Here is a 144,179-nt window from a genome sequence, read left to right as displayed (position 1 = left end):
GATGTTCACAGGAAGGCATTAACAGGTGGTACAAAGCTCTCAATTTGTCTGCAATCATAAGTGTATCCACATGCTTCTTCCCTAGATCTTCTTGCACCAGTCTTTCTCCATCAAGGACCAGCTACTTACCACTGTCCGTGAATTTTTTTAAGATTTTATTTATTTATTAATGAGAGACAGAGAGAGAGAGAGAGAGAGGCAGAGACAGGCAGAGGGAGAAGCAGGCTCCATGCAGGGAGCCCGACATGGGATCCATCCCAGGTCTCCAGGATCAGGTCCTGGGCTAAAGGTGGCACTAAACCACTGAGCCACCCAGGGATCCTGCACGAATTTATATTATAAACTTGTACTATTTATTTTCCACGCAAAATGCATCCCAATGCACCACATAAAGTGAAATCTTTCACTCATTACATTTCAGACCACCCCTGATGGAAACTATACAGCAACCACTGAGCTAAGCTACTAGTGTAGTGTGCTGGTAACATCTCCTGGGATTCTTGTCAGGTTGAAAGTGGATGCCTATAAATACTCCTATCCAACTTCATATGCTGCCCATTTCCATATTCCTGCCCTTCAGAACCCAGTTCCATATGTACTCTCCCATTGTCTATCTGTACATGGTGCCTAGATTCTGCAGCTATCTTGGGACATACTCCATTTCCTTCCTTAGCAGGTCCAGTACTTTTGTAGCTGGGTTAGGTTGTAACTTGACTTTACTTAGCAGCTGGTGATTAGGAGGGGGGATGAGAGTACATCCTGAGGGGTGAGCTGATGTTATTTCATAAGAAAGGGGCTTCTTCTATGTCACCTTCAAACACTGTGGGAGCATTAGTTGAGAAGGAGGAGCATGACACGGCAGGCTTTTAGAGTTCAGGAAGATCTGAGATTTCTAAGCTTTAGAGAGATCCAAACCAGATGTCACCAATTCTATTCCTCAGGATCCCTCTTCCATCCAATTAAGGTCCTCATCCTTATAGATGACACTCTAGGCTGCTGCAATCCTCTAAGTTTCAGGACTGATCTTTCTACTAAAAGTAGCCTTCTACTTTCTGGCTAAAGGAAAGAGATTATATGTTGCTGAGGAGACCTTATGGCTTTCAAACCTTGCCCTAAAATTTTCATTAACCATCCTCTAGGGTTTTTTTTTCTTTTTTCCAATGTCCTTCATTGTATTTGCCTTTGTTGTTGCAAATTAATGTCTTCAACACCATATTTAATCCTATTGTCCTTATAATCTCCACTTTCTGAGAACTTCCAAAATGGACTATTGCAGCAGCCAGGGATAGTGCATATCCTTCCCAGAACATCTAATACCGTCCCATCACCAGTGAAAGTTTTATTTAATGATTGTTCTGTTATGGCATTGCAAGACCTAACACTATCTATGAGGTCCTAATTGCCACCTGCCTAGGGATTGATCCTGGTCCAAAATCACATTTCAAAGCCTGTGTCTTGGACTACTTTTAATATCTTTCTTAGGATAGATTTTGGTAAAACTCTCTGAGATTGAGAGTGGTAAGTATGAAGTTTATTGAAGAGTACTCTAGAGTACAACACTTGAGTGAGTCATATAGTATTAGAGAGAAAAATTGAATTGCAATGTAGTAAACAAAGATCTCTGTCAATTCCATACAAGCTCTAAAGCTAAAATGACATTTAGTTGTCCTGCATTGTGATGAAAGTCTTGATCATATGTACTCCCAAGCCACCAGTCACTGAATACAAGCTTCTCTTGTGAGGGTGCACAGCCTTGAGGAAGGCAGTCAATCCTTTTGATGGAGGCCAATTCCCATGTAGAGGGTACAGTCGTTAGCCACTAGCAGCCAACACATCTGACAGCTAGAGAGTGAGAATCTTGGTACCAACCCTCATGGGAAGAAACTAAGCAAGTGATATTTAGTGATACAGGTATTTATATAATATTATGTTATATTATATAATATATCCAAAAGTTTAACACTAAACACATTTTATAAATTTCATCTTCAAAATGAATTTTATGGATTTAGAAAATTACTAGATTTTATAAATATTTTAGGACAGAACTGGTTGACTTCTATATTTTTGAGATATAACAGCACGATATTAAAATTCACAGCTTTTGGGGCACCTGGCTAGCTCAGACTATACAGCACAAAACTCTTGATCTCAGGGTTGTGAGTTGGTGCCCCATATTGGGCATAGAGATTACTTTTAAAAAATCACACCTTCACGAAGGTATTAAAACTACAATATATTTATTTCCGATGGCTTTAGGTATTATTCATAATTATTAAAACAATGGGATTTAATTGAACCAAACTTGAATTAGTCAATGTATATAGAACAATGAATATATATATATTCAATGAACAATGAATACACACACACACACACACACACACACACACACATCTCTCATATTTACCTAGTGTGAATCATCATGTTCATGGACTTTGCTCTATTGAGTCATCTGAAATTAGTAATCAAACTAGATCAACTTAAAAAATATGTTAACAGACACTTCTTAAATGAGGACATCTAAAATCACAGTGGTTTTGTTGTTTTTGTTGTGGTAGTTAACTAGAGTCACCACGGGGCCAAGAATATCAATGTGATTATAGAGTTCCCCTGACCTCCAAATCTAGTCATTTTCCTTTAAATGAAGGGTTTAGACTAAATAGACTATAACTTACTTGTGTTGTAAACTCTCCATCACTTACATCTCTTGCATTCAAGGTTAATATCATTGCAGAAAATTGTTTGAGAGGCAGCACTTTTAGCAGCATAGCTTCCAGCATTTTACAATCTCAAATGTAATAAGGTTGGGAACTGAAATTTATGAGTGCATACTTGTGGTGAGGGGAAGATGTGGACAAAAGGTGAGGTCAACAAATACAAGGTTAGAGGCAGCAAATTAGCCTGAGGAACAAGCATCTCACGTCTTTCTCTTTCCTTTTTCCCCCCTAACAGCTGCAACATCCTTTTCAATCAAATATTAGCCACAGGAACTTTCTCTACTGCTAAAAAATGTATCAATATACATGGCTGATAGCATTTTTAGTAGTAGAATTAGATCAGATTTAGTTGAAGCAAGAATAGAATTGTTTTCTTTCCTTTACACTGGATATATTTCTAGCAAGATATCTTTATCGTGGTTATTTGCAAAGCCATAAATATCTTGCTTAGAAGCATAAACTTATCTCCATCATAAACCCATTAAGAAATACTTTACCCATGAATTCAAATATAATTAAAATCAGCTTAGAGTTTCTAAGACATAGAACTTAGAGAACCAAGAATACACCAAGAATACACATGGCTATGAAGTGACAAATCTAGTGAATTACACATACCACATAATATATATGTACTAACTCATTGAATGTTTTCATACCACAGAATGGATGTAAAGTCATGTTTCATTTTTTTTGAGGAATGAGCTATTCCACAAAAGGAAATTTCCTGTGAACTGATGTTTATATCCTTGTAGGCCAATTTTAACCTTACTTGATATGTCTCAAACAAACTCCTGTCTGAATAATAAATTAAGTAGAATTGAATGTTTTTACTGAAGCTATTTGTTTTTCTTTAAAGCAAACAACATATTAATGTCATACTGCTACACTTTTTTGAGCAAATGTGTCTCCTTTATGTGATAAGGACCTTATTAGTAGTTTTTTTGCCTCCCTTCACACTACTCTCCCTTCCCATGTTAATAGCTTGCCCAAGGTTATATAACCTGCGAATGGTAGAGTTCAGGATTTGGCATTAGATTACAAATCCATGTTTTTAAACAGTGTCTCAAAAGCCAAGGAAAATTAAACTTTCCATATGTGGTCCTAGAGATTATCTACAATGTTAAAAGTTTTTATAAACAGTTAGAAAACAATTGTATTTCCCTTTACTATAAATGCAGATGCACCAGAAAGACACTTATCTAAATCAGTATAATTAGTATTGACAGTTGTCTTAGATTCTATGAGTGTACCCTTTCATTCTATCCTCCACTGTGCAGCTAGAGTAAATAAAGTACTTATTGCTGAAAACCCTTTAGTAGCTTCCAATTGCTCTTTGAAGACAACCCAAGGTCTTTAACATGTCTACAGAGTTTTACACTCCATGGGTGCCAGACTTCCTCTGTAGTTCCACCAAAACCATGGCACTCTCGCTGGTCTCGGGGCTTTTATGCATGCAATTGTTTCTGCCTGGAAGAATTTTCAAACCCCCCCCCCCCATTCACTGTCATCTTCCTGCTTTCCCACCTTACCAGACCACCTCTATTATTTATAATGTCTGAACCCAGTCTTTAGGGTTGCTTATCTGATCACTCTTCTCAACTTACCTTAAATTACCTTTCATTACTCTCTTAACTCTCTCTGCATCCCTTAGAAGTAGATATCAAACATTTTCAATATTTGTAAAATTAATTTTAGCCTTATTTTCTTCACTAAACTTTAATTTAAAAAATCATCAGGTTTGCATAGCTACCTTTCTTGTTCCAGTGTCTAGTAAAATGCTTAGCACATTTTTTCATACTCGAGAATATAACCTAATGAAGAAGAGAGATGATAAGTTATTTCTATAGCAATATTTCTTCAAATTTATTCCTCAGACCTGCATTTTGGTTAAGTTTTCTGAGATCTGGAGTCCTATTGCCTGAGTTTTAACCCCACCTTAATCACTCACTAACTGGGCTTGGGTAAAACTTTGGACAAATTGCTTAACTTCTCTGCTTCAGTTCTCTGATTAAAACTGAGATGATAGGGGATCCCTGGGTGGCTCAGCGGTTTAGCACCTGCCTTCCGCCCAGGGCCTGATCCTGGAGTCCCCGGATGGAGTCCCACATCGGGCTCCCTGCACTGAGCCTGCTTCTCTCTCTGCCTGTGTCTCTGCTTCTCTCTCTCTCTCTTTCTCTCTCTCTCTCATGAATTAATAAATAAATAAAATCTTAAAAAATATATTAAAAAAACTGAGATGATAGTTCTGATCTCATAAGGTTATTGTAAGAATCATTTAGTTAATATAAGTAAGGCCAGAGGAACAGTACCTGGCCAGGTTAAGTACACAAAAATACTAATTATTAATATCAGAATCCTTCTTAGTATATGGATAATCTGTTAGACACTGCTATATTCCTGGTCATACTTTTTAATATTTATTATATTTACTTAATTTTAATTATATTACTCTATGTGCACCAATTCTTGATAGTTATAAAACAGTAGTCTTTATTAAGAATTAAAATAACTCTTCTGATAATATGACTCTCCAAAGTAAAATTATAAGTTGTCAAGGAAATAATATGAGGATGTATTTATTTCTTCCCTAGAACCTAGCAGATTGCAAAGCTGGTTCTTTTAGTTTGAAGTCATGAGTCAGTGGCTGATATCAGTTATTCTGACTACAAATTTATGAAATGCAAAGCCAAAGTGGGCCACAGAAATACGTTTAAATGGAACATAGAGAAGTTCAACCAGTTAATAAAAAATAAGACAGATTTGTGTTAGACATGGGAGCCCCAAAAAGTCAAGAAGTTAAGGGTATATAAAGAATGAGAATGTACAAATATTCAGACCAAATGGGGAAGTAAAAAGTGAATTTTGGAGATAAGCTGCTGTTTTTGATCTGGAAAGTTTTGTTTTCTGCTCCATTTATATAGTCCCATTTGAATTTTGAATACAGGGGGAAAATAAAGCCCTCTTTGCAAATAAACATTAATTAAAATTTAAGGCAAATAATAATCCATTGAGAATAATATATTTATATGATTCCAAGATAACTAGATGATGGGTGTTTCAATAGAAAATAAAATTCAAATCAATCTTTCTCTTTCCAAGCAGCTGAAATAATGGCATATGCAGATTTACTAAATCCCTTGCCATAACCAGGACTCTAGCTGATCTAAACTTTTTGAAAGCATGCTCATCTGGCTTATTCATCGCTGTTTCAGGAAAATTAAGGCAAAGCGATAGTTTACAATCCCTCTCTCTAACAGCACTCCGGTAGATTATCTTAATATGACATTTTGTTAAGAAAATATGTCTGAGCTAAGGAGGACTAAGCACACATTATGGAAATAACTATACCCATTTTGCTTGCAGGCCACAGCAAGGCCTAGATAAAAATCAATATGTACTATAGTAGGCATACAGTGTGTTCACTCTAGGATACAGGACATCACAGAGCTAAGTACCATGAGGAGGAAGGTAGAAATACTATGGGCACAGTGGAAAGCAAGAAATAAGACTTTGAAACTAGGGCATTTAGCCAAGAAAGTGACAGAAATGAAATAAAAATATCATTCAATAATTCACTTTGTGGCTTGTTTCTTATACAGAGATATTTTTATTGACTTAGGGAAATTTATTCTCACTTTAATGACCAGCACTTGATATAAGTTTAATAACAATCATTATAGTATATAAAATATAATTAGTAAATTATTTTTAAAATGCCCATATTCACTACATTTAAGCTGCATCTAGTTTCTTTGTGTGTATCTATAATTAACTACCACCCTGTTCTTAATAGACTGCTAACAAAACTCCTAATAAGAAAAGCATACTATTTTTCTTTGGCTCCCCAAGGAACTCCTCCTCTTCAAGGGTATGCTTTTAATTTATGTCATTTCTGCTGTGACTCTGGATTTCTTCCTGAAAATAAATTCCAATCACTGTTTGTGGGAACCCTCCTACTCTGGCTTTAATGGCTTCTAAATCAGCCTGGAAAGCATGTATTTCTAGCAGCCTGGAAGATGCAATTAATTGTTTTTCTCTAAATCTATGCACTTTAGAAACTTCAGAATGTAGAATGCTTGTGAATTAGTTTATACTAGGCTAGATATCACTGGTTTAGATAAGAGGAACAAAAAGAAAGAAAAAAAAAAAAACAAGACTGAGTAAAGATTCTGGAATTCAAACAAATGTTTATGGAATGCCTTATAATACATTCTTGGCTTTCACTGATGCTATTGAGTTTTTTAGCTGAATCCTGGTTAAAAAACAAACAATTGTTCCTTTAGCTTTTTAAAATCATTCATATGTAGGTTATGACATAATTTTAGCTTATGTATGCACAAAATGGGTGAAGAAGGCCAGATCTCTCATTTATGTGCAATTCCTATTGAACAGTGACAGCCCTATTTAGAAACTGCTCTGAATCAAATTTAAGGGCAATATTGATGGCAAAGTTATAGGGTATTGAGAAATTTTTACAATATACATTATAAGTTGTAGGAGTAGCCTTGTATGTACTTTCTCTGACCTTCAGAGAATCTCAGATGCTTCAAAATGCTGAGGTTAAATTATGCTCCTTGTATACAACTAGCCAGAAGGAGAAGGCAGAAGAGGATATCTGTTATTCCAGCAGAGCAACACAATGAAAAACTCTTTAATGTTGAGACTTCAAAGATTTCTAAAGATTAGAGGATTGGAACTTTTATTACTGAGTGATCCAGTGAGAGAGGCTAAAAGGAATCCTGTACCCTATGTTTAGGCAGTTAACTAATTTGTATAGATATTTGTCATTTAAGAATGAGAATAAAGAGAACATGTGATTTATTTAAATAGCTCAAATTAAAAAGAATAATATTAAATTTAATAAGAGAAGTACAATCTTAGGGAACATAATAGTAACATTTATTTTAAGCAATTCAAGCATATTATCTGAAATAGGTTAATAATCAAACTGGCTAGTTTTTTTCCCTAAAGAAGCCCATAGAAGAAAGCCTCTCATATTTTGAAGGAAAAATATTTGGGTCAGTCCTAACCTATCTTGATTGCAAATTCCTCTCTTGTAGTGATAAGATTGGACTTAGAGTGCTACTAAGATTTAGCTCTAAAATTCTAGAGATTTTAGGATCATCAATAAGAGAGACTTTACAAAAGAACACCGAGTAAATTATTCAAAGAACAACAAAGAAGCAAATCAAATAGACCACATCAAAACTAAGATTGTACAAAATTCAGGTAAAAGGCTTTTGAGCAGAACATCAAAGCCTGATTCCTGTCACTAATTTGTGGAAAGGCACTTGTAAACAATTTAGATTCCAGATAAACTCTTTACCTAATTTGGACTTACTGTGAAAATGCCATCTTCCCATCTGTACTTGCATTTAATTGCCTACTTTCCCCTGAATGTGTACTTGAGGATTTCCTTTCTATTTGTCATTTGAATAGTTATTGTTGTGTCTTCTAAATGCTTTCCAGTACATTCAGACATGTATTAAAATGAGACAACACCTCAAGATAGGTGACCTCAGTTAGCATGCAAAGAATGAGTTGAAGAAGGCTCATGGTAATAAATCCTGAAAATTTACTTAACATTTCTTTGATATAGGAATGTATATTCAATCAAACTGAACTTCAAATGATAAATCTCCTGGAACACTTATAAGGCAGCTGTAAAAATATCATTGGTTGAGTAAATGTTTCTCATTTATTTCTTATTCTTATTTATTTAACCTTGAACTAAAAAATATAAATTAGTGGGTAAGAGTATTTGCTTTACAATTAATTGATTTGAGCTCCTGTCTTGGTGACACCATTTATGAACTATAAGATCTTGAACGAAATATTTAACCTAATTAATGTGTCTAATCTATACAATGCAAAAAATAAATTTCAAAATATTCTGAGATTTAAAGAGAGAAAGAAAAAAATAGAGAAAGATATGGTAAATAATGCCTCAATAAACACAAGGGCACAGACATCTTTTCGAATTAGTGTTTTCATATTCTTTGGATAAATACCCAGTAGTGGAATTACTGGATCATTTGGTAGTTCTATTTTTAATTTTTTGTGAAACCTTCATAGTATTTTCCATATTGGCTATACCAACTTACATTTCCACTAATGGTGCATGAGGATTCCTTTTTCTCCACATCCTTGCCAACACTTGTTATTTCCTGTATCCTTGATACTAGCCATCCTGACTGGTGTGTGTTGATATCTCACTGTGGTTTTGATTTACATTTCTCTGATGATAGTGATGCTGAGCGTTTTCTCACATATCTATTGGGCATCTCTATGTCTTCTCTGGAAAAATGTCTATTTAGGTCTTCTGCCCATTTTTTAATCAATTGTTTGTTCTGGTATTGAGTTGTGTGAGTTCTTTCTTTCTTTATTTTTTTGAGTTGTGTAAGTCCTTTATCTAGTTTGGTATTAACTCTTTACCAGATATATCATTTGCAAATATCTTCTCCCATCCAGTAGATTGCATTTTCATTTTATTGATGGTTTCCTTCACTTTGCAATAACTTTTTATTTAGAAGTAGTTCCAATAGTTTATTTTTGCTTATGTTTTCCTTCCCCTAGGAGATATATATAGAAAAATGTTGTTTTGGCCAATATCAAGGAAATTACTACCTGTTTTCTCTTCTAGGATATTTATGGTTTTATGTCTTACACTTAGGATGTTAATCCATTTTGGGTTTATTTTCGTATATGGTTTTAGAAGTGGTCCAGTTTTCTCAATACCATTTACTGAAGAGACTGTCTTTTCCCCATTGTATATTCTTGCCTCTTTTGTCATAGATTAATTGAACATATATTTGTGGGTTTATTTCTAGGTTTCGGTTCTGTTCTATTGATCTATGTGTTTGTGTTCTAGTACTCGACATTGTTTTAATTACTACAACTTTGTAAGCCTAGAATTGTGATACCCTCAACTTTGTTTTTCTTTCTCAAAACTCTTCAGGTAATTCAGAGTCTCTTGTGGTTCCCTATAAACTTTAGTATTATTTGTTCTAGTTCTGTGAAAAATACCTTTGGTCTTTTGATAAGGATTGCATTGAATCTGTAAATTGCTTCAAATAATATGGACATTTTAACAATATTCTTCTAATCCATGAGCATGGAATATTTGTGTCATCTTTAATTTCTTTTTTTAGTGTTTTATAGTTTTCAGAGTACAGGTCTTCCTTCTCCATGGTAAGTTTATTCCTAAATATTTTATTCTTTTTGGTACAATAATAAATGGAACTGTTTTCTTAATCTCTCTTTTCTGCTACCTTGTTATTAGTGTATAGAAAAGCTACTGATATCTGGGTATTCATTTTTGTATACTGCAAATTCACGGGCTTCATTTTTTTCTTCTAGTAGTTTTTTGGTGGAGTCTTGGGGTTTTCTATGTATAGTACATAGTATATATCATATACAAATAGTGACAGTTTAACTTCTTCCATACCAATATAGATGCCTCTTCTTTTCTTTCTTTCTTTTTTTTTGGGGGGGGGTGATTGCTGTGGCTAGAACTTCTAGTACTATGCTGAATAAAAGTGGTAAGAGAGAGAATGAGCAAGGAGAGAGGCAGAGGGAGAGGGAGAGAGAGAATCTTAAACAGACTGCATACTGAGCACAGAGCCTGACTTGGGCTGATCTCATGACTGTGACATCATGACCCGAGCCAAAATCAAGAGCTGGACTGAGCCACCCAGGAACCTCAGTCTGTTATTAATTTTTAACTTTATTTCATTTTAGTCTGAGGATAATATACTTTATGTGACTTCAATGCTTTTATCTTTATCAAGGCTTATTTTGTAACCTAGTGTATGGTCTATTTTGGAAAATGTTCATGTGTAATTAGGGAAGAATGTATATATTCCTTTTCAAGGATTGTACTATGAATGTTAGTCTAATTGTTTTATACTGTTGTTCAAGTCTTCTATTTTCTTGTTGGTCAAGAAATATCTTCTGCCCACTTGCTCTATGCATTATGGAAAGCAGTGCTATGGCTTCAACTTTTATTATTGAATTGTATATTTCTCCCTTTCAGTTCTGTCAGTTTTTTATATATATTCTTTGATTTCTGCCTTTAAGCTAGATAGTTTTTAAAAATATACTAGAAAATTTTCTTATTTTTTTTTTAGATTTTTATTTATTTATTTATTTCTGAGAATACACAGAGAGGAGAGAGAGAAGCAGAGACACAGGCAGAGGGAGAAGCAGACGCCTTGCAAGGAGCCTGATGTGGGAATCGATTCCGTGTCTCCAGGATCAGGCCCTGGGCCGAAGGCGGCGCTAAACCGCTTGAGCCACCAGGGCTGCCCTTATTCTTTTTTACTATATTTCAAAACTTATCATCTCAGTAATTGCTTTGGGCATTAAAATTAATGACTTTTCTTTTTATTTTGCTAGTTCAAATCTTCTATTGAACCACAGTAATATTTTTTTAATTTCAGTCATTTTATTTTTAACTTCATAATTTCTATTTGGTTGTTTTTTAAAGATAATTTTCATCTTTTTATTTATATTCTGTTTGGCAAGAAAACTTTCTAATTCCCCTTAATTCTTAAATATGGTTTTCTTTAATTCTTTGAACATACTTAGAATTGCTAATTTAAAACCTTTAACTAATAAGTCCTATATTTGGGCTTCATAGAAACAGTTCTTATTGACGATTATTTATTTGTTTGTTTTTATTGTGTATAGGCCATATTTTTCTATTTCTTTGCATTTCATATGCTTTTGTTGAAAATTGATTTTAAACAGTATAATGTGGCTACTCTGTTGTAATTTTTACTAGTCAATTTCCTGGTTTAATTCTCTAAATTCCACGTTTTTTGTCATATATGGCCTCTGAAATCAGCTCAGTTAGCCTAGTAGTCAGCTAATTATTGGACAGATGTTTCATTGGCTTAAACTAATAAGTCACTCAGCCTTTGCTGGAGGATTCTGTTTCTTTTAAGAGTAGGTCCAAAATGCTTTAGCAGACAGTCCACAGCTCTGCCTTAAGTTTCACTACTTGCTGCTTGTGCAGAAGCCTCAAGGTCAGTCAGAGGTGAAAGATTAAGGCCTTCTCTGATCTTTTCTGTAAATTACATACATCTGTGCATATGTCATAGCCTTCCAGACTTCTACATATATTTGGAACATTTAAAAGACTCTTTATCGTCAGTTTTTCCTTTAAGTATTTTGGTTAGCTTCCTATTAGCTCCACCTCTTACTGCCGCTTCAGTCACTAATGTGAAACAATTTCTGCTGATTATTTTAGACAAAGGCCTTAGGGGTAGAACTTTTATGCAGTGAGACCTCTAAGTCAAGTTAAATAAAGACAGGCCCTGAAGTGGAATTGTCAGGCTGCTACTGGATAAGCCCAGATGGATCCAATAGTAATAATTCTCTGGGGATGGCACTTGGGAGCATCCGAACTCATTCTAATGTCTCTGGTGGCTTCTAAGACATTGACTCAGCTGTTAGATTGGAGGTTAAGGTTATTATGGAAGTAGAGAAATGAGAGTTGGAATAGCTTATGTCGAAACACACTAAAACATTGTTTTTACTGGGATTCAGCTATTTTTCTTGAATTAATGCTTCTTTGATTTTTACAAGTTTTTGGTCAATTTCTGGAGTCCTTTGTTGATTTGGACAAATTTTATCAGTGTTCTCTTTGCATTTATGGAAAGACAGTTTTATGTTTTGCTTTGTTTTGTTTCTCTGCAGTTCTTATTCCAAAGGAAGTTCTCCATTACTATTTCATTAAGAAAAAAACAAAACACTTTTGGGGCACTTGGGTGACTCAGTCAGTTAAGTGTCTGCCTTCAGTTCAGGTCTTAATCCCAGGGTCCTGGGATCAAGTCCAGCATTAGGCTCCTTACTCGGAAGTGGAGAGCGTGCTTCTCCCTCTCCCTCTGCCACTCCTCCTGCTTGTGTTTCTCTTGCTCTCAAAATATATTTTTTTTAAAAAAGCACTTTTACATATTACATAATCACAAAAAAAGTGAAACAAGTATTAAGCTCAACATTTTACAAATTAAGAATTTTAAAGTAAAATAATCTACTTGACATGTTTCCCAAATAGGCAAAGGCAAAGCCGGGATTAAAACTTGTACATATAACTTCTCTTCAGTTTTATTCAGAATTCCATAAAAAGAGTCACAGCTTCTCCAGGCTAGAACGATACAGTGGGCATCATGAGTGTTTAATAATTTAATGACCTAAGGGTTTCCAAGTATCTGAGATTATTAAGGGTTTTTTTCTGGATTCTGTCTAAACTAGTGCCCTTTTTGCGGTATTTTTGTTATAAATATTATATCTATTGTTAAACTCCACAATATTATATGATTACTATTTTCCTATCATTTTTCCCATTAATCTGCTATTATTGACATATCACATATATCATAATATATATTACATATAGCATAATACTGTATATGATATTATTTTATATAATTATTTTTTTAAATCAGGTAAGATAAAAAGCAGAAAATATGCAATAATAGTGTCCATTATAATTACACAATTACCTTTATTTAGCTTTTCTCTGATTAACATTTTAATGTCTTGAAGAAAACTTTTCTATTATTTATGCATAATTTATGTGTTATTAAGAATAAGACAAAATTTCCCCCAAAATCTGAGTTTCTCCATCAGTAGGCACACTGTTCCAGGTGATATGGCATCTGGATTAGTTGTTTCCTCACTAAACATGGCTCTACTTAATTAAGTGGATGTAAATCACTCTTTCACTGTATCTTAGCCTAATAATCATTTTTTAATATCCCATATCACTAAGAGAATATATTCCTACCAAAATAATTATAAAATTATACCTGAATCACTTAGACTTCTTCATAATTAGAAGCAAACAAAAAATTGAATATCAAATATAATATCAATAGGGGTATGGGGTTGTGTCTATAGTTGACTGCCATTAGATGAATGAGTACTTAGTTTCTGTTTGCACATACTTACTGAATTCTCAAGTGTGATTGGCCTACCCAATCAGGTCACATTCCACTGAACTACCCGGGTTCCATAATTCAAAGCCTAACTCCTGAATTATATGAAGAATAAGGAGATGAAATAAATGCAGAGTTACTAAAATGGTACCTTCATAGAAAGAAAATATAAGACCTCAGTTTCCAACCCTCAGTGATAGATTAGGCAAATCCAATAGCTTTCTAGACACTTTTCCATTGTTAATGAAGCTTCAAATCAACTCTAAACACATCTTTTACCTTACCTGCTTCAGACTTGACCCTTGACTGGGGATCTATGCTAGGGAAGGAGAGGTACTCTACAGATCACTCCTTTTTCCTCTTACTTCCCTCCTTCCTGTGTGTGTGTGTATCTATCATCTATCTATCTATCTATCTATCTATCTATCTATCTATCTATCTATCATCTATCTATATATTTTTTTTCTAGGCTAGGAGGTGGCTGGGACATACACAAAGGCACATAGTATTTCTTTATTCTTGACGTGGAAGCAAGTGCAGTTTGCTATCAGTTCGCTACTGCCCTCTGGCTAACACTGACTTATCACTGATACTTCTAGGTAGCAGGCCTTTTGGGGCTCATGGGTGAAGTTTCGTTTTGTTTTGCTTTGTTTTTGTTTTCTCCAGTGGGGCAGGGTACTGTTGTTATGCTTACTGCACAATTCACCAATAGATGTTATTATCTGTTAGCAAGCTTCAGCCTGACTTCTTTTAGTTCCTGTCAATATAGTTGCTTCTATAAAATCACTACTGCTGAAATATGCTTGGTTTTTACTTGAGATATCAGCAAACATTTCAAGCCTAGGGATATTCTGCAAGGTCCACTAGATCGACCTGGATATACTCATTGCTAACATCATGCCAAAAAAGTGAAAGGGAGGCTATTTCCATGCTACTCCCTGTCTTTCAATCCATTGCTCACCTGCTAAGCTTTTCATAATGACAGATCAGGACAACTGTGCTGTGTGAGAGAAAGAACAACGTTCCACATATGTATTTGACATTTGAATTGGTTGTTCAAAACAATTGTGATATCATTTGTTCATTTGCTTTATATTATGCTGTCAAATGTTCTATGTACAAGAGAAATAGCAGCCCTTAAAAGTCACATGCGTAGTAAATATTTCCATAATTTATAGATTCCTTTTTTTAAAAAAGATTTTATGTATGTATGTATGTATGTATTTATTTGAGAGAGAGGGAAAGAATGCATTCTCAGGGGAAGGGAGTCAGCAGGGGAGAAGCAGAGACGGAGGAAAAGGGACAACAAACTGGTAGCTGAGCCCAGAGCCCCACATGGAGCAAAATGTTGGTTAGATGCCATGAACATGGCAATGTCTTAACTGTATGTGTGTTGTCGGGACTGACAGCCTCTTCTATCCTTGTCAAGGGGAGTGCTAACCTTCTTTCATACAACATCCTTTATTTATTTTTTTTACCATATTACACTGAACATTAAGTTTAAATTTTTATATAATAACATTTATATTTTTATGATAATTTTGATAATTCTGAGTTTTGTATTATACTTTGAAAGTCTTTTATCTCTACATAATTATAATTTCATTTTTAGCACTCAAAAATGATATATGTAAATATTTTATTCATTTGAAATTTATTTTAAGGAAAATGGTGGAGAGCCATTTTATTTCAGTAGCTATCTAATTTTTCTCAATGTAGCGTACTTAATACTTTGCATTCTCTCCATTGATTATAATTATTACTTTAATATATGCAAATATCATTTTGATATTTGATCTAAATCATTAATAAGATAGTCATTTTCTAGATATTGTGTTCTTTACGATGGCTTTGTAATTGTTTAAATTATGTGTTTAATGAATCTAAATATATGAAATATTTTTCTAATTATTTAAGTCCTTTTATATACTTCATTATAGAATTCTAATATTTTCCTCATGTAAGTGAAATATACCTATTTTTACATTTATTTCTTGGTATTTTGTGCCTTTTCTGCTATTCCTCTGATTCTGTGCTTATTTTCTATTGTTGTATTTTCTAACTTGTTATTATATACATACATATAAATGTTTTAATAATTATTTTATATCTAAATATATAACTGAATTACTATTGCTACCTGCAAGATTACCAAAATATCTTACATTTAATACTTTTTAGTTGAGTCATTTGAGTCTTTCAAATGAAAAAACAAAATCAAATCCTTAGGACATAGTAAAAACTTTGCCTGTTACTTCCTAGTATATGTAACTTTTTTTGTCTAATTAATTAATGAATTCCTCCAGAGCAATGTAAATATCAATTGCATGACATCTCATCTCTCTTCTCCTCCTCCTCCTCCTCCTCTTCTCTCTGCCCCTTTTACCTTATCAATTTCAATAGGAATGTGTCAAGCACTTTTCTATTAAAAAAAGAAAAAACCTTTTACTGACATGTGATCATGTATGTGTTTTTAATACATGAATAAAAGTGTTCGTGATAGATTTCAGGTTTGATCTGGACTCAAAGATGAATTATTTAATTTTATTTAAATATGCAATTACTAATATAAATTCCTTAATATTAAATTGTATTTTGTTCCTTGTATTATTTTAATGTCCAGGGATTCTATTTATTGACATTTATTTCAAAAAATTTTTTGTATTGCTATAATTGGTCTTGATCTTTATTTTTTGGTTGTTTTAAATCAGACCTTTACCAGTTTGCTGGCTTAGTTTAGAAAGCACAATGTGAAACAAGGACTAAAGTATAAATGGGAAGTAGATATCCAGGAGGAATAAACAGGCAAAAAAATGTAACATGATGTCTTGGGTTATTGTTGGGCATTTCTTAGGACAAGCCAGACAGAGATATGGCAGGTAGCTCAGAAAGTGTGCTTGGTCATGTGTATTAGTTTGCTAGGGTTACCATAACAAAATAGCACAGACTGAGTGGTTTAAAGAACAGAAACATTTTCTCTCAGTTCTGGAGGACAATCATCCAAGATGACTGCCAACTGGTATTGAAAGATTTGGCTTCTTCTAAGGTCTCTTTATTTGGCTTGCAGATAGCCACCTCTTTACTGTGTCCTTAAATGATTTCTCTGTATAAGTGCATCCCTGATGTCTTTTCTGAGTGTCCAAATTACTCTCATTTCAGTGTTATCACCTCTTTAGAGGCCCCATCTCCCTTAGTCACATTCTGAGGGAGATACTGGGGGTTAGGACATCAAAATAGGAATTTGGAGGAACACAGTTCAGTCCACAATACCATACAAAAGAAACATCTAGATAATCCACAGAAGGAAAAATGGAGAAAGCATTTTTAAAAAAATTAAATCCCTCCCATTTTTCATTGGCAAAAATTTATCCCATAAGAACCCAAACTCCCAAATTGTACTCTTTCATAGAAAAGGCAAGAGGAGAGCAGTCACAGGAAAAGACTTAGAGTATAGAGCCTGCTGGTCAGAAAGCCTAGGCTTTAATTTGTATTCTAAGCCAACTAAGGATATCCAAAACACCGTAGAATTAGTGCAGTTTGGAATCTGAGGAGATATATACGATTTGTCTCTACACGGTTTTCTTATAATTATGCTGACTTTGTGAAGGGAATTTGGGATCTTTCCTTTTCTTTCTGAATTAAATTGTACCAGGATTATTTGTTCAATGAATTTGAAATAGTTCACTTGAGAAATCATGTTGACTGTGACATTTTCGAGGAGAACATTTTTTTGTCAACATTCTCTGTTTGTTTTTAATGATTATTCATCTATTTAAGGTTTTAATATCTCTTCTTGAATCAATTTTAATAATTTATATATACCATTGCATTCATTTTGAAATATATTCATATTGCTTTCTATGACATTATACTTCAAAAGTCTAATTAATTTTCTCTTTATCTTTGAATATTTCCACTTTCGTTAATGTCTTTTAATCTATCACCATTATTCCTTAATTGTATTGCTTTTATCTTGTCAATTCATTATCTTCCGCTTTTAAAATACATGTATTTTTACCTTTTTAAAACCTCAATTATAGGGGATCCCTGGGTGACTCAGCGGCTTGGTGCCTGCCTTTAGCCCATGGCGCGATCCTGGAGTCCTGGGATCAAGTCCCGCGTTGGGCTCCCTGCATGGAGCCTGTGTCTCTGGCTTTCTCTCTCTCTCTCTCAACAAAACAAAACAAAACAAAAACCTTCAATTATAGTTGTTTTTAGCAAAAACACATAAATAATAAAGGGAAACAAAATAATAAATAAAGCTTTCTAACTTTCACCTGTGTCTCTTGTTTGCATTAGCTGGTGTTTGACATTGTTCTTTTTACTTGAGAACTTTGAGTCAATTGCTTTTAGATGTATCTGTTATGCAAATACCTATATCTTAAATCTGAGTGACTTGTTTTTAAGATACTTGAGTTCAAGGCTTTTAAAGGTATTGGTGTTTATTATCATAGGAATGTTTGGTCTAAAATCTGTCACCTCATTTTTGTGAAATTGATTGAGTATAATTCTACTTATAAAATAAAATAAAATAAAATAAAATAAAATATCCTAGGGACACCTGGGTGGCTCAATTGTTGAGGGTCTGCCTTTGGCTCAGAGCATAATCCCGGGATCCGGGATCTAGTCCCACATCGAGCTCCTTGTGTGGAGCCTGTTTCTCTTTCTGCCTAGGTCTCTGTCTCTCTCTTTCTGTGTCTCTCATGAATAAATAAATAAAATCTTTAAAAAATATATCCTAATTTCTTGCTTCAATGAGTTTTGAAAATGTATGTATCTGCATACCCATGACTCGAAAGCAGAGATAGAAATTACTCCATACCCTTTTCCAAACAAATTTCCAAACCTGCAGAAGCAACCACATTTTGACTTGTAACATCAAGTCTTGTTCTTATGTCATAAAAGTGGAACCACACGGTATGCATTTTTTTGCTATATTCTTTTAGTCTATGTAATGCATTTGAAATTCATCCACATTGTTATGTATATGAGTAGATTGCTTCCTTTAGGATCTGAAATGTGTTGTTCTATATAAATATACCTAAATGTGTCCTTTCTCCTGTTGATAGGCATTTGTTTGTTTGTTTTTTTCCAGTATGGGGATAATTATGAATTGTTATGGGCTGAATTAATCTCTCCAAATGAAACCTTAATTGTTACTACTTCAGAATGTGATGTACTTGGAGACAAGGCCTTTGAAAAGATGATTATGTGAAAATGAAGTCACCTGAGTGGGCCTTACTCCAATCTGACTGCTATCTTGTAAGAAGTTTGAACATATCAGAGATACCTGATACATGGGTTCATGTGCACTGAGGCAAGATCGTATGGGGACACAGTGAAAAGACATCCATATGAAAACCCAGGAGAGGCTGATGTGGGAAACAATCCCAGAAGAAAAATAATTAAATTTTCTTACTATCTATAGCCCATTGAAGTCCTTGAAATGGTCAGAATGACATTCCTCTAGGGACTCAACTGCCTCAATGATGACACTTGGCTAAAGGTAAAAGGTAATCCATTCCCCCGCCCCCCACTGCAGGATCCTGTAAGTCTACTTTAACATTAAAATTCCTTTAGAAATTTCCTTTATCTCTAAACCTCCCAAGATACGGGCTAGCTATCATCCCCCAAGCATATGGCCCACCTATCTACATCTGAAGGGTCTCATGACTAAGGTTTTATTGGATGGTAATAAATGACTCTTTCCCAGCAATAGCTAGCTCCCTTTCAGGTCCTGGAAACCTTGCTTCCAAAATTCCTTAGAGGCTTAGGATATCCATAAGCCCCTAACAACTGGAAAGTATATAACAGGTCACTTCTGATCCCAGTACAGCCCTTTCTGCCCACGGGTTCTGTCCTCGTACTTTAATAAAACCACCTTTTTACACCAAAGACGACTCAAGAACTTTCAGCCTTTGACTCCGAACTCTAACATTCTTTCCTAAATCAGAGGCATCAGAAGAAACCAAAACAGCTGACACCTTGATCTTGGACTTCTGGTCTCCAGAACTAAGAGAAAATAAATTTATTTTGTTTAAGTATTTCAATCTGTGGTATTTTGTTTATGGCAGTCCTAGCAAACCAATACATGGAACAAGCTGCTGTGAATATCTTGACACTCTTTTTTTTTTTGGACATATGTTGCCTTTTCTCTTGAGTGAATACCTTGGAGTGGAATTGGATTTATGTCTAATTAAAAAAAAAATTGCCAGACTTTTCCCCAAAATGATTGTATAATTTTACACTCCCATCAATAATGCATGAAAGTTCCAGTTGTTCTGTATTCCTGCTGATGTTTGGTGTCAGTCTTTTTATTTGAGCCATTCTCTGGATATGAGACAGTGTTTACTTTAATTTTAATTTGTTCTTGAAAACTAATAATAACTATTCATATGTTTATTTCCATTTATTTAGCTTTTTATCTCCAGTTTATCTATTTTTGAGTAGTTCTATTTAATTTTGAATAATTTTATATTATTGATTTATGGAAGTTCTTCATTAATTTTTTTAAATCTATGTAATTTGTCAGATACATATATTAGGAATAGTTTCTCCTAAACAATATCTTGTCTATTCATTTTAATGTTTTTTTTTAAAAAACAATAAGTTTTCACTTTGGAGACCAATTCATGGTTTTCCTTTTATGGTTAATGTTTTTTTATATCCTATCCACCACATCTGTATCTATCCTAATATTGCAAAGATATATCCTGTTTTCCTGTTTTCATCTAGAAGATTTTTGGCCTAGGCTTCTTTTTTTTTTTTAGTTCTGTGTTACATCCTGTACAAAATTTCTTAGTATGGAGTAAAATGTCCAACAACACTATTATTTTGCCCATTCTTTAGACTGATCTTTTTTTCAAAATAAAAAGAAAAGTATTGATAAAAATTGGCATTTTTTTTCTTACCACATTTATAGTAAATTCCCCTTTTCCAGCTGCTCTTCCTGGAATAAGAGCCACATGAGTCTCTCCTCTCTGTCCTATGAAGAGCTAGTCACTTTCTGAAATTTAATTTTTAAGTTTTATATTTTCTGCTAACATTTGTATTTTTTGTTGTGCTGTTACTTTTAGAAAGGAAAGAACTTATTAAAAGGAATTATTATAAGGGTGATGGAAAATACTATTGCAATAGGGCAAGGAACCTATGAAATCATGAAACTACTTTGACCATGAGATCTGCAAACATGTTAAAAAAATAAATAAAAACTTCTCTAGTGTATTTTAATAGTTTGAGTGATTTTCTCTTGTAAGACCTAGATCCTTCATAGAGATTCTAACAGAAAGTGGTATTTTCCTATATATTATTTTTCCTTGTTTTTAATATCTTTCTGTAGGCTTTATTGTTTGGTTTATTTTTCTTCCTTGGAGTCTTAAAGGATATATACATTGTTTTTATTTTTTTCTAGTATTATTGTTACAAATTTAAATAACAACCAAATTATATTTGTCATTTACCACTTTTAGAAATACTGTTTTATTACATTTCACATACTTTCTCCTATTATATCAAACTTCCAAAGCTTTATTATAAAGCTTTAGAAATAGTTGTATAAAATATTATATATTTAACACTATTTTATTACTTACAATCTATTTAAAACTTTATAATATTTATGTTATTTAATATTACCTTTCAGCTTTTAGCCTTTCCTTTTTTAATAAATCCAATGATCATTGCTACATTTCTATAATATGGCTTCTCATTACTAAATTGATTTTGAGGTATCCCTTATTTAGCTGGAATAGTGTTTAGCTGGAAATAAAGTTAATTATTTTTTAGAAGAATATATAGGTGGCATTTCTCTGATATATTACATGTTCAAGACTATTTTCTTAATATTTGCAAAAATCACTCCATTCTTTTTGACATTGAATGCTATTGTGCAGGGGGTGGGGGGATGAGGGAGCAAAAAAAATCACCTAACACACACACACACAAATCAGCTTTTTTTTTTCTATCTTGATTATTTATTCTTTCTCTCTCATTTCTATAGAACGATTTTGTTACATATTTTAGTAATTTAATAATATATACTCTTTAATTGTAAGTTGGGATATTTTTCTGTGTAGAATTTTTGTGTAATATATTGGAGTGAGGGTGAACAATCTATACACATTGTTTTAAAATGGATTGGATTGGATCCTGTTTCACATCTTGAGCAGGGTTAGCAAATGCTTTGTTGCTTTTCCTTATTTTTGTAATATTTTTCTTCTTTGGAAGAAGTAAATTTTGTTTCCCTTTATATGTATTTCCCTAGAAAATGTCAACTTCTCTCAATTGATAAACTACCAAATGTTTCATGTAAAAACCACTACTAGAAAACACATATGAGGGACGTCTGGGTGATTCAGCAGTTGAGCGCCTCCTTTTGGCCCAGAGCATGATCTTGGAGTCTCTGAGAGTCCTACATCGGGCTACCTGCATGGAGCCTGCTTCTCTCTCTGCCTCTGACTCTGCCTCTCTCTCCCTGTATCTCTCATGAATAAATAAATAAAATCTTAAAAAAAAACATATGAAAAATATGTTTATTTAATTTCACTTTTAAAAATCAAGTTTACTATTTTGGCTATGTAGGTTAGTTTTATTTTTCAAGTATATAAATACATTTGAATTCAAAGTCTAAAGATTGAATCAGAAATCACTTAGAAGTTTACTTTTGCAAATACAGAATTACATTGCATTTTACTATTAAATGCCTCCATTTTTCTCCAAATGCTCTAATTTTATCGGATTGGTATTTTATTTCCAAATCCCAAATAAATTAGTATGGCATACAAAGCCCTTCAACACAGGCATACAATACAGTCTGTCTAACCATTTGTCTATTTATCTAGCAAGATTAATCTCTCCATACAACCTATACAAAAATCAAGTTTGGTTATTCAAAAAACTCTTAAGAGTCTGTATTCTACCTTAGTGCCTCTATCTTGCCACCAAGATTGCTTTTCTTTTCCTTTTTTTTTTTTTTCTTTTTTCTCATCACAGACTCAAACTTGTCATCAATGTCCAAATGACAATGCATATTCTCCAATGGGAAGCACAGGAGAAAAAGTCATACTCATGTATACCTACTGTATTAGTAGTAATTTTTATAAGGTATTTCAGTTATTTGTACTCTTTGCTAGACTTTGTGCTCTTCCTTCTTCTTGAAAGAGGTTTAGTATTTTTAGACACAAAATACGTAAGAAAATATATAACGTGAATATAAGGTACACGTAGAGACATTCAGATGGAGGGGACTAGCTATACAGTAGTTTTTTTGAACAAAAATTATTTCAGAATCTGTATAAGATAGTAATTTAATCCTAAACTATTGCCTTGAGTTTGGCAAAGATAGCCAAATTAGCTGAAGTATGATAAAAAGTGCATTATCCATGATAGAAACTATGAAAATTCAGAAAGTCATTTATCAGTTAAGAAGGGGTCAAAAAATAGTTATGGGCAGAACAGTAAATTTTCAATGTAAGAAGAACAATGAATAACATTTTTTTCTTGGCAACCATTTGGTATTTTTAGCATATTTCTGCTTAAAGCTGTATATCTTGCTATTCAAAAGTTTCAACTTGAAAGGAACTGTAGTTGATCCAAAACCAAGATACTCTTCAATGTCTTATCTGGAAACTTTTCTACTCTGGTAAATGTCATTTCAAACTTAATCTCAAATAAAATACCACAATTTTTTTAATAAATTTATTTTTTATTGGTGTTCAATTTGTCAACATACAGAATAACACCCAGTGCTCATCCCGTCAAGTGCCCGCCTCAGTGCCCGCCAACCAGTCCACAATTCTTTATAATATTTAATTGTTCTGTGATTTGTTTTGATCTTCTCCTACAGATATGTGTTTTCCTTTATGAATTTAGAAATAAGCCAATGTACCTTTTTTCTGGTCCTTAAATATTCTGAGATGGCTTATAAATTTTTAATTATAAAATGCATAGGAAATAAATTTTATGAGATTGGTTACCTTTCCTGCCTTATTTGTCACTACATCCCCAGTTCCTAGAATAGTGGCTACAAATAGTTAAGTATTCACTAAATATTTGTGGAATAAACAATTGGATGAACCCATATAGAACAGAATAAATTATTTGCATTCTCATTGTAGAGGCAATTTAAACTAGTCTCTTATTAAAAAATCCTCATTAGTTTTAAAGTATTTTGATAGTCAGGAATGCTTTAATATGAGTCACCCTCAAAGACAATGATTTTGCTTGCTATATATTCCCCCATCTAAAGAGGATTGAATAATAGCCATGTCCTCTCTAAAGGCATGTAAGAAAATAAATAAATAAATAAATAAATAAATAAATAAATAAATAAATAAAATAAATAGATGATAAATAAATAAATAGATAAATAAAATAAAGGCATGTAAGGTGGCTTCCTCACTGGGATATCTTACGTCTGTTAGTTATTTTGCGTTCATATAAAACACATTGTCAGCAGCTTAGAGCAATCTGAGAACTTGAATGTAAAGAGTCAAGCAAGTTCTAGAACAGCTTTGTAATACTCTTCTCACATCCTGGAGGTTTTGATAATGCTGCCTCTTTCAGAGCTATATCTTATATTTCAAATGAGATTGAACCCAGTACTGTCAGCGAACTACAAAAATTAATTCAGCAGTTCTGAATTATGAATCAATTTAATATTGTAAATCAATTGTAATGCCAAATAATTGAACCCTGTTGAGCTTTTTTTGGTTTTTTAGTTTTTTTTTTAATTTATTTACTTATGATAGTCACAGAGAGAGAGAGAGGCAGAGACATAGGCAGAAGCAGGCTCCATGCACCGCGAGCCCGATGTGGGATTCCATCCCAGGTCTCCAGGATCACGCCCTGGGCCAAAGGGAGGCGCCAAACCACTGCGCCACCCAGGGATCCTGTTGGGCTTTTTTTGAATGTTGCAATTATAATGTACTAGGTAAGGCAATATTTACTCCAAAGTAAATAATTTCCATTCTCTATACTCTATCTATATATCTGATATGGCTAAAGAATAGTCTTTATAACATAAAGATCACTTTGCACAAAAATGATATAATTAGCAATATTAAAAATGTCACTCAGTTTACATATGAATTCGGTATAGAAAATGTAACACTGATGAAAATTAAATGGTTGCTTCATTTTCCTTAACTGCTGCTGGTCACATTGTGTCCTGAAGATATATATTACTTTCAAACTGTATGAATTCAGCTGAACAGAGGTAAGACGATATAGATGTTGTAAGTTCCCAGGAAATTTTTTTAGCTAACAATGAGCAAATTAGACTTTGTGCTACTACTGCTTTTCTTACTGATTTCAAAGATCTCTAAGCAGATCGTATAAAGCATAAAGAGCCTTGTAGAAACAGAAACATTCAGAAATAGAAAGTACATGAATGGGCAACAAGACCCATACAAAGACCACAGGGGAGCATACACCTGCCAAGGATCTAGATATGGTTGTGAGCTGTTGTCCCTATAATAACAGAGACATTGGTCATGGTGATGAGTTCTCCCTAGGACAAATGAGCATGATGTTAATGGTGGGTGAGGGAAGACATTCATTCTTGAGAAGATTGAGAGAATAAAAATAAGGAAAGAGGCATCATGTTTGAATAATAAGTGAGATTTTAAAATTGTATTGCTGGAAGCATTAAAGACGTAGTCATTTCGAATCAATCCTTGTCTTTGCTATTTGCTAGTTGTGTGAGCTTGAGTATTACTAATCCTCTCTAAAATTATTCATTTCTAACGGTGATATTGATGACAACTCTTTCTTATGATCATTAAGTCATAATATATATTAAGTTTTTATAATTACTGGTACATAGTGCTTAATTTAATAATAACTATTATTCCTTTTGCTTTGAGCCATTCCTTTTCAATCAAGTGATTGTCCAAGGCTTATGGTCTCCCTGAAGCATATGGCCTCCCCAAATATATTAGGTATATTTGAATGAGTGATATTGCCTTTTTTTATTTTTTTAAAGATTTTATTTATTTATTCACGAGAAACACAGAGAGAGAGTGAGAGACATAGGCAGAGACAGAAGCAGGCTCCATGCAGGGAGCCTGATGTGGGACTCGATCCTGGAACTACAGGATCACGCCCTGGGCTGAAGGCAGGTACTCAACCGCTGAGCCATCCAGACATCCCTGTCTTTTTTTTTTTTTTTTTTTTTAGAGCTCTGTAAGATGTTCCCATTTCTCCTTTGCTTATTGCCAAGTAATGGCTAATAATCACCCCATGCAAAGTACTGTGTGAAATAAGTCATGACATATTAACACAATGAGATGAAAGAACTTCTCTCCCGAAAAAGAGGTAAAATAGCACAAATATATGATAATAGTTAAAACATGGCAAAAGTGAGATATAGAATGCTAGGGCTATGTAAAGGACAATAAGATTACTTTGGCCTAGGAGGACAAAATAAGTTACTCAAGGAAGTTATCTATGATTACCTTGATGAATGAGAGGAACTGCCATGGGTAGACGGAAAGAGCAGATTTCCTTTTTTTAAATTTTTTTTTTTTAATTTAAGTGCAAGTTATTTAACATATAGTGTAGTATTCATTTTAGGAGCAGAATTTAGTGTTCATCACTTACATGTAACACCCAGTGCTCATCCCAACAAATGCCCTCTTTACTACTCATTACTCATTTAGCCCATCCTCTCACCCACCTCCCCTTCAGCAACACTCAGTTGGTGAGAGAACAGACTTTCTAAGTGGAAGGATGACAATGAAAAAAAAGTATATAAGAGGGAAATAAAAATTTCTTGGAAGAAACTTGGCTTCATTTGCTCACCGGAGACATACAGATAAAAAGAGGAAGATTATAGTAGGAAAATGTAATTGTGGCAGCTAGAATAGAGGGAGAGGAAACAAGAAACTGATCAGGAGGCTAGTTCATTAATCTATATCAAGATGAAACCAGGGATTAATGCCTGACCAGAATTTAAAAGAGAAGAACATTGCAAGAGAACTGGAGACATAAATTTGGAAAAATTTGACTACGAGCAAAGGTACGTGCAAAGTCAAGTAGTCTTTGATGATGATAAGGATTTATTTCAGAATAACTGCAAGAAAATTATTTAACTCTGCATTGATCAACTTAACTTTCTAATGTCATGGAAACATCCAGCTACATGTAGTAGATGTCCAACTACATGGATGAATACCTGAATCTCACTTTCTTCAATATATTAGCATTTTAATATACCCAAAGGCCAAGAAATATCATTTCATTTTCTCTGGGCTAACTATTAGAAACTGTATCTTAACTTTCCTACAGCAAGATAAGAAAAACAAATCTCTTAGGAAACCTTAAAAGTTATACTGAGGCAATAATATATTGCTTTTTTAATTGAAATTTATACATTTATTTTTTCTGGTTTTTAATTGATTCAAAAAACTTGTGTATATCATTATGACATACATATATTTTCCATCTTGTATTATTGATAAGACTAAAATTCCCATCTAATTAACATATGCCATTTGAATCCAGCATTAAGACTACAGCTTAAGTATCACAGTTACACAGAGAAAAAACATGTTTGCAGATAAGACTTGTGATGACTATAACAGCCTTGCCTTGAATTTAGAGAATGGTTTCAACTTCAAGAAGTGAAAAATTATTGAGTAATGATAGAAATAATTCATTGCATACATTAACTCTTTTTATCCCTCTTCTCTCTTGGAGAGAAAATCACTAAACATTAAAAAAAAAAAGAGTAAAAATTATCAGACTCTTCTAATCATACCTGCAGAGCTTTAACATCCTCAATCTCTAGAGAACAGCTTGAGGTAGAGCATATTATCTTATACTGCCTGGAGATATTTACACCTCCTCTATGTGTCACATACCCTCTATACCCACATACTTTATCAGAACTGCAACAGGAAAATGTTATTTGATGTTACCTGAGAATTTCCTTGCATATCTACAGAGCATGCAGGAAGAAGTTTTAGATTGCCATTTTTCATAAACTTAGGGATACCTATGAACCCTGTAAATATGAGAAATATTTGAGTTCAGTATCGTTTTCAGAATAAGAAATACAATTTTGAAAAAAATACTATGCCCTCAGAAACCCAGTAAACCAAACCCTGGCATAGCTTATTTGTGTTTGGGAATATTAGACATTACAACTTGATCCAATCTAACAACTTGTTTTGGTGTTGTTAATTAATATTCATTTTTAGTTCATGTTACATAAATATTTTAAATATTAACTTCACGTAGATAATACTATGAAAATAATTACATATTTATTTGTATATCAAAAATATTTATAAAACTAATTAGAAATTTTGGCTTAACATTAAATCTGTTAGCTATTTCCACTCATAGTTTTTTCTTGCTGCTTTTACTCCTATTCATTTTCCTTTAACATATTAGCATTTTAGATTAATATTTTCCTATCAAACAGCAATTACTTTAAATGAGCATTAGGAAGTGATTAAGGAATTAGGGGTCATGTGGGTACAACTTGTTTCAAATGGAAACAAATACTCCATATTATACCAGTTTACTTCACACAGACCCAGACTCTCCTGATTATATATTTTTAAAGATTTTATTTATTTATTATTTATTTATTTATTTATTTTAGACACAGAGAGAGAGAGGCAGAGACATAGGCAGAGAGAGAAGTAGGCCCCATGTAGGGACCCTGATGTGGGACTCTATCTGGGGACTCTAGGATAAACTCCTGAGCCAAAGGCAGACCCTTAACCGCTGAGCCACCCAGGGGTCCCTCTTCCAGATATTTTAAAGTAAATACTATAAATTGATCTTTAATTCAAATATAGATGGGCCAAAGAATAAATGCTTCTATTACCAATTCAAAGATCTATAGGCCATGTTACACCTTCATGAAAATAAAACTTTTTTTATATATGATTCAGGGTACATTTAGAATTACCTTACTATGAGGCTTTCAGAATAAATTAATTTTTAAAGAATTTTGGTTACTTAGTAACTATGGTGAAATATTTTTCAATTAAGGTAACATTTTTTGAGCCATTCATGTCATGGATAGAGAATTAGAGAGTTTACCCAAGGGAACCTCCCAAGACATTTCTCAAGGTCATGTTCTGGGAAACACGTTTGGAACTTTCCATTTCAATTTTAAGGGAGACTTAAAAATAAACCATAGCCATGAAATTAAAAATATTATGCTCATTTTCCTCTGAGGTATATCATCACAGTATCTGTCTCCATTAATTAAAATTGTAATTCAAAGAAATTTCTGATATGAGGGTTCTGTTGTATAAGTCTATTATGATATCTTCTCTTTTATCAAAATAAGTAAGTAGGAAATATCTCAGATAGAATTACTATTAACTCTCTTCCTTCTGTGCCCTCTCTTATCCTCCCTCTCTTTCTCTATCTCCCTGCATGTATATGTGTATGTGTGGGTGTATAGATAGATAGAGAGATGTATCATGCAACCAACTGCCTTTGTTATAAATATGAGAAGCATTCCAAAAAAGTTGCCTTTAACAGGAAAGGTAAACAAACAATAAGTACTGTTGTGCATCCATAGATAATTCCCTGTAATGGATTATGTTTATCTCACTCCCAATGACAATATTTGTTAACTCATGATACTTAGTAATAAGTGGATTTTTTAATAAAGTAGATCAAATGAGTGCCATTATTCATAATAAGCCAGTGCCATAATGTGCCATTTTCAAAGTTTTATAATTAGCCCTTATAATACACAAGCAATATTTTAGCTTTCAAAAACTTAAATAGTGTCAACCTCGCTGTCACTGGAAAGATGATTGCCAAATATGTGACCTACTCAATTTCTAATAGCTAAGTTTAAATATGGTGATCCATAATTTGGGCTCTTGAAATACAACTCATATGGGATAAAAATATCAGTAGCACCCTAAATTAAGAAATTGAAAAGATATACATAGATTTGTAAAGCAAAAATTATTGGTATTATTGGAAAATATCATTTTTTGCTTATAAATTATTCATATTTGAAATCCGCATTGATCAAATTTACCAAGTAGTGACCACTCTTCATTTATATATGTTTGACAAGCCAGAGAATCTATGATAAATCAGGCCAGGAAATAAAACCCTGGTCTTACTGTCACTGAATCATGAAATTGCTGTGCTAATGAACAAGACAGACAGACTAGAGGCCACAGTAAAAGTGAAGACTAATATTTATTTAACAATATTCTAAATTTCAGTACTCACATATTTGCTTAACTGCTGGGCTGAAAGAACATACTGTTGTTAACTTACTGACTCTTAATTCTCATTGTGTAATGTAGTAAGCACACAAAGAACTCCCAGCATATCATCAATGTCATTTATTTGTCCTAAGCAGAGATCGGAGGACCCCAGATACTACTGTAAGGATAATAATCATATGCCGTAATAAAGATATTCTGAATAGCAAGATGTTTCACTATAAGACGATACTCTATTCCTCAGAGTGCTGTGTAACTGTGGGTCACACTGTATTCTGAACAGAATGGGGTCACTGTCCCCTCGTATAACTCTTGCTCCACTTCTACCCTAGCAGAGCCTTAAGTGTACTAATATATTTATACTTCTTCATGTGTTTTCTCTGCCTGAACCACTCTCATAAAACTCTTTCATCTAGTTCACACTCACTTGTCCTTCAGTACTCAGCATAATCTCTGCCATTTATTGGAATCTGTTTCTTCCCTGATACAAGTCTATCATTCTGTATACACCTGTATTACACTATTAGTCATAATGTATTTTAAATGATCTTTAATTTATATATTTTTCTCAATAAACTCTCCAAAAGGAAGAGAAGGTTCATTTTTGTATCCTCCAGACATTCATTGTTTCAATAAATAAGTGAAGGAGTGAGTTATATCCAATATAATCTTCTAGTACCTATGTTTCTCATTATCTTCTTTAATATAAATCCATAAAAGCAATGACTCCTCCTAATATTTTAATGCATACATGTTTTTAATAATATTCTATAGTTATTATTTTAATTTTGGAGGCATTTGCACTATTCTCAGCATCATGTTAATTACTTTACCTACTTTATCTAATGTAGTCCTTGCAACAATCCCTTAAGATGGCTATTGTTAGTTATCTCTCTGTTAGATATGATAGCAGTGAAACTTTATTTATTTATTGATAGAGTGAGAGTGAGTGGGGTGGGGAGGGACAGAGGAAGAGAGAGAGTGAAACAATCTTTAGCAGGATCCACACCCAGCGCAGAACCCATCCTGAGGCTCAATCTTACCACCCTGAGATCATGCTGAAATCAATAGTCGAATGCTTAACCCACTGAGCCATACAAGTGCTCCAAGCGAAACTTAGTTTAAAAGATTTTGTTGAATATTTCAAAACTTGGAGCTAGTAAGTAAGAGCTGAACTAAAATCCATCTCTCTCTGAAAATAAAGTCTGTCTCTTAGGAAATACAAATTTCAGATATATGTTCCCCATAAATCTCACCCAGCTTTTCCGTCAAGTCTTTTGGATGCCTGTTACTTATTATATCATTTTAAGATAGCCTTGTGGTGTCAGCCCTAATGGAGCTGATGTTTGTGTTAGGGTTTTTATTTCCCAACACTCTAAAAGCTACAAAACTTCAAGTTACCAATGTGCCATTGCATTACATAAATAATTCAAAGCACAAAAGCCCTGGCTTCTCAAAAGTAAATAAAATGGGACCTTCCCTGACTCATGTGTCATACTTTGTTATTTGGCCCTAAATGAGTACTGTGTAAGTTTCAGTGTGAACGCGGTTTTTCTCACTTCTAATTACAACTCCTCTCTCCATAAGTTCTAGGCATGTTTCTAAGGAGCTGGATCAAGTGACAAATGTCTAAAAGAGATAACAAAGAACCTTTCTCTTATCTCATCATCCCAAATATATCCTCTTCTCACTCTGTTTCTAAAAACCTTATTGGAAGTTTTGTAGTAAAAATTGACTTGGTTGAATTTATTTACTCTATGAAATCTCACCAGTTCATCAGTTATATCTAGCCTATCTACATTTCACCAATGATTCATCAGCTCCTATACTACTGTGGGCCACATTTTGGGTACTCATTAAATATTTGTTGAGTAGATGGATGAATGGAGTGCTTTTCTCAAACCGTATCTCTACAATGACACCACCCTTGTTACAGTTAGGGTGTGCTTTCCTTCTTCCTTTCCATCAGGGTACTCTTTCTCTCTTTCCAACACTAGCAGACACAAGCATGCACACACAGACATACACATTAAGTGATATATGGAAAGGGAAACTGATTATGTTCAGAGTCATTTAAATAAGCTAATTTAACCAAGGTCTAGCAACAGTTTCCTAACTTCTATGCTTTATTTGACATTTTCATTCTTTTTAGAATACATTTCTAACTTTCTCTACAATACTACCTATTTGAAAAAATAATAAGACATATGTCATATATCAGCCTTACTCTAATACATTCTCTGATTTCCCCAAAAAGAAAAAAAAAATCTTGAAAAAATGTCTCATTTTTAAACTTATCTGAAATTTGGATTTATCACTGAAGAGATATGATGTTAATAATCAACTTTGATTAGAGATAACTAAATGATTAGAACATTAGGAAGTATAGTAAATAATTATGTACAGGAGTTGAATTGAACCAGAGCTACTGAGTGTTAAAACAAAAAATAGTGTATTTTTGATGATGGTGGTAGATAAGGTGTAAGGAAACCAAGAGGTTAAATTGAGGAATATGTTGTGTTCAGTAAAAAACCAAACTTCAGAAACGGCATTAAAGACAGTGGATGAGTGCTGGGTGTTAAATATAAGTGTTGAATCACTAAATTCTACTTCTGAAACCAATACTATCCTATGTGTTAACTAACTTGAATTTAAATAAGAACTTGAAATAATCAAAGACAGTGGAAATCTGAGGAAGCCAGTGGATTAGAGACAGAGCAAACTGATGTCCAAGTAATATAAGACTCCAGTAATAACTAACCAGAGTTTACTAGTAGAAGCTTTGAAAGCCCTGAGCCTGGTACTGCTGTGAGACAAAAGGCTGAATGTTGCTATATATTAGTCTTAATATCAACAACATCTTTTCTTTGGGGATTGCTAGAATTTAAAAACTGTCATGTATTCCTGAAATAAATTTACCATTTTATGGAGAGAAGAAAGTTTGGGCTCTGAAATTTTCTTCAAGGAGTTGAAGAAGAAGAGGTCTTTCACTGCTTAGGTACACATGATGGATCGATTGTTTCTTTGGTGTTGAGTTCAATAAGTTCTTTATAGATCTTAGAAACTAGCCCTTTATCTGATATGTCATTTGCAAATATCTTCTCCCATTCTGTAGGTTGTCTTTTCGTTTTGTTGACTGTATCCTTTGCTGTGCAAAAGCTTCTTATCTTGATGAAGTCCCAATAGTTCATTTTTGCTTTTGTTTCTTTTGCCTTCGTGGATGTATCTTGCAAGAAGTTACTGTGGCTGAGTTCAAAAAGGTGTTGCCTGTGTTCTCCTCTAGGATTTTGATGGAATCTTGTCTCACATTTAGATCTTTCATCCATTTTGAGTTTATCTTTGTGTATGGTGAAAGAGAGTGGTCTAGTTTCATTCTTCTGCATGTGGATGTCCAATTTTCCCAGCACCATTTATTGAAGAGACTGTCTTTCTTCCAATGGATAGTCTTTCCTCCTTTATCGAATATTAGTTGACCATAACATTCAGGGTCCACTTCTGGATTCTCTATTCTGTTCCATTGATCTATGTGTCTGTTTTTGTGCCAGTACCACACTGTCTTGATGACCACAGCTTTGTAGTACAACCTGAAATCTGGCATTGTGATGCCCCCAGCTATGGTTTTCTTTTTTAAAATTCCCCTGGCTATTCGGGGTCTTTTCTGACTCCACACGAATCTTAAAATAATTTGTTCTAACTCTGAAGAAAGTCCATGGTATTTTGAAAGGCATTGCATTAAACGTGTAAATTGCCCTGGGTAACACTGACATTTTCACAATACTAATTCTGCCAATCCATGAGCATGGAATATTTTTCCATCTCTTTGTGTCTTCCTCAATTTCTTTCAGAAGTGTTCTATAGTTTTTAGGGTACAGATCCTTAACTTCTTTGGTTAGGTTTATTCCTAGGAATTCCTTATTCCTAGGAATAAGGAATTCTTTCAATTCCTTATCTTATGCTTTTGAGTGCAATTGTAAATGGGATTGACTCCGTAATTTCTCTTTCTTCAGTCTCATTGTTAGTGTGTAGAAATGCCACTGATTTCTGGGCATTGATTTTGTATCCTGCCACGCTACCAAACTGCTCTATGAGTTCTAGCAATCTTGGGGTGGAGGCTTTTGGGTTTTCTATGTAGAGTATCATGTCAACGGCAAAGAGGGAGAGTTTGACCTCTTCTTTGCCAATTTGAATGCCTTTAATGTCTTTTTGTTGTCTGATTGCTGAGGCGAGGACTTCCAGTACTATGTTGAATAGCAGTGGTGAGAGTGGACATCCCTGTCTTGTTCCTGATCTTAGGGGAAAGGCTCCCAGTACTTCCCCATTGAGAATGATATTTGCTGTGGGTTTTTAGTAGATGGCTTTTAAGATGTTGAGGAATGTTCCCTCTATCCCTACACTCTGAAGAGTTTTGATCAGGAATGGATGCTGTATTTTGTCAAATGCTTTCTCTGCATCTATGAGAGGATCATATGGTTCTTGGTTTTTCTCTTGCTGATATGATGAATCACATTGATTGTTTTATGAGTGTTGAACCAGCCTTGTGTCCCAGGGATAAATCCTACTTGGTCATGGTGAATAGTTTTCTTAATGTGTTGTTGGATCCTATTGGCTAGTATCTTGTTGAGAATTTTTGCATCCATGTTCATCAGGGATATTGGTCTGTAATTCTCCTTTTTGGTGGGGTCTTTGTCTGGTTTTGGAATTAAGGTGATGCTGGCCTCATAGAACAAATTTGGAAGTACTCCATCTCTTTCTATCTTTCCAAACAGCTTTAGTAGAATAGGTATGGTTTCTTCTTTAAATGTTTGATAGAATTCCCCTGGGAAGCCATCTGGCCCTGGACTGTTGTGTCTTGGGATGTTTTTGATGACTGCTTCCATTTCCTCCCTGGTTATTGGCCTGTTCAGATTTTCTATTTCTTCCTGTTCCAGTTTTGGTAGTTTGTGGCTTTCCAGGAATGCGTCCATTTCTTCTAGATTGCCTAATTTATTGGCGTACAGCTGTTCATAATATGTTTTTAAAATCGTTTGTATTTCCTTGGTGTTGGTAGTGATCTCTCCTTTCTCATTCATGATTTTATTAATTTGAGTCTTCTCTCTCTTCTTTTTAATAAGGTTGGCTAATTGTTTATCTATCTTATTAATTCTTTCAAAGAACCAACTCCTGGTTCTGTTGATCTGTTTCACAGTTCTTCTGGTCTCGATTTCATTGAGTTCTGCTCAAATCTTTATTAACTCTCTTCTCCTGCTGGGTGTAGGATCTATTTGCTGTTTTTCTCTAGCTCCTTTATGTGTAAGGTGAGCTTTTGTATTTGAGTACTTTCTAGTTTTTGAATGGATGCTTGTATTGCGATGTATTTCCCCCTTAGGACTGCTTTTGCTGCATCCAAAAGATTTTGAACGGTTGTATCTTCATTCTCATTAGTTTCCATGAGTCTTTTTAATTCTTCCTTAATTTCCTGGTTGACCATTTCATCTTTTAGCAGGATGGTCCTTAACCTCCCTGTGTTTGAGGTCCTTCCAAACTTCTTGTTGTGATTTAGTTCTAATTTCAAGGCATTACGGTCTGAGAATATGCAGGGGATGATCCCAATCTTTTGGTATCGGTTCAGACCCGATTTGTGACCCAGTATGTGGTCTATTCTGGAGAAAGTTCCATGTGCACTTGAGAAGAATGTGTATTCAGTTGAGTTTGGATGTAAAGTTCTGTAGATATCTGTGAAATCCATCTGGTCCAGTGTATCATTTAAAGCTCTTGTTTCTTTGGAGATGTTGTGCTTAGAAGACCTATCGAGTATAGAAAGAGCTAGATTGAAGTCACCAAGTATAAGTGTCTTATTATCTAAGTATTTCTTCACTTTGGTCATTAATTGATTTATATATCTGGCAGCTCCCACATTTGGGGCATATATATTGAGGAATGTTAAGTCCTCTTGTTGGATAGATCCTTTAACTATGATATAGTGTCCCTCTTCATCTCTCACTACACACTTCGGGGTAAATTTTAGTTTATCTGATATAAGGATGGCTACCCCTGCTCTCTTTTGAGGACCATTTGAATGGTAAATGGTTCTCCAACCTTTTATTTTCAGGCTATAGGTGTCCTTCTGTCTAAGGTGAGTCTCTTGTAGACAGGAAAATAATGGATTTCCTGCTTTTTAATCCAATCTGAAACCCTGCGCCTTTTGATGGGGTCATTAAGCCCGTTCACGTTCAGAGTTACTATTGAGAGATATGAGTTTAGTGTCACCATGATATCTATTCGGTCCTTGTTTTTGTGGATTGCTCCACTGGACTTCTTCTTAAAGGGGAATTTTAAGAGTCCCCCTTAAAATTTCTTGCAGAGCTGGTTTGGAGGTCACATATTCTTTCAGTTCCTGCCTGTCTTGGAAGCTCTTTATCTCTCCTTCCATTTTGAATGAGAGCCTTGCTGGATAAAGTATTCTTGGTTGCATGTTCTTCTCATTTAGGACCCTGAATATATCCTGCCAGCTCTTTCTGGCCTGCCAGGTCTCTGTGGAGAGGTCTGCTGTTACCCTAATACTCCTCCCCATAAAAGTCAGGGTTTTCTTGTCTCTTGCTGCTTTAAGGATCTTCTCTTTATCTTTGGAATTTGCAAGCTTAACTATTAAATGTCGAGGTGTTGAATGGTTTTTATTGATTTTAGGGGGGGAATCTCTCTATTTCCTGGATCTGAATGCCTGTTTCTTTTCCCAGATTAGGAAAGTTTTCAACTATGATTTGTTCAAATACATATTCTGGCCCTATGGCCCTTTTGGTGCCCTCAGGAACCCCAATTAAACGTAGGTTTTTGTTCCGCAGCCTGTCGTTTATTTCCCTTAATCTATCTTCATGGTCTTTTAATTGTTCATCTCTTTTTTCCTCAGTTTCCCTCTTTGCCATCAACTTCTCTTCTATGTCACTCACTTGTTCTTCCACCTTATTAACCCTCGTCGTTGGGACTTCTAGCTTGGATTGCATCTCATTCAATGGATTTTTAATTTCTGCCTGATTGGATCTAGATTCTGTGGTCATGAAGTCTCTTGAGTCCTTTATGCTTTTTTCTAGAGCCGCCAGTAGCTGTATAATGGTGCTTCTGAATTGGCTTTCTGACATTGAATTGTAATCCAGATTTTGTAACTCTGTGGGAGAGAGGGCTGTTTCTGATTCTTTCTTTTGCGGTGAGGTTTTCCTTCTAGTCATTTTGCTCAGTGCAGAGTGGCCAAAAACAAGTTGTACTGGGAAAAGGAGAAAAAGAGAGAGAAGGAAAGAAGAGAAAAAGAAAAAAGAGAAAGAAGAAAAAAAGGGGGAAAAAGAGAAGAAAAAGAAAGAAAAAGAAAGAAAGGAGAAAAAAGAAATAAAAAGTGGGGTGGGGTGGGGGAAGCAATCAGAAATCAAGAAGAAAGAAAGACAAAAAAGCCCCCCCCCCAAAAAAAAAAAACCACGGGGGAGTATCTTCCGATTCTGTGTACTTTAAGTCCCTTGACTTCCCTTGGAACTGGTCCGTCTCGCTGGTCTTCTGGGGGAGGGGCCTGCTGTGCTGATTCTCAGGTGTTAGCACTTGGGGGAGCTGCTCTGCCCCTGCCTGGTGCAGGGCTCAGTGGGGGTTGTTCACCCCGTGAGGCCCCGGGAGGAAGCCACAGTGGCGGGGGCAGTTCTGCGACCCTGGAGTCAGCTCCCGCAGTAGCTCCGGGGCTCTCCGTGTGCAGGGCCTGGGGGCTCCCGGGCGGGGCCACTGATCTGCTCAGTTCCAGGCAGGAGCGTCCTTGCTGTCCTGGGCCCTCCCGGCCTGTGTCTGTCCCGGGGGGAGGCCGGATCCTGGGCTGTGTCCCGGCGCCCTGTGCTCCCGCCCCGCAGCCCCCTCCGCGGAGCCGCCGCCCGAGCCGCTCCGAGCTGTTCCCGGAGCCGCACCGCCCCCTCCGCGGAGCTTCTTCCTCCGCCCGAGCCGCCTCCGCCGAGCTGCTCCCGGAGCCGCGCAGCCCCCTCCGCGGAGCCGCCGCCCGAGCCCCTCCGAGCTGCTCCGGGTCCCGCCGTGAGCGCTGCAGCCCTTAGGGAGCTCGGCGCATCTCCCGGGGTGCAGGTGCCTGTTACTGTCCCAGGGAGCCCGAGGGCATCCCCGCCCCCCTGGGTCCTGCTCTAACTCCCTGCGAGCCCCTTTCTGCCCGGGAAGGTTGGTGCAGCTCCTGCTCCTCCGGGACGGGGCTCTCCTGTCCTGGGGACACTCGCCCCGGCCTCAGCCCGGCTCCTCGCGGGGCCCCTCCCCCTTGGAGGCCTTTTGTGTCTTTATTTCTTTTTCGCCGTCTTCCTACCTTGATGGAAGCGCGAACTCTTCTCACTGCAGCATTCCAGCTGGTCTCTCTTTAAATCTCAGGCCGAATTCGTAGATTTTCAGGATGATTTGAAGGTTTTCTAGGTAATTTGGTGGGGACAGGTGATTTGGGGAGCCTACTCTTCCGCCTTCTTGCCCCTCCCTCCTCTAAAAGGAATTTTGAAAGCAAAACATCACTTCACTCTTTGCTCTGATTTAATTCAATATATTTAGTTCATTTTGAAATGTCACATGTAACTGTATGTATATAGCTTATATATATCAAAAACCAAGACGGCATAATTATAAAGGCTTGAGACACTCTCTGTTAGATCATTATTGAAGATGTGTAATCTCTTTCTCTAAATAAATAAGTCTTTAAAAAATAAAAAAATAAAATTAAAAAAGTCAATTTGTTGGGAGGGTTGCTTTCCTCTCTGAAGAGCATAGGGAGAAATCTATAACATCTTTTCTAGTTACAAGAGGTCACCTGAGTTCCTTGGCTTTTGGTCCCCTTTCTGCAAACTTATCTCCCTCTTCCACTTTTAAGGATATTTGTGATTACACTAGGCCCACCCAGATACTTCAATATAAATCTCTTTTAATATCAGCAATTTTAATTCCAACTGCAATCTAAATTATCTTCTGTTATGTAAAAAACAAAGTCATACATTCCAGAAATTAAGATATCAGCATCTTTGGAGGTGGTGGGCATTATTTTACTGCCACATTTTATTTTTTATTTTTTTAATTTCAGTAGTCTGTACCCCCAACATGGGCTCAAACCTACAATCTTACTTTTTTAAAGTTTTTTAAAATTTATTTATTCATGAGAGATACAGAGAAAAAGAGAGAGAGAGAGAAAGAGAGAGGCAGAGACATAGGCAGAGGGAGAAGCAGACTCCATGTAGGGAGCCCGATGTGGGACTTGATCCCGGGACTCCAGGATCATGCCCTGGGCCAAAGGCAGGTGCTCAGCCGCTGAGTCACCCAGGGATCCCCTGCCATATTTTATATATTCTTTTTTTTTTCCCATTTTACCTGGAAATCAAACTAGAAGTTGATGTTTAGATTATTCCATATGTTAACTCTACTATGGTTTCAACTGAGCAGCTATTCTTTTCTAAATTAGAGTACATCTTAACTTGAAATGTTCTGCTTCCTATCCATTCCTCCCCAAAACTGTCTATGTTTCATTTGAGGACATAAAGAACACAATGCTGCCTTTACATAAATAATTAAAAGGGAAGCTTAAAGTATATTCAGAAAAGAGACAGGAAGGTCCAGATGGATTTACTGCAGTCTTCTGTGATGAAGTCAAGTAATCCGAAAAGAAACTTTTCTGATATTCTATAGTCTTATTTCAGGAATGTTATGGCTGCTATAAATAAAATATTTATATATTAACGAAGCTTCCAAAGAGAGATAGCATCATCCCTTTTTTAAAAGAATTTATAGGAAGTTCTTAAAGAGTAAGTTTCTTGTTTGTATCAGATATGAATATAAACATAATGTCTCCCAGAGCAGGAATAGAGTTGAAGGACTTAGATCACCAGAAATGCGTGTGTCCAAAACATAAGAAGTCCCCATTACCTCTTCTTGTTTAGATAAATTATGCCGATTTAAAGGTGTAGTATGAGATTTAATGATTAGTTTGAGGATGGGAAAGAATATGATAAATGTACTGAATTTTTAAAAATATAACAAAACTATCAAAAACACAGTCATTTATTATTGCTAGATGATGAGTTCACAAAAAAATCTTTCTAGGAATTCAATATCTTTTTTTTTAAAGATTTTATTCATTTATTCATGAGAGACACAAAGAGAGAGAGAGAGGCAGAGACACAGGCAGAGAAAGAAGCAGGCTCCATGCAGGAAGCCTGATGTGGGACCTGATCCTGGGTCCAGGATCAGGCCCTGGCAGGCACCAAACCGCTGAGCCACCTACGGATCCCCAGGAATTTAATATCTTGTTCATTCTTTTTAATTAGTGATTGCTTATCAAGATCACATAAGAAGCATTGGATCTAAGCACTTCATATTCTCCACTCCATTTTAACCCAGTAACCCTGTAACATCATGACGTTTTTCTGGTACATAGAAGATGAGAGTACTGAGTATAGACATCCTTTTAAATAAATGTTCCAAGGTGACTTTGATATAGAAAATAGTTAAGAATCATAGGTTTATTCATTCATATATAATATTTAATATAATATGGAAAGTATTGTCAGAGAGTCTTGAGAAGGGTTGAGGTGGGAAGGCTCATGTAAAGTACAAATCTTGCTAAGTCCATATATCATGGTGGTAATTCATTCACTTAACATATATTCCTTAAACAACACATTTATTGGCATATATACATGTTTTTACATGTATCAAAATATGTATGTTCACATATATTTATTTGTTTCGTGTGTGTGTGTAAGTAGTTCAGTGATTAACAAAACAAGTCTGCCCTCCTAAGTCTTTTCTGAGCAAGCATTAGGAATTTCTTATGTCAGTTGATGAAAAGTTCTTTGAAGGATTAAAACTATAGAGATATTTAGGATAGGACAGGATAGGATAGGATAGGATAGGATAGGATAGGATAGGATAGAATATTTTAATGCTGTGTGAAGGATAAAATATAAAGGAGTAAGTTCTGTAGACAGAAACCAGTTAAAGGATATTTGAATTATCTCAGCAAGAGATGTAGGTACTTCAGATTAGAATGTAGTGGTATCAATGGTAAGAAATGGCCTAATTCTGATTTTGTATGTTAAAGTCATAACTTATATAATTTATTCATGTATAGATGCAGTATTGGAAAGAAAGAGATATACAAAGTTGGCCTCAAGATATTCAACCTAAAAAACAAGAAGTATGGAGATATAATTACTAAGATGGAGAACAAGATGTGTGTGTATGTGTGTGTGTGTGTGTGTGTGTGTGTGTGTAGGAAAAGTTCATTTGCCTGAAACCGATGCATAGACACAGAGAACACTCTGGTGGTCCCCAGAGGAGAAAGAGATGGGGGGATGGGCAAAATAGAGGAACTATAATAAAAGGCGCAATTCTCAATTTGTGAAATAAATAACACATGGAGATACAGTATACAGCATAGGAAATATAAATAATAAAAATAACAACTTTGTATGGTGACAGATGGTAGCTAGATTTATCATGGTAATCACTTTTGCAATTTATGTAACTGTTGAATCATTATGTTTTACCCCTGAAATTAATGCAATTGGCCTTTCAAACACAGGTTTGAACTATGGGGGCCCACTTATATGTGTATTATTTTTCAAATGCAGTATGGTACTGTGAATGTATTTTCTCTTGTTTATGAATTTATTTTATTTATTTATATATTTGTGTGTGAGAGAGAGAGCAAGCAAGCATGGCTGGAGGGGCAGAGGGAGAGGAAGAGAGGGAATCTCAAGCAGACTCCATGCTGAGCACAGAGCCTGACATGGGGCTTAATCTCAGGACCCTGAAATCCTGATCTGAGCCAAAACCAAGGGTAGGACACTTAACCAACTGAGCTGCCTAGGCACTGCCTTATGATTTTCTTAATAACTTTTCTTTTCACTAGCTTGCTTTATTATAAGAATACAATATATAATATATATAACATAAAAGTGTGTATTAATAGACTTTGTTATGGGAAAAGCTTTTGGTCAATAGTAGGCTACTAGTTTTGGGTGAGTCAAAAGTTATAAGTGGATTTTAGACTGACAGATAGGCAGTTGGTCCCCAGCCCCTAAATTGTTCAAGAATCAACTGTATAATATTGCATGCCAACTATATACTTCAGTTAAAAAAAGGAAAAATTCAGTTTTGAGCATATGGACTGGAATGCTTTTTTATTTCCAGTCAGTTTGGGATATAAAAGTTTTAAATTCAGGGGAAAGAATGGGGCAGCAGACAGATATTTTGAAATTACTCGCATGTGGGACAGGTATTGTTTTCTTGCTTGTTTTTATGACCAATGTGAATTGGGTGAGATCAACTAAAGTAATGAGGGAAAATAGTTCAGAGAAATGAGCCCTTGGAAAATTCCCGTATTTTGAAACCAAGGAGAGGAAGAGAAGAAACAAAAGAGACAGTAGGATTTGCTGGCAAAAGAAGAGGAAAATGGAGGGAGTAGTGTCCTATGAAGCAAAGGGGGAAAAAGTATTTCAAGAAGTGTCAAGATCAGTTTTGTCAATTTCTGCCAATAAATCAAGTAAGATGAAGAATGAATGGAAGAGATAATAAGTGAAGGAAAGCCAGTTTTTAAAGATGAAAACTTTAACATAATAGAACTGATCTCATATGGAGTGGAAAATATCCATGTATAGGAGGAGATAGAAGGCTTTCTAGAGCAAGATTCTTGAGTAGAAAACAGGTCATAGAATCTAGCTGAACATTTGAAGGGACTGGATTTGAACAGAACTACAGAAATGTCATCCAGTGGAGGGGAAGCAGAGACAAAAATCACTTGATTTGAGAGGTTTCGTGAGAGAAATTTCTAATTGCTTTTATTTTTTAGTGTAACAACAAGTATTGCAATTGGTTGAGGACTGGAGAGAAGGAGAGTTGTTAGAGACTGGAGGAGATTGGATGAAGATGTGAAGTAGTAATCTAGATAGTAAATAGATGAAGAAAATGTGACAATAAGAAATATAAAAGAAAATTCAAAGCAGAAATAAATTCAGAGTTCAAATTAAGGAATATTTGTTATTCAGTTTTTCGTATCATTTCAAGTTTAACAGGTGTCTTATTAATAGAAGTATTTTGGTTTCTCCATTTACTTGTTCAAGAAGTAAACTAGAGACTACAAACTTAAGTGAATTCAGGATAATCATCAGAGGCAGAATGACAGAATAACAGCAAAATGGGACTTAAGAAAAATAAAGAAGAATAACAAAAAATATGGATTTAAGAATGTGGTAAGGAACAAAAAGAGAAACTATAGATAGAGAAACCTGAGATGATCAAAAGATTAAAAACTAAAGAACAGATAAAAAAAAGAAAAAAGTAAACTACGATCGATGCCTCATGCTATCTTAAAAGTTTAATATGAAGCACTGGAATACTAAACAAGTCAGGCAAGAACAGAGAAAATGAATCAGAGAAAATGAATGAATGGTGTAAATACCAGCATAGCCTGAGAAATAGTAATTTAGAAATATAGCCTATGAAGAAACTAGAAATAATTTCAAAGGAGAAATTTCTAGTATATATGAATATTGTGGGGTATAGTAGATAATACATATGTATATATTTTTTATGCTGTGTTGATGTTTCAATGGTGCTATTGAGGGGAAATTTCAATTGCAACAACTCCCCAAAGCCTATGCCCATATATTGTCTTCCTTCAACTTGATTCCTGCTTTAAAAAAAAATAAGCCATTTATATCCATTCATATTTCTGGTATTAAAACCAAATGGATTTCTTTAATCCAAATGAAGTAAATTTCAAATACTTAATATCAAATTTACTCTTTGAATCATATACTGCTTCTTCAGAAGTCCTTCCTGTGGGATTGATATTCAGTAAGGACATTTTGAAGGAAATGTGAGTCCCATGTATTCCCCAAGATTCTTCCAGGTACATATACTAGGTGAGATTACTGTAAAAGTGTACACCTAGTCTATAACCCTGTAGCCCCAGCAGAGTTGCTTTTATGAAGTACAAATCAATACTAGTTTCCTGACTTTTTTGAGGTATGATGTACAAAACACTAATGGCTGGAACATTTGTAGTTTTAAATGTTTTCTAATATCACTATCAAGGATATCTCATTACACTGCTGGACATTTGAAGAGTGCCTCTCTGGAGCTATAGTAGGAGGGATATTTCTAGGAGTCGGCCAAAAGGTCAATTACTAAGAAGGCACTCTAAAAATATCACACCCAGGGGAACACAGTTATAAAGCAAATAATGAGAAGAGTTCAAAAGTGGGGCATTTAGATCAACACAAGTGCCAAACCTGGAAGATCTATGGCAGAACTTAGCCTGACTGATAAATGGAGAGGGCAACATGGAACAAAGATGATGGATTGATGGGCTGGTGATAAACAAGTGAGGACTGTGGGTGAAAGTCATGATTCTGTCTTCTGTCCCTTGATCTCTAATCCAGTCTGACTTACCTATGCTCATCAGAGAGTTGAGACCTACATACTTTAAGGACTTTTTGGTAAGCATTTTGAAGATGACCTGCTCTTGTTCAGAATGTCACATTAAGTCGATTAAAAAAATACCCTTGGGGGCTCTAATGGGTTAAGCCTATATATACATATATATATAAAACACCCTATTATTACATATTTTCTTTTGTTACTACCTTAACAAGATGTATGAGGTCCCAGCTGTTCTCCAGACCATAGTTGTTGGGAATATAAAGCAGCAAAAGGTAAGCAGAGTCCAATTGCAGAGTCCGAAAATTAGAGTAGGTAAATCGCTTGTTCTAAAATATCAGAAACAACTTTATAGTTATTTGCCTTGAAATCTCAAGTAGATCACTTAATGCTGACTCAGAATAAGTAGTTTTGTCCTTTCTTTCTCTTATACAGTAAACTGCAAAATGTATCCTCCTGTTTTACTTTCATACACATGGTCAGTAGTTTCCCACTTAAGAAAGGATTAAAGTGATCATGCTTCAAGCACTCAAGAGTCAGAAATTATCACAATAGTCTATCTTGTTCGTGTATCTTCCACTAAAGTTAATATCTATTATAGTTGGAATGCCCTTTAATTATTTAGTATGGTTAGACAATATAGTTCACAGAATTTCAAAACCTAGAGCAACGGTAGGACTTTGATAATCCTTGGCATCGCATGCAGTAGTAGAATGCTGTCATGAAGTGTTTTACCATGAACTGTTCCAGATGGCAAGTAGAGTAGAATTATCTGATATACACAAAATTTGGAGCAAGCAAGCCTAACTATACCTCCTCTTGGTGGCAGCATTAGGATTCTTTCAGAGTAAGGTAAGGGGAACCATCAAAAGAGTTGGCTAAATGCAATAATATCTGCTGGTCCTACTTGAAATGAACATTTCCAGGCAGAGAAGTGAGGTTTACATCACGGATCGATATGACACATTTAACCAGATATTGCTCATCTAAGCAGGAACATGTCTGATTCAAGGAAATCCCCGTCTGTGGATTATAGGACTGAAATTTATCTCATTGGCATTTTTGCCTCACATACGCATGTGTGCCCTAACATACACAAGTAATCTGGCCTTCACACTATGCCAGCCAGATTCAGGAGCATTAGGCAGCTTTGAGGTGACACCATTTCTTTGTCCTGAGAATTTGACTGACTTGGCTTAAAATGTCGTATCTTAGATAAATAGATGCTGTGGAAAGGAAATTTCTGCTTGGAGGCACTCATGAACAATTCCTCAGAGCTATGCTTTGGGGAATCTCCAAGAGATGATTTTCTTGTTCACCAAATGTCTATCCTGCTACTTTTTCTTAGTTCATTGCTTGTGTCCCTTGCACTACCTTATCCTCTGTATATTGTCACTACCTTTAAAACTTTTGAACTTATTCTCTACCCCAAATTATTTTTCTTACCCTGCCAAAAAGTGTTTTTTACCAGAAAATGCTAAAATACTCTAAAGATAGGGAAAGCAATATAAAGTAAATTTCACATCTATTATCTTTGACCCTACAAATAAGTGTTTTACCTATCAGAGACAGAAGAAAATTATTTTCACAAACACTTGGAAACCAACTTGAAATGTAGATTCATTGTATGATTCTCCTCCTTTGTGAGCACCCCTATCCTTTCTACTAAAAAATAATTTCTTGTTTTAATATCTATTACAGTTTCTCTCTTAATAATCATCCTTTTGTAAAATAATTTTATTCTTTTCTACTGTTTCTTGCAAATAGAATCTTTATATCTTGACATATACTCCAAAATAATTGCTTCAAGACTATGGTTCCCTCTGAATTAATTAACAAATTAATTAATATTATTATTTTTATTTGAATATACTTGACACACAGTGTTACATTAGTTTCAGGTGTGAAAGAGTGATTCAACATTCTATACATTATACTATGCTCGCAAACAAGTATGTCTACCTTCTGTCACCATACAATGCTGTTACAATATCATTGACCATATTATTTATGCTGTACCTTTTTATTCCCATAACATTCATTCCATAACTGAAAGCCTATAATTCTCACTACCCTTCACTGAATTTAAATTTGTAAACTGATTTGCAAAAGAAAGACATCTTAAAAATCTCTTCTGCAAAATTCTTCAGGCCTGATATGTTTCAAAATTCAGATTTTTCACATTCTGGAAAACTAATATGGAATCTATGCTATTTACATAAATGTGAAATGTCTGGAAGTGTATAAAGAAATTTGGTCATTATACTATGTATTTTTGCATGATTATCCATATTCAGTCACATTACTTGCATTCTTACTAGTTCTAATAGTATTTCAATTGATTATTGATTTAGGGAAACATTTCCTTTTTTGAAATTTTGTGTCATATCTCTACTCCAATATTTATTGCCATTATATGAATATTCTTTACTTTAACTTCAATCAAAATATATATAAATATACATGTATTATATATGTATATATTACATATATGAATTATGTATGTAAATGTAGATGTGTGTATACAGCTTCAAACTAATGAAGCTAATCACTGCAAAGAAGGCATTTGCAAAAGGTTTTTGTATATTAAGAATTGTTGATTAAACTGGATTAACATTTTGACTTATTTTGAAATTCTCAAATAGTTAATTCCTTTGACCTCATGGAGTGATGAAGTACATTGTTTTATTTTACTGCACTAAATCATCTTATGTTCTAAAAACATTTTATCATGGTATCCTTTCTTTTATATATTCAATATATTTGATTTATGAATCTTTTTGCACTCGTAAGTAGATATATATGGCCATTCATTTGTCATAATTTTGTTTCTGGTTCATAAGAACTTCATATGATCAAGTATAAAGATATCTTTCTTTTTTATCTTTGGGCATTTTATACCAAAATAGATTTTTCCTATGTGTAAAATAACTCAACAGTGCTATCATGTGATGTGAAAATTTTGGGAGGATAATTCTTTAATTCATTTACTGACATCTTCCCTGATTTTTGTGTATCCAAGTTCTTGTCCTTTCTTGAATATATTTGTGACATGTATATGTTCCCAAGATGTATCAGTTGTAAAATTTTTAGTATATATTCATAAAGTCATGTGTAGAACATAACTATAACGTTTAATTTTGTTTCTGTGGTCATTTTAAAATTATATACTTTTAATATACTTTGAATACAAATAATATATTGAAAGAGAAATCATTTTATAAGATATTTATGCCCAAGGAATTATATATTTATATAAATGTGTAAAATATGATTATATATTATCTAGCTGCATAATTCGATATTTGAATACAACCATATTACATATGCCCATATTTAAATAAAACCATGAAGCAAAATAAGTTTGAAATATACTCGGACCTCCCTTAACATATCGGCTTTGTCTGCAAAGCAAAAATTATGTATTCAGTAATGATATAAAAATTTCGTATAGACTACTGATCTGACAGATATATTCAGGCAAAGTAAGAGTTTCCAGAACTTTATTTCATCTATGAATTTATCATCTTAAAAAAATAATTTATCATCTTTTAGTAATATATGAACTATGTATTGAATAACGAATAACCAAGGCTTAATACATTTGCTATAACTGATCTCCCCAAAGATAATTACTTTAATCAAAAGGGCAGCATTAAATAAATAAATAAATAAATAAATAAATAAATAAATAAATGCAGTATTTTGTTAAATTCATTTATCACAACAAATCTATAAAATTAAATGGTACTACTTGGAATAAGCTTAAGAATATTTACAAGTCAATCTCTAAACAAGAAGCCAACATAATGGCTGCATGATAAGCACTACTAGGAATTACTTCCGAACCATGTCTCTAGTACAAAGAATCTATTTATTCATAACAGAATCATTTTTAAAATTACACCGTACTAAATTTTGCCAGAGTGAGTGAATTACTAACAATCACAGAGTTAATTTTACCTGAATTTCAGTTACTCATTGGAAAATAAAAGTTAGTTTTTAATCTTAGCATCTTTATGTGATTTTATGATATTGTTCATATTTCTAAATAACTACCAACCTGAAGTTTTATGTAGTGCCATCTGGACCTAATATTGTATGATAAATATAACAAAAAAGAAGACAGAGGAGATATTAATTCTGAGAAAAGACTAGTGAAGTTCAAGACTTGGCCTATACTCTGTCACTATACAGTTTCTTCTGTTTCTTGTCTACGGAATTTTCAGTAGTTGAAAGTCCTGTCTTCTTCAACAGAAGGTTGATATAAGGATAAATTAAATTTTAGAAAAAAAAATAAATAAATAAATAAATTTTAGAATATGTCCACTGAAACCTACTAGAATGCACTAGACATAGGCATTTAAAAACATTTTACACAACTTTATTGTTATCAGTTGCATACTTTTATAAAATTTATAAGAAACATCATTGTGATTTCACCCTGATATAGTGTTAACAATGGTCTAGGTGGAAAGTACTATACTGGGAAACAAGAATCTCATTAAATAAGGTATGATTAGTTGTTGGTCCTTGCTCAAGATAGCTAAAGTATTTCTCAGTTTCTTCATTAGTAAATGATTATATATAATAGAGAATCATTAAGAATCTTTTCTCCTAAATCATAAATGTGGAATATCTTTGAACTATAAACTATTTGCTATCTTCATAAATGAAATTAATTAATTTTCATAGATCTTGCTACTTAAAATGGAAGTTTACGGGAATCCCTAGGTGGCTCAGTGGTTTAGCACCTGCCTTTGGCGCAAAGCATGATCCTGGAGTCCTGGGATCCAGTCTCACATCAGGCTCCCTGCATGGAGCCTGCTTCGCCCTCTACCCATGCCTCTGCCTCCCTCTCTCTGTGTCTTTCATGAATAAATAGATAAAATTCTTTAAAAAATGAAAGTTATGAATGCAAATAAGTAAAGGAAAATGTCCATGATCATAAACCAATGGAGAACTAGTAGATTATTTGCAAAAATGAAATGAGACAGTCGGTTATATTTCCATAAATTGTAAAACTAAAGCCTCCCTCTCAACTTAACATCAACATAATATTCAAATGGATACAAAACCTTAAGTTACTTAAAATTAGCCACAAAATTATTAGAAAGTGCAAAATAACATTTAAAAGAGGAAGATAGGGATCCCTGGGTGGCGCAGCGGTTTGGCGCCTGCCTTTGGCCCAGGGCGCGATTCTGGAGACCCGGGATCGAGTCCCACATCGGGCTCCCGGTGCATGGAGCATGCTTCTCCCTCTGCCTGTGTTTCTGCCTCTCTCTCTCTCTCTGTGGCTATCATAAATAAATAAAAATTTTTAAAAAAAGAGGAAGATATTTTTTAGGGTTTATTTTATGCTGGATAAGAGCTGAATGAAAAAAATTCAGAATTGTGGGGAGTGCTGAATATTATATTGGTAGCCTGACATGACTTTCACATGGGCAATAGGTAGGTTTCATAGTGCTTTACCCTATAAAAAATGGCAAATACACAAGTCAGGGCTTCTTCTACTTTTTCTGTAGAGAGCTTATTATTGAACATTAACTATATACTGCTGTGTATACATACTGTTTACAATAACATATACTAACTAATCTGTTGGGTGCTACAAATAAGGAAACTTAAATACAAAAACTGGAAGTGAGTTGATATGTGATTTGAAAACTATTTTCTGAAAATTAAACCCAAAATGAAGGGATCCCTGGGTGGCGCAGCGGTTTGGCGCCTGCCTTTGGCCCAGGGCACGATCCTGGAGACCCAGGATCGAATCCCACATCAGGCTCCCGGTGCATGGAGCCTGCTTCTCCCTCCGCCTGTGTCTCTGCCTCTCTCTCTCTCTCTGTGACTATCATAAATTAAAAAAAAAAACCCAAAATGAAAACACTAATAGAGTATTGGTATATTACATTACATAAAATAAATGACAGATACAAAAATTTATTTTTCTATGATAAAGAAATAATACAGTTCATAAGATTAGCACTGCAATAAAAATCCAGGTACAGGAAATAAGCAAGCCAAAGGAAAGAAACAAAGATCAAATTGTAGGAAACAAAACATTTACAGAATGTATAAGACCCTGTTTTTTTTTTCCTCAAATTGGCAAAAAAATATAAAATCCAAATACCCTATATGGCCATAAGTGTATACAGAAAACACACATAGACACATACTTGGTGAAGAATAGTATATATAGTAAGCAAACACGTAAAATAAGAAGGGAGCTAATATATATTCATCTGCTTTTATCCACATGAGACTTTGGAAAGATATAGAAGAAGCTGGTAGTAATGATAACTTCCTTGCAGGGGATATTATGGGAATCAGTGAAGATAGGAAGCAGCAGTGAGAGACAGACTATTTTCTACAATTTTATAATTTTACTCTTAAACATTGTGAATGCATTTCCTAGTCAAATATTAATTAAATAAATTTTATAATGTTATAAGTATATTTTATAGGATGTATGATATATATTGTATTATTGCAGATATACAAATATCGATTGAAGATTTTAAAAATATCTTTAATATTTATATTTGCTTGCTTTTAGTTTCATATTTACTTTGCTCTATTTTCCAAGTATTCTAAAGGATCAACTTTGATAGTTAGGGCATAATATATATTGTGGATGTAAGGTAGTTATAGACTTAAGGGTTTTAAACTCCTTCAACAGAGGAGTTAGAAGAATATGGCATTTTCAGTATTTTATGAAACCTAACAAGGGAAAAGCTACATAATATGTGGAAAATTTTTTCTCAATTAAGAAAATTGAATTCACAAGATTCCTTGGTTTGAAAATATTGGGGACAGCTACTTTGATATTGAAATTAACCGTGGTTCCACAGGTGGTTTTTGCATATGCAAAGAATTATCCAGGGGTTCTTATTATCATGTGAATTCCTGTACTCTTACCTCTACAGATGCTCCTTCAATTGCGTTGGACTTAAGATTGGGCATGGTCAGGTACCAGGTGACATTTTAACACTGAGTTGAAATCTCACATGTTCTGTACGTAAGCACTGTCTGGATCTAAGCACTGTCAGTAGTTAGCCTGAAGGTATTTGTGTTCATCTTCATATAGTAAGTGGTTCACATTTCTCAGTTTACAAATTGTGATATTTTCCTTTTTTAAGTGGGTAGCAGGTGCTCTGTGACTAGTGAAAACATTTAGTTAAATGAAAAAAAAATATGTTTAACAATGTCCTCAAAAGTGAAGTATTTTCTACAGCCTGCAAGATTTTGAATTTCAGAATGAAACAAATGATATGTGTACACAATAAATACTTATGAAAAATAACTATGACCTTTCTGTGATTGCTCCTTAAGTATATAGATCTTAGAAGAAAATAATAGATTCCAGTGTAAAATATCCACATTAAAACCCTGAGCAATTAATACATGTGCACAAGTGGAGTTTAAATTAAATCTTTCATGAAACAGTTGAAAAGCAATCACTGCAGAACTTCCTTCAGACTATGTTCTAAAAAAAAACCCACCTAAAAAATAAAAAAAAATAAAAATAAAAAATAAAAAATAAACCACCAAAAAAACAAAAAAACAACAACAAAAAACAAACAACAAAAAAAAACACAGCCTACATAAGTGTTCTACTCTGGATAAAAACATTGTGATGCCTGGAGGGATATTTTTCTTTCATAACTTTATTTCATAAGACAGTAAACAGAAAAGGGTAAAAAAGTAAGGGTCTCTGGTAAAGCCAGAGAAAGAAGCTAAAAAATCTGTGACACTTTGGAAAATACTCTGGAGTAAAGCTTTGTGGCTGGGGAACCAATTATAAACTAGAACAAAGGAATCATTCCACCCAGTAGCTACTAACAAAACTATCACCCAGAAACAGAGATCCAGGAAATAGATTATCCATAGGAAATAGCACAAAGTTTCATAACTGTATAGAATATTTCTGAGAGACAGAGAAAAGAAAATGAAAACAAAAAGCAGAGAGATTGACCATTCAATTTAATCCAGCAAACAATAAATTAAAATTGCTGTTAATATGATGTAATATAGCAAAGGAAACTATTAGGAACATAGGAAGACAATATTAATAGCACCAATTTTTTAGAGGATAAAAAAGGAACACCATTTTTTGGTGGTTTTGTTGCAGATGCTCTTTATGAGAACAAGAGTATCGCAATGGTCAAGTCAACAGATTTGTTTTTTTCTGTAACTCCCACCCTACCTCCCTGAAAACACCACTATACTACTTTGAAATTTTGAAATAAGTACCAGACATTGTGTCATCTCACCTGTGTGCATGTGTGTCTGTGTATAAAAAATATATTACTATTTATGTGTATATGCTTAAAACTCAGATTATTTTATTTCATTTTGCTTTAATTTTTTAGACTTTGCTTTTAAAATTGTGTAGTTTTGTTTTATATTATGTAAAAATATTTTTATGTTTCCAATTAAATCTGCAAAATAATCTATATTCAGAGAATATAACCTTTTCTGTCTCCCCAGGAATATTCTGCTAAAATGCAGTTCCTATTTCCTGGACTGGATCATGACAGGCATGTGATATTTTTATTTCTGCGATGTCTGAGGCAGACCTAAATTCTATATTTCAAATTCTATATTTCAAATATATTTTTCTCCAAATACTAAATTTATAATAAATCGCAGAAAATTTCTTTCAAGTGCTTATTATATGCCATTAAATCTGCAACATTATTACCAATCTCAATCTTTATAATAGCTTAGTGATATAATAATTATGTTTTTCATGAACAAGAAATCCAAGATTAAGGATGATGGTTTTCTAAGATACTAGCAGATAGATATCAGAGTTGGAATTTGAAGTTAGTGCTATCTGAAAAGGAAGCCAAGGAAGAGTTGCCTACTCTGTGCCTGGTTGCACTGAGGAACAGGTGCAGCACACAGGAAAGGTATCTTGATAAGCAAAATCGTTAATTAGGGAAGAGAGAACATAAGAGAATTTCTGATACCAAATTATTACAAGAGACTTAAGTCATATTCAAGGTAAAGTCAATGAGACGAGTTGTTTATTTGTATGTAGCAGCAGCCAAAAAAGTGGAGAATTTTAAAAAAGAAAACAAATCACGAGACAATGTGTAAGAAATGGTACAACAGAGAAGCAAATGTATAAGATCTCAAAAAAAAGTGTCCGTGCTATTTTTTCATTGCCACATTTAGAGGGAAGTCTGTTTTAAGATGGGACATTTGGCACAGGTTGAAATAGTCTCATTTTACTTCAAAAGCATTAGTAACAGAAAAAATTAGTAATATTTATCATATTTTGTCTTCTCTTGATATTTCTGTCATTTAGGTGTTTTGCCACCATAATCCCGTTTATCTATTAGTTTTCAGTGAATCACTCAAAATTCTTTGTCTTCTTTTATTCACCTGCAATTCCATTTCTTAAGTATGCTGTCTACACACATAATTGTGTTTTTAACAGTAATTATTCTCCTTTCTGCTGCTTAATGATATTTTATTTTTATTCCATCTTTGAGGAATTACCAGATCCTCCTTGGTCTGTCTTACATTTTTTCTTTGAATTTCCACTTAGTAGAGTTATTAGCTTCTTTGTTTTCATAGTGTCAATAACTATGTGTGTGCAAAATGGTTCTTTCCTATCTTAAAAACATATTGAGTATGGAGGCATTGGTCCCATACTGATTAATTTCTAATAATGATTGTTTTTTTAGGTTCACTACATGTGCCAATTATTAATACAAAGTATAGGATGGGGAGTGTTTAGTGAGTGATTGAGGGTAGTAAAAGCTTAAAATTTGATATAGTATCCTAGGTGACTTCTTCTCACTCTGTGCTCTCAGCAGTCTGGATTTCTCAGTCCTGCGTGGTCAGAAGGTTTTGATAATTTTGTATAGAATCATGTGGACTATAAATTGTTCATGTTATAGTAGTGTTCATATGCTGGATCAGTAACCACTTACATAATTATTTTCCTACAGCTCAACCAGCTCCCCACAAATTGTTCTTTTAGAAAATGATGATGCATCTGTAGAGTCTCATTCACCCCATCTTCTCAAACTCTCCACCATTGTTAAGAAATGCAGGTGTAATGTGTTGATTTCTTGTTTTCTTTTTCCTTTTCTTTTTCTTTTATTAACTAATGTGGTTACACATGCGTTAATGCTTTTTTATGAGATAACTATATTTCCTCTTTCCTGAAATGATCATTAGTTTTCTTTACCCCTTATATTATCAATATCTATATGATTGTAAATTGCTTTGCATATCTGGTACATCAATCTGTTTGTCATAAACATTTTGGATCATCTCCAATTTATAATTTGCTTTTTAATTTTTGTGGTTTTATTTTTATTATATATAAGTGTGAGAAGTTTTCATGATCAAACCTGGCAATGTATTAGTTTTCTGTTCTCATTATGCTTAGGAAAGAGATTTTTCACCCTTAAATGCAAAAATTATTTACTACATTTAATTTTACTTCTTTAAAATTTGGTTCTATACATATAGGATTGATCTGGAAGTTATTTAAGATCTGTGGCAAAATGTGTCTACCATCCATACATCCCCCAAATTTATTTCAAGTATCACTGCATTGGAGAGTTCTTTTGCAAAAATCATCGCCTGGAATTGAGTTTGTTTCCAAGTATTGTTATGAAGTTTTCTTTCTGTTTTTCATTTTCTTTTTATTTTTGGTATGCTCACCAAAAAGAGAGAGACATCCAGTTTTTACTGTATTATATGTATCCAGATATCTAATAAGTCTTTCAATTATAGATTATGCCTACATAAAATGAAATTGGGAAAATTTCCTCTTGAATTTTCCTTTGAGAGGTTTTAGTCTTTGGTTTATCTTATTAGGACAGAAAGTTCTATTTCCTTTTTTTCAGACCACATCTCCACATAAGGCAGTTTATATTCAAGATGACTAAGTGCTAGGACAGAACATTCACCATTCCCAGAATGTTTGGTTTATTTTGTTTTATTTTCTATTACTGTGAAACAAGCTTTTATAAAACTCTGTGGTTTAACAAAATGAATTATTATTTTCTGAAATTCTGTGTTCAGCAACCTGGATAATCTGCTAATCTCAATGGGATCAATCATTTGGCTAAATTCCTCTTCTAAAACTGGAGGGTTTGATCTTGCCAAATACACATGGTTTGCAGTTAGTACAAACCATTGGCTGGGCACCTTGGTTCTCGGTAGATTCATATTTAATAACCCAGTAGCTTCTCGTCTTTTGATAGACCAGACCGGACTTTCACAACATGATATTCTCAGAAGGTGAGAGTGGAAACTATATGGCCTTTCAAGGCTTAGGCTTTAGACATCACGTGCTAGTTCTGTTATGTCCTATTGATCTAAGTGATTTATAAGTAAAGTTCAGAGTGAACTGCCAAATTTGTATGTTGAATCCTAATTCCAAACGTTAATGGCACTAGTATATGGGCCTTTGTTGCTTAAGTCATGAGAGTGGAACTCTTATGAATGGTGTTATTGCCCTGTAAAGGAGGCTTCAGAGACATCCCTAGCTCCTTCCACCATGGAAGGACACAGGGAGAAATACTGGCTATGAACCACGAAGAGGTCCCTCATTCAACCATGCTGGCACCATGTGACCTTGGACATCAGCCTTCAGAACTGTGAGAAATAAATTTCTGTTGTTTATAGGCTAACAAGTCTGTAATATTTTGTTATAGTAGTCTGAATGGACTAGATGGGAGTGTAAACTTCACCCTTTGATGGAAACAATGGCAATGTCACTGTGCAAAGAGGCATGGACCTAGGGAGCCATGATATTAAAGGTCATAATTGTATCATAAAGCAAAATAGAAAATTTCTTAACAAGCTTAGTCATCATAACACAAAATTATGACTTTTATATTATATCATATCAATTTTTCTGGATTTAATAATCCTCTTATTCTGACAAAAGAGGCTGAGTTTATGGCTTTAATTTTCAGAAATACTTCAAAGATGAAATCAACCCATATTATCAATGAGAAAGAAACTAAAGGTGAACAGTAAATCACTCTATGTCACTCCTGTTCAGTCCTCTGACAAAATGAGATTAATACTGCAACCATTTACTAAATGATTACTTAGTGCCAGGTTCTCAGGTAAGCACTTAAAATAATTATCTCTTTTAAAATTCACAGTATCCCTAAGAAGTCTATATTATTGCCCTCCCTTTGCAGTTAAGAAACACCAGACCTGGAAATTGGTGTAGCATCTACTGGTGATGATTTCACAGTTAGTAAGTGGAGGAACTCTGCGTCAGGCTCAGGTGTCTCTGATTACAAAGGCTGTGCTGTTAAAGATTTTGCTATAGTCACCAAATCTCCTAATCGGTTTATTAAAATTTCAAATTCTCAGTAAGATTTTATTCATATATATATATGAATAAATATATATATGTGAACCATATATAGTGGTGAGTTAGTCTCTATTTCACTTGAAAAGAGTTACCTTTGTACTCTTACAGGATAGACACATTGCTCAAGGGAATAAAAGAATGCTTCGGAGATTCTTCCAAATATAAGAAATCCATATATAATTAAGGTAGGTTTTGGAGGAGTCAGAAAGATATATTTAATTGATAATGTTGAATCATTTTTATGAGCACAGTTTTTGTTTAAAAAATTTGTATTCAGGGGATCCCTGGGTGGCTCAGTGGTTTGGCGCCTGCCTTTGGCCCAGGGCGCGATCCTGGAGACCCGGGATTGAATCCCACATCGGGCTCCCTGTGCATGGAGCCTGCTTCTCCCTCTGCCTGTGTCTCTGCCTCTCTCTCTCTCTCTGTGAGTATCATAAATAAATAAAAATTAAAAAAAATAAAATATTAAAAAAAATTTGTGTTCATATATGAGATATATCAACATTAATTCTAAGTGGATTTACGTTTTAAATAAGAAGAAAATATACGGTAATAACTTTCAAGCTTCAAGATGGAGAAGACCTTTTAAAGAACAAATTCAAGTGAAATTGTTTCTACCTAAAATGAAAAAAATATTTGAGTATATTTTACTCAAGTGGTTGTGTTAGGAAATGTGTTTGCTCACTTGCAATCAAAAGAATACAAAATAAAATTAGATCCCAACTTTATGTTTTTATTTTTTTTAAGATTTTATTTATTTATTCATAAGAGACATGGAGGGAGAAAGAGAGAGAGGCAAAGACACAGGAAGAGGGAGAAGCAAGCCCCATGCAGGAGCCGGATGTTGGACTCGACCCCAGGACTCCAGGATCTTACACTATGCCAAAGCCATGCTGAGTCACCCAGGGATCCCAGGTCCCAACTTTAGATGTGAATTTTGGAAAAATACAGAAGTACTAGAATTTCCAGGGCTAGCAAAAGATGGAGAAACATCAATATCAGAAAAAAATTGATGAGAAATTAAGATGGTATACCATTCTTGAATACAATTTGATAATATATACTAATATCCTCAAATTTATCTGCCTTGAGACAAGAGAGTTTTCCTAAGGACATTATAGATATTTAAAAATTGATGTATGAGAGTTATCATGGTATTATTATTTTTTAAAGATATTATGTATTCATTTGTGAGAGACACAGAGAGAGAGAGGCAGAGACACAGGCAGAGGGAGAAGCAGGCTCCATGCAGGGAGCCTGATGTGGGACTCAATTCCAGGTCCCCAGAATCATGCCGGGGCTGAAGGCAGCTCCAAACAGCTGAGCCACCCGGGCTGCACATGGTATTATTTATAAGGCAAAAGAAATGCATAACTTAGATGTTTCAAAAGTAAGTTTAGATAAATAATAAATAAATGATTAGACTTCCAGATAGGATACTACTGTACATCCACCAAAATTCACATTGAAGAATATTTAGAGTTTTAGAAAGCTGTTGGTCATATTTGTAGCAATAATAACATATTGTAGGGTATAAATTTTTGTGAGTAATTGTATATTTATTTTGTAAGCAAACACATGCTAATATTGAAAGAAAATATGTATGTTATTGAAAAATAATCTATTTTAAGAGTGTTTTTTATTTTTTTAACTATAGTTTAATGTTTTCTCCTATTCTGTATTTATCAAGTATTATATGCATGTATGGGGTATATTGAAAGTATTTAGCAACCAACATGGCATGGGGACACTAATCAGATTAATAATCACCAATAAGAGTGGGTACTGCTATAAACCAACACCAGTATTGCCAATGCTATGACTAAACAGTTCTGTGTGCACATTATACATTACAAAAAAGGAAAAGCAAACAATTTTATCAAGTGAAATAGTGCAAAGAAGGATACATAAGGGATTGGTACTCATGAAGGGGGAGTGTTTAGTTAATAAGAAAAATGACAAAATGTAAAAAATAGAATATTAAATGTAAAATGTAAAAGCAGAATATTAAAAAAAAATCAAAAGAGGACATTTTGGAAACCTAGTATCAAAATCTAAAATGAGCTTTGAAAAAGAAAGAGAAAAAAACACAGAAAATAGTGGAAATGAATTATAAAAGATAATAAATGATAATTTTCTTGAAAACCAAGAAAACAAATTCAACATGCATCAGAGAGAAAACAGAAGCTAAATAAACAAACAAAATAAAGGAAAAAGAATCACTCTTTTTATTAATCATGGCACTCTTTTTATGAATAACAAAGATAGAGAAAAAAAAAGTAGGTCAATGCCTTTGTATTTTAAAGAAAACTTATTTTGAACAGGAATTCTATACCTGATTAAATTATGAGAAAATCAGAATATTTCATCCTTGCTGTAAATGAGAATCCCCAGACTCTTTCTGAGAAAATAATATGAGGATCTATTTTAATAAATAAGTATAAAAAATAAGAAGAAGTGTAAGAGGAAGTGGTGGGAGGTAAACAAAAAACTCAATGAAAAGAAATATCAATGAGGTTATTAGTTGGTTCTAATTTGAACAATCATTTAGCTTAAAAAAATCCATCTTCAAGAAGAATGGATGGATTTCTTGAACTATCTTAAAATAGTTTAAAAGTTGGGTTGTATTAGGATTATCATAAAGAAGACATACATACAATCTTTCAAAGACCGAAAGAAAAAAGAAAATGAGGAAAGGGAGGGAGAGAGGAAGAAGGGAGGGAGGGAAAGATACTCTATCAGAAATTTCAGGAAAAAGCAAACTTCTATAATAAAGCCATGATAAAAATAGGAAGTCAACTAAAATTGGCATAAATATAAGCAGTTTTTGGAATGTAAGGCTAAGAGGTTCAAATGAACCCTGAAATGAAATATAAATCTTAATATTGTGTCTGTAAAGAAAGAAGTATCCTAGGAAACCAGGTGCCTTTGTTCTGAAGAGTAGTTTTCATATTCATAATGATATAGATGATGTTCATCGGTTTTCAACTTTTAGAATCAAAGGACAAGTAAAGCATGGACAATTTAAAATAGCGGAATGCAAATGAATTCAGCCTTGGAAACATAAAGGTAAGAGTACAGCTGAAAGGACTGGGATGTGGAAGAGCAGATGATAAAGAAAGGCTTTTGCTGTTAAAATGTTCACTTTATGTTGTGAGAATCAAACGCAATGGAAAATGTTGATTCAAGCATATTATCTAAAAGTACTGCAAAAACAACAGAAGAGTTAAAATCAGTTGTTCAAGAGATGATTTTCAGCAGGGATGAATAGGAGTAGAGGTTGAGGACTGCAAATTAAATCTTTACCTTTCTCAACTGCCATAATATAATGTCATAATATAATAAGATTTGTTTTGTAATTAAAGGTGAAATTTTAATTATTAAAATGTATATGTCTTAAAAATGTGACTGAGATAGAAGTGAGAATGAATAGTTGCTGCTTTTTATTATGACTTCGTAAACTTTGTTACCTGTATACCTTTCATTCATAAAAATTTCAAAATAAAAATGTGAATGGAAGCATAAAAGTACTTGTTGGGTTGCTTTTGATAATTGTTTTGAGGATTTTAAATACTGGTACAAACACTAGTGGTTGGTTTTTTTCTTAAAGTTAACTTTTTCATCTTTAATACCATTTATCCTTGCCCTCCACTCTTTTGTTACTTTTTAGTATAATAAATCACTTCAAATGCCCTCATTCTGATCTGTTTTAAAAATGGGACAAGAGACAAAACACAGGAGAACTCGTAGGGTAAAACAATTTTAAATAATACAGTTGTACTAGCATACTTTTGTCTTTCATCTGAATTTCTGTAATATAAAGGAAAAATGAATATTCAGAGAGTTCGGGACAAAATATTCAGTCTATGAAAGAGCAGTAGAGTTACCCATTAATGTATAACAATATTGTATAAAACATTATGTATATATAATATATTTCTCCCTGAGGGTAAATGCTCATACAAAATAAAAATAAAGAATAGTCAGACATTTCTTTCTAAGAATTTAATTGTGAAATGATTTGAAAATACTTGCCAATAATATTTCTTATTGTGGAAATTTATTCCTAGGTCCAAATGTATCTCACTCTATTCAGTAGATTTAATAGACGCTTTTTTTTAAGCATACACAATTTCTGCAATTAAATTACAACTATGAATTGTCAGTATGGAGCAGAATTTCCTAAGGGCATCAGTAAATGCACAATTGAATCTCAATGTGATGGCAAAAACAACCAAATATAAAAATAATCAGCCAAATAAAGGAACAATTAAATTCCATGGCTGTAAAAAACGCAGGTGCAAAATATAATGCCACAACTAAATTGTATGAAAAAATTGGCTCTTCATATTAAATTAAATTGATAGTTCTTGGTTTTGGTATAGAGATAAAGATCATTATATTCTAGGAGAGAAACAAATTTGAGTTATAAATTTTTCCCCAATAGGGGCCACTCTAGAGTCTGTTCACCATAATCACATTTGAAGAAATCTGCACTGTCTCAAAATAATTATGGCAATTGAAATACCCTCACATAAAGAAATACTTTTAAAAAATTGCCTGGTAAAGATGAATGGAAGAAGCAATTATGTACCTGAAATTGGAAACCTGATACAAATCATTTTTCATTTTGTTATAAAATCTGAAGTCCCTATTATATAAACACAGATTATTATCCCATTAGCCAGACCTTTCTTTATTGGTTAACATGATACAGGAAATGATGATGCTGAAGATAACAATAACAAAGACTTGCATGCATTTTATAGAACTAAATTGTTTCTTAAATTCAGTAAAATAGCTGCCTTCAAATATTATTTTTAAAAATAGATGACAAAGGACTTATTTACTTTCAGACATTTAGGCAATACTGCCTGGGTTTCTTTGGGCACCATTGAATATGAGTATATTCTTTTAAATAATTAATGAAACAGAAAATACATGTTAATCTTAGATCATGATTTTTATTATCCTAAATAATGATAGACCTAAATAAAACAACCATTTTAATTCACAACTGAGATATTAAAAATGCAGTTTGCCTAGAGAAAGACTTTAATTTGATCCAGTATTATATAGTTTCCTAAAATTGTTTTAAGAGTTACATATTCAGTTACTTTACAGTTATTCACCCCATCAAACACACTAAAAACCTTAATAAGTTATAGATAATCTTACTGCAGATATTTTTCCTGGTCCATATTGTTTTAGATATCAACAAATACAATAGAAATGGCTATAAATGGAGAGTTCCCATTCTCAAAGCCAATACAAATTAAAATATACTTATCTGATAAAGGGAGAGTTCTTGACCATGCAAATTTATGTAGGATATAGTTTGATCCATGGAGGAGATGAGAACAATATAAGATACTAGTTAATAGTTTCTTTCTCCAGCAAGTACAATGTTGTAAAATAAGAGAAATTTCTATTGCATTCAGTAAACATTGCTGATAGATCCTATGCCACAAATCCATGTAACTGCCCATGAAAAATCATCAGTGATACTCTATGTATGGATCCAGTAACACAAGTATAAAAATTACCTTTTACAAAGGAAGATAATATTATTATGTCTATATTTTCAAGTGAAGAAACTGAAGCATAGAAAAGTCACCTCAGCTGGCAAAGGTACACAGTCAGTAAATGACAAAAATGGCCAGGAAGACTAACTTTAGAGTGTGTGGAAAGCCTATACTAGTTTTAAGGTACTTTTGTGAAAAATACTGGAGACCATTTAAAACATGTAATTTTCCAACTAGAAATATCATAAACATTCTTAAAATAACTTTTAATTTGTCATACTACTATTTTGACTAAAGATAATATAGTACATTCTGAAGTTTTAATAAAGCTGTAATTTAACAGTTAAGAAAAACTAGCAAGCATATAGTAAAAAACCTAGCAGGGAGCAGATCTTTTTTCTTAATTATTTTTCTTTTGAAAGTCAATTAAAGAGAACTGAATTTAAGAAATATATTTTACAAAATTAAATGTAAAACTATGGACATGTGTTGATAAAACATTTTCTATACTGTTATTTAACTGAGGATTTCAAAATTTAAATGATAAATTGGATTTATTTTCCAATTTGTTGCATTAGAGTTTGTTGTCGAGTTTTATTTTTGGGAATTGTAGCCCTTATTTATGTCACAATTTACTTCTCTGTATTCTTTATTCTTTTGACTCAAATTTTCAAAACATCCAAATGCAATACATTATAGATTCTTCCATTTTGATAATTACAACATTAACAGTTTCTAGAGCTTGAAGTGCTAAATCTTCACTGGTTCTGGGACGATAATCATTAGGCTCTCATGTCGTGTCAAAACCATCTTTAAGATTAGTTCAAAAGATATCCCATACCTATAAGGCTTATGAATTATTCGTTACGACTAGTCTGAGGAAATAAACAAGCAGAAGAAAAAGCTTACACCTCGTTTATGTTTCATTCTTCATGCTACACTGACGTCACCTGGAAGTTGACTCCTGTAGCATCAAAGTCCCATTCAGGAATGTCCCTGAAGACAATGGGGAGGAAAAATTTTTCCAGTAGGCAATCATTCACAGCATACATTGTATTTTTCTCTGACTGGAGGGAGCTTAAGGTCCTACACTCATTTCTAGGTAATAGCAAACACTTTGTACAGGTTGTAAAGAACAGGAACAAACTTGAAAGAATGAGGATAAGGAGATCTGAACATAAGTAATGTCAGCTGATTTTTTGGAATGAGTACAGATTATGTAGATTTTTATGCATAACATGTAGGCTTTCAAGGCTTTCTAGCCTCATGAAAGAGAGGCTAGAAATAATCAAGAGGACACAATGACCTATTGTTTGATTATCGTTCAACTTCTTTCCCTAAAATTACAGTGCTTGTGCTGTATTAGTTACCATACAAAAAGATATAGTAGCAGGAATGAAGTTGCAAATGTATTTAACAATATAGGATGTCCTTCCTTCACATTAATACAGTGAACACCTCGTTGTGTGTCTAATCTCCCAGGAATAGAGATCAACCTAAGTTTATGTTATGATACAGTTGACCAGAGACCACCAACTCACCTAGAGACAGATTGCATTTGACCTTTGAATCATAGACAGTGATTTATCCTCAATGGAAAAAAAAAAATCATTCTGAATATCCTCCTTCCTCTAATGCTATGCCAGCCAATTTCTATGGATGTCTAGTATGTATTCATTGTTATGATATCATAAAAAATCTTGCTTTTATTGAAGAAAATCAGTTTTCATTAAAGTAACTGTTTAAATAGCCTCACATCCGTGAAATTTATTGTTCTTAAGACAGATTCCATCATCTAAAAGCAACTGACCTCATAAAATGTGAGAGTTGTCTGTTGAATACTCAATTTAGCCGCCAGCCAGGAGACAACACTGTAAGTTTAGCATACAGTTCTGCAAGATGATATATAGACCTTTAAACATTGACCATTTCTAGGTTCTGTTTCTTTTGTTGCCAGAATGCACAGGACTAGGAATCAAGACATGGATATATATGAAAGATACCATTGCTCTTCATCAAATGTTTGTGCCTATGGTCAGATGCACATTCTGCCACTTTTGAATGTGTTACTTGCAGTGACAGTGAACTTAAGGTGAAATGAAATGTGCTACTCCCAAGCAGAAGTTTTAAAAGTCAGGTTTTCATAGCACTTTTTCACTTTTGTATTATGATCAGCAGTAACCGAGATGATGGCTGCTCCCTCAGCCTTGTTCCCAGAGTGATAATGACAGAACAGCTTCAGCCAACTTGGGATAGATGTGTAGAATAAGTAAAAAATAAAACTTTGTTGTTGTAGGCCATGAGATTTTTGCGTTCATACCACATTATTAACTACACCTCCTGGGAGATTAAAATACACTGTAACAATAATGGGCACTGCCAAAAAAAAAAGAAAAAAAAATATATATATAATTTGGAAAATGTCGCTTATGATAATTTTGCAATTGAGTCATGTACATCACAAACTTTAACTCTGGAAGCCATAAAACAGGATGTTTGTACCATGTATTGGTTGCTGTAAGCTAAATTTGATGAGATAGTTCAAGAAAGAGTTAAGTTCAGAAAAGAGTTAGTACACAAGAATAAAATGGAGTAGAATTCAGAAGTCAGAAATTTGGCAGTTCTAGAAGAGAAAACATGGTTTTTTTTTTCTACTGCAGTTGCTAAAAGATAAATCTAGGAAGGTCTTGAACAAAAAATGGAAATTGAAACTAAAGGATCAAATCAAGAGTATGTCACACTCTGTTAAAATTTCTGCATATATGAACATGTCCCAGATTAAAGGTCCAAATAAGGACATGCTGCTAATTATATCCATTATACAGGACAATGTGATTTAAAGAAAGATATTAAAGATGCAGTTCTCTCACCGAATTCTGAAAGGACAAATGTATCTGCAGTTAAGCCAAGAAAAAGAGAAACAGACAATATAAAAAAAGGAAGGAAGGAAGGAAGGAAGGAAGGAAGGAAGGAAGGAAGGAAGGAAGGAAGGAAGGAAGGAAGGGCAAAACTAAGAAATTTATCTAGAAAAGAACTGGGAAATGATATTGGTACACAGAATTTACTGCAATGAGATATATGAAGCCAGTTACATTTTTTAATTTCAAGTACCAAAAAAAAATCCATCAACCTGGATAAATAGAAACAGCTTTTGAAACTTAATGCAAAGCATTGGCTGGCAAGCTTCTTCAAATAGGAAACAGAATAAGGTATCAGCAGAGGTCTAAAAGAAGGTCAGGGAAAACATGGAAAAGAACGCTACATAGAGCTTATCACAGGAGTGCATGAAACATGTGGATAAGTAACTTATCTTTTTCTTAATTCTCTGAATCCAAAAGGTGATCTATAGAAATCTAGTGCAGACATTTTTTCTGTCTCAGCCTGTGATGAAAAGACTACTCCAACTTTCCCTGAAATGTTAGACTTCAGGCAAGAAATCATGAATGGATGAAACTTTTGTTAAACAGAAGGAAAGACCAAACATTTGGTTGTCAGGAGGGCAGACTGTGGTAGTCCCCAGCTGTGTCTACTACATATTTCCAGTTTATCTTTTATTTACATGATAGGACTGCACTTCCCTGAACTCTTAGAACTTATGCAGAACCATGTGATTTGCTTCAGTCACTTCCAGGCATAAAGTTTAAGAATGAGACTACCATTTACCATACCTTTATATTTTTTTCCTGTGTTGCTGCATATATTAATATGACAGGCTGGCTACTCTGCCTGCGTAGGTCCCAGAATGAGATCAGTGTGAAATAAGCCCTAAGCCACTCCATAATGGAGAGTTAAGATTGGAGAAAAATAAGCATATTGGTTTAAAACAGTGTTCTTCTATGGCTATAGCAACAGTTCCCTTGGAATGGAAGATAAAATTGCCTACTGATTATATAAACTCCATTCAAGACTGGATTAACAGACAGAGAGATGGGTTCATTATACCGGCTAAGAGACTCAATCCTACAGCTGAAGTGAAATGAGGTTGCTTCTACATGGTGGAGAAAGCTCCATGGCAGAGGCTTCAGTCCTCTGCCATGGAGCTTAAAGATTTTTCTGAAGATAATTTGGCTACTTCTGTGTTCAATACCACCTTAATAGGGATAACATCAACCAGAGAAGATCAAGATCACCAAAGACTCAGATCCTTCAACATGAAGTATGGATTACCTCACCAGGTTAAGAACTATGACCAGCTTAAGATATGCTGGAAGGCAAAAGAAGACATGAAAATAATGGTAGATTTTTAACTTATAAATATCAATACTTTATTGTTCCTAGTAACATAAATGAAGGCCATGACACCTATACGTTTTGTCTTTATTGCTGTTTTGGTATTTATTTGCAAACATAGATTATTTTCCACTCACCATTTTTCTTCTATGTATATAATGTTGGTCATGGTTAATTTTACATTGTATTTTCGGGTCACAGACTATCCAGGTATTTGAATAAATGGATAAATTAACACCCCCCCAGAGATAGATACAGTGACTGATACACTTTTAACTACACTATCAGGGCAGAAGGATTAGCACATCTTCACTTGCATGAAGAATAGTTGCATCATGCTAAACAAAAGCAAATTATCATTGGTATCATTATCATTTCATTGAAGTTTAAATGTGAGTACTAGCATGCATAAGATTGCTCAGTAACCAAAAATGTGAAATTTAGTGTTAATTTTCCTTTTGGCTCATACTTTGAATTCTCCCTTATACTGTCTTCTCTGTACTTTTAGGGGCAGTCTAATGACAATGTATTAGACCTATAATGGACAGTGCTATCAGTCTCGGATCTCTATACAGGTGTGAAGTGATAATTCCAAAAGCATAAACCACAGCAGCCTCAGACATGAGTGTATTATTCCATTTTATATGATACAACTTTCTGCCATCTGTTCCTCATACCCTAAGGTGTCATAGACGTTTGAGCAGCATCATGTTTTTCTTTTGGCTCTTCTAATACTTACAGCACACTTATAACCAGTCCTGTAATAGTCCAATGCTTTTCCATTTAAACTCCTAGTAGCTAAAATAATACTTGTTGTATTTTTCTTCTAGACATTAAACAATACAAAATATGCAGCACCTTTAAAATCAGGAATGAGGCAAGAACTTTCTAATATCATTACTTTTTGTCAATGCTAATTCGAAGTTTTGCCAGCACAGTATGCAGCAAAAGGTAAGAAGAGGGATGCCTCGGTGGTTCAGCAGTTGAACTCAAGGTGTGATCCCGCAGTCCCAGATTCGAGTCCCAGGATTGAGTCCCACATCGGGCTCCCTGTGAGGAGCCTGCTTCTCCCTCTCTCTATGTCTCTTCCTCTCTCTCTCTCTCTCTCTCTCTCTCTGTCTCTCATGAATAAATAAATAAAACCTATTAAAAAAAGATTAAAAAGAATAACTAGAATTAAATAAAGCTTTAATTATTTTTTTTAATTTTTATTTATTTATGATAGTCACACACAGAGAGAGAGAGAGGCAGAGACACAGGCAGAGGAAGAAGCAGGCTCCATGCACCGGGAGCCCGATGTGGGATTCGATCCAGGGCCTCCTGGATTGCGCCCTGGGCCAAAGGCAGGCGCCAAAACGCTGCGCCACCCAGGGATCCCTAAAGCTTTAATTATTGAAAGATAAAATGATTATGTAGAAACTGGACAGAATATAGAAAATAATAACATTATTAAGAAATTGTAAAAACGCTTTCAGAATATTATCTAAATAAAATCAATATCAAGTCTGTAATCAGAAACAAGTTGACTTTCCTAAAATATATTTATACTAATAACAAAGATTATAATTGTGTGAAAAGGAATCTAATAAGATATTTATCTGAACTTTATGCAGAAAATCATTAAAAGCATTTTTTAGAGAATCTAAGGATATGTAATTAAATGATGCTTTTGTAACAGATCACCACAAATTTAGTGGTTTAAAACAATATTAAATTTATTCTCTTACAGTCCTGGGTTTTTAATTATCAGAAATTTCATTAGATTAAAATCAGGGTATAGCAGGGTGATGTTGCTTTTGGAGGCTCTGGGGGAGAATCTCTTCCCAACCTCTCCCATCTTTTCGAGGCTGCCCACATTCCTTGGCTCAGGGCCTACTGCCAGCAACTGCATCACTTTGATCTCTGTTTTAGTTACCACATCATCTTCTCTCATGCTCCTCTCCCTTTTTCAATCATACATACCCCTGTGATTACTTTAGGATCATCTTTGTAATTCAGAATAAGCTTCCTATCTCAAGATCTTTAACTTATTCACATTTGCAAAGTCTCTATTGCCATATAAGATAACATATTCACAGGTTCCATACATTAGAGCATGGACATCTTCCACTCATCACTATTTTGCCTACAATACATGGAGAAAGAGTCTCTGTTTAAAGACAGAAGTCAAGATGGTAAATTTTCAATTACCATGAATTAAGACTTATGTATATGTATATATATATATATATATATATATATATATATATATATATATATATTAGATATTTTAGAACATTTAAGAGAGTGTGATATTAGAACCTATGCAAAAAATTACTGGAGCAATCTATTCTAAAATGTAAGAAGAATAAAACTGCAGCCTGTATACAAAATCCAATTATAATTAAAGAACTAACTGCAAAGCTTTAAGAAGCAAATATATCTTACCAAGAATTCCTTAAGCAAGACATAACACACGCACATATACGCACACACAAACCATTTAGGAAAAGATCGATTCAGCTATAATAACAGTTGTAACTTCTATATATGAGCCATTACCTTAGATGTTTTAAAAGAGAAAAACAAGCCAGTGACTATAAGAAGATATTTACATATGTATACATGATAAAAACATAGTAACCAGGATATATAGAATTCCTCTGCATCAGTTAAAAAAAAATCCAAATATAGGGCACCTCTATGGCTCAGTTGGTTAAGCATCTACCTTCAGCTCAGGTCATGGTTTTGGAATCCTGGTATGGAGGCTCACATTGGGCTCACTACTCATTGGGGAGCCTACCCTCCCTCCCCTCTGATGTTCCCCTGTTTGTGCTCTCTCTTTCTCTGTCAAATAAATAAATATATTTTTAAAAATATTTCCAAATATTTTTGAAAATGTAGCCAATATAATCTTCATACTAGAAATGAAGAATATGATTCTAAAAAACTATTGAGACAAAGAGGAAATCAAAATAATTAGTTATTTAGTAGTTAACAAACTACTTAGAAGTGAACTATATTGAGAATGATATATACATTTTGTAAAGTAGGACAAAATGACACTAAAATAAAGAATAAAAAATTATATGAAAAATCAACTTCCATCTAAGAATGTATATAAAATCCACAAAAAAACCCCTCGGGAACAGGGGAATCAAGAACAAATAAAGAATTTAAAAATAAAGAAAAAACAACTATATAGATTTCATTACTAAAATCAGAAGTTGTTTCTATGGAGGAAAATAAAATGCAAAGTTTTGATCTAGGTAAAGGAGAAAACGGGCATATAACTTCAGTAAATGTGAAAATGCAGAAAACATTGGTGATTTTTTGGGAAAATATAAGTTCTGAAATTGGCTCTAGAATAGTAACATCTCTTTGAATCAGTAAGTCTAACAAATAAATAATAATGATCTACCTTTAAAATTATCAGCAAAGCCTATCATTTAGGAATTCTACAGAATACCAATGATGTAAACATAGCTAACTAGAAAACATGCACAAGATATTTTCAAAAATTGTCTTAAAATGTTAAACAAAAAGCGTAAATGTATTACCAAAGAAAAGATACTGGTCATTTCAAATTCACCGAAGAGTGAGATTGCACACAGATTTCCTTTGTTTAATAAAAGATACCTTACAACAGTAGTGAACACAGAGTTAATGAGACCAGAAGCTTATATGATTTGGCACAAGGGGTTTAGGGGAGGATGTCTTTAAGAAAAAGAAATAATTATAATACAAAATTAAGATTATACCCTTGAAAAGAGTCTGTTCAGTAAAGGTTTCTTAAGCTTAAGCTTCATTAGCTTCACAGAAAATAACCATTTGTGTACAGGAAACCTAGAGTAACCATTACACATCAAATACTGCATTAGATGTAATCCCTTCAAAGTCAGAAACATAAATAAGATGTCTATTAATCACAATCACGTTCAACATGCTACTAGCTGTTTTAGTCAATAAAGAAGAAAAGACAGATTGAAAACAAAAGTAACATGTATATGTAAATTAAGGGAATGATCACCATTAGTCTCAAAGGTGTGTATGTGTTTGTCTAAAAGAGAGAGATCAAATACATAGAAAACCCAGTAGAATCATGGAACAAACTATGAGATATAATGAGAGAAATTAGCAAGGTGGCCAAGTATAAGATAACTAAAATTAGCAATTTTTCTTCTCACTAATTATAACTGCACACAAAATAAGATGGAAAAAATATTCACAAGAGCAAAACTAACATAAAATTGTCTATGGTAGGGCAACCCAGGTGGCTCAGCGGTTTAGCACTGCCTTCAGCTCAGGGCCTGATCCTGGAGACCCAGGATCCAGTCCCATGTCGGGCTCCCTGCATGGATCCTGCTTCTCCCTCTTCCTTTGTCTCTGCCTCTTTCTCTCTCTGTGTCTCTTATGAATAAATAAACAAAATCTTAAAAAAATTTTCTATAGTAAATTTAATAATCGTGTAAGGTGTGTGTGTGTGTTTACAAATTCTTTTCTGAAGAAGATACATGAAATTAATCAAAATTGGCCTGTGTCATTGTTTAGAAACATTCAGTGTTGTCATTAACTTGTGAATTTCAAAGTAAATAAAATATGATAAAATCTCAGTAGAATTTTGAATGCAAATCTACAGGGAACACGCAAAATAGACCTGAAAAAAATAATAAATCTGAAAAACATATATATTTTGGTACTGGAAGTGTGTTTGGTTTTTTAATTTAGGTGAAATCCACAGAAGCTGAATTAACATCAAAAGTGAACAATTCAGCAGCATTTATTGCATTTACATGTATTCAACCACCACCTCTATCTAGTTCCAAAACATATTCTCACTCCAAAATAAACTCCATACCCATTGAACAATTAATTCCCATTCCTTCCTCCCTGGTCCCTGTCAACCACCAGTCTGTTTTCCATCTCTTTAAATTAACCTATTAATAGGGTCTATGATTTGTTATAATATATGAAAAAGTAATATTTTAATTCTGTGGAAAAGTGAAGAAATATTTAATATGATAGGAAAATTGGAAATATCATTGGAAAAAAAAGATGTCTACTTTTTTTGTAATGTCTACTCAGATCATTACAAAAAAATCAAGTATTTCAAATAAATTATAAAACCTAGATTATAAAATATAAGAAAAATATAGGATTATTCATTGAAAATTTTTAGATACAATAAATATATTTATAACATTTAGAAGGTAAAGATTTTTTTAAAGTAAGAAAACATGCAAAATCAAAAGTTAAAACCTTAATATATTTAACCTTATTATTTTTTAAATCACATACATGATGAAATACACCAGACACGTAAGAAAAATATAAATGATAGACTGAGTGAAAATATTTGCATCATACCTGAATTAATAGACAGAAAATATGGAGAAATCCAATAAATCACTAAGATCAATAACTTAATAACTTAATAGAAAATTGAGGAAGGGCACCTGGGTGGCTTAGCAGGCTAAGCATCTGCCTTTGGCTCAGGTCATGATACCAGGGTCCTGGGATCCCGCCCTGCTTTGGGCTCCCTGGTCAGCAGAGTGTCTGCTTCTTCCTCTCCCTCTGCTCCTCATCTAGCTCTCTCTTTCTCTGAAGTACATAAAATCTTTTAAAAAAAGAAAAAAAAAGAAAAGAAAAGAAAAGAAAAGAAAGAAAAAAGAAAAAAGAAAAGAAAAGAAAAGAAAAAAGAAAAAAAAAGAAAAGAAAAGATAAAAAAAGAAAAGAACAAATTGAGGAACGTTATGTATAATTTCTTCCATATACTTTCGATGGCAATATAAATTGACACAAAATATCAAAGTTCAGTTTGGCAGTATTTACTCAAATTTAAAATAAACATGTTCTTCCATCCAACAATTAATTTCAAAGGGATTAACCCTGAAGTCTCCTTTATATCCTCCTCTTCACAAAGAAGCAACATTTATGACATAATTTTGGCTGTTAAAATGTAAGTCACATTTCACTAGATTATACTTACATAAATACAAATAGAAAAATTTAGATCAGGTGTAGGTTTGGCTATGTATACATTATTTAAGTACGCACTTATAAATGCATACAGGTATGTATTCCTGTGTGTGTGTGTGTGTGTGTGTGTGTGTGTGTGTGTATGAATGACACTAAGGATCTATTCCAAATAAGCAAATATCGCCTCCTTTTGGTAAGGAAAATAGCACTAAATGTGACCATCTATGTATTTTTTTAAACATTACTTGTATAATGAGCTTAATTAATTTACTTTTGTCCTTAACCATATTTTAAAACTTTATACATTTAACATGTACAGGTTTCTTATGTAAGGATTCCTTATTTTTAGTATAAAAAGGATATTTTTAAAATATGGTAGTTCCAAATCAGTGATGACTGCAAATTTCTGAAAGGAAAATAAAATATGAAACAAGCATCTTAATTCTTTCCTTTTCCCCATTAACTTTTTCCCTATAAGCCTTAGATCAGTGAATTATGTACAAGAAATCTCTTTCTGTGACCTGGGAGGCGTTTAAAAAGGGAAGAAAAAAAGGGATTGGCTTCTGAGTATGTTCTGACCTGCTTAGTTCCATTTTTTTAAGTGAATTTTACATTTGAGTGAGAGGTCCCAGGAAGAAAGGAGAAGGGACGGTGTGGAGAGAGGAAGGGAGAGAGAGAAAAAAAATCATTTTTGTTGGATAAATGTATTAATGAAGAGATTTATTTTGATTGTTCAGATCACTGAAGAGTTAATATCAATGGAATGTAAATCTGTAAGACTAGATTTTGTGAATACAACTGGATGTAGGAACGAATTGAAGTTTCCAATTTAAGTGATTATAACTGGATTATTCTGTCAGGTCATTGTTGATATAACTTAGTGGTTGATTTGACCATTTAAAGAAAGCAGAATGCAAATAAGAAAAAATAAGAACTACCTGCAAACAGATAGTTTAGAATTATTGAAAAGGAACTGTGTTATGATAATATTCCTAAATAAAATAATCGTACAATATTATTTAACCTATAGATCTATTGCATGTTGAGTCAAAGCCTTTTACTTTTCACATAGAACTAAACTAATAATAATTATCTTATTGTATCATGAAAATTAATATGAACTCAAATACCATTTTGAAAGCTAAAGTTGATTCAGGGCATATATGAAACATAAAATAAGTTTAATTTGCTCTTCTCTAATAAATACCTTGCTATATTATATCACACTGCCACTGTACACTGAAGTAAAGGAAATTGCATTAGGAAAGAAGATATCACAGGACTTAGAATTCTTCTGAGTCTAAATGGTATGAGGCCAGCACTGAAGCCACCCTTAACAAATGATAAGAGGATTTGAATTACAGACCCAATGCACAAGAAACGACTTTGATCAATCCAATCTGATAAACACAAAAAGTACCTTTGTTTTAGGTATTTACTTGGTTGCAAGTGAGGTTTACAGAAAAGAAAGCATTCAGGAGAATTACAATCACTAAAAAAAAAAACCTCCTCATTTATTTTATATCAGTTTTGGATTTAATTTTAGGGCTTCCTCATATGGGCAAAAACCTAAGAAAACTTTCTAATAAAGGAACTTTAAAATCCAATAATGTCACCTATTTTATTTAAAATTACAGTTATGAACATACAGGGAAATTATGTAATCTATGGGTGACTTTTTTTTTTTTTAACCTAACATACTGAGAGGAATATGAAACTTCCCACACATACCTCCTCTTCTATTCACCAATGAAATAACTACCTATTTTTAAGATAACATAACCCACCAATTACTCTTGACAAATAATTTATACAGAACACCTGAACACCTGCACTAAGACATTCATTCAGTAACAAATCATCACTCAAAGGTTATGATTTTTTTTAAATCTAAATAAATGTGCCTTTCTGTTGAAAGAGAGCTCTTTAATTGCAGGGCTTTTTTCCCCCTTAGAATTTTGAAATACTTTGTGGCAAACCACACTTGTGCCCTTCCTCCCGCCTCTGAATAATTGCTATGTTCATTGCCAACATTATAACCATTGTGTGTGTGTGTGTGTGTGTGTGTGTGTGTGTGTCTAAAGTACCCGTATTTAAATGGCACTGAAGAACAAATACTGAGTCTTGCTAAACTTTAACTTTTACAATCAAAGCTGATGAAAAAATATTAGGTTTTATGTACTTCTCCTATGTAATCTTCCTGGCATAAAACTAATATGCTTCTTGCATTCTCAAACTTAAAAAAAATGTTTATAAATAGATGATTTTAAAGGAAAAAATGACCACGTAAATACCAACCTTGGCAAACAAGTTGGGAGCATAATCAACAAGAGCTTCACAGAAATGTTGCAAAAAATAACACTTCCCCAATAGCTTGTTAGTTGTTGTTTTCCAACTAATTAAATATATATATATATATATATATACATATATATATATACATATATATAAATATATATATAGTATCAGTAGTATTTTGTAAAATTGTGCAAAGGAGTGTTTCTGATCAAACATTTTAGGGAGCCAGCTCACCTCTATCCATTCTTTCATGTGCCTATTATTTGCAAAATAATGGTGACACTCTCTATATTTTATAGTGTTAACCAATAACTCACATGAATATCTTTGAATTATTGTTTAAAATTCAGATCCTTAGAGCCATGGCCAGAGCTATACCAATAGAATCTCCATGGCAAAAACCCTTTTGATTATTATATATAGTGAAACTTAAGAAATTCTTTAGTTTTGGGGCTTTCAATGAAATATACAGTGTGTGGAAAAATAGTTCTTCAAAATGTCTGAGGATTGCAAATTGACATTGGTGATGACAAATTCTTTCATATGTTGTCTAAAAACTCCTCATGCTACCTGCCTCCAACAGTTTTTCTCTTGGCCACTGAGAATTTGGGATCTAGTGTAACAGAAGTTTTCAGGGGAGATGGATGGAAGGGTTGTGAATTATCAAACTGCCAAATGATAATTACTGCATTAAGAAAAACAAACAAACCCTGAAATCACATAATTAAATTAGTAGGTATAGAGACATTGGGACTCAGTAGATGCATTTAAAACTATCAATCACCAGGTGCTGCTTACCTTTTTAATGGACTATTTATTTATGTATGATTTTCCACAGATATCAATCTGTTACATTGAAAAAAACTTCTTTGAAAAAATTTACACGACATTTGTGTTTATTATTTTATATATAATTAGAACTGCGGGGATCCCTGGGTGGCTCAACAGTTTAGCACCTGCCTCTCTCTCTCTGTGTGTCTCTCATGAATAAATAAACAAAATCTTAAAAAAAAAAACTGAGCAAAAAAATAGCCAATACAAATTATTAGTGATATTATAATCTGGATATTACCAGGGTTTTTTTTTTTCAAAGATTTTACTTATTTATGAGAGACAGAGAGAGATAAAGGCAGAGACACAGGCAGAGGGAGAAGCAGGCCCCATGCAGGGAGCCTGACATGGGACTCAATCCCAGGACTCCAGGATCAGGCCCTGGGCGTAAGGCAGGTGCTAAACTGCTGAGTCACCAGGGCTGCCCTGGATATTACCAGTTTTTAACTGATTCATAGAGTTTTCTCAATGTGTGACATTGTTAATTATATTTGTTTGTGCATATATATATGTAATAGAGTTAAATAACCAGATATTTAAAATCACACAATGTATTTTAAACTTTGCTATTTTACTCTATATATTGTGACTATATTTATATGATAATTCTAAAATATTCTATCTGTAATCATATCTCCACACAATATTGCACATGAAAGCAAAATATTCTTTGTTGTTCTCTTTTTAGATGTTTCATTTTAATTTTGCCTATCACCCACCATTGGTCATTAAAGTATTTCTTATCTTTGCTTTGCTAAATATTCTGCAGAGACCAACAATGGAGTTAAATGCTCCCATATGAGGCAGATAAAAATAATATTACAGCAGTCTATAAATGTTTCTGTTTAGAGCTATTCTAAGAAATTTGAATTTGCTATTTCCAGCAAATTATAAAAGTAACTAGAAAAGGGGAGACTATGCTACGTGAAAGTACATATTATATAATGACAAAGAATAATATATTAGATTTCTGATGAATAACCAACCACCATTAAAATCCTTTTGGCACATTAAGCACTACCCATGTATTTTATGCATAATTCTGGGTTCAGTAAAGTGAATTCTATTTTTAAACAATTAATAGTAAGTAGTAAAGTGAAAACAATTTTGGATTACAATTTTTTGGTAACTTTTTTCTTTTTTTCTTGGAATTTCAGATTCATCTTTTTCTTCATGTTATGTATGCACTATGTTCTCACATTCAAAACTATTGATCACATTTTTTTTTCTTCAGACTTCTCTTTGGTTTCTCTTTACCGAAGTCTAGGTTCTTCTGCTATAATCTGGACTAAATTGCTCTCCAGTCTTGCTGGACATCTGTGATATATTTGACTCCAAGCCTGGAAATTATTCAATGGACATATCAGAAATTATATAGCATCTGTTTCATCCTTAAGTTAAAACATGCACCACATCAAAATATTTGAAATCTTGGAAATTTAAGGGTGGTTATACAAATCATTCAAATATGAATCAAATAATTAAAAGTAACATGTTTTTAAAAAACGCATATCAAGTAGTCAAGTCAAACACTTTGTTCACATGTGAGTCACTCTTCCTTTTGTCTTAATTGAGGCAGGTAAGTCTCACTAAATAAAAATAATCTTCTTGAATTTGATATGAGCTTTTTTGTTAAGGGTAAAATTATTAAGCCAGTTATACTTTGTACTTCCTTACAAATCTTTCTTGGATTTTGAATTTATTTGTCACCTATTTTAAAAAATAGATTTTATTTGTTTATTTGAGAGAGAAAAAAGAGAACGAGGAGAAAGGACATGCAGGGGGAGGGCCAGAGGGAGAAGCAGACTCCTTTGCTGAGCAGGGAACCCTTTTTAATTTTTGTATGACCATCTCCCCATGCACTATCTTTTTTTAAAGTGTTACAATGTGTCTAGTGGAAAACTTTGAAGGACATGAAAAAAGAATTAAGAGAGAATATAAAGTTTCACCAAATATCTCCTTTAGGAATAATCTTCACCAATATATTAATAACACACACACACATTACACAAACACATGCCACAAAGCATGGAACATGGAAAATCTTTTTAACCTTCAGTTTTACAACAGGTTGTGGAAAACCTCTATTTTGATAAGTATGAATGAGCATCATCCTTTCAGATGGATGTAATTTATTCTATTAAGTTATAATTTAAATAGTTCTCAAATTATAATGACAGTAATGACAATAGCCTGCATCTACTTACTCCTTATTATATGCCATGTTGTTTTCTAAGGGCTTTTCCAGTATTCACTCATTTAAATGATGCATATTTATCTTGTTTTCTTTCTTTTTCATTGAAGTCAAGGAAAGATTAATATACTTTTATATATGCTTAAAACATTTTCTTGATTATAACTGTGAACACATTTATAGGAATTATGATGTTATTTCCTATCTCCACAATAGCTCTACAGATTTATATTTCTACCCAATGATAAGCACTTCAGAGAATCCAATACTCATCTATATTTATTGCTAGTGAGATTAAGTGTTTTTCTGTATGATTAGTATCATCATTTTTTGAGGTATAAAAATCTGTATTTATATTACAAAGACAGAATGGTACAGAATAGTCCCTCCCGGTGAACAGGCAGGTGGGTGGCCCAATTCTCTCCAGCGAGGACCTTGTAATACACTGACCTGGCCAGCACCAGGCCACTTGGGCAGCCCCAGACTCTAGCATAGAACCTGCCCTAAATGTGGCCCGTGGTGAGAGTTCTGGGGAGGGGGCCCTAGGTTAGCCAACCCAGAGAGAGGCAGTGGGTGGGAGAGTGGGGGAAGCCTGCCTCACTCAGTGGATGCGGATTGTCTGGACCCTTGGTGCTGTAGTTGGGCACACAGTTCCATCAGCCAGGAGAGCAGGTCTGGTCACTAGGCACTGGGCAGTTTCTTCTTTTTCTCCAGATTATATCATTTTCACATTACTTTTTTCTTATTATTTTCTCTAAGAGTTCTTTTTATTTTGTGGGCCTGACTGTTTCTCTTTCATAGTAATACTTGTATATTGTTTAAAATGTCACATGGCGCAATTGGTTGTCAGACTATTGATTTCAGCTCAGGTTGTGATCTCATGGGTTCCGATCTCTTTGGTCCTGAGATGGAGCACCCAGTCAGGTTTCACCCTCAATGGGGAGTCTGCTTGAAGTTTCTCTCCTTCCGCCCCTCCTCTCTACTCACTTTCTTTCTCTCTCTCAAATCACTAAATAGATCTTTAAAAAAAAATAAAATGTCAATAAATAAAATCTTAAAAAAAAAAAAATGGGATGCTTGGGTGGCTCAGCAGTTGAGTGCCTGCCTTCAGCCCAGGGCGTGATCTTGGAGTCCCGGGATCCAGTCCTACATCAGGCTCCCTGCAGGAAGCCTGATTCTCCCTCTGCCTATGTCTTTGCCTCTCTTTCTGTGTGTCTCTCATGAATAAATAAAGAAAATCTTTAAAAAAATATATTGTCAGGGTCGCCTGAGTGGCTCAGCCAGTTAACAGTCTGCCTTTGGCTCAGGTCATGATCCCAGGGCCTAGAATTGAGCCCTGCATTGGGCTCCCTGCTCTGTGGGAAGCCTGCTTCTCCCTCTCGCTCTGCCCCCCACTTTGCACTTGTGCATGCTCGCTCTCTCATTCTCTCTCTTGCTGTCAAGTAAATGAAATCTTTTTTAAAAATTAACTTAAATGTCATATGGTGCTACCAGTTCTCTGCTCAACTTTTCTAAGTAGCTGCTTTATTCTCCCAAAGCAGCTTTTTTCAGAAAATTGGCTGGTTTGCATTCCTTTTAATCATCATATTTAAATCAAAAGCTTCTGTGTATAATATGTTGGTATGTAATGATGTTTATATATTGGTTTCCTATTAGAAAAGATCAAACTGTCACCTTCTTACTTCATGCTACCAGTTCTCCCCACAAAAACATACCATCCTGCTGTAATTTTTGTTGTCTCTTTTTTGTGGTTGCTGTCTTTTCTGCATTCCATATCTTTCTATCTTTTATTTAATACTATTCTATAAGTACCTTTAATTTTAATGCAATACTTCCTCTAATAGCCTCTGAAAATAATTCAAGGGAGGTAAAATTTTTGTGACAAAACGTATGCAAAAAATGTTTTTATTCAACTTGCACACTTTGACACCTGAATTAGACCTGGAATTCTTTCTTAGAAATTATGTTAAGAAAAAAAGCATTTTCCTTCAGTCTATTCCTATAATTACTTTTAATTTCCAATAATTTGGGACGCCCTAGTGGTTCAGTGGTTGAGCATCTATCTGCTTTTGGCTCAGGGTGTGACCCCAGAGTCCCAGGATCGAGTCCCACATCTCCCCGCATGGAGCCTGCTTCTCTCTCTGCCTGTGTCTCTGCTTCTCTCTGTGTGTCTCTCATGAATAAATAAAATCTTAAAAAAAAAAAACTTCCAGTAATTTATTTTAAGAAGTCTGATGAGATTCTAATTTTTAGCGAATACATTTTAATGTATACTTAACTTTTCTTTTCCTCTGAAAATACCCTTTATACCTGGTATGCTGAAATGTCATAAAGACGTGGATTTATTGGATTTTTACATTTATTCATTTTCTGGAATGACTACACACCATTTAAATACAATCTTACATTTAATTTCTCTTGTAGTCATTATTAAAAATTGAGGAATATTTTTAAAAATTTAACTTCAGTCACTATTGATTTTAAATTGTTCTTTCTTGTTCTGAATGTTCCTTTTCTATGGAATCATACTATTTTCCTAGATGAGATAATCCTCTGTCTCTTTAAGGGTTTAGAACATAATTAAATTTGTCCTGATGAGAACTTGATAGATAAATCTGATTATTTTCATAGTGGCAACAAGACTGTTTTAATTAGCCATGCAGACCTCCTTGAGTTTGCTTTGCAAACATAGAGTTACACAGGTTTTGAATACCAAGGCCATAAAGTCAACTTCTACCTAGAATCTTTCTTAAGCCATCCTGGCTGAAATTTTAATATTTTTTGTTATTCCAACTCGAGGAAATTGAAGCCAAGAAACTCTTCCTATGAAATTTTACAAGTGGCACCTGTAAATATGTATGAATTTGTTCTCTTTTGAAGGCCTTATAATTTGATCAGGTTTCTTCTCTCTCAGGAAGTGATTTTATTACCATTGGTGAAGTTGGCACTTTCAAAAAACAAACTACCTTAACTCACACCATAAGAAATAGATCTTTTGAATATCCCTTTCACTAGTAGAAATTTGATTTTTTTAAGACTCCTCAAAAATAAAATCACTAGGACCAGACAGTTTCACTAGAAAATTTCACAAAATCTTCTTAAAAAGAATAAATATCAATTCTGTACACCCTTTCAGAAAATAGAAGAGAGGGGAATACTATTACTTCATTTTTTGAACTTGATATTACCCACATACCAAAACTTGATAGACAATACAGAATGAATGAACAAATGAACAAAAAAAGAAAGAAAGAAAGAAAGAAAGAAAGAAAGAAAGAAAGAAAGAAAAAGAAAGAAAGAAAGAAAGAAAGAAAGAAAGAAAGAAAGAAGAAAGAAAGGAAGAAAGGAAAGAAAGAAAGAAAGAAAGAAAGAAAGAAAGAAAGAAAGAAAGAAAGAAAAGAGAGAGGAAGGGAAAAAGGAAAGAATATAGACATAAAAATTCTTAAACATTAGAAAAGAATAGAATTCATCAATATAAAGTAAGAACACCAAGTGGAGTTTATTCCAAGGATCCAAGGCTGGTCCAATATTTGAAAGTCAATCAATGCAATCTATTACATCAACAGGCCAAAAAAAAAAAAAACAAAACAGAAAAATTACAGGAACATACAGAATGCTTATACAGAATGATGTAGGAAAAATATTTCACAAAATTTGACATTCTTTTTTAAAAAATTCATTTATTAATTTGACAGAGAGAGAGAGTACAAACAAGTGGAGAGGGAGAGGGAGGAAACAGACTCCCCACTGAGCAGGGAGCCTGATGTAGGGCTCTGTTCCAGGACTCCGGGATCATTACCAGAGCCAAAGGCAGACACTTAGCTGACTGAGCTACTCAGGCTCCTCTCCACAGTCATTCTTGATAAGACTGCAAAACAAAAGTAGAGGGAATCTCCCTCAACTTGATAAAAAGCATTTACAAAAAAAAAAAAAAAAATGGAGCTGACATTGTACTTAGTAGTGAAAGACTGAATGCTTCGCCCTATGTTTGGGAACCCAGGCAAAGATGTCTGCTCTTACTAGTTATACATTGAATATTGTGGTACTAGTTCTAGCCAATGCAGTAAACCGAAAAGAAAGAAGGAAAGAAGAAAGAAAGAAAGAAAGAAAGAAAGAAAGAAAGAAAGAAAGAAAGAAAGAAAGAAAGAAAGAAAGAAAGAAAAAAGAAAGAAGAAAAAGAAAGAAAGAAAGAAAGAAAGAAAGAAAGAAGAAAGAAAGAAAGAAAGAAAGAAAGAAAGAAAGAAAGAAAGAAAGAAGAAAGAAAAAAAAGAAAGAACAGGAAGGAAAGAAAATTAAAAAAAAGAAAGAAAGAAAATTCATATAGAAAAGCAAGGAGTAGCTGCCCCTATGTGCAAAGGACATCATTGCAAATGTAGAAAATAACAAAGATTTTACCAAAAATAGAAACGAACAAAAGATTCCTAGAGCTAATAAAGTGAGTTCAGTATGATCACAAGATTCTAGATCAATATACCTCCTCCAAAAAGAAAATAAAACTCTGTTTCTGTATACCAGCAACAAACTCATAGACTCAAACATTCAAAATATAACACCATTTATAATCACTCAAAACAAAAATAATTATGCATAAGTTTAACAAATAGTGTATAGAGCTTGTATGCTGAAAACTACCAAATACTATTGAAGGAAATAAAATATATGTATGTTTAAATAAATGGAGACACATAATATATTTAAAGATTGGAAGACTTGCCATAACAGAAATGTCCATTTTCACCAAATTGAGATGCAGTTTTAATAAAATTTATCAAAACCCAGCAAGAGTTTTCATAGATATATACAAAAATATTCTTAACTGATACGGAAAAGCAAAAGAACTAGAATAACCAAAACAAGTTTTAGAAGAATAATGTAGAAGATTTCAAGATTGGTTAGATAGATACATAGTAGTCAAAAGTATTTGGTACTGGTGAAATGATAGACATATAAATCAGTGGAATAGAATAGAAAACTCAGGAAAGGATCCACAAAGTATTCCCAACTGATTTTTTTTTATAAAGAAATAAAAGCATTTCAATAAAGGAAATAAAGTCTTTTAACAAATGTCCCTGAAGCAACTGGAAATCTATTGACAAAAAATAAGCAAAGCTCAATCCAAACCTTATGTTTTATACAAAATATAAATCAGAATAGATCATGGGCTTAAATGTAAAATATTTTTTTAAAAGTTAAAAAAATAAATGTAAAATGTAACACTGAAAATTTGGGGGAAAATAGAAGAAAATCTTTGTGAACTATGACTAGTCAAAGTAATCCTAGACTTAACATCAAAAACAAGATGCATAAAAAGAAAAAGTGATGTGTTGAACTTCATCAATATTAAAAAATTTTTTCTGCCTGAAGGCTCTGTAAAGTGGATGAAAAGACAGTCTAAAGACTGGGAGAAAACATTTTTAAGCAACCACGTATCTGACCAAAATACGAGCGACTATAATATATAAAGAACTGAAAAAAAAAAAAAAAAGCTTAAAAACCAAGCAATCCAGTTTAAGAGCATGGGCAAAGGGCAGCCCCGGTGGGTGGCTCAGTGGTTTAGCGCTGCCTTCAGCCCGGGGTGTGATCCTGGAGACCCGGGAGAGTCCCATGTCAGGCTCCGTGCACGGAGCCTGCTTCTCTCTCTGTCTCTGTCTGTCTGTCTGTCTGTCTGTCTCTGTCATGAATAAATAAATAAAATCTTTATAAAAAAAAGGCTGGAAAGTATGTGGGGAAGCTGGATTATTCATACATTGTTGGTGGGGATATAAAATGGTACAACTTGTCTGAAAAATAGTTTGGTGATTCTCAAAGAAAAATGAAATGTGCAATCACTCTACAATGCAACAACTGCACTCCTGTGCAGTCATCCCAGAATAATGGAGACATATTCATACAAAAACCAATACACAGGGGATCCCTGGGTGGCTCAGCGGTTTAGCGCCTGCCTTCAGCCCAGGGCATGAAATTCTGCATCAGGCTCCCTGCATGAAGCTTGCTTCTCCCTCTGCCTGTGTCTCTGCCTCTCTCTCTCTCTCTCTCTCTCTGTGTGTGTGTGTCTTTCATGGATAAATAAAATCTTAAAAAAAATATACAAACATTTATAAGAACTTTATGCTAAATAGCTCCAAGCTGGAAACAATGCAAATGTCTTTGAACCAGCGAATGAGGGAGCAGACTATGGCATGTTGGTACAGGTGGTGTGTCTGTGTCACATTCATGATAATAAAAATGAATGACAGTAGTACAGGCGATACCTGGATGAATCTCCAGAAAATTACACTGTGAGGAAAAGACCATTCTCAAAGGGTTATATATATCCTATGATTCCATTTCTACAGCATTCTTGAACTCATAAAAGTGTAGCAATGAAGCACAGATTATTGATTTCCAGGGGTCAAGATAAAGTGTGCAAAGTAGAAATGCATGTGACTAATCAGTGACAACATGAGGCATCTTACAGTGATAGGACATGTTCTATATCTCGACTGTACTGATGTCAATATTCCGGACATCCAAAACTGCTTAATATAATTTTCAAATAAGTAATGTAATGGCCCCTATGCAAATATAATTTACACACATATTGAATTTTTAACTTAACTCATTTAATGAGGGAACCAGTAAGGTGTTAAAATCGGTGCACATGAGATCAGAAAAAGAAACAAACAAACAAAAAAATACACCAAAACAAACACAATCAGGAATCTTGAAATTAATTTGATAAGAGGCATGGACACCTGGATAATATAAATTAAAATATAGTGTTTGATGTCAACTTTTCTAAAAGTGGAAAATCACATGAAATAACATCAATTATATTTTCTGGGACAAAAATCTGTATTGCTATTGACAGGAAACAGTTTTCTACAACTTAAGTTCTATTTCTCCAGATTTGTATGAAATAATCTAGATAATCAATAATAATCAAAGGTGCATCTTAGAAGCATTTAATTCTCAGAGATCCTGCCAAACAATGCATAGGACTTCATTCAAAGGACATCTTGAACCTGTTTTATGGTTTCTACAATCATAATATTTTTTTCTTGAAACAATTACTGAAATAAAATACTTAGAATTTCACTTGATTGGATTTTTATTACATCTAGAGATTCATGTGCAATTAAGATCATCCTATGTCTTTTTATTATTAGATATATATGTTATATATATAGAGAGAGAAAACCTCTAAGTCTACCAATGGATAGGTGACGTGTATATTTATACATATAAATACATATATTTCTATTTCTTCTGGTATATATTATATAGTCATATATATATATATATAATGATGAATAAAATACATGGTATACATAACTATATATAACAATCATATTTTATTTATTTTATTCATTGGAAGGAATATTTTTAAATTATATTAGTGGAAATGTGATAATATTTTCCTTTATAACTTCTTATTGTTTTTTACTACTAAAGAGAATCTGGTATGTTTATTAATATGTAAGTAATAGTGATCTGCTTTACTTTTTAAGAAACTTCATGTTGGCATTTAGTATAATAATAAATTATAATAAATATATATAACTGGATATTATGAAAATGGATAATAGTGGTTTGGGGTCCAATTTTCAATGATATACAGACATAAAATTACAATAGCTCAAAGACTTTAGATGAAGTAAAGATGACATACTCTTGAAAATTATGTTAGAAAAAAGAAGAAAATTATGTTAGAGGCAATATACAGCTCTGATAATGAAGATAAATATATTTATATTTATAAATATAATTTATAAATAAAATATATATCATGAATTTCACAAAATAGGCAAGATTTTTGCATACACATTCATATAGACACATATATAAATATATGTGTATGTGTATAACTTTAAATATGCACTTGTATCAAATTTTTGAAATATTACTAATAGATTTTTTAACTATTTAATTCATTTTCTTAAATATTACATTTTGTTGGTTAAGCTATCATTTTTATAGTTCTCCTTGGGACTATGAGAGATCCCATATACACACCTGCTTTATATTGAAACATAAATTTTACATCACCTTAAAAATACTATTATGCCTGTGCTAATATTTTCAACATATTTTATATATGTAAATGTATATGCCATGCATCAATAATAATTTAATGCATTTCCCCAAGTTTTAAAATTTTGCATCTATGTTTTATAGGAAAAATAATTTATTTAAAGTAGTCATTTTGACCCCTTCTTTCAGGTATAGCCTTAATACAGAGAAATGACTTTGAAATAAGAGGTATAAGTTGGGGTGCCATGATTGTAGTAATTACTAAGAACCATCTGTCAAGGCACGATTCCAAGAGTGGATAGCACTCTAGGTAGGTTGGCCTCACTTCACAGCAAAATCCAATTAAGGGAATTAAAGTTTTAAGCAAACCATCTCAAGATGGTACAGCTCCAAAGATAATTTCTACAAGTAAGCTCTGTAAGGAGTCTCATTGCTATCCATTTATTTGCCAACTGATGCAGAAAAAAGAAAAAAAACTAAAAGAGTTTCCATAGTCACACAGGACTCTATGTCATTGGTAGATGTAGTGAAGCAATTGCAAGCCTTTTATAGACCCTAGAAAAATCTTAATTTTAGTGCTCCCATTTGATATGATTATAAATCTATTAAAATATACTAAGCTCATATTGATTATAATTCATATGAGTTGAGTTGAAATGAATAAAAATTGACAAGTGATTTCTTGACCACATCCATTTTAAATTTATTTTTGTATATAATAAAGAAAATGGCCCAGTGTCATTCTTCTGCATGGTGTCCTGTTTTCCCAACACCATTTGTTGAAGAGACTGTGTTTTTTTTTCCATTGGGAAAATTAGTTTTGTCAAAGATTAGTTGACCATATGTTGTGGGTCCACTTCTGGCTTTTCTATTATATTCCATTGATCTGTGAGTCTGTTTTTGTTCCAGTACCAAATTGTCTTGATGACTACAGTTTTATAATATAGCTTGAAATCTGGGATCGCGATGCCTCCAATTTTGTTTTTCTTTTTCAGAATTGCTTTGGCTATTTGGAGTATTTTGTGGTTCCATACAAATTTTAAGGTCATTTGTTCTAGCTCTGTGAAAAATGTTGGTGGTATTTTGATGGGGATTGCATTTAATGTGTAGGTTACTTTGCATACTGTAGATGTTTTAATAATGTGTGTTCTTCCAATCCATGAGCATGGAATACTTCTTTGTGTCCTCTTCAATTTACTTTTTTAAAAGATTTTATTTATTTATTCATAATAGACACAAAGAGAAAGGCAGAGACATAGGCAGAGGAAGAAGCAGACTTCGTGGGGGAGCCCAATGCGGGACTCCATCCTGGGACCCAGGATCACACCCTGAGCCAAAGGCAGATGCTCAGCCAGAGCCACCCAGGTGTCTCCCTCTTCAATTTCTTTCGTAACCCTTCTATAGTTTCCAGAATACAGATCTTTTACCTATTTAGCTAAGTTTATTCCTAGTTATCTTAGTGTTTATGGTGCAATTGCAAATGGGATTGATTCCTTGATTTCTTTTTCTGCTGCTTCATTATTGGTGCAGAGAAATGCAACAGATTTCTGCACTTTGATTTTATATCCTGGAACTGAGTGAATTTATGTATTCAGTAAATGTGAATTTATGTATTTTTCCAATTTTTTTGGTGGAGTCTTCCAGGTTTTCTACATAGAGTATCATGTCATCTGCAAATAATGAAAGTTTGCTTCCTTGACAATTTGGATGCCTTTTATTTCCCTTTTGTTGTCTTATTGCTAAAGCTAAGACTTCCAATATTATGTTAAATAGTAATGCTGAGAGTGGACATTCTTGTCTTCTTCCTGACTATAGGGGAAAAGCTCTCAGTTTTTCTCAATTGAGGATGATGTTAACTGTGGGTCTTTCATATATGGCCTTTATTATAATGAGATATGTCCCATCTATCCTTAGTTTGTTGGTTTTTTTTTTTTTTGTATCAAGGAAGGATGCTATATTTTGTCAAATGCTTTTTCTGAAAATCTAGAGGAGAACACAGGTAGAAACTTCTTTGACGTTGGCTGTAGCAACTTCTTACTAGACACACTGCCATAGGCAAGGAAAACTAAAATGAACTCTTGGGACTTCATCAAGATTAAAAATCTTCTGTATTGCAAAAGAAACAATCAATAAAACTGAAAAATAGCCTATGGGATGGAAGAAGATATTTGCAAATGACATATCTAATAAACAGGTAGTGTCCAAAATCTATAAAGAACTTATCAAACTCAACACCCAGAAAACAACCTACTTAAGAAACAGGCAGAAGACATGAATAGACAATTTTCCAAAGAAGACATCCAGATGACTAACAGATGCATGAAAAGATGCTCAGCATCACTCATCATCAGGAAAATACAAATCAAAACCACAAGGAGATACCACTTCACACCTCTCAGCATAGCTAAAAGTAACAACACAAGAAACAATAGGTGTTGGTAAGGGTGCAGAGAAAGGGGAACTTTCTTGCACTGTTGATAGGAATGCAAACTGGTACCACGACTCTGGAGAATAGTTTGGAGGTTCTTCAAAAAGTTAAAAATAAAACCACCCTATAATCCAGCAATTACACTACTAGGCATTTATCCGAAGGATACAAAAATACAGATTTGAAGGGGTACGTGAACCTTTATGTTTATAGCACCATTACCAATAATAGCCAAACTATGGAGAGAGTCCAGATGTCCATTGAATAATGAATGTATAAAGAAAATATGCTATATATATATGTGTATATATATATATATATATATATATATACACACACACACAATGGAATATTGCTCAGCCATCCAAAAAATGAAAAGTTGCCATTTTCAATGATGTGGATAGAGCTAGAGTGTATTACTTTAAGTAAAATAAGTTGAAGACAAATACCACATGATCTCACTCATATGTGGAATTAAGAAAGCAAATGAGGGTTAACCTTCTGACTCTTGATTTCAGCTCATGAAATCAAGCCCCCCATCAGCTCTGTGCTCAGCAGGGATTCTGCTCAAGATTCTTTCTCTCCCTCTGTCCCTCCCCCAACTCTTGCAGTTGTGTAATCTCTCCAAAAAATAAATAAATAAATGAATGAATGAATGAATGAATAAATAAATAAATAAAATAATAAAATAAAATAAAATAAAATAAAATAAAATAAAATAAAATAAAATAAAATAGGGGCACCTTGGTAGTTCAGCCAGTTGAGTGTTCAACTCTTCATTTCAACCCAGGTCATGACCTCAGGGTTGTGAAATCAAGTCCCAGGTTCGGCTTATGCTCAGGGAGAGTCTGTTCAAGAATGCATCTCTCCATATACCTCTGCCCCACCCCCCATGCCCTTGCACACACTCTGTCTCTCTCTCAAAATAAAAAAAATAATAATAAACAAAATAAAGATAAATAAATTATTTTTTAAAAAGAGGGAAAACAGATAAACATATGGGAAGGAGAGGAAAAGGATAGAAGGAAACAAGCCATAAAGGCCTCTTAACTATAGAGAACAAACTGAGGGTTGATGGAAGGAGGTGGATGGGGCATGAGCTAGATAAGTGATGAGTATTAAGGAGAGCACTTGCTGTGATGAGCACTGAGTGTTATATGTAAGTGATGAATCACTGAACTCTACTCCAGAAGTTAATATTGCACTGTATGTTAACTAAAATTTAAATTTAAAAAAATTGACAGATGATTTTGTTTTATAGATAAACATGTATTACTATTTTTTCGATAAGACATATTTTTTCTCTATCAACTATTTTTTATTGGTTCTTTAGAAAATTGCAGACATGAGGTACTCAGGGTATATTGTATGATCAATATAGTGAGTGTCTACTGGTATACACAAGCTCACTCCTACTACTATTTCCACTACTTTTCCTCCAGTCTCAAGACTGAAGAGAACTTTGTAGGTGGTTATGTGAGAATAAAACAAACTCCCATTCTTATTCTCTCACACTAGCTTCAGGTAAAAATATTTTTCTTTCTCTAAGAAATAAAAATGTCCTAAGAGTTGATTCCACTGTCTCCAATTTACTCTTTTCCATTTTAATTAATCACTATAGTAGTTATATATTATTTAATATATTTTCTTGTAAGTTTCTTTCAATCCTACCTAAACCTTCCATTAATTTAAAAACATTATTTTAATCCTATCACATATACCAATAAATTGTATATAAACAGATAAGCATACTAAAGTAGGTTTCATTTCAGAAACTATGAAACTGTGGAACAATCACCTTGAAAGAATCCTTTAGAAGGAAGAGGAATTAATTATCTCAGTCTAATTTATTGATCATTAGAAATCTACCTTTAGGATATGTTTTATCTGTTTGTTCTTCTAATGTCCCTTGTAATGGGTTTGTTTTCGCATCAGATTTTAAAGAATGATTAACTAGACACTAGTGAGTTCATTTTTCTTTCTTGAAATGTACAAAGTTTTACTAGCATTCTGGTAACCTACTTAATTTTTGTAAATTCATATGGATAGTTTTCTGCTTATATCAGCATTGTTTAGCACATTGGCAATTCTATGCAAAATAATGTATAGGAAATTTAAAAGTGATAATAAGAAATACACTTGAAAGTCTAGCAGAGTCTCAATATTATTTTTATATAAAAATAGGGATGTTTAAAACAAGTGGACAGTATACAGTAGACAATAAGTAAACAAGGTAGACATTGATGTTTACCTGAGAATGACAAAATCCAAATTATTTTATATTTAATTGAATGATGATTTTGGTAGCATGTAATTAAAATCTTGTTTTTCCTTTTCTGTATTTTAATTTGATTGCCTGATTTCTCTCTGTGAGGGAAGGCCTGTTCCATTTAGATATAATCAAGTCAGGATTATAGAACTATAAATACTTATAGTTTGAAAATACTTCATTTTAAATTTATATACCCTATAGATCTGTTATGGAGATAAAATAAGTTAATGCATTTAAAGTACCTTAAATCGTGTCTGGCATGTACTAAGGGTATAGTAATCCTACATGATGATGATGATGATGATGATCTAGCTAGATATATCAGAAGGGTTCAGCTACCTGGATATAGAATAAGAAAAGAAAATTGTCTGATCCTCAGTTAAGTGATCTTTTCCCCCACAATATTTCTCATTTAATCTTAACAACAGCTGTGTTAAATAAATTTTAGTCAAAGCCCTATTTTACACAAGAGGACGCTAAGGCAGGAGAATATAGCTTGGAGGTATTTAATGACACGCGAAAATCTGGTGCCAGTAACTGTCATTTTGAATTCTGTATTTACTACTGAAACCAAAAATTTGGAATAAAATTATAAATAGGGCCAATTAATAAACACTACTAGATCTATATCAAGAGATGAAGAAGATTTTTATTTCACATCTAATGTAAATGACAATTTGGACCACTGGAGTGATAACTGAAAAAGTTGGCAAGATTAAGTCATATTGATGCATCATTGTGTTAAATTCCTAAAGTTACACCCTCCCCCCCCCAGATTTATATAACCATAAATCTGAAAGAATCGTCATAGCTCAGAATCCTATTAGTTTTGACGCCTTCACAGATTATGTTGACCAATAAACCTCACCATGTTGTCCGTCAGAAATTCACCCATTAAAAAAATATGATGTCTTACTTATTATGTTTAGCCAAAAAAGAATACTTGTCCAGTATTGGCAAAAAATTTCATATATTTCCTTTGGTCCATGCTTATGTAAATATTGCTATTCTATAACACTCATTTCCAGGAAGCTAATATAAAATTTCTGAATACATCTCAACATACATTTCTGGTAATACTATCAAAGGATCAGAACTGGTAAATAGACTGAAATTCTCTTGCCATGCCTGCTCTCTTTATTCCTCCTAAGGGCAAGACCTTAGTGCCATCACCAAAGGAGAGGTGCATATAAAATCTATTAACAACTCCAAGAGTATCTTCAAAATTTCCCCATGGCAAGGCTTATAATGCTGGTAGTCATTGACAGTAACTCCCAGTTTTAGATATTAGTTGTTATTAATGATGACTCTACTAGATCTTTCTGTGTGATAATTCTAGGTCTTCAAACATCTCTTAACTCAATGTTTATTTCTGAGCACCATGTTAGGAGGGAAGATGAGAACAGAATACCTCATAACGTCTCGGCAATGAGTCTTTGTCTCACAGTTTCATGGAATGTGAAATGTGTACTACATTTATACATTTAGCTTTGTGGTGTTTGCAAGTAACCAGCTAATGAATTTTAAATGAGTGCGTGATTTACTTTTTAAAAACAGGGTGGATTCCATTTCACATACACATTTGGACTTACTCCCTTGAGTGGGTGAGAAATAGATGATATTAAGGCAGTTCACAGAACTGCATACAATCCTATCTATCGATGCCCAGACTTGTCTCTTATCATCCACAACATCTAATGAAACAAAATTTGAGGCAAGCTATAGTTTTGTGGAACTCTGTTAATGGATCAAGACCTTTTTTGTTTGCTTGGTTTTGTGCTTGGAAAGATTTGTGTTACTTATTTTTTGTTTTAAAGTTTTTATTTATTTGAATAATTGTTGTAGGAAAACAATCATTTTAAAACTAAAGCACTTTAGCACTGATTTTTTTTCTCTTGCAAAAAAAAAAAAAACGTAAGTGGTAAATTGTAATTGTTAGTTGCAGTTATCAAGTAGTAGTTACTGTTTTTAAGTAAGTCCTCCTGAAATATGTGTACATTTATTTTCTAAAAAGCAGTTATGCTAAAATACACAAGATATAGAATGCTTGAAAAAATGATATAAGAAATTGTGTCATTTTGCTGTTTAATGTAGCTTCCAAGAGGTCATGGAATTATGACTAACATTACCATTGCCAATCACACTGGCCATGGAAGAAATTATGAAGAGGAAAGAGAACATTTTTCTCTATGAAACTGCAACCATGGCTGTGGGAAAAACTACCTGGGCCCTCTTATAAATAATGAGTAATCTAGTTATCTTCAAAGTTTTATTGAACTACAAGCAAAAGGCTAAAATCAGTATGGTAAAATCCAAAGTATCATGTAATGTAGGTAGAAAGTAAAGAAGTAGCAGAAAAGTTATTTTATCTGTAGGAGTTAGCATCTGGAAATTCCTGTCTTATGACTATTTTAAAAGAATTAAATAGGGGCACCTAGGTGGCTCATTTGGTTGGGTGACCAACTCTTGATTTTGGCTCAGGTCACGATCTCAGGGTTGCGGGTTGGAGCCCTGTGACGGCTTCACACTGAGCAAGGATTCTGCTTCAGATTCTCCCTCTTCCTCTGCTCCTCCCTCTGCTCACGTATGCTCTCTTTCTCTCTAAAATAAATAAATAAATCTTAAAAATAATTAAATATTAATCCTCACTGTGCTTGGGGCACCTGCCTAACATATGAATATTTACAGAGTACTCTGCGTTTCTTTAGGGTGCAATTCTTGGGTTACTAGTATTGGCCTACTCTGTGTTTAAAGATTGGCAGTCTATTGCCTTCCTTAAGGCCTTTACTATTCACTTAGCCACCCTTCCTGAGACTTGTGGTGTACAATCATCAATCCCTCTGAGTGGTAGTCAGAATAAAATAACTGCAGGATATCTAGTAAAACAAGTATATATCACTATTCAAATACTCATCATTTCTTTTATGTCATATAGAGCTATTCCTGCAAATCAGTTTTTGATAACTATCCTTGTTATTGGTTATGATGATTAATTAACTTAGATAAATTAAATTTATAAACATTATTATCACAGGATATTTGTTTCTTGTATTTAAATCCACTCTGTAGATCTTGAAAAGATTCAACAACATTGTATAGGAACAAAATAAGATATGTGTTCTAGCTTGGAGAAAATACATTTTTTTAGTTTATCTCAATTCATACTTTCCAAAAAGCAAAGAGAGAATACATTTATTTGGAAAAAATACTACAGAGTGAAGTATTTTGTATGCATATTTTATTCTCAGCACTGGTCCAAGAAATATAACTTGTATTAAAGACAATTTTCTAAAAAGTGGTAGCAGCCTTTATTTATTTAATTGAAATCTGGTTTTCTGGGGAAAAAAATCTGCTTTCAAGTATGGTCTGCCTTCTCTCTTGTAGTTCCTTCACATAATCATCTGCCAATTTAAAAACTGCATAGCATAGAATTAATTATGTAAATTTTAACAGCTGATTATAGGGAGACAAAAAACAAGGTTATTTTCTAGTAAGATTATAAGATGGAGATTCCTAATTGCTGGACAGCTGTCATCATTAGGATTTATTCAAATAGCTAACTAGCCCAAACCAGAAAGCAGAAACAGCAGCTGCAAACTAATACACTCACACATGTACACATACACACACACACTCTCTCACACATATTTATAATAGATTATTTCAAATTGTTCAAGAATCATACTTCTCAGACAGCTACACATTAGAATCAATAAATGGAACTTTTACAATAAATCAGTGTATGAAGTCCATCCCAACACAACAGATTCAGATTATCTGAAGGTGGGTTCCAGGAATCAATAGCAGTTCAAAGCTTTCCAGACAATTCTAATGTAATGCACTATACATATTCTCATATACATATATATACTATATGTGTGTATATATATTATACATATATTACATGTGTGTATATACATTATACCTACATTTTATGTATATAAAAATATATTTTAAATATATATAATAAATCAGCAAAACACGCATAACCTTTCAGTCCTGACGTTTAAGAAACTAGACTTATCATCAATCACTTTATTTCTTCACACATATTCCTCAGCTCTCTTTTCATTTTTATTTTAGCGTTCAATAAATAACCTATGCTTTATATTGATAATATAACTATAGTTCTTTTTGTGAATACATGTGAAGAAACTTGTTTATTCCTAAACATTTTTTTAAATTTTTACAACATAATAATTCAAACATTACTATATATTAAATTTCTTTCTTACTTATTTGATCAATAATATTATTACTAACTCACCTGATAGGAAAGAATACTCAGAACCCAAGTTAAAACTCAAATGAAAGTTCCTTCACAGTTACGTAAGGGCTTTTTTTTACCATTAAGTACTTTATTAGAATCAAATAACTAGGGATCCCTGGGTGGCGCAGCGGTTTGGCGCCTGCCTTTGGCCCAGGGCGCGATTCTGGAGACCCGGGATCGAATCCCACATCAGGCTCCCGGTGCATGGAGCCTGCTTCTCCCTCCGCCTGTGTCTGCCTCTCTCTCTCTCTCTCTCTGTGACTATCATAAATAAATAAATTAAAAAAAAAAATCAAATAACTATTGAAGGTATAGCATTAGAAAAATATCTCACTTAAGAAGGAAATTGGCAAATAATGACAGAGTATAAAGAAATAATTAGTCATAAATTCAATATCATTTATATCAAATTATTGTTGCATAGATGACAATATTTTAGAATTTTGCTCTTGCAAGATTATTCTGCTTAACATTTTTTCCAGACATATTTTGATCTATGTTGTAGTGTCATAAAAGTAATTGATTGTCTTACCATCAAAATTATTCTAGCTCAGGGCACCTGGGTATTCAGTGGTTGAGCATCTGCCTTCGGCTCAGGGCATAATCCTGGAGTCCTGGGATTGAGTCCCGCATCGAGCCTCCCACAGGGAGCCTGCTCTCCTTTGCCTATGTCTCTGCCTCTCTCTCTCTGTGTGTCTCTCATGAATAAATAAATAAAATATTTAGAAAAACATTATTCTAACTCAAAGGCCGTTTCCTCTCTGTGTGTGTTGTATGTGTTTGAGCAGTAAATCTTTTTAAGCTTATAGAATTTATCTCAGGAAAAAATCTTTTTTTTTTTTTTTTTAGGCAAAAAAATCTTAACACAATGTTTGATATTTTAGGTTCCTGACATCAACTGACATAGTAACTTGTTAAAATTAAAAACATAATAGAAGGTAAAAGAGGAAAGCATTACAAAAACTGGAGCATGATACCAGTAATTGGGGGGGGGGAGAAAAATACTTTTTAAAAAATTTAAATTCAATTTGCCAATATATAGCATAACACCCAGTGCTCTTCTCATCATGTGCTCTCCTTAATGCCTGTCACCCAGTCACCCCATCCCCCACCCACCTCCCCTTCTACAACCTTTTGTTTGTTTCCCAGAGATTGGAGTCTCTCATGGTTTGTCTTCCTAATGGGAAAAATCAATACTTAAGGGAGGCACTGGGCCTAGATGATGACATGCACTTGGAGGATAAGCACAAAAGATTATTTTCTAATTTCTAATTAATTGCTGGCAGGCATTGATAATGAAATCATCCTATTATTATACAGCTACACCAAAAAAAAATATTCATTGTGTATCAATTAGCAGCAAAATGATCTACAACTGAACAACCTAGATAAGTCACAACTTTCTCTTTTTTAAGTCCAGATGGTCAGGCTGCTCGGATCCAGGAAGTAATCCAAGAACTTCTGTTCTTTTTATCTAGTTTCTGACATCCCCTAGGCGTATTTCCCTAATTCATAGAAACTAGGGATCCCTGGGTGGCGCAGCGGTTTGGCGCCTGCCTTTGGCCCAGGGCGCGATCCTGGAGACCCGGGATCGAATCCCACGTCGGGCTCCCGGTGCATGGAGCCTGCTTCTCCCTCTGCCTGTGTCTCTGCCTCTCTGTCTCACTGTGTGCCTATCATAAAAAAAAAAAAAAAAAGAAAAAAAGAAAAAAAAGAAACTAAAGCGCTCCCCATGCCCTCCGCCGACAGCTGAGTGTCTGGGGCAGGAGCGTCAGAATCCTCTTCAAGAGCATAGTCACAGGCGCATACCAAGCTGCCCGGCAGGCTGTGGTCCCTGTCTACCCACCTGTGGTCCCCGTCTCACGGGTGGCATACCTGATGAAAACGTGGGGGGGCTTTGCGTGAGTACTGCGGGGTAGCTACCATTCCATTTCACACTACGGTAATTTAGTAAGGAGCTGCTATGTGGACAGTGTCCCGGGACCCCGGAGAGGAAGCGGGTGGCGCCGCCAGCCCTCCACGTGCTGCTGTCGGTGACCCTGGCCGCAACCCTGCCCCGGGCGGGCTCCCACCCCCTCGGGCACTTGGACACCGCCGTGTCGCGGCCCCACACGCAGGTGTAGCAGGGGCCGGGGTATCGGGACCAGGAGACGCGGGGCGTCAAGAAGTCGGCACGGATACCCGAGTGGACCTGGACACCCTGCGCGGCTGCTACAAGCAGAGCGAGGCCGGGTCCCACGCCCTCCAGACCCGGGTGCGGCTGTGACCTGGGGCCGACGGGCGCCTCCCCGCGGGTACAGGCAGGACGCCTACGACGGTCCCCTGCACCGGGACCTGCGCTCCCGGCCGGCGGCGGCCACGGCGGCGCGTGTCCCCGCGCAAGGGGGAGGCGGCAGGTGCTGCAGAGCGGAGAGCAACCACCCGGGGACGACGTGCGCCGAGCCGCTGCGGAAGGACCTGGAGACGCGGAGGGAGACGCTGCAGCGCGCAGAACCCCCCGACACGCGTGCGACCCGCCACCCCTTCTCGGACCGTGAGGTCACCCTGAGCTGCAGGGCGCTGGGCTTCTACGCTGCGGAGATCACCCTGACCTGGCATGGGATGGGGGGACCAGACCCAGGACACAGAGCCTGTGGACACCAGGCCTGCAGGAGATGGGACCTTCCCCAAGTGGGCGGCTGCGGTGGTGCCCTGTGGACAGGAGCAGAGGTACAGGTGCCACGTGCAGCATGAGGGGCTGGTGGAGCCCGTCACCCGGAGATGGGAGCCTCCTCCTCCTCTGTCCACCATTCTCATCATCAGCATTGCTGCTCTGATTCTTGTGGTCGCTGGGGTGATTGGAGCTGTGACCTGGATGAAGCAGCGCTTGGGAGGAAAAGGACCAGGCTACTCTCGTGCTGCACGCGATGACAATGCCCAGGGCTCTGATGTGTCTCTGACGGCTCCTAGAGTGTGAAAGCAGCTGCCCTGTGGGGACTGAGTCATGCAAGATGTGTTCACATCTCATGTGATGACATCAACAACCCTGGCTCGTCTCTTTGCAAAGTGTCAGGATGTGCCTGTGCCCCTAGGAACATAATGTGAGGAGGTGGGGAGATTGGCCCACCCTGCCCACCATGACCTGTCCTAATCTGATGTGCACTCTCTTCCTTGATGTGCTTTCCCGTCCAGCAGAGGCAGGGCTGGACCATCTCCATCCCTGTCTTTGTTTCATGTTTTCATGTTGAGTACTAATGACTTACTACTCAATTGAAAATAAGAATCCAGATATGAGTTTGTGTTTCCTAAGTCTTGGGATGTGGAGCTGATGAGGTAATAAAAGGAGATTTGTGAGGTTGAGAGAACAAATAAATGGAAGACCTGAGAACCTTCCAGAAAAAGAAGAAAGAAAGAAAGAAAGAAAGAAAGAAAGAAAGAAAGAAAGAGAAAGAAAGAAAGAAAGAAAGAAAGAAAGAAAGAAAGAAAGAAAGAAAGAAAGAAAAAGAAAGAAAGAAAGGAAGAAGAAGAAGAAGAAGAAGAAGAAGAAGAAGAAGAAGAAGAAGAAGAAAAAGAAAGAAAGAAAGAAAGAAAGAAAGAAAGAAAGAAAGAAGGAAAGAAAGAAGAAAGAAACTGCTATGTGGCATGCATTGTTGATGCATGCATCATGTCACACGTTAATATATCTAAACTTTCACTCCTAAGCTTATCAGGTTATTTTCCTTGTTCCCAATCAATGAGAGCACCAGAAACTTTCCCTGTAGTATATAAGTTCTGAAACTTTCCTAACTTGAAATTAAAATTAAAATTAATCTGTCTTGCAACTTCATGATACTCTTTCCTTCCTTTCCATATTGAACAAGTAACTTATTTTAGAAATTCTTATTTTACTTACAGTTTTCAATACTCTCTTTACTTAAGTGGATTCTATTCTGCATCTTCACCATAGTCAATTATCCTTTGGCTCTCATTTCTACCTTGCCATTTCTAGTTTTTTATCCCTTTGTCTTTTTCCCCTCAACTTCACATTCTAATTATAGGTTTAAAACTAGAAAATAAAACCGTTGGATTATTAGTCACTCGACTCAAGTAGAAGCATTATTAGAATAAATATATTAGAGTTTCTTTTTATCACCAAAAGATATTAGATCATTAGTTCAAAGTGCATATTAATATGCAAATATAAGTTTTTATGTCACCAATGCAACTTTTGTCCTCAATATTCATTATATTAAAACTCATCAAGCTCTTTATTTGTGTTAGATGATATGACCACAGAATTATCTATAAGATTTTCTTATTGATAATGATCTTTTTACCATAATTATTCTTGCTTTTATATTTCCTCTGTCTTGTGTAATCAGATTCAAATTATACGTACTTTCATGGAAAACACATTTACTACTGATTACAGGTCTTTAACAGTGTATTTATTATTTAGCTTCCCACTTCTCGTAATATCTGGGGTAACTTCTAAAGTTCTCACTAAAATTTTCATATGAAGAAAGCAAACATTAATTGAACAGCTACTATATGTCAAGAGAATATATCTCAGAATTCATAATCAAGAGGAAAATGGTGCAAAACATAATATCAGTTCAAAGGTTAAAATCATGATATGAACAAGCTGTAAGTGCACTGCAGAAGAGGGGAATATAATCTTAGATTGGATGTGATGAAAATTGTCTATGTGGTCTTCCTCTTCCCACTCCAATAAAAATAGAGCCCTTATATAATCTTAATTAAAATTTCAGACAAACCCCAAGTGAAAGATATTCTAAAAAAATACCTGAGCAGCACTCCTCAAAACTGCCAAGGTGATCAAAAACAAGGACAGTCTGGGCAGCTGTCACGGCCAATACAGCACAAGATTGGCAGGGAAAAATATTCTAAGAAGAAACTATTCTTAAGCTGAGTTTTTAAGAATGAAAGTTACACAGCAGACAAATAGGAAGATGGGGAAAGAGTATTTTAAGCCAAGGCAAAACAATTAACAAAGTTCTAGACATATGGAAAAACACAGCATGTTCATGGGATTGAAAATAGTTCCCCATGGCTAAAGAAAATGTGTCTGGCCATATATGATAAAATATAATGCTGGAATATTACATAGGGGCCAGATGATAAAGAGCCTCTGTGTCAGGCTATAAGATTTCAATTATTCCTGAACACCATGGAGAAATTTCACTTGGAAACACCAAAAAACCCACAAACAGAGATTTCATTTATTTCTATGAAGAATGTATTGGGTATGTGGAAGAGTTTAAGAGCAAGAAAACCAAAAGGGATGCTATGGATATAAATCAGGAAAAAGAAAATAGAACCAAATTTGGCAGTGTCAAAGGATAGGGAGAAGAATGAAGAGCAGGCAGTTATTTGAGAGACTAGGTAACATTATTTTTTGAGCAATCACTTTTGAAAGTAAACAATAAAGAGTGATCTTGGCCATTTTTCAGACTTTACTGACTGGCTTGGGGAAGATGCTATTAATTGAATAATGGAATAGAGGAAGAGCCAAAAATTTGGTACCACACAAATACAGTATCTGGTTCAAAGATTCTATTTTCTATTTATTCATAAGAGACACACAGAGAGAGACAGATGGAGAAGTAGGCTCCTCGCAGGGAACCCAATATGGGATTTGATCCCTGGACCAGGATCATGCCCTGAGCTGAATGCAGATACTCAACCGCTGAGCCACCCAAGCATCCCCAATATCTGGTTCAAACACGTATTAGCTTCTGGGACCTTAGATGGTTAATTTGTGTTCCTATGCTATACTTTTCTCATTTGCAAAATGGAAATGCTATCACTACTCAGTACTCGTGAAATTTTAATATAAATGTAATGTCCACTCAGTGCTTTCCCTATCATAAGCAAACAATAAGTTATAGCAAATAGAGTTTTCACTTTATCATTATTCAGATTTGTTAAGTTAGACATATAGGTTGAGCTAAAGCTAAGGAGAGTAGATGGACTATGAAATTTACCACTTTGAGTCATTAAAACATAAATCATTGAATTCATGGATATAAATGTAACCCCAGGAAATAATTTATCTCTTCAGATTATTTCACAGAGTTCTCAGTAAACTTTAAGTCCCTCTACTGATCCCATCATATTTCAGTTCAGGTTTTATTGACCTCTTTTCAATATGTAGATATGAAGAAGTGTATATAGATAGATAGTTATGGCGAAGTAAAGGGAATTACTTGAATTCTTAATAGCAGTTGCTATTGTTAACTAGTTCCTCCTTATAACACTTTTATCTTTTCTTCTGGAACAACATCTCATCCTCATATTCCACTATCCACTCTTACCTCTGCTTCTCTTTTGTTGTTGTTATTCTTTTGGAAGGATCAATCCAGGCATTAAATTGCAGAATTTACTAACGCTTACTCCTAACTCTATATAACTTATTGTATAGGAGTTCAGATATTCCCATATGAATAGATCAGTCATACATGAAATATAACTACACAGAATGAGATATCACAAGGTATCACTTAGTACCAGTCAGAATGACTAGTAGCAAAAAACACAAGAAATAGCAAATGTCGTTGAGGATGTGGATAAAAAGGAACACTTGTGTACTGTTGGTAGGAATGTAAATTAGAATGTGCACTATGGAAAACAGTATTGAGGTTCCTCAAGAAATTGAAACTAGAAATACCATGTGATACACTAATTCCACTAATGGGTATTTATCCAAAGAAAACAAAAACACTAATTTGACAAAACCATATCTGCACCCCTATGTTTATTGCAGCATTATTTATAATAGCCAAGACATGGAGCAACCCAAGTATTCATCAATAGATGAATGGATAAAGATATTTCATACACATAAACACACACAAACACACCACACAAACAAAGGAATATTACTCAGCCATAAAAAGAATAAGATATTGCTGTTTGCTACAATATGGATGACCAAGAGAATACTAATACTAAATAAAATAAATCAGACAAAGAAAGGCAAATACCATATGATTTCACTTACATTTGGAATCTAAAATGCAAAACGAAGTCTTAAATACAGAGAACAAACTAGTGGGTGTCAGAGGGGAGGAGAGAGGACAGACAAAATAGGTAAAGTGGATTAAGAGATACAAATTTCCAGTTATAAATAAGTCACAGAGCTGAAAAGTACAGCATAGATAATGTAATTAATAATATTGTGATAAGAGTTTATGGTGACAAATGGTGACTATGTTTATTGTGGTGAGTACTCAGTAATGTATAGAAAAAATACGGCAAGATAATTCAATTCATATTTTTGGCTCAAAGAAGAAAACCAAAGTTATATTTCCTTTAATATCCATTTCATATATACTTACAAAATCTGATGAAAATCCTACTTCCTATTTCTGAAATCCGTATCCACTTCTTTCTATATTTATTGAGTTCTCCTTAGTTTAAAAAAATACCTGAAGTATTTAAATAACTTGAAAAGAGCAAATTCCCAGTTACCCTACACTCAGGTTCCCCTATTATGAATGTATTTGATTAGCGTGATATATTTGTCACAATCAATGAACTAGTATTGACATATTATAATTAACTAAAGTCTATATTTTATTCAGATTTCCCTCCCTTTTTTTTCAGATGTCTTTTTCCTGTTTCAAGATGCCATACTATGTTTATTTTCTTTAGGTCACTCTTGACTCTGACAGTTGCTCGGATATTTCTCATTTTTAATGACTGACAGTTTTGAGGAGCTCTGATCAGATATTTTGTGGAATATCTTTCCACTACAATGTGTCTGATTACTGTCTATACAATTATGATATAGTATGTGTGTGTGTGTACACATTTTAGGAGGAAGAAGGATTTCAGAGGCAAAGTGCCACTTTTTTTATCATATCACATCAAGAGATATATATTGTGAACACAACTTTTCAATGTCTATGTTGGCCTTGACCACTTGGATGAGTTATGTTTGTCAGATTTCTTCACTATTAAGTTACTCTTCTTTTTTCTTCCTTTCCATACTATATTCATTGTAAGGAAGTCACTAAATGTAGCCAACACAAGTGGGGAGTAATTGTCCACTCCTTGAGGCCAAAATATTTATATAAATTATTAGGAATTTTTGTGGATAGGAAATGTGTCTTTTGTTTTTCTAATTATTTGTTTATTTAAGTATTTAAATTAGTATGGACCTATGAATATTTATTTTACGCTTTGGCTCTAATCTAGAACCATTTTGTTATTTGTGTTACTTAAATTGCCCCACTTTGGGCCAATTTAGCTCTTGTATTGGCTTCAGTGTCATTTTACGTTTTATTTAAGGACTTTGTTCCTATCATTAAAAGATGCTCCAGGCTCTTATATATTTCCAGCCCCAGTCCTAGAACTAGCTATCTATCCAAATTATCCTGGTTCCTTTAATCGTGGAATGGCATTAGAAATCAAGATCTGAGTGCTAGGGATATTTTTTTCTCTACTGAAGGGTCATTACTTCTGGGCCATCTCCATGGACACAACAAAGGAATATATGTATATATATGTATATATATGTATTAACCCATGTGTATGTACATATCTATAAAATATTTCTATGTACCATCTTTATTAAGCTTGACATCTAACAGATGTCTCCAACTCTAATCGATTACTGCATTGAAAATTCTAGCTTCCTCTCCTTGCTTGTCTATAGATTATCACTCTGACAGTGAGAAAACCTGACTTCCATCATCTATGACCTATTTACTTAATCGTTCAAGATGTATGTATAGCAGCATCAAAATCTTTAGCCTCTGTCTCTGTGGGAAAAACTTTATCAACTGGAATACATCGTTGATATAGTTGATTTTGCCTTTAATTTTACAGACTCTACTCACTTCTAAAGTTGCTTGGGAAAGCATATTTTTCCCCACCGCTTCACTTCTCCAGTAAGGAGTTTTATACATTTGTAATATAGTTAGATTGCTTTTCCATAGTTTTCATTCCATCTTGGGATTTCTTGACCTATTAAGTGGCTTTAAAAAAAACCCTGCATATGTTAAGGTTCACTTTGGCCTATAAAGTTATAGGAGTTTGAAGACTGCATACATTATGTATCTACCATACACAGTATTTACACCAGCCTAAAATATCTACTGTTCTTCACCTATTCCATCTCTGAATCTCTGCAACCATGAATCTAGCATCTCTATACTTTTGCTTTTTCCAGAATGTTAGCATATGTTGCCTTTCACTGGCTTCTTTTACTTATCAATATACATATAAATTCATCCATATCTTCACATATCTTGATAACTCATTTTTTTAAAAATCAAGAATAGTATTCCATTATATAAGTTCACTTCAGTTTGTCTATCCATTCACCTACTAAGCACACCTTATTTGTTTCCTCAATTTGTTTTTCACATAGTCCAAGTATTTTTTTCAGTGTGAAACTTCATGCAGTCATGACTACCCATATAAGCCCTATGATGACTGGAAATAGCTGTCTTAGGTTCTAGATTAAATAATACAGTAAACTCTCAACTCCAGTGTCTATATTTCTCTGGTATTGCAATATTTTGCTTCCTGCAAATAGTAATAATATGAACTGTGTTATCTTAAGCATTCTTTCTTAAACTAATCCAAATTTAACTGCAAATTTGAAATACCATTTCTGCTTAAATCTATTAGAATGAAGCAAAAGCAAACCAAAGCAACATACTGAGCTCAAATATGTCATACATAGAATTTTCTTCTTGGCTATTTTATAATATAATGTTGTTCCTCCTTGTAACAATAACATAACTGACTTGCTTCTATTGTAATTTTAATGTTTCAGATATTTTTCATCCCCCTAAAAGTACATTTTGGTGAAAGGAAGATAAGAATCAGGGAGGAGTTAAAGATAACTCTGTAAAATTTAACATAGTGTCATGTCAAATCTTAAAACAGAAATGAAATGATAGAATGACAGCATGAAATTTATTTTTTTAAGGCACCACCTCTTTGTGCATCTTTAGAAGATGAAAATAATAGTGTTAGCTGAATAATTCTGTAGTTATATTTTCCCCAAAGAAAAATATATACACTTTCAGTCTGCTTATTATATTCCATAATGTACAATTCCATCATTTTAAGTAATGAAATTTTAGTTAAATTTAGGTAATGCTTTGATCTTTATGCAAAGGGAAATTTAAGTAACAAATCTTTTTTCCCTTGTTTCTTTTGAAAACCTACATTTGGAGAAACCACAAAGAATAATTGGGAAGTTATTTTATTATAGTGTTCAATACTTTAATACTTCTAAGTAAGCATCTTTAATGTATTATTTTGCAATATTTTTCAAGTATTGGGAAAAATAAATTTATTTCCTCATAGAGAATTCATTGTACATATTCATGTCAAATCATAATGTCTTATAAAACTTCTATCATATAAAATACCTGTATTTTTCCAAAACAATAGGTTTTATTCCAGGACTCAATGGCTAGTATAAATAAATACCTAAATCAGATGACAAATACCTGAGGATTTCATGAACAATCTAAGATAAAATTATGCTAAACTGACTCTAGGTCATTGTTAAAAATTAACATTTTCTCAAAGTGTATTCAAGTCCTGCTATGAGTGCTCTATAGAATGAGAATCATGAATGAATACAAACATATATACACTAGTCACTAAAAATCGATTGCCTATCTTAGTAGAATTAATAATAACAGAAAAAATGCTTGAATATAAAACCCAGAAGAACAGTGTAGGGTGAAGAAACATTTCTATACGGGATATTTCTGTGAGCATAATTTTATCTTTTTTTCAAAATATCTTGTTAAATCTCTCATAAGTGGAAATTCTTTTTTTTTTTTTAAGATTTATTTATTTATTTAAGATAGACATAGAGAGAGAGAGGCAGAGACACAGGAGGAGGGAGAAGCAGGCTTCATGCAGGGAGCCCGATGTGGGACTCTATCCCGGGTCCCCGGGATCACGCCCTGGGCCAAGGGCAGGCGCTAAACCACTGAGCCACCCAGGGATCCCCATAAGTGGAAATTCTAAGGAAATTGCCTTATAGAGAAATCACTTAAGAGCATACAACAGAAGGTTAGATAAATAGACATTTCATGGAAGAAGATAACTATTAGTATCACGATTTTGTTAAGAGAATAATATGTATATGTATGAAAATAAGGCAGCCCGGGTGGCACAGCAATTTAGCGCCGCCTTCAGCCCAGGGCGTGATCCTGGAGACCCGGGATAGAGTCCCACGTCGGCTCCCTGCATGGAGCCTGCTTCTCCCTCTGCCCCTCTCTCTCTCTCTCTCTCTGTCTCTCATGAGTAAATAAATTTTTTTAAGAATAAAATAATATAAGTATCATTATATATATATAATATATATAGCTAAATTTCTGGTTTATAGAGACAGAAATTTTAGACAAAAAAAATAAAAATTTAGGAGCAATTTCAGTATCTGAAAAACTCATTTCAGAGGGTCTAATATAGCAGGTGATATTTGGGGAAAATATATGTAGGACTGAAATACTGTGTAGCACTTGGCTTTATGTCGCATTTTTTATCATTTGTGTGGCCATTTACTATAGCATCCTTGTGAGATAGCATATGCTAGATAAAGAGGTTAGAAAAGCCATATATCACTTTTATTTGGTAAATGGACCTGAACAACAAGCAGAAAATAAGACGTAGTCTAATATGTAGTCTAATAGTAAGATTTTTTTTTCAAAATGCTACTTAAGATTCAGACAATATAGTCGAGAGGTTAGACATTAAACCAAAAACCAATAAATCAGCAAACAGGAGCTGATCTGGGCCACTATATAATCTTAAATAAAGCTAGAAAATTATAGCTTTCTGACTCTTGGCTACTTTGATTACTTTTCCGTGGAAAGCTAAAGCAGAATCTTTTAAGTGAGAATGACTGGGAGTAGCTGGTTACGTAAGGCAAGTGTGGAGTGATGAGTAGACAGGTTATTTTAAAAGGAATGTTTCCTTACTGTTGTATTTGGGCCCTCCCCTATAGAATTACTTATGGAATTGTACCTCAGACATATAGAGCAAAAAACTCTATAGCAGAAAACAAGTGGAAATTTTGAAAAATCATTTTATTTTTAAAATTGATCCAGGTTTTAAAAGTTTTTGTAGGATTCTTGTATTTTATTGTTTTACACACATTTCTGTTGAAAGTAAGGCATGGATTTAGGACTGGGGGACTAACACCATCATAAGGTGCTCGCTTCGGCAGCACATATACTAAAATAACACCATCATAAGAATCCTCTAGAATCATATATATTTGGAGTGTTGGCTATGAGAATCATGGCAATTTCATCTAAGTACACTTCTTCCATGTCCTCAGATTGTCAAAAAATGAGTTTTTATGTAGGATGGTCTTTTGAGAACAAAGCAAGGAGAATGCTGGTAAGAAATACTATCAAACTATGGCTCTTTGCACATATTGAATATATACATTTTTTCAGTTATTTTCATTCCAAGGGTCATAATTAGGAAAAATATTTGTGGTACTAATATGTAAAATTTTCACTAGAATATTCTTAAGGGCCTTTCTTTCTTTTTTTTCTTCTATTTTACAGTGGATAAACTTACAAATAACATTTTTCATGCTTTGTTATAGAGTCTATGCATTATTTAATGAAGTAAAATACATTTGATCAAGTCGTCATAAAATATGTACTCTAATTACAGCTTATCTTCATCTTCTTTCATCTTATAAATGTTATACATTTTCTACCTACTGTTAACTAAAAATAGAATTACATGCTAACTACTGGCCAATTAGTTTTAGTAGTATGATATATTCTAAATTTCATTGAATGCATAGGGAAAGTTTGATAGTGACATAAAGGAAATTTAGTAGAGTTATTTCTTTTTTTTTTAGTAGAGTTATTTTTCATTTTTCACAAGTGATTAGCACTTATTTTCCCCTGAAGCGAAAAAGCATATTTGTATATATCTAATAATGCCACATTATTTTATACTTTATAGGTGACATAATTTTAGTGAAGTATTACAGCATTACTCATTAAACGAGAAGGACTACTAATTATCTCCTTTTTATTACTTAATACAAATGAATCTATTATTTATATTATATCATCTTCATTTTGATGCTAATCTTCCCTAAAAGGTTTAATCATTTCTTTCTAAATGTTTTCCATAATATACCACTAATAGTATATTTACCTAAACTAAAGAAAATGAAGTTATACTATTTCTGAGAAATAGTATGTTTAATTTTGCTGATTGAAATAGGCTTTGCTAATCAATTTGTATAGCAAACACTTTTCACAAATTGAATGAACTAAAACTGAAATTCCATGCTATTAACTAACATATTAGTCTATGAAATTTTATCAAAAATACTGTATTGATGAAAGTGTATGGAAATTAACAGGGTGTCCCATTTTTTTAACTGTTTCTTCAGGTATCAGTCAAAAGTGGTACCTTTATGTCCAGGAAAAAAAAACAAATAGCAGGCATACTCAATAGTTATTTGGCAAGCCTTGGTGGATAAAGCAATTTTCTTTTTCAGAAACTAAAACTTAATGACTGGGCAGCCCGGGGGTCTCAATGGTTTAGCGCCGCCTTCAGGCCAGGGCGTGATCCTGAAGCCTCGGGATGGAGTCCCGCGTCAGGCTCACTGCATGGAGCCTGCTTCTCCCTCTGCCTGTATCTCTGCCTCTCTCTCTCTCTTTCTGCGTCTCTCATGAATAAATAAATAAAATATTTAAAAGATAAAAAAATAAAAAATAAAATAAAACTAAATGACTCTAATTGACTTGATAAAATATGTTTTGCGTCTTGGTTGTTTTAAGTTTTCTTTTTTTTTTTTTTCAAAGATTTTATTTATTTATTTTTGAGAGATAGAAGGAGAGACAGAGCCAGAGACACAGGCAGAGGGAGAAGCAGGCTCCATGCACCGGGAGCCCCACGTGGGATTCGATTCCGGGTCTCCAGGATCGCGCCCTGGGCCAAAGGCAGGCGCCAAACCGCTGCGCCACCCAGGGATCCCCTGTTTTAAGTTTTATAAAAAAATTTTTCAATCAAAATCTGATCAAAATGTCAAATTAGATTGTCAATTATTTTTCCGAAATGATTCTTAGCAATAATTTTCGTGTGATTTTGAGGCCGTAAAACAAAAAGAATTCAAGAAAATATGTGACACTGATTTAACAAAATACTCTGTGAATGAACTTTGCTCTGAAAAAAAAATGGACATTAAAGGATCACAGAGGAAATGTGACAATATTCTAACAACAGGAGTCAGTTAGTATCAGTCAGGACACCAAGCATTCTCTAAGCCTCAGGTGCCAAATGACTATGAAACATGGATATTTAGTTATTAAACCTAGATTGTTATCCAAAAAGGCACATGCTATGGAGCATTAAAATTGTATAACTTGTTTTCTATACTGTTCATGCTATGGTGAAGGGATGTCTTGTCTCTATTTTAAGACAATTCACACATTTTGAATAATTGATTTACAAATAATAAATTTATAAATAAATAATTTAGAAACAATTTTATTGAAAAATTTTAAAACTTTAAAACTAACTCCAAGTTTGCAAAGATAATAGAGAGTTACCATAGTCCCCTCATAATTTCCCTTTTTTCTGTTCTGGTTTATCATAATTTTTATCTTCCTATTTCTTTTTTGTCCTCTTTTTTTAAATGATCTTGACAGTTTTGAGCAGTACTGGTCAGATGAATGAGTCTAAATTTGAGTTTGTCTGATGCATATTCATGATGAGCCTGGAGTTACATGTTTGGAAAAAAAACACCACAAAGATGAAGCTCCCTCTCATCACATCATATCAGGGATACATGATATTCTCATGACTTATCATTGGTGACATTTAACTTGATAATTGGTTAAGGTAGATTTTGTCAGATTTCTCTCTGTAAAGTGACTCTTTTCCTACTGTCTTTCTCCAAAACCAGTCCCTAAGTCCAGTTCAGGGATGGTGCCAATGAAGAAATAAGTTCTTCCTGATGGGAGATGGGGAGTAGATTATCAATACACATTGTTTGGAATGCTTTGTAAAGAAAGTTTTTCTCCTTCTACTCCATTTATTTACCGAAATTTGAATACATTTTAATATTCCTTTTTTAAAGATTTTATTTATTTGAGAGACGGAGGGGGGTGGGCAGAAACCCTAAATTACCCTTAGGACATTGTCCTTACTCATTTACTACAACGTTGACTGCTTCTCTCTCTTTTTTTCTTTCTTTTTCATGTCCTAAAGTATCAGAACCTTGTCTCCTTGATGGACCTTAGTCTTCTGACTTGACCCTTACCTTACTTGGCACAAAAAGGAATTCTATGACCTGAGTCTTCTAGATTTAGTTCTTGCTGTGTTACTTGGAATCTGGAAGAATTTAGCAAACCTCTGTCTATCCATATCCTGAATTTCAAGTTTTCCAGATTTTAAAGATTGAAAGCCTACTCTTTCTTTTCCTGGGTTAATCTATTCTCTGACCATATAAGATTGTCTTAAAATTAGAGTATGAGTTTAATATTTTAGCATATCATATTCCTACCTGTTGTGTCTGAATACCTCTATGTATCAATATTTGGAAAACTTAAGTATAATATACTGTATCATCTTATGTTTACAATTATGTTTCATAATAATCTGGAACCAAGACAAAAATTGGAATTTTTGGATCCTCAGAGCTCCTTATCAAAATGCAGTGCCATGGGGAAAGCTGTGCCCTCTCCCAATCATCCATTGATCCCTTTCTCTTTCCATTCATAATAAGATCACTCAACACAGAGCCTTGCCCATTACTTCAGCCTGCATATATGAGCTCAGTTTAAGTCTATATCTTGCAAATAAAACTCAGACTCTGAAGACATTTTGCTTGTAGGGATAAGACACATTTGAAGAAGGCCAGACTGGAGTGTGCTAAAACATAACAATACTGCAAATTTAGAGAGATAGTTAATGGAAATTGCTAAGCTGGTTAAAGTAACATGTATAATACTACACAATACGATAGTTAATGGAAATTGCTAAGCTGGTTAAAGTAACATGTATAATACTACACAATACGATGATTATGTTATTTCTATGCTTATATTTACATTTTGTTTTCCAAAATTGAAGATATGATTGAACAAGATTCCAAGATTGATCAAGTTAACAAGAATATGAATGTGGATGACTATCCAGTAGTACTTGCACATTTTCAATATCTCCTCACGTCTCCAGATTTCTGTTCTATCTCTGATAATTAGAATGAATCTGTGGGATTGCTAGCTGGAGAGAATTAATTGCATAGTTTATGAAGACCATTAAGTAGGGTAAATATTATTGACTTAAATGCACAATTTCAGCTTTATTTATATCTAATTTTAAATAAAGGGGAAACTAAAAATAGAAAAATGTGAAGTATTTTATATAAGAAAGTCATATCCATATCAGTTAAAGATATTTATATGTTGTTTGAGTTCTCTTATAAGTCAGAACAACATACAAAGCCAATTTTGCCTTCTTTCCTATATGATAGATTATGTAATATGTTGTTAAGAAGAAAAATCATATACATTACTGTATATATTCTTCATATATAATTTTATTTTATCAATGACATTTGTGTATTCTTACAACTAGGCATATAGACAGTGCACTGGAGAAATTAGTTTCAGATTTATAGACAAAATTTCTTTCACTGGTGGGTCATTATATTTTCAGGAACGATGGCTCTTAACGAGAACACATATGTTTATGCTAAATAACCTGTAACACCAACTGAGGTGGCACAGTCACCTAACTATTAGAAAGATTGATTTTGCCTCAGTGTATCACTTTGCAAAAGAAGTACCCTTCAGGTAAGTTGAAAAGTCATCAAGCATGTAGTCTAAATGAACAGTGACAATTCCAAGGGAGGCAGGAGAATTGTAACTTGCCACTGAAAAGCATTTTAACTCCCTTCAGAAGACAAGCAGTCATCTATAAAAATAAATTTGCCAACACTTTTTGACTATTGTTTTCCATTGTCTTGATCTTTTTATGTGTTTAATAACATTTGGGTTTTTTGGGTTTTTTTTTTGTTTTTGTTTAATAATATTTGTTAAGAAAAACACTTTTGTTTCTTTTTAGCATGAGATTTTTTGCCAAACAAGACTACACTATATTGAATATTCACTGGAAGAGTACTGAAGGATTATTTTCAGAATAATGAGAGCATATTTAAGAAATTCTGAGTGTGCTTCAAGTGAAGTCGGTTTCAAAACTAACATTGTAAGTTATATAATTACAATAACTTGGGCTTTCTATTGTCTCTTTTCTGCAAGTTTATTGGTTTGTAGACTTAATTTACTGAAGTCCTTTGCAATCCTCAAGCAAACTTTGTATTTTTTCCAGGAATATGTCTGTTTGTGACCACTCCCTGTTTTGTTTCCAGTATTTGTTTAATCTTCACCTCAGGGCCTTTGCAAATACATCAGAAATAATACTTATCTTCTCATGCTCCCCAAAATATTTTTTTCCTGAATGATTTTGGCAGTAATTCTATAGTTAGCCTTTTAGCATAGTCCAATAAAACTTTGCATAAAAGATAAATTTCACATATAGAGAATAGCACAAGAGTAGCACCCTGAAAATTTTGGAGCAAATCACTCAGGAATCAATTCTTCTTCCTCTAGATATTGGAAATATTTCTTTCTTCAATGTGTTCTAGTAAATTTTCTTTCTAAACATGATTCTGGGAATCCAAAGGTAAATGGAGAAGCAAAAGCAAGAAGAGAGATGGAGAGGGAAGAGAAAAGAGAAAAAAGAAAGAAACTGTATTTTTTCTAGTCTTCACCTCAGAAGTCACATACAGTCACTCCCACTGCATTCTGTCTTGACAGAGGTCCAAAGGCTGGCCAAGAATGAAAGGGAGAATTAACATGCAAAATTGCATCATTGGGAACTAGCTGAATAATTATGGGACATCTATAATCTGAAATTCTATGCAGCTATTAAAAATGATAATGGGCTCTAAGAAATATTACTGGTTAGTGAAACACAAAGGAAGAGAAGAGTCTATATAATATACTACTAAGGGGGAAAGAAGAGTACTCTCATGCCCTTGTGTTCACCAGGAAAAATTTTGGAAGAAAGGTGTAACAGTGGATGACCTGGGAAATGTGATATTGCTGAAAGAACAGGGCAGATAGAGAATGGAAAAAGTGATACTTTTAGTGATATTGTTTATATGTTTTGAATTTTATTTTTTAAATGCATTACCTAAAAAATGAAATACATAAATCCATTACCTATTCATCACTATCTCATATAATATAGTATACGAAGCTGCCAGGTAAATAATTATGTTAATCAGTTATGTGTGCATAGGAATACTCTAGTACTAAGTGAACAATTGGCAGACAGTGATAACAGAGAAACATATAAACCATCCTTCATAAAGCACTGGAACATATTATTGTATACAGATGCCCATAATAGCGAAAAATATTGTATGCTAACACTTGACAAGGTAGGTCTTTTCGCGTATTTCTTTTTCCATGATTTTTTTTTAAGATTTTATTTATTTATTCATGAGAAAACACAGAGAGGAGAGAGAGAGGCAGAGACACAGGCAGAGGGAGAAGCAGGCTCCATGCAGGGAGCCTGATGCAGGACTTGATCCAGGGTCTCCAGGATCACGCCCTGAGCTGTAGGCGGTGCTAAACCGCTGAGCCACCAGGGCTGCCCTTTTTCCATGATTTTGAAGTACAAGTTGTTCTTCTCCTTTAAAATATAAGGGGTGAATTATTTTTTGAGGAGGAAAATTCAAAGAATGAATAATCATCTATGAGTATTTTCTTCTCAGAAATGGAGTACTAGGGCAGCCCGGGTGGCTCAAGGTTTAGCACCAAGCTTCAGCCCAGGGTCTGATCCTGGGGACCCAGGATGGAGTCCCACGTCGGGCTCCCTGCATGGAGCCTGCATCTCCCTCTGCCTGTCTCTGCCTCTCTGTGTCTCTCATGAATGAATAAATAAAATCTTTAACAACAACAACAAAAAGAAATGGAGTAGTCATAAATTAGGGACATCTTAAAATTTGAGTTTGGAAGATATTTAATTATGTCAGTAAATATGCCTGAGAGGTAAAAATGCTTTCATTTATATGATACTTATATTGTAATTATCTCATGAAATCAGTGTAAAGATTACAGTTAAAAGCAATGTTTATATAGAATTAAAGACCTAGTCATCTTTCCTTTAAAAACTGATATATTTGTTTCAGCAAATGTTTATGTTTAAATATATTTATTTGCATAGTATTCCATTTGCCAACCTCTGAAAATTTTATTTAGAATGACATATAGATTTTTTTCTTTTTACTTAGGTCTAAGATCTATTTCTTATTTTGTAGAACAAGTGTGGCAATTTAAAATAGTTCTCATCTTGCTAAAATAATAACATTTTAAATTGTTAACTAAAGTACTTTGTTTTATCACAATTATGTTTTAATTTGATTCTTCTTACTTTTAAAATCAAGTGTTAAATTTCTCAAAGTGAGTTTTAGGATATGCATACAATCTATTAATATTTAAGTGGTACTATTAGGATTCTTCTTCTAACTTATTATTTTAAATATGAAGCACTATTCCTTGTAAAGAAATAAAATATGAAGCACTGTGCAAATTTAAAATTTTTCTGTATAACATTTTAATACTTCTTTAGTAGAAATAATACTTACACTTGACACTAAACATATATGCTAGATAAATACGATGTTGTAGACATACAACAGATAATACAGTGATAAATTATCAGCAAAATGTTTTACATGCAGCAGAATATATATCTTCATTAAGGAGAAACAGGAATGAATCTGGATTCTCCATTTGTGTGTTTAAGAAAAGTACGAGGCTTTGTGTAGTGTACGGATGATACTGGATAAGAATAAGAATATGCATGTTCTAAACATATCTGTTGGTAAAATTGTCACCTAGAGAAGTTAATGTCACTGTCCTTAATTTCCTTGTTCCAACTTTAAGTGAAAGCATTATACTAGAATGCCACTAAACAGCTTTCAATTTATATTTCTATGGCTAAAGATCAAAGTGGAAAAAAAATAACAGAAAAGAAAGAATGAAATAATATGACATCAGTGATAGTATAAATAGTATTTATAACTGTGGCATTTGATTGAATGACAACAGTTTTTCATGTAGGGTTTACTAACCATTAACTGTGTTTCATTCATGATATGGTGATTTCCTTGAACAGTAGAGAAATGCATATTTGCACATGGGTTTCTAAATATTTCTAAAAATAACTCATATCTATGTATGTCAATCAAAAGATTGGAATCATTGGACAAGAATACATTGTAAATATTTCAGGGCGCTCTTAACCGCTCTTCTCTCACATAAATTTTTCATCGAACCCTAATGTTGGAACATACTACTTACTTGTTCTGCTAGATTCAACATGAAAATACATTATAAAGATGTTAAAATGAAGAGTGTTTAAAACAAGAATAAATTAATTATAATGTCCTTGAAAGTTAACCAAAGGAAGAGAATCTGTACAATTTATGTTTTGTCTCTGAAATGATACATACAACGAAATATATTAATTTAAAGAATTTTTATAAGGTAATTTGAAATTTCATTTTAAATTGGAGAAAATTTTTGGCAATGCAGAAATGAAGGAAGCTAGCTGAAAACAGAATTATTGATTGGATTTGAGAAATTGATTTTGGAGATAGGAAGGTTAGGGAGGAATTGTCAGTGATCAATAATAGATTAAGGGCAATTAGCAAAGGAACAAGGCTGGAGAAAGAGGCAACATAATATCACATCTAGGAGATTTAATTACAAGCCTAAAGCAAAACCACTATTTAGCTAAGACTTCTTATTAGTAATGAAACTAATTTATCCCTTTTCACCCATTTTTCAGGAAACCTTGTGACTCCAAACTGAATACTAAATTAGACAATTAGCATGAAACAAGATTTCTAGGTTTCTCAAAGATAATCATTTAATTTTTATAAAGTTGAACTAAGAAATTCCCCAATAATGCCTCTCTGAGTTTTTAGGGCTTAGAAATAGAAATTAAAGGGCTTGAGTCAACCCAGTTGTGTTTTACTTGTGTTTTATTGATCTCTATACAACTGACAGAGACTAACCGCTCTGTTCAACTGGGCAACATTTTCACTGTTCTAGTTTATAGAATACTCTCATCCCATATTTGAATCCCTTAATCACTCCAAAAACATCCTGTTTGGACTCAGTCAACATATTTGTTCATCATGAATTGGCGCATTTTTAATGTGTGGAAGAAACTATGTTAGATATTGGTGATAAAACAGTGAATAAACATAAACATTAATCTCTTCCTGCAGGAAAAAAATATCCTATGGAGATAACACAAATTAACAAAATAAATTAATAAAATATCTGCTATTTTGCTTTCTGATAAGTGCTAAAGGGGAAAAATCATAACCGGGGAGTATGGAAGATATTGCAATTTTACGTAAACTAGTCAGGAAAGAGCTCCTGGAGAAAGTGGTGTTTGACAAAGGACAGGAAAGAGGAGCATGAGCAAGATTTGAGGTTATTTTGGGAAACCATTCTAGGCAAGAGAGCAGCCAGGTACCAGGAAGTGGGAGAATGCTGTTTGTGTTTGAGGAACTGATTTTTACGCTGTATTTTTACATTCTTTTTTTTAAATTTTTTTTTTTAATTTATGATAGTCACACACGGGGAGAGAGAGAGAGAGAGAGAGGCAGAGACACAGGCAGAGGGAGAAGCAGGCTCCATGCACCGGGAGCCCGATGTGGGATTCGATCCCGGGTCTCCAGGATCGCGCCCTGGGCCAAAGGCAGGTGCCAAACCGCTGCGCCACCCAGGGATCCCCGTATTTTTACATTCTATTTTAATTTTAGGAAATACCTAACAAAGGGGAAATAAAATAAGCTAGATGAAAGCAGAATTATTGATTGGGTCTGCGGAATTAATTTAGGAGACAGGAAGTTTGGAAAGAAGTTTCATGTTTGAGCAATAGCTCAATGTGACTGGTGTCAACTGGCCAGCAGGAGGAGCGGAAAATGAAATCAAGAGGAGTTAAAAAGAACTGGGTATCTTAGGGTCTTAGAACCCTTTTCACAGACCTTCACATTATTCCTAGGGTTTGAGAAAAGAGAGAAATTATCTAACTCAGCTACTTTATTAAGTGCAAACTGAAAGGAAGTGAGAGTGGAGGCTATTGCAATAACCCAAGCAAGAAATGACAATGGCTTCAGTGAGGAGGAAAAACTGAAGATAAGGAATAATGATCAGAGTCTAGGTATATTTTGAGAGCAGAAGCAAAAGAATTGTCAGCAATATGGGGTGTGAGGAATGGGAGAAAGGGGTGGGTCAAAATGACGGTAAGTTTTCTGGTCTGGGAAATTTGAAAGCATTGCTGGCATCCACCAAGATAGAAAACTGTAGGTGACATACATTTGGGAGGGAAGATAAGGAGTTTGGTTTTGGACAAGTCAAATTCGACATGTCTGTTAAATATCCAAATGGAGTCTTCAAGTAGACTCTGGGATAAATATATGTGGAATCTATGGGAAATGGCTCAATTGGAAATATATATTTGGAACCATAAATCTTTAGAGTAAATTTTTAGTGTATTCAGATGAAATCATCCAGGGAAGGAAATAGATGAAAACTTATATTGGATGGCTGAACCATCAGACACCACAATGTTACAAAACCAGGAATTTGAGGAGAAAACCAACCAACCAACCAACCAACCAACCAACCAACCAACCAAACAAACAAACAAAATCCCTGAGGACTAGGGAGTGTAGTGGGGTCATGGTCAAAATTCTGAATTTGTTTCTTCAGAAGGTAACTTGTCTCAGATTTTGAAGTTAAATATTTTGTTTGATTTTTAAATAAATACCATCTCAATATAAATGCTTTTTTCGTTACTAACATATTATTGATTTTGTATAGAGTTCACACATGCACACACACAAGATGCATTTTGACATTTTTGACATTTTTTTCTACCTGAAAATGGGTAATTTAATTTTTATTTTATTATTTTTTTAAAGATTTTATTAATTTATTTGAGAGAGAGGGAGTGAAACAGCAGTGGGGAGAGGAAGAAGCAGGATCCCTGCTGAGCACGGAGCCCAACATGGGGCTCTAACCCAGGGCCCTGGGATTATGACCTGAGCTAAAGGCAGATGCTTACCCGACTGAGTCACCCAGGCACCCTGTGTGATTTTATGTATCCAAAAAAAGAACCTTTAACTGAGCTGTTATTTCTGCAGGCAGTGAGGCCTATTAATTCTGCAAAGAAAGCTTATTAATTCTTAGTAATGGTAGGAAAGCTGATTCCAAATGCATTGTCCCTACAAACTATCAGCATTTCACAGGAATTCCAATATGTAGGTACCAAAAATGCATTTCTCAAATTTCCTTTCACACCCTAAAGAGGCACAAAGTCTTTCTCCAAATGTATGCACTGCATTGATAAAATATAAGTGGATTTGTATCCCCATATGTGAAAATCATATAGGATCAGACAGCATGTTGTCTACATGGAAAAAATGTTCAAATAAATTGTTTCAATAGTATTAGATCTTCTAGTTTTATTTTTTTAAGATTTTATTTATTTATTTGACAGAGAGTGAGAGTTCAAGCAGGGAGAGCAGCAGAGGGAGAGGGAGGAGCAGGATCCCTGCAGAGCAGGGAGCCTGACTCGGGATTTTATCCCAGGACCCCAGGATCATGACCTGAGCTGCAGGCAGGCAATTAACTGAGCCACCAAGGTACCCCAAATCTTCTAGTTTCAGTCACTCTTCTTCTCTCTCACAGTTCAGTACACTCATACTCCCATACTATGCATATTCAATCAAGAAGAAATTAACTATATCAAGGGAACAAAATAGTCAATAATTTATTAGCCTGACTTTTAAAATATTCCTCACACTTTTGAGAGATTTCCTGTCATGTAGATTTCAAGTTGTTTGTTTATTTAGTGGTTCTCTAGAAAATAATTAACATGTTCTCAATATTTTTTTTTCTAAGAAACAGGAAATTAAGGATATAAACTCAGATACTCATTTTAATTTTCTAACACACATAAACCACCATCCTATCTCATAATTAATTAATGTATTTTTCCACGGCTGCAAATTGTTTATGTGCTACAAGACAACAAAAATTTTTATTTTCTAAATAATTGGAAATAAGTACATTATGAGAATATCAAACTACATCTATATGATTAATTTTAATAATTATTTAGTGCATATTATAAAAAGACACCTATTACTACTGTGTTTCATAAAATGAATAAGCTAGGAAGGGCTTTAGAAAATAACTAGTCCTTATATTGCCAAATTCTTACAAATGAAAAAACAAAGGCCAGTACTGATAATGTTTACCGACTTTGACATAAAAGCAGACACAGAATTTGTATGACTAGTCATTATTGATTTCATTTTATCAGTGATTCTTCAAATTCAACCATATGTTAATCCATAATGTTTCATGTGCATGCAAAATACTTCAAGTTGCTTCTAATAAATAATTTTGAGTATATATGAGATACTTTTTTTAATAAACTTAAAACTTTTTAGAATAATTCCAGTTGTGCCAGGGTCCAATCTAAATTACCACATTGCATTTTGTCTCCTTATTTTTGATGACCTTACCTTGTGAAACTTACTGGTAAGATATTTTTTACAATGTCCTCAATTTTGTTTTTCTGTGATTTTTTTTTTTATGAATAGACTGAGGTGATGGATTTGGGAGGATATAACAGAGGTGAAGTATCCTTCTTAATCATTTTATTTTATTTCAAAGAGAATACATGCAATCAATATGATTTATCACTGATGATGTTTAAATTGATTATTTGGTTAAGATAGCTCCACCCTAAGATACCTTTGTCTTCCTTTCCACATTATCATTTGGAAAGCTTAGTGCTGCTTCATTTCATAGAGAGAGGAGTGAAGAATTATTTAATGTTTCTCCATTTATTTATTTACATAATAATTTATTATGTCAGTGTAGGCTTATGTATATTTATTTTATACTGACTTGTTTTCCAAAAAGATACTTTATTTGCTGTCTCATTCTAATTATTCCAACCTTGGCCTTTGAGAGCTCTTTCAGGTTGGCTCCTGTGTCTCTTTGATATACCTTAATCCTTTTGCTTTTTAGTACTCTGTTGCTTTCTGATACTACTAGATACCTACTGTCATTTTACATTTTCCCTGCTCCAGCTGTGGGATCAGATATTTCTTCAAAAGGCTCTGATTTCCTTTGTTGGAAAGTGCCTTTAGAAATGAGTATGGGGGCTCTTGGTATGCTCGCTGCTATGGGCCTTGCGAGTACTGGCTAGCCCCTCCCAGTATCTATGCATCTGGATCTCTATCTAGCTAATTATGAGTTCCTACTGGTGTTTCCAACTGTAATCCAGTGTCACACAGTTGTCTCTGGCTTCCCCAGAGATTTGTAATTCATAAGGTGACCAACTGTTCTTGTTTGCTTGGTACTGAGGGTCACCCTAGGACTCAGGACTTTCAGTCCTAATACTATGACAATCCCAGTCAGACTGGAATGGTTATGCTAACTCTTTCTTCAATATTAAGAAACTTGACCCCATTATTCAATACTATGCCTGGGTAAAGTATGTGTTCAAAATGCAGGATGAACTGATGAGAGAGCACAAGAAAGTTCTCTGAAATTATTTCAGATCCCACAATGCAACTAACCTTTTAAAAAGTACTACTTGTCAAATTTTGGTGTTTCAATGAATATCCACAATTATCTGAAAAGGTTAGTAAAATGCTTTTCCTTTTTCAAGTGAACTGTTGGAGGCTAAAATTCCTCACATACTTCAATCAAGACAGCATATCACAACATACTGAATGCAGAAGTTAAATTTAAAATTGTATCTGTCAACTATTGAGGCAGAGGAAAATCCATCTAATAGTCAATAAAAGATTTTTGCTACACATTTTTTATTTGTTTTGGAAAAAAAAGATGTTACCCCTTAAATAGTATTTGTAATTTATATTATTATGTAATTGAATTATTATTATTAATTTAACCAAATTATAAACTAATTTTTTTCAAAACTGTTTGAATTTCTAATATGATAAATATTGATAGATACTATTCACATAATCTAAAACCCTTGGGGGGGATCCCTGGGTGGCGCAGCGGTTTGGTGCCTGCCTTTGGCCCAGGGCGCGATCCTGGAGACCCGGGATCGAATCCCACATCAGGCTTCCGGTGCATGGAGCCTGCTTCTCCCTCTGCCTGTGTCTCTGCCTCTCTCTCTCTGTGACTATCATAAATAAATAAAAAAAAATAATAATAAAAATAAAAAAAATAAAACCCTTGGGGTTCTTAAAAATTGGTAAGAGTTAAAAAGGATCCTAAGACAACAATGTTTGAGAACAGTTGTCTTAAATATTTGAAAGGGTAATTTTATTCATTTTGAACACTAAAAAGTAAAAGGGAAATTATTTGTCAACTATAGTGAAATAATACAAACTTTTAGAAAATAAGCCAATAGTGAAGAATTTTTCAAAATAGTTAATAAAAATGAAACTTCTTTCCCCCAGCTAAATTATAGTAGCAGTAACAACAATAATAAAGTTTCTTACTTTAATTTTCTTAAGCATGCATCCTCTCATGTGAGTTACATATTGTAAAATTTAGTCAATGTCCTGTTCTATGAAGCATGATTGAACTCTCTTCAAGTCAGAGCCATTCCAAATTTAACATGTGTCACCTGTTTTATTCTGAGATAGAAAATGGGGGTCAGGACATATTTTACGTATATAAAATATATATAGGTCCTTAACTCACAGAACTGCTTGCAAAAAAAGTTTTGTTAGATCAATTACTAAATGTGGAATAGTTGAAAGAAATAAAAAAAGTCATCAACTGAGGGTCTTGTTTGTATGAAGCCTAAGGATTTTGAAATTTTCCTTTGACACATACACAATGTTTTCTTATTGCTTTTTTAAAGGGGATATTAATACACAGGGTTTTTTCATTAAAAATTATTTTAAAAAATAGACTTGAAAAGAAAACAAATGTCCATCAATAAGAAATAGTTTTAGCGTTGCCTGGGTGGCTCAGTCAGTTAAGTGTCTCCTTTGGATCAGGTCATGATCCTGGGGTCCTGGGATAGAGCCCTGCGTCAGACTCTCTGTTCAGTGGGGGTCTGCTTCTCCCTCTGGCCCTCCCTCTGCTTGTGCACACAGCAGAAACTTCTGATCTAGAAATGTGGAAGTTTTCAATTTAGATGAGGGCACCTAAGGTAAGGAGGATAGGAAGAGCCGATAATTAAGCACAGAGTAATGGTAGAAAGAAAAACTGAAGAGAAAGAGAACATTTTAAGAGCATCTGCAAAGCAGACTATGATCTAGGGTAGAAGGAAGAAATCAATTGACGATTGTCATAAATCTATTAGGGATGTCTAAATGACATAAAATTCCAGAGTGCAACACAGAAGAGAGCTAGTACAGACAAATACTAAAGCTTCAGCTGATTTTGGAGATGTAAAGGTGGTTGGCATGTTAATGAGGACAGCCTACATAAACGACAGCACAGTAAATGATGGGGCCAAGCGACATGTAGGAAGCTGCAAATAGTAGATATGGGCAATGCATTGAAACATGTGATTGAGAAAAAAGCAGGAAGGATGACAGCAGAGGTTTGTGGATTTAAAGGCAGACTTCGGTTTCTGTGCCTGTATTATTGACCAGCTTATTTCCAGACTGTTGTTCTCATACAAAAGTGGCAAAATATTTGTATTTCTGAACCATACTGGTTGAGAAAATAGGATCATAGTACCTCTGGTAGGGGCTGGTGATAGAGCTATATCAGAAATTCTATCACAGTTTTACACATGAAGATGAGAATTGTTCAAGTTTCTCCCTGCTTATATGCCTAAATCCAAACATATACTTTTCATCTTTATTGTTTAAATTTTAGTATAATTTTCCTTTGCTTTCTTTGAGGTGATTTGGTGACTCTTTCCCCTGGCATTGAGTTGGATACCTAATAAATTCATTTTCAATCTTTAATGATTTTTACTATAAGCAATAAAGTCTGTGAAGTTGCTCTGGTTACTTCTTTAAAAGTATATCTCAGTTGCAAAACATAATTCTTTTATTTTTATTATTTTTACATTACCTAATTTTTGTATTTTCAATTCTACTTTGATTAAAGAACTGTTTAGTAATGTGTTCTTATTTATTATTTTTATTATTTTTATTTTTTAAAGATTTTATTTATTCATGAGAAACACAAAGAGAGAGAGAGGCAGAGATAGGCAGAGGAAGAAGCAGACTCCTCACAGGGAGCTGGATGTGGGACTCGATTCCTGGACTCCAGGATCACGTCCTGAGCCAAAGGTAGATAGATGGCCAACTGCTGAGCCACCCAGACGTCCCAGTAATGTGTTTTTAAATGTTTGGGAGAAAGAGAGTTTTGGGGGCTTTTTAATTTTTTATTATATCATGATAAAATAAATGGGGTTTTCATTATTTCTCATTTATCAAGTTTATTAAATTTTCTGTTACTAAATGAATAGTAGTATAGTATAATAATGACAATATGCACTTACATTCCTCATGAGTTTGAAAGAAGGTATGTTCTACATATTTGGGTAGCAGTTTGATATATCTATCATGTCTTGATGATATTGTTTACATCATCAAACACATATTCATTTTTTTCTAAAACTTGACCTGTTTTGGACAGAGGGTAATATTTTATTTTATTTTTTTTTTTTTTCAGAGGGTAATATTTTATTTTATTTTTTTTTTTTTTCAGAGGGTAATATTTTAATATTTCTTGTCATCATTAGGTTTCATTTGTCTTCTTGTTTTGTCTCTATTTCTACTTTGTTATTTGGTGCATAGGTATTCACAATTTAACTTAATTGTGTGTTACCGTATTGAAAGCTTAAATATATTTTTCCAAAAAGTTAAATAAATAAAACAAATAAATATATTTTTTCTATCTAATGCTTTTTGGGTTTGATTCTTTCTTGTATGATTGTGTCATAACCCTAGCTTTCTTATCATTTACAATTTTCTGATAACATTTTGTCTATAATTTTATTTTTATGTTTTTTGTGTGAATTTTTTAAGACTTTCTTTCTTTTTTTTTTTTAGATTTTATTTATTTATTCATGAGAGACACAAGAGATAGAGACAGAGACATAGGCAGAGGAGAAGTAGACTCCCTGTGAGGAGCCCTATAAGGTACTCCATCCCAGGACTCTGTGATCATGACCTGAGCCAAAGGCAGACCCTCAATCACTGAGCCACTCAGGCACCCCAAGATTTATGTTTTATATACAAAATAAAGCTCAGCTTACATATTTTTAATACACATCATATACACCTAATCTGTTCACTTGTTCTTGCTTTAAGTTTTAATGATGTTTTTCTTTCATTTTGAAGCTTTTAATATGCAATTTTAAGATGCATTCTTTTGGGTCTATTTATTCTTCCTGTGTTTTAATGTTTTATTTTCCTATAATGCCTTTGTTCCTCATATGTCTACTTAATTTTTACATCCTTTTTAAGGACTACAGGCTACTTTGGCTCAATCTGCCTTTAAGTGAAGGTGCAGAAACTTTTGCTCCTGGGTTATATCTGTGCTTCTGCATTTAGGGAATGTTAGCTGTCAAAGCTGAATTATTCCAGGTTTGTTGATCCCTCACCAGGTGACTCTGCTCATCAAGGAAATTCCATGGGCCTCTACCCTTATAAATGTTCTTTTTAAAGTTCAGTCTTCCTTAGTTACAGTATGTTTATTTTTTAGGTATTGGTGGAAAAACAGAAGATATAAGACCAATCTGTCTCTTCCTTTTGGGACCTCCTGCCATCCAAACCTGCTTCTACGATCCTTTCTGGTTGTTACTGGGTTAGTGCCCAATAATGTGGACATGTGCGGCAGAAAAGGGGGCATGGATATAGGACCACACAGGCAGCTTATGGTATCACAAAAGCTTTAGACACATATGTAAGGCCCTGGCACAAGAGAAAGGAAAGTGATGAGAGGTTTTACAGAGTCAGGATTTAACTGACAATGCAGGAAGACACCACTGGTGGAGCAGAGTGTTCGGCCATAGTGCTGGTGGTAGAACAATAGTCAGTAGCTTGGCAGATTGGAATGATTGGAGTAACTGGATGGGATTTTAATTCCAGAAAGTTGGAAAACTTGCAGCAGTACTAGCTCTTTTCTTCTTATTCAGACTGCAATCACAGTGAATATGTATAGATTTGTATGGGGGAGAGTTGAGAAATTTAAATAAAGCAAGAAGATCAATAAATGTGGAGATCGAGCCACATCTAAAGTCAACAAGATTAGTGATGAGGAAACATAATGCATCACACTGAACATTATGCTATCTGGGTATTTGTAGCAAGCTTTTCACTAGGCCTTGCACTTAAGGACATGAATGTTCTATCATGGGAAATACAACAGTGACAAAAGCAGTTGATGAGTCTCCGAGTAGTATTTGTCACCACATTCCTTAAATCAGAGAGGTACTGCAAGCTGGAAACACCAGATTCTCATTTTACTGTTTCACTTCCTCAACCCTGACAAACTAGTATCTTCTGTAAAATAAACCTTATGGTATATTTAAAATAGTACTTATGAGCAAAATATGACTATCTGACATAATTGTTGAAAATATCTCCGTTTAGAAATTAGTCTATCTTGGGACACCTGGGTTGCTCAGTGGTTGAGCATCTGCCTTCGGCTCAGGGCATGATCATGGAGTCCCAGGATTGAGTTCCACATCAGGCTCCCTGCATGGAGTCTGCTTCTCCCTCTGCCTGGGTCTCTGCCTCTCTCTCTGTTTCTCATGAATAAATAAATAAAACCTCCAAAAAAAAAAAAAAAAAGAAAGAAATTACTCTATTTTCATTGGATATCAGTATGAAGAGAAAAAAATCTGTTTGCTGCACTATCCTCCAATGAAATAACACCTTCTTTTTATTTTAATAAGGTACTTTCTCTTGTGTTTTATCATAGGCCAAAATTAAAATTTGTATTATAATGCAAACCTATAGCTTAAACATTAGAACTGATTTTTTAAAGAAATGGTTGCAATAGACAGTAATGTCTTTTGTGTATGGATTTAGAAGTAATTAATAGAACTAAGAATGGTATTCAATGGAAGAAAAGAATATGAAAGAAATGCCTTCTCATAGTCTGATATCCCTAGCTCTCACCTCTTTTACTTAGCAAGGTGGTTGTTTCCTGCCATTGTACTGAACTCCAGTGAGATCCAGTCTTTTTTTTTTTTTTTGTCTCTTCACATTTTCAGTTTCCATTTTGCATTCTGCAAACCAATAATGTTTTTAAACTATTTCCAGTGCAGCAGAGAAGGGATTCTTGTTTGTTCACCATATTTTAGTGGTTTTCCTTTGCTTAATTTAGAGATGAGTGTTTGGCTTCTTTAACAAAAAGTATTTTTTAAGGGTCTAGAAATACTGACCTGCCAATAATACATTATCAAAATGTGTTATCAGCCAACTGGATGCATTATTAGAAAATTCAATTCACCTGTACTTAGAGATGGAGCTTCTATGGTTGTTGATTTTTCTATCTAAAGATAATTAAGCATTAGCATATTCATGCATGGATGTTTAGTCATGAGCAATTATCAGATCAAGTGAAACATTTACATGTATATCATCCATTTCCAAAGACATTAAGAGTAGTTTTTTTTCACATACCACTTTCTCCATTTATATTATTAGTAGAAAAAAAAGCAATTCCTTAAAAATAATCTGATAAATTTCACTTAAAATGAAATTGATAATGAAACAGAAAAATATAGGCACTGTACACGGTTAATGGACAGAACATAATACATTTTTCTAACAAATGATAAGTTCTATGATGGCACTGCCAAGTACTTACTAGAAAGCACAATACATTCTTCGCGTAATTCATGTTTTAGGCGCTTTATTTCAAATCTTACCTTGCCCTATACAAACTATATCTCATCATTAGGAGAATGCATACAATGCCAAACAAATAGGTAAAATTGCTTTTATTGAGATGCACATAAACATTTTCCACTCCATATGATTTGCATTTTGACCATGTAGTTTAACATTAAAGAATAACAAAAAATAATATATACTTCTTTTAGATTGAACACTCCAGAAGATCACGGCAGGAACTTGATTATTATGATTTTATAATTTTGAGAACAGACAAAAGAAGAAAATTGTGCAGTTATCTAATTTACAGAGCAAACCATTAATTTGTAGGATGATCTCATTCTGAGGATAGGTCCTTCATGGGGATTCCAGCATAATGACATATTCTTACCAACCATTTCCACAGTTCTTGCTGTACTGGTATTTAATAGCACTCTGATTGTAATAAAATAAAATGATGCACCAATCTGGAGAACCTAAGCTTCTCTGGAGTTGAACTAAGGCAACACATTTGAAATTAAGTAATATGAGTTCTCATTTACTACGTTGATCATCCAGCTGGATTCTCAGTACAGGTTTATGCTCTGATACCTAGATATAGGTATCAAAATAAGATATTTTGACTTATAATATATATTTTCCTTATATGAAACTTAAGGTATATCTGTTTTGTTACCAAATATTACCTGACATTAACTTTTATTCAATTGAATGTATGTCACTAGTTTAAGTATAAATAATAGATGTGATTTACAATTAGTACTGAGCTAAAACATATTTAGCTTGCAGCTCATCCCTTCTCTTGCATTCTGTGACTTTTCTTCTTAAATAGGATCATTTACTTCCCACTTCAAAGAACAATGGTGAAGTTGAAGTCACTTGAATGAGTTTCACTATATTCAAGGCAGGTCATTTGGGGAACATTTTTTTTCTCTCTCTACACTTTCTTCCAGTATCCATAAATAAGAGAAACATGCAAATATTTATAATGATACCTGAGATCTATCATCTTTCTTTCAGAGGATCTAACCACCATACAGTGTGCAAAGATCAGTTTCAATGAATATTTTCTTGTTTGTATCTTTATAAGCATGCCACCCAATTTTAGTTATAAGATGAGGTTAAAGGCCAACTATTCAGAAGATATATCTATTTAAACTAGAATTGAACTTGTCCAACTGCTCACTGCTTTGCAAAATATGATTTTACTATTTCTTATTTTTCACAGTTGGTTGAATCCTGACCTTCCTTATAACACCATATTCCTTCACAGTAATGTATCCATTTCATAATCCCTTTTTGAAACTTGAAGAACGCTTCCACCTAATGAATAAAATATAAACAGAGATTAAAACTCATAAATAAATATTTATGGACAAAAATTATTTGATGAGTGAGAAAAAATACTATTTCTGTGGGGTAAAGCACTTTCTTTAGATGCAATTTACAGTTTATTTTAACCAAAGAAGGCCACTGTCTCTTCCAGTATATGTAAGTTAAAGAGATTTCAAAGAAGTACGTATTCAGCATTCTAAGTAGAGCAAAAACTCATTTTATCAGTGAGACCAGGTATGACTATTGCCTTCACATTGTTGTAAAGATTCAGAGATATTGGACAAGTTTGATCTTGGGAGAACTGGAGAAAAAGGGAAGTCCTAAATGACGGGATAATAAAACTAGATTAAGGAGTAAAATTAAAAGGGAAAGAAATAGTTTAAAAAAAAGAATTTAAAAACGTGAAGACAACCAAACAATTATTACAGTGCCAGATACACTCTAGTAAGGTAGTTAATTATTTTGTATGTTACTATTGTACAAATAAATTCTTATTCAAAGTTGATAACAATGTTTTTGTTAATCAAATGAAAGTTTTTAAATGCCAATTTTGAGAATGAAATGTATTTTTTCATTTTCATATATAGATTTTCAGAGAATATTTTAATATTAGATCTTCTGAAAACCCATTTAAAATAATTTTACTATATAACTAATTAATGATTATAGTGAAATTTTAAAGTATAAACTAGTATATAAACATGAAATAATGATGCCATAATTACATGCAGAAGATGAAGCATAATCAATTTTCTAGTTTATACTATGCACATTTGTAAAATTAGTAATAAAATATAATATAAAAAGAGAAAGTATAACCCAGAGAATAAGCTAAAAAATAAAAACATTAGTGATTTGAATTTTGGGGTAGCAAAGTATTATAAGTAATTTCTGGATATGCATAGTTTCATATAAGATATTATCACTTCAGTATAAATTGAATCCTCACTATGAAACCAGGTCTAATAAATTAAATCCTCTGTATATAGAGAGATAGATGTGATATATATTTTTGCTTCAACGAGATTTTAAATCACGAAATTGGACTTGGCTAGGCAAGTATTCCCGTACTGAGCATTAGGTTTATGTATATCTTATACATAAGAATATTTAATTATGCACTCATGTTTCTGCTTCCATTAGTCATAATAAGTACAGCGTAAACATATTCAATATTGGCTAAAACTCTTCTTCCTGGAGCTAATATCATTGCATAGTGACCACTATGGAGGATATAAAGTCTCCTTAAATACATGGAACTTTGTTCACTCTGACCTTATCCTTAACCTCTTTCATCTATTTTTTAAATCTCTTACTGCATAGAAAATTATTGTCTTAGAAAGTAATATCTTAATTATAAAATTGATAATACCTAATTATGTTAAATTTTTAAATTATTAACTCACTCCATTCTCACACAAAGTTAGAATAGAGGTACTATTTTTATTGCATTCATGTAACAGATGAAGAAACTGGATTTAAAATGGTACAAGAATAGATGGTACAGTAAGGATTTATTATTATCCTTATCACTATTATTGATGTATAAAATTCATGTAGACCGGCACACACACCATAGATTTATAGTGAATTTCAGGAATTTATAAGAATTCATTGGTGAAACTACCTGGGAATTTTCTAATTGAAAAGGTTTTAAATTACGGATTCTACATTTTATACATACAGGATTATATCTATTTTCTATCTATCCTCCTATTTTGGCTTTAGTGAATTGTATTTTTAGACTATTTTTTGAATTTCATCCAGGCTATAGAATTTATAACTGTAAATTCACTAATGGCATTTACGTTTTTGCTGAACTCACAATGATGTCTTTTTTTCATTCTGTACAGCAGTTATTTGTGTTTTCTCTCTCTTATTTTCTTTTTTTCTCTTATTTTCTTGATTAAATTCCTCATGAATTTTCAACTTCACTAATAGTTGAAAAAAAAAGCAACTTTTTAGCTTGTTGATTATTTCTATTGTTCTATTTCACGTTTTTCTGCTATTCTCCTTATTATTTCTCTTTAAGGTTGACTCAGTGTTTTGTTTTGCTTTTGTTTGTTTGTTTGCTTATGTATTTGTTTCTTTGTTTACTTGAGTTAGAAGCTAAAATCATTGGTTTAAATTCCAAGCAAATGCTATTCTCATTTTTGTCTTCCTAAATTGTCATAAAAAATAACATAAGATCTACCTTCTTAACAAAGTTCTAGTGTATAGTACTGTATTATTAATTATGTTAGTTATGAGCACAAGGTTATAAGTAGATTTCTAGAAAATTTTTATCTTGCATGACTAAAACACAATACTCATTGAACAACAACTCCCCATTTCTCTTTCCTGTAGGCCATGGAACCACAATTTTCCTTTCTGATTTAATTCCACTTTTTTTTTATGGTCAGAAAATATATTCTACATAGTTTCAAATATTTGAAATTTGTCATGACTGTCATCATGGTCCAGCATGCAATTTATCTTCATAAATGTTCAGTATACTTTTAAAAACATCACTTCTGTAATTTTTAATGCAGTTTATAGCACACGTGTGTGTACACACACACACACACACACATTCATTTAAGCCATGTTGGTGATGCATTGCTGAAATCTGCTGTGGACTTCTTGATTTTTTTTTTTTTTTTTTTTTTTTTTGTGCTTGCTTCACTCAGTCAACTATTGAGAGAGATTCGCTACGTCTCCAACTGTCAGTGGTGGTTATAAATTTATAATTGTGATATATTCCTGATGGATCAACAATTTTAGCATTATGAAATATTCTTTATCAATTATAATGCTTCCTACTGTATATTATATATATGATATATATTTATTATTTCATTCATATGTGGAATCTAAAAAAACAAACCAAATAAAACTAATGAATAAACAAACAACCAAAAGCAGAATCAGACCTATAAAAAGAGAGGAAGATACTGATAGTTTCCAGAGGGAAGGGATAGGGTAAAGGCATAGACAAAATGGGTGAAGAGGAGTGGAAATTATAAGCTTCCAGTTATGGAATGAATAAGTAACTGGAATAAAAAGCATAGCATAGAGAATATAGTCAATGATATTATAATAGTGTATGATGACAGATGGTAGCTACACTTGTCATGAGCATAGCATAACATATAGAGATGTTAAGTCACTATGTTGTACATTTATCATTTTATCAGAGCATTTTTCAATTTATGATTTTTTCTTTAAATCTTGCAAAATATAATTTGTGAAAGGGTTGAGTCATACATCCATTTTAAAGGAAACTCTAGAAAGTAATTCTTAAAGTTAGCAATTAAACAAAAAATGGGTTTGTTCATTTTGCTAGTAATCAGGAAAGTAAAAAAAAAAATCAGGAAAGTTGTATTACTGATATAGTATTTAGGAAGTTATAGAGTAATATATTTTCTTATATGTAGATGAAGAAAATGCTTCTTTCAGATTTTTTTGTGTGTTACCACTGTTTTTATTTGGGTACTTGTTCATTGCAAGGAAGAAAATCCCAACAAATTAAGTCATTTGTAGAAGAATGTATGAGTAGACTCAAAGAACTGGTAGAAAATGGTAGAAAATAGAAGAGATAAACAGGAAGGAACTGAAGACATACAGAAAACACTCTCAATACAGGCAACTTGCCCCTCAGTATCTACAAGTTTATTATTTCCCACAAGGACTCAACCTTATTCCAGAATCACTAATTCTCTTCACCGGTTTTGATCTTTTTACTGCTGCTCATGACTTTGGCTTACATGTAATTCTGGCTCAGAACTCAGCAGTCCTAATCAGTCATACACAGCATCATAAAATTGACTCAGTCTCCGTGTCTTGATTCAGTATTCTTGTGAGAAGTAATCTAAATTGCCCAGCTGAGATCAGGAAATGACTGCTGGTACAATCAGCAGTGACCAGGTTTAGGGGATCACAGGATGTGCAGAACTGTTTCAAAACATTGAAAAGGAATGGTTTACTAAGAAATCTACAGAGAGTGGAAAGTATGACTATTAATGGAATAATGTGGCATGACGCATAGGAAACATTTAATAAAATTCACATGTTCTATAAATGATATCTTGTTCAAGCCACTATTATTTTGGATTTTTCCATTTTATGCCAGTAAACACAATACCTATCTGACACCGAGTTGAAGCCAATTTTCTAAACATATTTGGCGCCAGATGGAAATATTAATTCTAATGTTAGCATCATTAATTACATAACATATGGCATAAAAAATACAAAAGAATTGCTGGCTAAAAAATGTTTTATTAAGTTCTTCATTACTCCAGGAATAATCTCATATTTATAAGTTTTCATGAAATTGTCATGTATTCATTGATTTCAAATTCCACCATGATTATTTCATTCTAAAAATCTGTTACACATTCTGGCTAATGAGACCGAAAACACAATACCAAAATTAATTTTGCTGATTTTAGTGTTAAATGAATATAAATTTAGAAAGATTTCAGTTGAAGAGCAATAGAAGTATTATTATTTTTAGGAACATTGATGATATTTTGATTGTTTGGTACTGGTAGGCTATTTCTTCACATTATCTATCCAAGAGAGATATACACATGTACACAGAGAAATTTTGAGACAATAAAAAAACAACACACTCTGTTTAGCTGAACTCTGCTAAATTCTCCCAGCACCAAAGCACTGCTCAACAAAACTAAAGAAAAAGTACATGATCTATGCTGAGTGACTAAGTAGAACCTCCCACCAATCTGTTCATTTAATATCAATTTGGTGGAAGTCATAATCTTCCCCAGAAAGACAGCCTTAAATCAATTTCCTGTCTGCTTTAGAATTATAAAAGATTATGCACAAAAGCACTACCATTTGCATAGAATGATCCAACCATTGATAATTATGGCTCAGTGTTTGCCATATGACCTTACTGATATTTTCTTCTTGAAAAGAGAGAGAGCACCATACGTCCTGTTCTATCAATTTTAATTTTCTTCTTACAATAATTAACAGTTAAACCTATGGTCAATCCTGGATAGAGTTTACCATTCTAGGAAAAAGTACTGATTAACTATCAAGGGAAAATTGTTGTAATTATATGGCTGCTTATTTTGAACATGCCACTGTTTCTTTTCAGACACTTGGAACCATGGTACATGACACTGTAGCTGATGGCTAGAGCCCTGTGAACAGAACACTAATTTGTCTCAAGCCCAAAGGTCTGATTTAATCACATTCTATTCCACAGTTTATACATCATTATAGAATTTTATAAAATTTGTATGGATGATAGTTTAATGCAATGAAAAAAATCCCTGTATGTTAATATGAATGTCTTTCTATTATTAATTTGTGCAAAGAATTCTCAGTTAAAAAAACATACAACAAAAGTTTTCAATCATGGAAAATTTATAGCTCTAAAAAATTAATATGCATATATTTTTATCTCCAGAGAGGATCTCAATCATATTATCTTAATGATCTGGGTCTCTCATTGTTAGATGTTGCTTAATCTATCATCTGCATTTATGGTCACCTTCATATTTTAAACATTAAATAAACTCAGTTTTAATCTCTCATGAGACTTGCTTTCCAAACCTTTCAAAAGTAGATTCATGACAATGTAATGTATCCTACCATACCACATAATTTAGGACCCAGTGTCACTGGAATGGTGGTAGCACTTCCTAAGCAACTAGAATGTTCTCATATTGTAGATATGTAATATGATGCATAGCAAACATTTATTGTTGTAAATGGTAAAATCAAATAATAAGAAAGGCAAAAAAAAGAATCTCAATTTTAGGTTGGCCCATGTTGAATTCGATCTATATCAGTGTAAAAGGAAAGACTAAAGAGCAAAGAAGAATGACATCTAGTTCTTAACTGAAACATAACAACTCTGTATGAGAAAAGAGTGAAGACAGCAAATAAGAAGGAAATCTATTTTATCCAAAATGCTGGACCTTCTTCTCTAAACATGAATGAAGAAAGTCAAAAATGAAAGAGATGACTTTATCACACAGTGATACTCCCCACAAATAAATAAGCTTGAATTAATGTCTCCCAAATTAAACATGTAGATCAGCATTTTTTAAAAAAAATATATATGATTTTATTTATTTGAGGGAGAGAGATAGCAAGAGAGAGCACAAGCAGGTAGGAGAGGGAGAAACAAGCTTCTCTCTTAGCAAGGAGCCTGATGCAGGGCTCCATCTCAGGACCTTGGGATTAGGACCTGACCCCAAGGCAGACACTCAACTGACTGAGCCACCCAGGTGCCACTTAGATTAGCATTCTTTTTAAATTAGAAAGAGTAGTGAGGCTAGTAGAGGGCAGGAGATATTCTCACAAAGGGCAAAACCCTGTACAAGCCAAAAAAAAAAAAAGGAAAGGAAAGGAAAAAGAAAAGGAAAAAGAAAAAGAAAAAGAAAAAGGAAAAGAAAAGAAAAGAAAAAAGTAATTATATATTAATAAAGATCTAATATAGTTGTGTAAAAGCAGAAATACAGAAATATAAATTCCTGAAAAATTGGTTTTCTGAAGATATTTACATAAATGGAAAAAAACAGATTGCACACCTATTGCACATACAGTATAGATTTATTGAAAGGGAAAAATGTGAACTGTTATCATTGCCTTTCTGTAATGCAGAAATACTAAAGTAATTTAGCCATTTATGTCTGCTTGTTTTCATATATTTTAATACCTAATTCTTAACTATTTGCTGGGGAGAAGATAGCAAAAAGATCTTATAACAAAAATCTCTACATGCTACTGACAGGCTTTACATTTGGAGGATAATTTTTCAACTAATTACTTTCAGTAAAGAACTTTTTCAGACGTGAATTGCAAATTATACAAATACATAGTTTGATTTTCTCTACAATTAAGTTGTTTTAATAGAAGATATAACTAAGCTCAAACATTCAAAGGTTTAAGAATGGATGCCAACTCATGGATGTTTACTAGATGAATCTATTAATTTTATGTTTTAAGTCACAATATTTGAAGAACAAAAGTCATCTGAAGATATATTTGAAGATGAGTTCAAACTATGAAATATTTGTCGGGTCACATTATTTTTTCATCTTTACCAAAGATACACTTTACATTTGTTTATTATTGAAACTCAGTGTATGCATATAGGCATAGGCAATAATGGATCTGATCAAATTGCTGTCATTAGAAACTTCCCATTCTGGGAAAATGGCCTTCTTACTGAAGTTTGAATTCAAGTCCCTAGTTCATTCTTTAGTAGGACACTTTTTTCCTAGATAGTTTTATAGGTGTCAGTTCCATTAAAACCAAGACAAATGCAAGCACTCTGGCACCCAGCAGCTTTTCTCAGGCTCCTGAGTTCTCCAGCTGGCAGTCGCTCACCAAAAAGCAATGATGTTATCAAACTCATTTTGAGAATTCTTGGTGCCTACCCTGTTCTGAGAATGGGCAGTCTCAGTCACACTATGAATACATACCTTGACTTCCCAATGTGCAGATGGAGAAACTAAGGCACAAAGAGACTAAGGAATGTGCTTGATGCCATGCAGCAAGAGAACTTACTCGATGAAGTCATGGCAGCGCTGCTGCCCACCCTAAGTAACTTTATCCTGGGCTAACATCTCTTTCTCCCTCTCATTTATCATGGCTATGTTATTCTAAGTAGCGGTAAGCTAATTTAATGATTTAGAAGGAAACAAAGCAGGGTAAAGTAAAAAAAAAAAAAAAAAAAATGCTGTCATTAGTTCCAGGTCTTTATTTTATAATATTAACTTAAAATTGCTTTATAATGTTAATTCTTTATGTTTCATGAGAACTGATTCTATGATTCTGTTATGGATCTTATTACATGTATCATATTAATTTGTATATACATATATTTATCTGTATAACTATAACAATGTTAACTATTTTTTCTATTCATTCATCTACAAAGTAACACAAATTGGAAGCATATAAAAACTTAAAATTGAAACATGTATTACAAATTAGAGATCATCTGATTTAAAAAACTGAATTTAGATAGATGAGCAACTATTAATAAATAAAATATGCTAGGCAATTTACATACATTCTCCCATTAAACTTCTGTAAATTCCCTTATAGAATAATAATAAGTGTCATAGACTTTAAAAATCTTCCTCAACATAACCTAGGTATGTAGAGAAACTGGAAAAAAAATAAAAAGGAAACTGAGATTGAGTGTTTAATCTAAAATACTACCAGAATAAATTAAATAAAGCAATCATGAGGCTGTGAAGACACAAATCTAGTTATTAAAGTAATTACAGCTTATGGATGTTTTCTATTTTTTTCTTCAAACTCCTGCCATTTGTATACATCTTATCCTAAAAAATCTTCTTTCAGTATTCTTGTAAGATATGAAGAATTGTCATTTTTGTCATTTCTCCCCATACTCTGATGTGATGTGATGTCTTTATCTTCAGTTTTCATAAAAGTTTTTGCAACATCAGAGAAATCTCTGATATCATTAATCAATTTTGGAAAATTTTTAGTCTTTTATTTCTATTTGTGTTTCTTTTTGCATATATTTTGTGTTGATGTTGCCTTGTTCACCAGTTATTTTCTCTGAATCTTACTTCCTTTATTATATGCTTGTCTTTGTCAGCATTTTCAAATCATAAAGAGAAGTAGTCATCAATTGAGAAATCAAAAAATTGAAAAAGTAGTCATTTCTTAATTATATCATTGTTTCTTAATTAACCAAAATATGAGTAGTTTTATTTTAGTATTCCTTTCTGAATGGAGTTTAATATATGTCTATCTTGATAAGAGTTACCATGTCTTTGGAAAAGTGTACTGAAAATTGATACTGTCATATGCATATGTTTTCAAAAATTAAATTTGGATATAGCAAAGTTAATATCATCAATTTAGTGATGCCTTTACCGAATGAACCTACAGATTTTTTTTATAAAGAGTTGTATAAAAAAAATAAAAAAATAAAGTTGTATAAGTAACATGTAATAACTGAATGAGGTAGCCATATTTATAGTGCTTAATTGTTGAAAACCATTGTGTATGTGCGTGTGCGTGTATAACATACAAAATAGATATTACACAAGGATAATGCCTATGGAAGGTTTTTTTTTTTCTTTTTCTACAAAGCAGCATTCCCATACTCCTGAACGAAAAAATTCAGTGATAGTAAAGATTAACTCAATATTTTTGATAAGAGTTTAAAAAGAACTTGATAACGACACTCTAGGGCTATGTGAAAACTGTTTCTATTACAGGATAAAGATTATAATCTATTGTACAAATGTAATTCTTATTTGTAAACATAAGTAACTCATGATATTTTCAAATTAAAGCTCTCTGGCTCTAAATGAATAATAATAAAAGTATTACAATATATAAATTGGCATAGAGTAAGCAATCAATATATATTTGTTCTTAAAAATTGATATAAAGGAAAATGTAATAAATCTACATTTCTAGTTAAACCTACCTTTTTGACATGAATGTGGTATGTTTCTGCCATCAGGATATGTCTAAACCAGGAAAATATTTTAGAAGTGAGCAGGAGCATTAAAAGATTTGGGGATAGAAATACCATGCTCAAAACTGTAATAATTAATGTTGTCAAAATCTCCATATTGCCCAAAGCAATCTACAGATTCAATACAGTCCCTACCAAAATACCAACAGTATTTTTCATAAAACTAGAACAAGTAATACTAAAATTTGTATGGAACCACAGAAGACCCTGAATAGCCATGAGAGAGAGCAAAGCTGGAGATATCATGCGTCCAGATTTCAAGGTATACTACAAAGCTGAGGTAATCAAAACAGTGTAGTAATGACACAGAAATAGAGACATAGATCAGTAAAACAAGATGGACAGAAAAACCCACGCTTATATGATTAAGTAATCTATGACAAAGGAAGCAAGAATATATAATGGAGAAAAGACAGTCTTTTCAATAAATGGTGCTGGGAAAACTGGACAGCTACATATAAAAGAATGAAACTGGACTACTTTTTAATACCATACACAAAAATAAACTTGAAATAGATTAAAGACCTAACTGTGAAACTTGAAACCATAAAAATCCTAGAAGAGAGCAGAGGCAGTAATTTCTCTGATACCAGCCATAGCAACATTTTTTTCTAGATACTCCTAAGGCGAGGGAAACAAAAGCAAAAATCAATTATTGGGACTATAGCAAAATAAGAAGCTTTTGCACAGCAAAGGAAACCATCAACAAAACAAAAAGGCAACCTACTGAATGGGGGAATATGTTTGCAAATCATATATCTGATAAGGGACTCATATCTAAAATATATAAAGAGCTCATGCAACATACCGAGGAAAGAAACAATCCAGTTAAAAAATAGGTATAGTACCTGAAGAGACATTTTTCCAAAGAAGACATACAGGTGGTAAACAGACACATGAAAAGATGCTCAACATCACTAATCATCAAGGAAATGCAAATCAAAACTGTAATAAGGTTACCTCAGGCCTGTTAGAATATTTAAAATAACAAAGAACAACAAGTGTTGGCAAGAATGTGGAGAAAAAGGAACTCTCATGCATTGTTGGTGGAAATGAAGCTGGTGCCCCACTGTGGATAACAGTATGGAATTTCCTCAAAAAATTAAAAATAGAAATACTGTATGATCCAATATTCTATTATGTATTTATCCAGGGAAATCAAAAACACTAATTTGAAAAAGATATATGCACTCTTATGTTTACAGAAGATTTATTTACTATAGCCAAGAGATGGAAGCAATCTAAGTATCCATCAATAGATGAATGGATAAGGGAAGTGTGGTATACATACCCAATTGAATATTACACAGCCATAAAGATGGATGAGATTGTGCAATTCAAGGTGATATGAATAGATCTATAGGGTTTTATGCTAAACGAAATATGTCAGACTGAGAAAGACAAATACCATATGATTACATTAATAAGTGGAATCTTTAAAAAATGAATAAACAAAAAGCAGAATCAAAACTATAAATACAGAGAACAAATTGATGATTGCCAGAGAAGTTGGAGATAAGGTGGGGGGGGGTCAAAATGGGTGAAGACCGAGAAGAAGATTACAGGCTTCCAGTTACAGGATGAGTAAGTCATGGGAATAAAAAGCAGTCAATGATATTGTGATGGCAATGTAATGGGACAGATGGTAGCTACACTTGTGGCAAACATAGCAGAATGTTTAAACTTGTCAAGTCACTACATTGTACACTCAAAACTAATGTAACATTATGTGTCAGCTATAGTCAAATGAAAAACAAACAAATATAAATAGATAAACAAAAAATTGGTCACAAGCCCAAATTTTGGTGAGGATGTAGAAAAACTGGGTAAGTCATACATTGCTGTTGAAATGTTAAAGTGTACAGCTACTTTGGAAATAGGTTTTTCAGTCTCTTATATGTTACCATATGAATTACCAGAGAACCCAGCAATTGCACTCCTAGGCTTCCATCTCAGAGAAGTGAAAACTTATATTCACTCAAAAACCTATGCATTAATGGTCAGCAGTTATCTTCATAACAGCCCCAAATTGGAAACAGTCCAAAGCCCTACCACAGGTGAATGGCTTAAGAAACCAAAGACATCCACCCCATGAAATACAACTCAGTAACAAAATGAGAGTACATTGATAACACAACTTGGGTGGATCTCCAGGAAATACTGCCGCATGAAACCAGCTAATCCCTAAAGGTTGCATACTGGTAGGTTCTATTCATATAACAATTTTTAACTGAAAACATCATAAAAATAAATAACAGACTAGTGTTTTCCAGAGGTTAGATAGGGAGCAGAGCAGAGAGCAGGACATAGGAGGTAGGGTGGAATTATTCTGTATAATCTCTGTAGCTGTACATACACAGATTTGCACGTGTGATAAAATGATATTCAACTAAATACACAAGCACACACACAAGCACAATTAAACTGTGAAAACTCTGAATAAGGTCAGTGGATTTCACCAATGCCAGTATTCCAGTTATAGTATTGTATTATATTTTGCAAGATGTTACAATTGAAGAAAACTGGATAAACTGCACACAAGATCTCTCTCTGGGTTTTTTTCACAACCATATGTGAATCTATACTCACCTCAATCAGAATTTTAATCAAAAAATTTAAAAAGGTTAAGTTTATCCTATCATGAAGAAACAAGGAAATGCTACTTCTATCCTTTCGAATTCAGAACAGTATTTTATATAAGTTATCCTTAGATTATCTGGTTAGCTTTTTTATTATGGTGCATACTACAATTCATATATTCGAGTCTTCTATAATTCATTCTGCTTTGATACTGTACCAATGGACTATGTGTTTTCATTTATTTAATTATAATTAAAAATTATATAAAGATTTTTATATTGCAGAAACTTGATAAATGCTTATTAAATTATTAAAAAAATTATATACAGAATGTTTACTTTAATCTTGGACACTTTAAAAATTCTATAAAAATATGACAATCTTTACATATATGTAGGTAACCATATTATGGTAAATCTCAAGAGTACAAATTAAAGGAGCAATAGAAATGTCTACAGGTGTGGGGCAGGGTGGGGTAGGGTGGGAACCTTTATTTTATTGGCTTTATAGACTTCCAAATCTGCAACGTGTTTCAGTTCAGTGGTGCAACTTATTAAAATGTTAAATAATTCACATTTTACTTGCATTTTCCATTGACAGGAAAATGACTAAAACTCCTCTATTTTGAAGACATCATTTAATTTTGATTCTGTAAATGTTCAGAAAAGATATAGGACAATACCATAACGTGTATTTTGTCCATCCACCCACCCATAATTATTTTGTCAGTCAGAATTTTTCCAATAGACATCTGAAATTAATTGCAGGAAAGGGCACTTACCAATGATAATTTCCTTTACAAACATCATTTTACTGTATGTCTATTTTTGCATTATACTTCAAATAAATACATCATGTCACAAGCCTATTTTCAAATTGTTGATAAATTGCTATTTTTTTGTGCAGTCTCAGAAATTCCTTTGCCCAGAGATGAGTATTTAGAAACATCTAAAAAGATAACTGTGTTTCAGGACTTTTTTTTTTTTTTCCCCACAAAAGATCCATGACATTATAGCTTCTGACAGGTAACCTGTGAACACCGGGATTGAAGTTTAACCACTGTTTTGAAGTTCTGCCTATTATATTTGTCATTTAAAACTAACACCAACTGTTACTCCTTTCATGCTTATTCAACACCCTACATTTATAAGCCAAAACCTAATGCCAAAAATGCTCCAGATATGCACAGCACTATTGAATAAAGATTTAGTTATTTCTAAGGTGATAAAACAACTGTGCTGTTATTAATATGCATGAATTTTTTAAAAAGTTAGATGTTCATAACATTTTTTAAAAAGCATGAAATAGTTTAAATATAGTGTTCAGAAAGTAGGAAAAATCACTATAAGTTTTATAATGTCAACATTTAAAAAATATTAGAAGCAGATTTATTTAAACCAGGAAAATCAGAGACTGGTACATATGACTCAATGCACAGTAACTGAAGATCATCGAACCAAGAAACTAAAACAGCAAAGAGCAGAGACCCAAACTTTTATTTCTTTGTATCTGTCATCTAGTCCAAGAAAAGGCATAGGAAAGAAATATGAATTTGTTTGCTACTTCTTAGGCCTTGTTTTTTGGAAAATGTATAGATTCTGTTAGATACATCTTTTTTCAATGCAGAAAAAAAAGGATTTTTCAGCCAATTAAAAATGAGAACACCTGAATTTCCCTTGCCAATGATATTCTTGGTCAACTGAGTGGTTTGTTGACTATGATAATGTACAACCTTTAACTATTTTTAAAGCCAATAGCAAAATATTACAAATAAATACAAGTAGAAAAATATTATCTGAATCAGCAATGTTTACTAGTTCAGTGTCTAAAAATTTAGTTCTGCAGAGAAAGAAATAATAATTTTAATGCCAGTAAACCTAAATCTCTTTAATGATATATAATTTCAAAGCAAAATGTAGACTATTATTGTCATATTGTAACAGTATCAAGTCAAAGTTCACTATTATTTTATGTACAATAATTAGATCTCCTCGTGGTGGTGGACTAGGAATCCTGATAGACATTGCTGTCATCCTGTAATGTGTGATTGAACATAAGTGTAAACTTATTCAATGTTTTATTAATTTCTAGTTGGATGCTTAAGGACACCTGAGTCTATGTCCTAAATGGGTTTCATCATTTTCAACAGACATCTTCTTTCTCTGAGATTTCCTCTCTTTCTGCCTTGCATTCTCATCATCTAGTCACCCACATCAGAAATCTGGAATTTATGTTGAGTCTAATATTTCAGTCATCCCTTACATTTAATCTCAGACCATATCTTGTTTAATTCTATTTCTTTAATAATTTAAATATTTGTCGTCTCTCATCTTAGCTTCTATTCCTTTTTTACTTGTAATTATCACCTCATTGGTCTCAGTGTCAGACCATTTGATCTATCTATCTTAAAAGCACCTGTCTGTGTTGGTCTTTCTTAACTGCAAGCATGCTTTATATTTCTCCTTTGCTTCATAACACCCCATTGTTTACAGGATGAAATCCAAATTTTTAAGCTAATTCTTTCTTCTACATACCTTATGGATCTCATAACTACTAAAAGGCTTCATGTGGGCTGGGATCAGCAATTTAATTCACCACTTTATATTCAACACATACACTATTGCCTGACACACTGTAGATGTTCAAACATATTTACTCAATGGAAGAAAATATCTTCGCTTTGTTTTTCTCATTGCCTATGCTCAAACTCAACTTTCATGTTGCTTTCTCTCACAAAAATGCCTTTGTTTTGCCATATTAAACTGGAAAATGTTTATTTTTTAAGGAATTTCCTACTGAAATGTCCCTTAGTAGGAAACGACCATGTCCTCTGTTGTTTCCATTGTACCTAATTGAATTGCTGTCATTTCTATTATAACATATGCTTTGCTTATTTTCCCATGCTTCTCTTTTGATTGTTAGTTAGCAACTTGAAATCAAGGATTCATTTTGTTTACATTTCTGATGCCACTTACTAGTTCAGTGTTTAATTTTTAATAGGATTAATGTATTGGTTGATTGGAAATTCAGTTATAAATTCATTCGCATATTTACTTTCTTTAATATTTTTATGCTTAAATAAAAGTAATCAGCATAGTAAAGAAAGACCTGGAAGTGACTAGTGGGGAAATGTTTTATAAGATAGAGATGGATGTGGAGAACAATATTTTGTACTTTGTACTGCAAAGAAAGCCATGGGGAGCAACTGGGTTTCAAACAAGGAATTAATATGATTGATTTATGTTTTTAAAAAATGGCTGCGAGTGGTGCCTGGGTGGCTCAGTTGGTTAAGCATCTGACTTCGGCTCAGATCATGATCCCAGGGTCCTGGGATTGAGTCCCATGATGGGCTGCCTTCTCAGAGGGGAGCCTGCTTCTCCCTGTCCTCCCCACTAGTGCTCTCTCACATGATCTCTGTCACTATCTCTGTTTCTCTCTCTCAAATAAATAAACAAAATCATTTTTAAAAATGGCTGTGACAGCCCATGAAGAAATTAAAAAAATATAAGATTGGAAGCTAAGCAACCAGCTAGGAGGGAATATCTAGAGACCAAGAAAGAGATGAAGGCTTTATACTGGGATTTGGCAGGGTGTATGAAAGTAAATCAAGACTAGGAGTACATAAAGTGAAAATTTATAAAATTTCAAAACATCAAAAATGATTTCTACCTTTCAGCTTGAGCAAGTAGATGGATTGAAGTGGCATTTACTAAGACAGAAAAATACAGATAACCAACAGACACTTGAAAGGATGCTCAACATCACTCATCATCAGGGAAATGCAAAGCAAAACTACAATGAGATATCACTTCACAACTGTCAAAATGGCTAAAATCAAAACAGAAGAAATAACAAGTGTGGAGGAAGATGTGGAGGCAAAGGAACCCAGGTACACTGTTGGTGGGAATGCAAACTGGTGCAACCACTGTAGAAAAAAAATTAAAAATGGAACTACCCTAGGATCCAGTAATCATACTACTGGGTATTTACCCCCAAAATACAAAAACACTAGTTTGAAAAGATATATGAGCCCCTATGTTTATTGCAGTACTATTTACAATAGCCCAATTATAGAAGCAGCCCACATGTCTTAATAGGAGAATGGATAAAGATGATGTAGTATATACATACAATGGAATATTATTCAACCATAAAACAACTGAAATCTT

The 144,179-nt window shown here is 33.7% G+C and overlaps 2 pseudogenes; one reads left to right on the top strand and one right to left on the bottom strand.

Moving 5' to 3' along the window:
• Positions 1-15,006: 15,006 nt before the first annotated feature.
• LOC121475404 lies at positions 15,007-15,124 on the bottom strand (annotated as a pseudogene).
• A 29,392-nt stretch (positions 15,125-44,516) lies between these two features.
• Positions 44,517-97,640, top strand: LOC121487441 (annotated as a pseudogene).
• The last annotated feature ends 46,539 nt before the right edge of the window (positions 97,641-144,179 follow it).

The sequence above is a fragment of the Vulpes lagopus genome, chromosome 1, assembly GCF_018345385.1.
Source record: "Vulpes lagopus strain Blue_001 chromosome 1, ASM1834538v1, whole genome shotgun sequence".
NCBI classification, from domain to species: Eukaryota; Metazoa; Chordata; class Mammalia; order Carnivora; family Canidae; genus Vulpes; species Vulpes lagopus.
The sequence above is the reverse complement of the archived record's forward strand: the minus strand, read 5'-3'. Positions and strand labels throughout refer to the sequence as shown.